The 128,421-nt window shown below is 47.2% G+C and overlaps 1 protein-coding gene across 3 annotated transcripts; it reads left to right on the plus strand.

The window, feature by feature from the left end:
• Positions 1-3,241: 3,241 nt before the first annotated feature.
• Positions 3,242-99,857, plus strand: pkn3 (protein kinase N3). 3 transcript variants are annotated; one of them, XM_080509674.1, is made up of 22 exons: positions 3,242-3,407; positions 28,578-28,854; positions 33,601-33,770; positions 34,067-34,187; positions 35,345-35,496; positions 36,759-36,978; positions 37,051-37,233; positions 41,506-41,615; positions 52,126-52,269; positions 52,456-52,531; positions 55,056-55,215; positions 61,008-61,098; positions 61,271-61,314; positions 64,238-64,307; positions 64,478-64,569; positions 67,389-67,565; positions 67,654-67,716; positions 75,127-75,203; positions 96,914-97,056; positions 98,278-98,385; positions 98,457-98,537; positions 99,223-99,857. In XM_080509674.1, exons 1-22 carry the CDS (start codon positions 3,387-3,389, stop codon positions 99,421-99,423), a joined length of 2,781 nt encoding a protein of 926 aa, XP_080365800.1. In that variant the 5' UTR covers positions 3,242-3,386; the 3' UTR covers positions 99,424-99,857. The 3 variants fall into 3 exon arrangements, with proteins under 3 accessions (XP_080365800.1, XP_080365801.1, XP_080365802.1); XM_080509675.1 differs by having other exon boundaries at positions 98,291-98,385; positions 99,223-99,376; XM_080509676.1 differs by lacking the exons at positions 98,278-98,385; positions 98,457-98,537; positions 99,223-99,857 and adding an exon at positions 98,052-98,197.
• The last annotated feature ends 28,564 nt before the right edge of the window (positions 99,858-128,421 follow it).

Here is a 128,421-nt window from a genome sequence, read left to right on the forward strand (position 1 = left end):
AGCATGTATTGTGTTACATTTAATATTGTCCCCTATACTTAGTTCTGCCCTATGAACATCACATTATTTATTGATGCTAGTGAAAAAGAAAATCAGAATGTTGGCAAAAATAATAAACTATAAAATCCTATGTATATATTAATATATACTGTATATCTGCAATTCTGGATCCCAGGTATTTATTAAGTTTAATAATTTATTTCATTTATTTCCTGGTTCAAATAAACCTCAGAAACAACACACATAATCTAGAATAAGGAGACCAGGGCCACTAAAAACTAATGTGTACTTATTGTTTATTTTCCTCATAAGTGTTTCAGCATTTTACTATGAATACATGATTCTCTCCCTGGTTCATGTCACAGTTCAGCCTCCAGGTCCTGGAGCGGGTGGAAATAGTGAGCATTCACAAATGACTCAAATGACTCAAGATTCACTACTGAACATTTTCAAATTCTCCCGATTCGCCACAATCCTGACAGATAAATGAAATGGACGCAGCGCAGCACACTGCAGAACGGAGTGTGGCTCTTACAGGCCTAGATCCGTATGAAACATTGACAATAGACTGCATCTATAATAACAACAAGATGCTGAGAAGGTGTTTGACTCTGTCCGGTGGGATTATTTATATCTGGTCCTCAATCAATTTGGCTTTAACTCCCAGGTTATTGGATGTCTGAAATCTTTATACTGCTCACCCACAGCCCGAATGAAAAGAAATGGGAACCTATCCAAACCTGTTTCACTTGAAAGAGAAGGAGACAGGGATGCCCTCTCAATCCTGCTCTCTTTCCCTTATTTATTTTATTTATTGAGCCTCTGATTCAAACGATCAGAGAGGACAATGATGTAATGGGCATTTCTATTGGAGAGGCCCAACATAAGATTTGTGCATGTGGAGATGATATTTCCCCACCCCTGCATCTATGCCACTTTATCTGTGCCACTTTATCTACGTCACTTTATCTATGTCACTTAATTGACCACTTGTTAGGACTGAACCTGCACTGCCAACACTGCTATTATTTTTTACTATAGTATGTTTATTGTACTCATCCTACACTTTGCCACCCCCTATCATAGTTTATTCTCCTTGCATCTCATCCTACTGTACATATGTATATATAGTCCTATTTGATAGTCATTGTCATTGTATATTCCTTGTCTTTCCTTTCCTCATGAGTCCTTAAGAGCTGAATGTTACGAGTAAATTTCTCCACTGTGAGATTAATATAGGCTTATCTTATCTTATCTTATCTTATCTTATCTTATCTTATCTTATCTTATCTTATCTTATCTTATCTTATCTTGTCTTATCTTATTTCGATGACGCTAACCTATCCAGAGAGAAGTCTACCCAGAGGATTGTCCACTCTAGAAAAAGTTGGTTCATACTCTGGCTACATACTAAACCTACATAAAACACATACTCTTACCTTTAAATACAAACCCGCTGAGATAATTTAAATCCATAATTTAAATGGAAAAACAACAGGATCAAATATTTAGGCGTCCAGATACCTAAAGACTTAACTACTATTTATGACTACAATTACAACCCCATTACAACAGATATTAAAGTAGTCCTAAATAGGTGGTCACTACTACCAATGAGCATGTACAACAGAATAGAAGCAATAAAGATGAACATATTGCCTAGGCTGCGCTTTCTCTTTCAATCATTACCGGTCGAAATACCTCCTAACAGTTCAATGAATGGAATAGATTGATCTCATCCTTTATTTGGGGAGGAAAAAAAAACCAAGGACCCTAATAGAAATGCCTCTACCTTCCTCTATAGGAGACATAAACCTTCTAAATAACTATTTAAATAAACTCCCTTCCTTTATAATAGAACATATAATAGAATTGAACATCTGGAAAAAAAATTCTCAATGACAGATTTTGAAAAAACGCAGGAATATTATGTTGGATAGTACATGACTCAGAATTCATACCTGCTAAAATAGACATTAGATTCAAATATTGGAGAAACTCAGGAATTACTTCATTCTCAATAATAAAAAATAATAAAGGATTAATGTCCTTCCAACAACTTAGAGACACCTTTAATCTAGAAAAATCTGATTTCTTCAGATACCTCCAACTGAGACATTACTATAACAAAAATACTAAATGGAGAGGATCACATGTGATTAAAATATTTATGGAAGCACATAAAGGTAATGCCACTAGAAAATTGATTGAAAAGGAAAGCTAAAGTAAAGATAACTGAGGAGGACTGGCTCAACATATGTAAAACAGTCATCCACCTCAAGCTCAGGTCTTTAGAGAGAGTTTACATGGAAAATGATTCTAAGATTTTTGAATACTCCAAAGATTAAAGGGTCCCAGACTAAAAGACCTGCGCTTAGTCACTGTTGGAGGATGTGTGGCAGGTTGGTTCTGCTGGACATTTCCACATTTTTTGGGAGTGTCCTGAGCTTTCACAGTTTTGGGAAAATGTGATAAAAGAAATCACATCAATTCTCGGCTATGCAATAGACTGCTCTTTCAGTCTTTTGTATTTAGGGAATTTACCAACAAAAATAAAGAAACAAGATATATACTTAATACAAATTCTATTAATTAGTTGCAGAAAAACAATAACCATAAAATGGCTCAGTAAGGATCCTCTGTCAATTACAGATTGGAAAGAGATCATTACGGAGATTTATATTATAGAGCATCTGACCTCTCTGAGATATGCCAGGGCCAAGTTTGAGAGGTATTGAGAACCATGGATATCTTACCTGAATCTAGAATAGTGAAGGCACTTGTTTTATCAAATACAAATGTATTATTCTATATGTTGTAGAATTATTATTAGTATTTTTTAAATTGTATTTCTTTTTGCGGTTGTCACAGACATTGATGTATATGTGAACAATATTGACTCATCACTCTGTTTTACACTTTTGAAAACGATGAAACTCTTAATGCATGTTGAACCTGTACTGACCCTGTCTGCTATCTTCACTGTTCAATCCTTGTTTGTTGTTTGTGCCCTGTGAAAATATCTAATAAAAATAAAGTGTGTGTGTAATATATATATATATATATAACATATAAAACATGACGCAGGTGTGTGAATCACGAAACGTGATTGGCTCACGCAGCTTTTTCCTTTGCCAGCACGCAGACCAATCGTGTGGCGGCGCGCTGACGTCACTGTGCCCTCGGGCTTGCAGGTGAACTCTATTCAAACGTCGAGCCAAATTTCTTTCCACGATGTGAAGCGGAGCGATTCTCCGGGCGGCGACCACAGGCCGGGGCAGACATTGAAGTTGTCACTCCGCCGTCAGTTTCCCGAGGACGCGCCAGTCGCCCAGCAGCTTTCGGGGGCAGAAAGGAGCAGTTTGTTGCGGTGTGGGAGCGCCACCATGGCGGGTTCGAGCAGCCAGGTAAGACCACCTGTCTGTTTCCTCCACGAGAAGGTAACTCAGCGTGAGACGTGAGAGTTCGCCTCTGTGATGGTGCTTCTTTCCGTTCATACCTGTTTTTCTGCTTTGTGACGTGTTACAGTGGCTATTACTGTTTGTACAGACTGGGTTTTCCTGTTTGTCTTGTTTCAACTCAACGAGTTTCTTTCTGTCTGTGCTCTTCGAAGAAAAAAGCCTCCAGCGGGGAGACTGGTCTCTAAAATCATCTTAGTTATAATCTGTACAGAGGTTTAGGGGCACGTGTGTGTGTGTGTCAAATGTTGAGTGATTGTATTTGTGTATATTTTTATTCTATTCTATTCTGGGACTTAGTTTAGAGTTCCTTAAAAAAAAGTCAGAACTTTGCAGATAATTTCCTTGGAAATAGAATGGACAATTCTGACTTAAATGTCAGATTTCTAAGAAAAAAGTCAATGCAATGGAGCCAATTAATGCATTAATTGCAATAACAGAATTAATGCAATCAACCTGACTTTATTTGATGATTCTTTTATGTTCATGTCAGAATTCTGACTTTAATGTCACAATTATGACAAACCATGAGCTTAACATTCATCTAGGAAATTCAGAAAAAAATCACAATACATTTCTGTAAGGACTTGTCATTTTGGGGGAAGCCTTAATTGTTGCGTTTTCTCTGTAAACGCACCCTAAAATGACTGGGTTGTATTTGGCGCTATATAAATAAAGTTGAGTTGATGTCATTTGAATTGAATTAATCTTCCTTCGTAAAGATCACTCCAACTCCATCTCTGAGACATTGATCATCGTTTCTATTAATGAGTTTATAGTCACAATACATTTCCTTTACGTTGATATATGTAGACTTTGTTTCAAACCATTTTAACTTCACATGCCACATATAACTCAGTCTGATGTTTGATAAGTAAAATGAGAGCAGAATAATATATGAATATCATCAACTCCAAATATTTCAACTTTGTTTTCGTACGAACAACCAATATCCGTTACCAACCCCTCGAAAAAGTTAAAACATGTGAACACAAATTCAGTATTTTTTTTACTGGTAAAAGTTCAGTGAAATGTCAGAAAATGTTCCATCTCTGGTGTGTAACTCTTGTTGATGCTGACACTGCAACAAAAGATTCAAATTCTGTTCCTTTTTTGCTTAAATTCTCACTATAAAAATTTTTGGGTTTTTTTGATAGTTTTTCAAAAGCTCAAAAAAAAGACTTCTGCAGCCTTTTGAATGCATGTCCCTGCACAAGACCCTCAGCTGGGGATGGGGCTGATCCCATCCAGTATTGGTATCAGGTTCCGATATGAACAGAATTCACGGATCTGAAATTTCCGATCTGTGCAGCTTCATCTGTGGTTCTGCTGAAATAAGTCCACGCTGCTGGCTGCTCTGCTTGCTGGCTGCCAAATGTGGATTGGATTTCCTGAACGGAGGCGTGTCTCAATGAGATGTGGAGTAATGAGTCCGGAAATCCATTCCACAGAAAGTAGCAACTTTCCATGACAACATGTCGCTGCTTGGATGGATTTTACGTTCAAAACACCGCAAAGTATTGATGTGAATGTTTGTTGAGCCGCTGTACAGCGAGGCGGAGGCTCTGCAACCAGACGTCACCGTTTTTAGAACGCCAGGTCGCTCAGGAGAACGGCGCTGACCGAGGCATCAAAACCGCATAGTCCTCTGTGGTAGCAGGCAATTCACACCTCCGCTAAACTCCCTGAAAATAGTCCCAATCATCTGTGTTGCGTTAGAGCTGGAAACTCTGCAGTTTGTTGCTAAAGGATTCCTCCAGGAATTAATACAGTGATTGTGAGGTTTTAAAGATGGAACTGGTTTATTATGAGATGATGACGTCACTCAGACCCCCACATTGTCCAAAGTGAACAAATAGTTTGGACTGTTCCTTTTCTCACCTTCTACTAACCTCAAGTTGTCTTTGAGAGAATATATGTATGTATGTATATTTCATACTTTACTGTAGAGAGAAGTTTATCATATCAAATCAACAATAATGATAATAATATTAAAGCAAACAGCTCTGGTATTGAAATAATATTGGTATCGGCAGATTTGGGTATCGGGATCAGGTCCGAAGTGGAAAAGACCTGGATTGGTACATCCTCAGCTCCCCAAGCGCCACTCTGTGTGGCTGCTACCAATGGTTCAGTTCGGAAAGGAATTTCCACTCTGGGGATTAACACAGTACTATAAATGAATTCAATATATAATTGAATAAAGAGATTTCTCTTATAACGATTACTCTCATTAAACAATCCTACCCCCATTAAATAAACCAGAAACTGCATTTACTTCTGTTGGGAATTGAAAATGTTCTTTTTTCAGGCTGTGAGATTTCTTCAAGCTTCTGTGTGCATCATTTCTCAAACCCTTCCTCAGCTTGAAGCCAACGTTAGTGTTCTGGGGACAACATTAAAGATGTGTACACACACTCACACATTGAAGAGCAGGTTCCAGACAGTCCTGGGATTTCCACCTCTGGTGGTATCAAGTCTGCTAATCTGACTGAAATGGTGTGGTTAATTATTTATCTGACCTAATTTTTAGATTTTGATATTCCTCAATTTCATGTTCAGGTTCTGTATTGGGGCTGGGCGATCTAGCCTCAAATCAATATCCCGATATATTGAGCAGTTCACCTCTAGCGAGAAATGGACGATTACTATGCCCAGTCCCGGCTCCAGCTCCGTACAGGGGGGGGGGCAGCTGAGCACCGAGGGGGGGCGATGATGTGAGGCATAGTATGAGAAAACTTCTGCAGCCCAATTGTTTGATCTATGCCACATAGAAGACACAAGTTACAATAACACACTGCCACCAGTAAATATACAGATAATTATACAATTTAATAGTTTGTTTTCCCTTTGTTAGGTTTTTATTTTTGTGCAAGTTTATATTTGTGTGCCTTTGATTTACAAACGAATACAAAGTGTGTGTGATTATCTATTTTTTCAGTATTTACATTTGGAATATTTTTAATTTCTAGGCACATGGCCAGTTACACTCTGTTCACTTTGAATAAATACATGCTAAAACGTAGTGTTGTTGGTTGTGATGGCAGACTTTGCACCCCGTTGAACTGTCCTCAGAGGGTGTGGGTGCAGGTTGTGTGTAGATCTCCTCTGGTTCAGCCTCGCCTCCTCCGACTATCTGGTTCCTGCTGCCAGGCTGCAGGGACGTCGCAGACTTCCCTGGCTTGCTTAGCCATTTTCATATATCCATTGTGATGTCAGTGATACGTGAGAGGTAACTGAACATCCAGCCGCTGGCTGCTCTTTGTGGTGGATTGATATGATTATTATTTCTTCTGAGTTGTGGGTTGTTTTGAACACATCATAGACTGAAAACAATGTATATAGAACAGTACAGTGTGACTGAGGAGGCAGACAGACGTGTGGTGGGGCGACGCCCCCTCCACGCTGCGACTGACTGCCACTGCACAATAACAATGTTTGTCCACTAGATGTAGCCGTTGTATTGATAGTACGACTCCCCTGGACCTATTTGTTGTCACTTTAAAGGACTGTAAAACTACACTGTCTGAAAATAAATGCAGAAAATACAAATCAAGTACTTTTAGTTAAGATGTATTGAAGAGCTGATGAGCATAGATGAGTTGAAATGAGAAGGACTGAGAGCAGGTTAGACCGTGACTTCGTCTGTATTGCACCTGAAAACAGGGGATTTCTCCAGTTCTATGAAAAAGACCTATGTCACCTAATTCTCCTGAAACAACTTGCATATTGTGTGTAAAATTACTTTTCACGTCCAGCCTGATGAACGGCGTGTCTCTACACGGCACTTTGCCAGTGATGAAGGTGTGGATTCCTGCACCTTATGTCACCCTGCCCATTGATTCTAAATACAGACGAGTTGCTTCGATGGCTTCTGAAGCCACTTCAGCCACTGCAGCAGCCGCTAAACTTCATCGCCTCCTCTCTCCATTTTTGTTACAAGGTGGAGTCACGTCTCTGACACAGTACAGTGTATCAAAGGGACATGCTACCTACACAATCAAAACCAACGTTTCTTTTCTCTATTTTTTTTAAACGCTGAATAGACCGACATGGGCAAAATGACGTCGGTCATTTTTGTAAATTCCTGTATCTGTAAATTTTGGGTTTATTGCCCAGGCCTGGTCTGTATACCAGATCAACCCTCACACCTTCCTGAGCTTTATTTGATTGGCAGGAGGCGTGTTTGCTGTACAGGAGATAATCGTCACTGAAATATTAGAAATGGATGACACCAAACCCATCAGCTGTTCTTCTAACTCCTTTCATTACAGAGGTCACATACACCGGAATTTGATAGCAGATGGTTTGGACTCATGGAAAATACTAGAAACTCCAGATTTTCATGTTTTCACGTTCTGAAGTTTATGCATTTAAGGCATTTAATCTAAATAATAAGAAATGTATTATTTGAATAACGGGCAAGGTAAAAGTGCCTCTTAAAGTGTTCATTGATAGAATCAGAGTATTGAAGTTGCTTATATTGAAAATAGGATTCTGATATTGTAAAAGCAAAGCATTTTAATAAATAATAAACACTGAAGACTAGAAAAATCAATGTCAATCACCAAAACTTGACCACTGGTGCCATTGTAGACCGAGCACTTGGTAAACTCTCCCAACACACACTGGTGACATTGCCCCCCCCCCCCCCCCCACCCCCCCCGGTCCAGAGGAGGCGATGGTGCAGTGCGACCATTCACCTTCAGAGGGCTGGCGATGGTCACTAAAATGCAAAAATAAAAAAGACGCCTATGATGATCCCTGATTCTGTGAGAACTTTGCGAGGTGGAAAAGTGAAATTGAGGTGTCAAAAAAGAGAAGAAAAAAGATGAAAACAATAGTATAAGACGGTAAGATAACGAGTATTAATCAATCAACTTTAATGTCTGTAAATCTGAATGAAAGAAAACGACCTTGAACAGGACCTGGCACTCTGGCCTCTCGCGTGTTGGGTTCGGCCCAGCGTGGCCTCTGGCCCATTTAAATATTGATAAGATACATTTTGAAGGTTTTAACAAAAAAGGACTTTTATTTAGAACAAAATGTGTGGGGCTTTATATTTTGAATGCCAGCTCAACCATAGCCTTGCTGGCATTGTAACATCAATTTCTTTTTAATGTTATTTTAATAAACAAGGACTTTCATCTTGGAAAAAGTTGGTGGCTTTTATTTTGAAAACCAGCTCACACATAGCCTAGCTAAACACTTCCATTTTGAAATCAACATTGTAATTTTTAATAAACAAAGACCTTCTTTTTGAAGGCGTTTGGGGCTTTTATTTGGAAAGTCAGGACATGCAGGTTCAGTGTTCCGCCCACTTTCAGTTTTCAGTGTATTTTGGCTTACGCATTTCTTTCTTTTTTTTTATTTTTTAATTTTATAGAAAAAATAGAAAAGCCCAACATATCCACATGAGCAAGCAGGTGTGTTTGCGACTGTGGAAAGAAAAACTCCCCCAACAAGGAGAAACCTTTGTAGAAACCAGAGTCAGAGGTGGAGGAATTCTGCGGACCGGTTGGGGTGAAAGGATGGAGGAGAGGAGAGGAGAGGAGAGGAGAGGAGAGGAGAGGAGAGGAGAGACAGAGAAAGACATGGTGGAAAAAAGAAAAAAAAATACATACAATTCCCTTGTTAGTGCTACATACATTTTTTTTCCTTTTGATAATACATTAACCACAGTGATCTAAATATTTTCAACTGCCATGAGATTAAGACCAGCCTGAGCAACAACAGAGCAAAACACCTAAATAATGACAACAATTATAACAAAAGCAAAAACAAAAGGACATAAAACAAAAATAAACAAATAAATAAAACAAGCAAACAAACAGAACAACAACAACTTGGTTTTGCAAGTTGCACACAACAATCTCGTGTGTGTGTGTGTGTGTGTGTGTGTGTGTGTGTGTGTGTGTGTGTGTGTGTGTGTGTGTGTGTGTGTGTGTGTGTGTGTGTGTGTGTGTGTGTGTGTGTGTGTGTGTGTGTGTGTGTGTGTGTGTGTGTGTGTGTGTGGTTTGTCCTCTGGATGTGAATGGAACTGTTGTGGGGGGGCCGCAGCACCACCCTGGAGCCCAAGGCCACCAGGGCCGGACATCGCCACTCCGGCACCCAGCGACCCACCGGATCCAGGGAGGCCCCGACAAACCCCCCCGGAGAGCCACGCCCCAACCCGGAAGGCACCAGAAGGAGCGCGCAGAGAGGACCCCCCCCCCCCCAGGCCAGAGGAGCCCACAAGAGAAGGATAAAGGGCGCAGAGAGGACCCCCCCCAGGCCAGAGGGGCCCACAGGAGAAGGATAAAGGGCGCAGAGCCCCGGGCCCCGACCCGAGCCGCCAAGCCGGGACCGGCCAGTGCAGCACCCCCAGGCCACGCGGGCAGGGAGCCCCCCGGCCCCGACAGCGGAGCCCGCCGCACCCCCGGGGGCCCCCCGCACTCCAGCCGCACTCGCCCCGGAACACGGCGGGACCACAGCGGGAGGTGCTGGGGGGAGCCCCCACCCCCCCTCCACCCTGTGGGGTGTTGGGTGCATGTGGATGTGTGTATTTGTGTTTTGAAGAGGTGGTGCAATGTGTGTGTCTAGGGTGCGGTTTAAAATTGAGGGGTAGCGGGGGGGGGGGCCAGGTGTTCTACCGCTGCCCAGCGGCAGAACCCCAAAAGCCAGCTTATCCCCTCAAGACCCTGCGTGACTAAGTGTAGTTAAAATTGTGGGCGGCGCAAAGTCGGGGGAGGGGCAGACCACAGTTAAGTGGCCTGGACCCCCCACCCTAGGCCCCGTCCACTGGCCCCTATTGTTGAATGAGGTAAGGTAAGGTAAGGTAGGAGGGGCTGAGAGGGAGAAGGTCCCCCCGTCGCTAGGACTTAGCCCAGCTGGACCCCCCGCGCCACCCCGCCCCACCCCGAAGCGGCCGGTCTGGAACACGGGGACCAACACCCACTCCGACAAGGCACCACAAGAGGACCCGGACAGGAAGCCCCCCCCACCCCACCCCCCCCGACGGCCGAAGAGCAGAGTCTAACACCCGCATGGCCCAGCACGAGCCCGGCTGGAGGCCAGCGGCTAGGGAGCATAGACCCCCCCCCCCACCCCCCCACACCCTCACATACACATACACACACCCATACTTATATATAAATTACACACCCCCACACGCACATACACCTACGCTCACATTCACCGTCCCCCCACACACACAAACACACGTAGACACTTACACACACCTACCCATACAGACCAATCCACACTCGTATGCCCCCCCCCCCCCCGACACACACACACACACACACACATCCCCGGCCCCTGTCCCATAAACCCCCCCCCCGGGGGTCATCTCCAGTCAGCTGTCCATCCAAACCTGGAGCCCCTACTGCCCTCCGTCTCCCCCCGATCCAGGGGTGAGCCAGACCCGGAGCCCGGCAGCAGGGGCCACCCCCGCCCCAGCGAGGGGAGGGAGGCGGAGGGAGGACCCACCCCGGCGCCGCAGCGGGCACCCCCACCAGGACCGGGAGGGCACCCAGCCCCCAAGGCCCCGAGGCCCCACACCCGCCCGCCCCGGCCAGGCAGCCCGGCCGGGGGCCGACGCCCAGCACCCCCACCCCACCCCAGCAGAACCACCCCCTACCCAGAGCCGATCCCCCCCACACCCACCCCCCGGCACCCCCCAGCCCAGGCCGCCACCCCCCAGGATAGATGCCAGCACCCCCCCAGATCACAGGGCCGCCAACCACCCAAGCCACAACGCCCCAGCCACAGATGGCCCCTAGAGCCCCGAGGCGGAACTACCACCCCCCCCACAGGGCTACATGGTGTATTTAATTATTGGGGACCATGTCAACTCAAATTGAGCCGACTGATTTTTCCTACAAGCAGACATTCTCTCTAATGTGATGTGGTCTAGGAGTAAGTTTTTAAATAACTTTATATTAACATTATGTTTTGATTTCCAGTTCATGAGGATTGCCTTCTTTGCGACGCTTAGGGAGACCAGGAGTGTGAAGGATTCATTTTTCTCTCTTTTAATTTCTGTGAGATCACCCAACAGGCAAAGTGCAGGTGAACCTGGAATGGGGGGGTCCAGGCATAATGATAAATCTTCACAGATCTTTTGCCAGAATGTTTGGACTGGTGTACACTGCCAGAGTGCATGTAGGTAGTTATCAAGGAGATCACAGTGTAGACAGGTATCGAGGAGATCACAGTGTAGACAGGTATCAAGGAGATCACAGTGGAGACAGGTATCAAGGAGATCACAGTGGAGACAGGTACCAAGGAGATCAGCTGTGCAGTTAGAACATATGTTAGAGGAAGTGAGAGCATCTTGAACATCCTTTGTCCTGTAATGAACTAGTGAAGGACCTTGTATTGTCTGAGCTGTATATTGGTGTTTCTGCTCATTTTGAATGTGTTTCTACAGATTAGTGACCAAAGCGTTGGTTCTATGTTAATGTTGAGATCTTCTTCCCATTTGGAGCTTGAAGGGATATTGTGGTATTGGAACATGACAGGACTGAAAGGATTTTAGAAAGTGGTTTTGGTGCTGAGATCTTCAGGAGGTTTGTCACTGTCTGAGGTCAGTTTAGGTTCATCTCTTCTAGTTTGAACTTTGTTTGTATTATTGACTGGAGCTGAAGATGTTCCAGATAGTTGTTTTGACTGATACCATACGTTTCTATTGGATCTTTAAATGGAATAAAAGAGTTATTGAAGAGAAGGTGTTCCAAGGTTCTTCTTCCCTTGTTCTGCCATCTTGTGAAGTTTCTTGGTTTCTTCCTTTGCAGGATGTCAGGATTGTTCCAGAAGGTGTGAGTTTGCAGGGAATGAGTGACGATCCATTCGTTTGAAGAAATTCCCACCAAGCTGTCAGAGATTGTTTATATTGATGCTTTTAAAGCAGTTATGTTTTTTGATGACAGGACTGAAGAAAGGAAGGTCTCTGATGTGGAGATCTTCACAGAAGGTTTTTTCAATGTCCAGCCAGCCTTCATCTAAGTTTCTGATTAATCCATTTTATAACGTAAAGTCATTTATTGGCAAGATAATAATTATAGAAGTTTGGAAGTTCTAAGCCTCCTTGGTCCTTGGTGTTCTGCAGTGTTTTTAAACTTACACGCAATGGTTTATTTTTCCATAAGAATTTTGAGATATGGGAATCCAATTTATTAAACCATGTTTTTGGTGGTTTTGTTGGGATCATTGAAAAGATGTAGTTAATTTTAGGCAGGACCATCATTTTAATTGTTGCTACTCTCCCCATAAGTGATACAGGAAGTGTCCTCCACCGAGTGAGGTCCTCTTCTATTGTTTTAATGAGGGGGGTGTAGTTTAAGTGCACCAAGTCTGACAGTTTGGCTGAGATATTAATGCCGAGGTATTTTTATTTATTTATTTATTTTTTAACAACTTTATTTATACATTTTCAAATTTACAAAACATTAATAGACATACATATGTGCAACAGAACAAGCCCCATCCCACCCTTCATCCCGACACCTGAGGAGGAGAAAGAAAGGGGGAGAAAGAAAGAGAAAAAAAAAAAAAAAAGGGGGGGGGGGTGCAATTTCAATTTTTAACACAGGGAGCCACTCACTGATCAACTAACCACCAGCAGAGGCCTATACATTGAGCTGAGAACACATAATGATTACAGGATGTGTACAGGTCCACACATAAGTATTGGGGGATGCTCATAAAAAAGATAAAAGTAAAGTTGCAAAAGGAAAAAAATATTATTCACTCGGTTGGAGAAAAAGAAAGAGTGATGATGAATTCCAAAAACGGTGACCATGTATCAATAAATTTCTGTCTCGCTTTAGATCTATTGTATCTAAGCTTTTCCAGTGGAATTAGAGACAACATTTCTTTTACCCAAGACATGAATGATGGGGGTTTGACCGATTTCCAGTTACGTAGAATAAGCCTCCTCGCCTGAAGTGAGGCAAACGCTATAAAGTTTGCTTGGGGGGTGGTTATATTTGTGTCTCCCTCTGGTACGCCAAACACAGCCGTTAATGGGTTAAATTTGACTCTTGATTGGAGAATGCTGGAAAAAGCTTCGAAAATGCTGCTCCAAAAAGACTGTAATTCTGTGCATTCATAAAACATATGTCCGGTCGTTGCAGGTTTTTGGCGACATCTTATACAAGTAGGATCTGTATTGGGATAAAATTTTGACAGCTTAGCTCTCGTAGAATGCAGCCTGTGCAGTATCTTGAACTGGATTAGGTTATGCCTTAGACATAATGAAGAGGTGCTAATGCGTTGTACGGCCTGTTTCCAGGTCTCAGCTGTAATCTCAAGATTGAGATCCTGTTCCCATGCAGATTTAGTTTTGTCTAAAAAAGAGATATCATTAGTTTGGAGTGTTTTATATAATTTAGCGATGTTACCCTTTGTGGTTGGGTCCCGGTCTAGTATCATGTCAAGGGTGTTTTTGACATCAAAATGTGGAAACGAGTAGTGACTTCTTGCAAAGCTCCGGGCCTGAAGGTATCTAAAGAAATGTGATCTTGGCAAATCATGATCCCGCTGGATGGCTTCAAAAGACATGAAGGTGCCATCTAAGAATAGATCACTGAAAAAAATCAAACCATTGTGGTACCATACTTGGAATCCCGCATCACCCTGTGATGCAGGAAAACGGTGATTATTAGTCAGGGGCATGTGACCACAGGCAGCACTAAAGTTGAAGTGCTTCCTGAACTGAAGCCAGATTTTAAGGGAACCTTTTACGACTGGATTTTTTATGCTATTGATGGTTTTTACAGGTAATGAAGAGCACAATAGAGAAATGGGAGAGGTGTCAGGACAGGAAAAGACTTCCATATAAGCCCACTAGGGGCCCTTCTTGCTCTCAAACATTGAGGTCCAGTAAATTAATTTAGCTATGTTTGCCGACCAGTAATATAATAAAAAATTGGGTAGACCCAGTCCTCCCTTAGATCTAGGCATTTCCAAAAGACATCTCTTAGCCCGTGGAGTGGAGCCGTGCCAAATAAATGAGGAGATGTGAGTATTAAGATCACGGAAAAATGATTTAGGTAGGAAAAGAGGGATTTGTTGGAATAGGTAAAGGAAACGAGGTAACACAGACATTTTAATTGAATTAATCCTGCCCGCAAGGGAAATAGGTAGAGATGACCATTTAACTAAGTCTACTTTAGTGCTATCTAATAATGTCTTAAAGTTGTGGGCATATAAATCATCGAAAGACCGAGTAACTAAGATTCCTAAGTAAGTGAAGGAGTGGCGTTCTATTTTAAATGGGAATCTATCATAATCCAAGTTTAAAGCTATTTTATTCACAGGGAACAGCAGACTTTTCGAAAAAATTTAGTTTGTAACCCGAAATTCTTCCAAAGTGATTAAGCATGTCTATGAGTCGAGGTAAGGAAGCTAATGGATCAGATATGTAGAGGAGAAGATCGTCCGCATATAAAGAAGTCTTATGAATAGACCCCCCTCTTTGGATTCTGGCTATGTTTTCATCCATTCTGAGGGCAATAGCCAAAGGCTCGATAGCTAAGTTAAATAAGTAAGGTGATAGAGAGCAGCCTTGTCTTACACCACGATGAAGGAGGAAATAATTTGAGACCAATGAGTTGGTACGTACTGACGCTTCGGGAGCACTATAGAGCAGCTGAATCCAAGAGGAAAATGCTGGGCCGAATCCGAATCTATCCAGAACAGCAAGGAGGTATTTCCACTCTATCCGATCAAACGCTTTTTCGGCATCGAGCGAAAGCACGACTTCTGCATCCTGCAGTGAATGAGAGGAATAGATTACATTCAAAAGTCTACGCATATTATAAAACGACTGCCTACCTGGTACAAAACCTGTTTGATCAGGGGAAACGATGTCAGGAATCACTGCTTCAAGTCGGTGTGAGATAATTTTGGTCAGAATTTTATAGTCCGAACAAAGAATGCTAATCGGCCGATAGGAAGCGCAGTCCAAGGGGTCTTTCCCTTTCTTAGGCAGAACCGAAATAACGGCTTGAGTCATTGTCTCTGGTAGTTGTTTCTTTGTAAATATTTCCTGGAAAACTAGAGTGAGAATAGGAGTTAATTTAGAAGAAAAGGATTTAAAAAAACTCAATAGGGAATCCATCTGGACCCGCTGCCTTACCACTTTGCATACAGCCGATAGCTCTAGAAATTTCTTGACCTGTTATTGCGGAGTCCAGATGAGATTTGACTTCAGGGCTGACTGTTGGAAAGTCAACTTTGTCAAAAAATGCATCAATGTCAGACAAATCTACATTGCTGTCGCTCGTGTAGAGATTACTGTAGAATGTTTTAAACGTATCATTTATTGTTTGGGGGTGGATGGATGTAACACCAGGTGCAGTCCGTATCTCTGAGATAACTCTGCCAGCCGCTGCTCGTTTAAGTTGGTGGGAGAGTAGTTTGTTGGCCTTTTCCCCATGCTCATAGAATGTTTGCTTCGATTTAAACAAGAGCTGCTCAGTGTTTCTAACTGATAGATTGTCGTATTCAGTCTGCGCGAGTAGTCGTTCTTTGTAAAGTTCAGGATTGTAGTCTGCAGAGAGCCTTGTATCAATGTCTTTTATTTGTTCGGATAATTCTAAAAGACGCTGTAAGCGTTTCTTTTTCTCAAACGAGGAGTATGAAATAATCTGACCCCTCAAGTAGGCCTTGAGGGATTCCCAAATTGTAACATAAGACATACCTGGGGTTTGGTTTATGTCTAAAAACATATCGATTTTGTTATTGATAAACTGGATGAATTTAATACTAGTCAGCAACAGGGGATCTAACTGCCATGTACGTCTGGGTGCCACACTATTCGGAAGGGATAGTTCGAGTTGTACAGGGCCATGGTCCGAAATAATAATGCTATTGTATTTACAGTTGGTGACATATTGAAAGCATTCATTGCTGAGTAAGAAAAAGTCGATTCTTGAATAGGAACGATGAACCGGTGAGAAAAATGAAAACTGTTTAGCTGTGGGATTTAAAGTTCTCCATGGGTCCACCAGATTATATGATTCCATAAATGAGTGAAGAATCTTGGCAGCCTTAGATGGTGTACTATTGGGTCTGGTTTTGGATCTATCTAGATCTGGGTGCAACACACAGTTAAGGTCCCCGCCCAAAATCAAATGATGTGAATGTAGATCAGGCAGTTTTGCAAAAAATTCTGTAAAAAATTGTGGGTTATCCCAATTGGGTCCGTAGATATTAGCTAAAACAATTTGAGTGCCAAACAGCCTACCGGATACAATAATAAACCTGCCATTCACATCTGCAATTGTGGATGTTGGAACAAAAGGGAGATCTTTATGGACTAGAATAGCTGTACCCCTAGATCTATCTCCATATTTTGAACAAAAAATCTGACTGATCCAATTCTTCTTAAGTTTGTTCTGCTCGTTAGTACGCAGGTGGGTTTCTTGTAGAAAAACTATCTGTGGACTCAAGGACTTCAAATGGGAAAACACTCGGCTACGTTTAATTGGATGTTGAATTCCCTTTATATTCCAACTGATAAGCCGTATGGAACCCAAAGAGCTAGGACCGGACATAGCCATAGGGATCAAAAAGTGGAAAGATGATCAGGTGATGTTTGAACAGTACGCAGCCCCATTGACATAGAATGTTACGAAAAAAAAGAGGGTAGGTTAAGATAAAGAAAAAACAAAAAGAGAAAATAAAATAAAACAGGTGTCGGATGAGCCTATGCAGATCTCTCCCCAACTGAGAGATCGCACTAATTCCCCTTAAACTAAGGACGAAAAAGCACATGAACCGTAGCTGTAACCAGGAAAAACAAAAGAAAACCCCTAGGTGGGCCTGGCCAGCAGAACTGATACACTTTAGGTTATAAGGCACAATAGTCAGTAACGTTTAATGTGCAGTGATCGCTGGTAGCATTAACTAGAACTTTGAAACCGAGCAGTCAAAACTTGGAAGGAAACAGTTTCACATTGCAAGGGAGAGAGAAACAATAAAGTAAAGTATATCGATAAATAGATGAATTAAGTAAAAAAAAAAAAAAAAAAAATGTGGATGTAAAATATAGATATATTGAAGAAAAGCAAAGAAAAGTGATAAGTGTATGATCAGAGTGATATAAAAAATATATATATATTTTTTATAATAATAAAATAAAATAAACAAATAAAATAAAATAAAAATAAGTAAATAAATAAAATTAAAAAAGTATACAAAATATAAAATAATAATGAGGATCAAATGAGAAAACCGCTTAAAATTCAAATAAATAAAGGTAAATAAAAAAGGGAAATATAAGAACCACAATAAGACAATAGTAATAATTATAATTATATATATATATATATATATAATAACGATAATAATAAAAGAAAATTAAAAAAAATTAATAAAAGAAAATAAAAGAAAAATAAAAACCCTTAAAATAAATAAATAAATAAAATAAAATAATATATAATAACAGTAATGCTATTACTCCTTGACATTACAATTATTGTAGTCCAAATAAATGAGTCTGATATTGAACTTCTAATAATGATCCCCCAACTCAGAACCTTACTAAGACCGTATACTCAGCCTGACTGAGTTGTGAAGGGGATGATTGAGCTCGTGATGTAGGCTTCGGCTTCTCTGGAGTCAGTGAAGGTCTTCTCATTGCCGTTGAATGTGATGCGTAGTTTTGCAGGGTGAAGTATGCCGAAACGAACTCCGTTGAGGCCTCTGAGCTGTTGTCTGGCAGAGTTGAAGGCTGATCTGGCCTTGGCCACCCGGGCTGTGAAGTCGGGAAAGACTGAAATGGACACGTCATCCACCTTCATCTTCTGTTTTTCTCTAGCGAGACGTAATATTGCAGCACAGTCTCTGTAGTAATGAAGACGTGCCACGATGGTCCTGGGGGACTTTCCCTGTCTGGGCACTGGTTGCAAGGATCTGTGAGATCTGTCCACCAGGGGCGCATCTTCCAAGCTGAAGGCTTTCTGCAGCAGGCTGGATACAGTGGCTGGAGAGCAGCTATCGGGACCCTCTGGTACTCCTATAATCCTGACGTTATTCCTTCTTGATCTCAGCTCAAGATCCTCACACTTATCCTGTAGTGAGTCAGTGAGGAGCCCCAGACGTTTAACTTCTCGTTTTAGTGTCTCAACATCATCAGAACAAGCTGTCAAACTGCGCTCAGTTTCATTCAGAGTGACGCGTATGGTAGCCACTTCCGTGTTCACCGTCGTCTTAAAGTCTTCAAACCCCGTTCTGATAGCATGCATATCTGTTCTGATAGACGCCATCTCATTTTCGAGCACCGCTCTAACCTCCGTTTTCATCATGGCGACAAAATCCTCCCGGAGAGAGGCAAGCAACTCACGTTTGAAGGTGTCTGTGTCAGCCGCGTGGGCCATGGGGCTGGGCGCTGCCTTCTCCCTCGAGGCCGAGGATGTAGCGGCGGTAACAGGCCCCGGTGTGGACGGAGCGGTTTGACCGGTTTGGCGCGTTCTAGCTCCACGGGATGGCATGAAATGACGTTGGCGTTCACGGAAGCACTTAATAAATCTTTGCCACGAATATTGCGAAGATGAAATGCCTTATAATAGTAAATAATACAATAGTTCTGCAGCGCCAGGTCCCCAGCTGCCTCCTACTCCATGGCTTGCTCCGCCCCTCCTTTGCCGAGGTATTTGATGTTCCCTGGTTTTAGTGGGGTATTTGATGTGTGCTGAAAAATAGAGTTAATAGGCAAGACAACTGATTTATTCCAATTTATAGAATATTCTGAATTTGCAGAGAATCTGCCTATCAACTCTATTGTTTCTGGAAGAGAGGTCTGTGCGTTTTCTAAGAAAAGTAATACATCATCTGCATAAAGACATATTTTATGGGTTACATTTGCTGTTTGTATTCCTTTTATGTTATTGTTCTGTCTAATGGCGGCTGCTAATGGTTCAATAAAAAGAGAGATGGTGAGAGTGGACACCCCTGCCTGGTACCTCTCTTGAGATTGAACCTTGAGGAAATTTGATCATTTGTTTTAACACAGGCACTGGGTGAGGTGTACAATGTTTTTATTCAGGACAGGTCATTTTGTTCAAATCCAAATTTCCGTAGTGTAGCGAGTAGAAATTTCCAATTTACCCTATCAAAAGCTTTTTCTGCATCTAAGGAGGTGATAATGGCCTTTTGTTTATTCTGGTGGCAGTGGTCTATAAGATTAATTAATCTGCGTGTTTTGTTAGTGGAGTGTCGTCCTTTAATGAACCCTGTTTGATCAGGGTGTATTATGTGGGGTGTAATTTTTTCTATTCTGCTTGCTAAGGTTTTACTGATTATTTTAAGATGTACATTGATTAGTGATATCGGGCGATAGCTAGATGTAGTGTAGGATCTTTATCCGCTTTAAGAAGAAGATTGATATTTGCACAGTTCACATGTGGGGGGAGAGATAAAGATTCTTTAATTTCCTCAACTGTTCTAAAAAAAATTGGTGAGAGTAAAGGCCAAAATTCTTTGTAAAATTCAGTGGTGTATCCATCAGGTCCTGGAGCTTTACCGTCAGGTCCTGGAGCTTTACCGTCAGGTCCTGGAGGTATACCGTCAGGTCCTGGAGCTTTACCGTCAGGTCCTGGAGCTTTACCGTCAGGTCCTGGAGCTTTACCGTCAGGTCCTGGAGCTTTACCATCAGGTCCTGGAGCTTTACCATCAGGTCCTGGAGCTTTACCATTAGGTCCTGGAGCTTTACCATCAGGTCCTGGAGCTTTACCATCAGGTCCTGGAGCTTTACCATCAGGCATGTGCTGGAGAGCTTCATGCAGTTCTTCCTCTGAGATGGAAGCTTCTAGGCCTTGGATCTGTTCGTCTTTTAATTTTGGAGGTCAACTGTTCAGAAAGTCTCTATTTCAGATTGTGAAGGGTCAATTTATGAAGAGTAAAGTTATTTATAAAATTCTCTGAAAGTAGTATTTATTTCCTGAGGGTCAGAAGTGATTTCACCATTTTGAGTTTTAACTGAGGGGATTGTACACTTTTCTTTATTTGGTTTTAACTGATTGGCTAATAGTTTGCTGGATTTATTGCCATGTTCAAAGTTCTCCCAGCGTAATCTCTGTAGTTGAAATTGTGTTTTGTGGTCAATTATTTCATTCAACTCCATTTTTAATCTCTTTAACTCCGTTAATAAGCGGTCGTCATTGGAAGCAGCCTGAGCTGTCTCTATGGTCTTGATTTTATCTTCTAATTCTTTTTCCTTTATTTTTTCCTTTGTGGTTTTGTATGAGGAGTAAGAAATAATGTTGGCTCTCATGACAGCTTTAGCGTCTCCCAGAGGACACCGGGAGAAACACCAGGCAGATCATTTGTGTCTAAAAAGAGTGTCCATTGTTTTTTAAAGAATGTGAGGAAGTCTGGATCCTTGAGCAGTGAAGTGTTAAATCTCCATTGTCTACTAGGAGGGTGATTGTTCTATTAGTGACGTCATAGTGACAGGTCATGGTCACTGGTAGTGACGTCATAGTGACAGGTCACGGTCACTGGTAGTGACGTCATAGTGACAGGTCACGTTCACTGGTAGTGACGTCATAGTGACGGGTCATGGTCACTGGTAGTGACGTCATAGTGACGGGTCACGGTCACTGGTAGTGACGTCATAGTGACGGGTCACGGTCACTGGTAGTGACGTCATAGTGACGGGTCACGGTCACTGGTAGTGACGTCATAGTGACGGGTCACGGTCACTGGTAGTGACGTCATAGTGACGGGTCACGGTCACTGGTAGTGACGTCATAGTGACGGGTCACGGTCACTGGTAGTGACGTCATAGTGATGTCATAGTGACAGGTCACGGTCACTGGTAGTGACGTCATAGTGACGGGTCACGGTCACTGGTAGTGACGTCATAGTGACGGGTCACGGTCACTGGTAGTGACGTCATAGTGACGGGTCACGGTCACTGGTAGTGACGTCATAGTGACGGGTCACGGTCACTGGTAGTGACGTCATAGTGATGTCATAGTGACAGGTCACGGTCACTGGTAGTGACGTCATAGTGACGGGTCACGGTCACTGGTAGTGACGTCATAGTGACGGGTCACGGTCACTGGTAGTGACGTCATAGTGACGGGTCACGGTCACTGGTAGTGACGTCATAGTGACGGGTCACGGTCACTGGTAGTGACGTCATAGTGACGGGTCACGGTCACTGGTAGTGACGTCATAGTGACGGGTCACGGTCACTGGTAGTGACGTCATAGTGATGTCATAGTGACAGGTCACGGTCACTGGTAGTGACGTCATAGTGACGGGTCACGGTCACTGGTAGTGACGTCATAGTGACGGGTCACGGTCACTGGTAGTGACGTCATAGTGACGGGTCACGGTCACTGGTAGTGACGTCATAGTGACGGGTCACGGTCACTGGTAGTGACGTCATAGTGACGGGTCACGGTCACTGGTAGTGACGTCATAGTGACGGGTCACGGTCACTGGTAGTGACGTCATAGTGACGGGTCACGGTCACTGGTAGTGACGTCATAGTGACGGGTCACGGTCACTGGTAGTGACGTCATAGTGACGGGTCACGGTCACTGGTAGTGACGTCATAGTGACGTCACAGTGACGGGTCACGGTCACTGGTAGTGACGTCACAGTGACGGGTCACGGTCACTGGTAGTGACGTCACAGTGACGGGTCACGGTCACTGGTAGTGACGTCACAGTGACGGGTCACGGTCACTGGTAGTGACGTCACAGTGACGGGTCACGGTCACTGGTAGTGACGTCAGAGTGACGGGTCACGGTCACTGGTAGTGACGTCAGAGTGACGGGTCACGGTCACTGGTAGTGACGTCATAGTGACGGGTCACGGTCACTGGTAGTGACGTCGTAGTGACGGGTCACGGTCACTGGTAGTGACGTCGTAGTGACGTCATAGTGACGGGTCACGGTCACTGGTAGTGACGTCATAGTGACGGGTCACGGTCACTGGTAGTGACGTCATAGTGACGGGTCACGGTCACTGGTAGTGACGTCTTAGTGACGGGTCACGGTCACTGGACGGGGGGCTGGTTGTCCTGTCGTCTCCCTCCCAGGCGGTGGACGGGGGGCTGGTTGTCCTGTCGTCTCCCTCCCAGGCGGTGGACGGGGGGCGCTGGTTGTCCTGTCGTCTCCCTCCCAGGCGGTGGACGGGGGGCGCTGGTTGTCCTGTCGTCTCCCTCCCAGGCGGTGGACGGGGGGCTGGTTGTCCTGTCGTCTCCCTCCCAGGAGGTGGACGGGGGGCTGGTTGTCCTGTCGTCTCCCTCCCAGGCGGTGGACGGGGGGCTGGTTGTCCTGTCGTCTCCCTCCCAGGCGGTGGACGGGGGGCTGGTTGTCCTGTCGTCTCCCTCCCAGGCGGTGGACGGGGGGCTGGTTGTCCTGTCGTCTCCCTCCCAGGCGGTGGACGGGGCGCTGGTTGTCCTGTCGTCTCCCTCCCAGGCGGTGGACGGGGCGCTGGTTGTCCTGTCGTCTCCCTCCCAGGCGGTGGACGGGGCGCTGGTTGTCCTGTCGTCTCCCTCCCAGGCGGTGGACGGGGGGCTGGTGGTCCTGTCGTCTCCCTCCCAGGCGGTGGACGGGGGGCTGGTTGTCCTGTCGTCTCCCTCCCAGGCGGTGGACGGGGGGCGCTGGTTGTCCTGTCGTCTCCCTCCCAGGCGGTGGACGGGGGGCGCTGGTTGTCCTGTCGTCTCCCTCCCAGGCGGTGGACGGGGGGCGCTGGTCGTCCTGTCGTCTCCCTCCCAGGCGGTGGACGGGGGGCTGGTTGTCCTGTCGTCTCCCTCCCAGGCGGTGGACGGGGGGCGCTGGTCGTCCTGTCGTCTCCCTCCCAGGCGGTGGACGGGGCGCTGGTTGTCCTGTCGTCTCCCTCCCAGGCGGTGGACGGGGGGCTGGTCGTCCTGTCGTCTCCCTCCCAGGTGGTGGACGGGGCGCTGGTTGTCCTGTCGTCTCCCTCCCAGGCGGTGGACGGGGGGCTGGTTGTCCTGTCGTCTCCCTCCCAGGTGGTGGACGGGGACGCTGGTTGTCCTGTCGTCTCCCTCCCAGGCGGTGGACGGGGCGCTGGTTGTCCTGTCGTCTCCCTCCCAGGCGGTGGACGGGGGGCGCTGGTTGTCCTGTCGTCTCCCTCCCAGGCGGTGGACGGGGGCGCTGGTTGTCCTGTCGTCTCCCTCCCAGGCGGTGGACGGGGCGCTGGTTGTCCTGTCGTTTCACTCCCAGGCGGTGGACGGGGCGCTGGTTGTCCTGTCGTCTCCCTCCCAGGCGGTGGACGGGGGGCGCTGGTTGTCCTGTCGTCTCCCTCCCAGGCGGTGGACGGGGGGCGCTGGTTGTCCTGTCGTCTCCCTCCCAGGCGGTGGACGGGGGGCGCTGGTCGTCCTGTCGTCTCCCTCCCAGGCGGTGGACGGGGCGCTGGTCGTCCTGTCGTCTCCCTCCCAGGCGGTGGACGGGGCGCTGGTTGTCCTGTCGTCTCCCTCCCAGGCGGTGGACGGGGGGCTGGTCGTCCTGTCGTCTCCCTCCCAGGTGGTGGACGGGGCGCTGGTTGTCCTGTCGTCTCCCTCCCAGGCGGTGGACGGGGGGCTGGTTGTCCTGTCGTCTCCCTCCCAGGTGGTGGACGGGGACGCTGGTTGTCCTGTCGTCTCCCTCCCAGGCGGTGGACGGGGCGCTGGTTGTCCTGTCGTCTCCCTCCCAGGCGGTGGACGGGGGGCGCTGGTTGTCCTGTCGTCTCCCTCCCAGGCGGTGGACGGGGGCGCTGGTTGTCCTGTCGTCTCCCTCCCAGGCGGTGGACGGGGCGCTGGTTGTCCTGTCGTTTCACTCCCAGGCGGTGGACGGGGCGCTGGTTGTCCTGTCGTCTCCCTCCCAGGCGGTGGACGGGGGGCGCTGGTTGTCCTGTCGTCTCCCTCCCAGGCGGTGGACGGGGGGCTGGTTGTCCTGTCGTCTCCCTCCCAGGCGGTGGACGGGGGGCTGGTTGTCCTGTCGTCTCCCTCCCAGGCGGTGGACGGGGGGCTGGTTGTCCTGTCGTCTCCCTCCCAGGAGGTGGACGGGGGGCTGGTTGTCCTGTCGTCTCCCTCCCAGGAGGTGGACGGGGGGCTGGTTGTCCTGTCGTCTCCCTCCCAGACGGTGGACGGGGGGCTGGTTGTCCTGTCGTCTCCCTCCCAGACGGTGGACGGGGCGCTGGTTGTCCTGTCGTCTCCCTCCCAGGAGGTGGACGGGGGGCTGGTTGTCCTGTCGTCTCCCTCCCAGACGGTGGACGGGGGGCTGGTTGTCCTGTCGTCTCCCTCCCAGGCGGTGGACGGGGCGCTGGTTGTCCTGTCGTCTCCCTCCCAGGCGGTGGACGGGGCGCTGGTTGTCCTGTCGTCTCCCTCCCAGGCGGTGGACGGGGGGCTGGTTGTCCTGTCGTCTCCCTCCCAGGCGGTGGACGGGGGGCTGGTTGTCCTGTCGTCTCCCTCCCAGGAGGTGGACGGGGGGCGCTGGTTGTCCTGTCGTGTCCCTCCCAGGCGGTGGACGGGGACGCTGGTTGTCCTGTCGTGTCCCTCCCAGGCGGTGGACGGGGACGCTGGTTGTCCTGTCGTCTCCCTCCCAGGCGGTGGACGGGGGGCTGGTTGTCCTGTCGTCTCCCTCCCAGGCGGTGGACGGGGGGCTGGTTGTCCTGTCGTCTCCCTCCCAGGAGGTGGACGGGGGGCGCTGGTTGTCCTGTCGTGTCCCTCCCAGGCGGTGGACGGGGACGCTGGTTGTCCTGTCGTCTCCCTCCCAGGCGGTGGACGGGGCGAAGGTGATGTTATTCACGGTGTCCTCGGGAAGCTTCAGGAGCTCCTGGATGAATCCTCCCAGCGATGTTTCCGTGTTTTCCTCCTCGCGTTCTGGAAGTCCCGCGAAGACGAGGTTGTCCCGCATACTCCTGCTTTGGAGGTCCATGATGGACTCCTTCATGTTCTTATTCTCCCGAGTCAGGCCGCTCAGTCCCTGGTTCAGCAGGTTCATCTCACTTCTGAGTCCGATGTTCTCTGCTGTGAGAGCCGCCACCTGCTGTTGGCTGAATTCCAGCGACTCACGAAGAGCTTGGAATTCACGGTGGAGTACCTCCACCAGGGCGAGACGGGCGTCGAAGCTGGACAGCTTGGTGTTGATGCTGTCCAGGATGTCCTCAGACTGTTTGGATGGAGAAGGAGCCGCTGTTGGGGAGCTTTCAGCACGGCTCCTCTTGGATGAGGTCTGTGGCGTCTTCGACATCACGACGAGCCGGTCGTAGCACTCGTCCAAGTATTCTTGAAGTTCTTCTATCGTTTCCTCTTCCAGCGTTATGTTTTAGCTTAATTTTACCCTTTATTTAGTTTAGTTTAGTTGTTGTTTTTTTCGTTTTTCCCCCCTCTGTTGTCGAAAAAGTTTGCTTTACAAGCTGGGTGGCGCCATGTTGGATTACACTGGATTACGTCACACTGGGATCACTCACTGCGCATGCTCCTCTCTGGCTTACGCATTTCTGATTACTGTGAATCATTGTGGTGGATGGCAGCACATTGGTTTTATCTCGTCTATAAAACTACCATAAATCGTAACAAACTACGCTGTTACCAGGATATTAAAGTGGGAACATACGAAAACTTAGCTGGAATGATGGAATGAGGCATCATGTTGGTGTACCAATATCTACACAGTGGAAAGGTGGGCCATGTGCTGTCATCCAAAGAAAGTGATTTTTAGGTTTTGTAGGAAGATGCAAGTTTGCTGTTCCCGCAGCTTCAGTTTTAAGGAAGGTTCAAATCTCATATGTAATAAACCAAGATGAAATCCTTTCAAATTTGTTATTCTTTATTACAACCATGAGCCTTTTATACAGTGAGACATGGACAACTCTGCTCTCACTCATCTTCTACATCAGAGTTTATATTGCTTTAAAAGTTACACAGTGCTGCACTGGTCCACAGGTCGTATGCCTGTCTCTCCTCTTTATGTTTACAATGTTGTTGTTTCAACTGCTTTCACCTCGCTATCCAGTTGTTATGACAGCCCCGCACGGCGTATGCGATGCTTAAACATGGCGAATAAGGTCAATTGCATAATTATTGGTGTGAATGATGCGACATTGATGGGCAGTTTGTGATGCCATCAGAGTGGGTGAGAGGACTAATCTATTGTACATATTCTGGAAACAATGCCTCAGAGTCCAGTTTTGGGGAAAATATTTTCATAAAATGATCATTTCTTGAGAGGGAAATGTGGCTTTCAAAGCAGTCGGATGCAAACTTTAGACACTCGGAGGCTCAGTTTAACGCAGATGCACGATTTTGCTCCATCTGACTCAATGATGAATGTCGCTTGAAATTGCGGGAGCAAAAGAAATGACCACATTGTTCTCTCGTCAAAAAGGTCGTGCTTTATGGTGGGCCTGGGCAATAAATTTTAATTTTACAAATACCAAAATGTACGAAATTGGCCACGTTGGTATATTCGCCGCTGCGGTAGCTGAAGTGAACGGCTTTAGAGGCGATCGACCCGATGCCTCTTCTATCATCCCAATTGACATTTACAGTCCTTTAAAGTGGCAATAAATAGGTCCAGGGGAGTCGTACTATCAATATGCACAGAAATCCAAAATGATGCTTGTACATAAGCTCCCAATGCTCTGTAAATAAACTAAAAGAGCTAAATTTGAATGATGGGTTTTCAGACTCACTTTTCTTAGAAATAAAAAACAAAAATGCAGTACCATAATTGGTGTAATATACCGCCCACTGGATTCTGATTATATGTTTAGAGACCAGCTTGAAAATGTTCTGTGCCCCATCAATTAAAGGAATAAAAACTGCATAATAATGGGTGATTTTAATATTGATGCATCTAAAGAAGGGAAGAATTAAATTGATTTCATAAATACAATAGTTTCTTCATTTATTCCCAGAATCAACAAACATGCTAGAGTCACAGAAGCAAGTCCATTTTGGACAACATAACAAATATACAAAACATCGAAAGCAAAGCAGGAGTCGTATGCTCAGATATCACAGATCAATTACCCAGTCACATATTATATGAAACTATGAATGACCTAATGAAAATAAATGCCCTGCACCAAATCCATGTCCCAGGAAAAAAGTTAAGGTGTTAAACAACAAAACCCTCCCATACTTGATCCAACACCTTCAAGCTAAAAACTGGAGAAGTGTTGAGCTCCCCCACCAGGTAGAACAGAGAAAGATCACTGTGAACTCAAGCTGGAGGGAATCGATGAAAAAACACTTTGGGGATGTAGATGAACCCCAAATAGCACTTTTATCATGTTTATAGCACAGAAACCTCAATTTAGTATATGGGTCCTTTAACATATTCAGCTTTGTATAATTAGTTTTTGCAGCCACAACTTTCACATTGGTCTCCAAAGAGTGGATGCAACGCAGGTACAGAGACCGGGACTTGGGCACAGGCACGATGGCCGAAACTGAACCGGAGTGTCCGTTGGCCAGCTAAGAGCAGCTCCGGTGCACTACCAAATGTGCACATCACCCTGCTCCGAGCACCAAGCCCCAGTGTCCGCCGTCACATTGCGTATGCATTCTGGGCCCCAATGTGGAAGTAGCGGCCGGCACTTGTCATGACGCCGGTGTTGCGTCTTGCACCGAGGGGCCACTGGGACGGGTGGGCCCTTGTTCGCTTTCTTGGAACCAACACGGAAGTTGTGGTTGTAAAATCACTGGTGACGCGACGCTGTCAAGTCACTGAACAGCTTTGTGCTATTTTGAAAATCTTTTTTGTTTTAATATCATTTTCTTAACTAAATCCAATGGTCAAAACATGCACTGACCGCAAGATTGATACTTATAGAAATGAATGAAATGTGATTGTGGTTTTGGTGGTAGAACCACTTCAAGGTAGAGGGAGATGATTTTCACATTTGATGGATGGTTTTCATAGCTGATTGAGCTATTTCAGGCAGTTGGACTATCTCTAAAACGGAGGTATCCAAACTTGTAGACTTGGCAGCCAGATCCCAGAGTAATCTGTATGGCAGGGGTATTCAATTCCCGCCTCGAGGGCCGGTGTCCTGCATGTTTTTGGTTTCTCCCAGTTGCAACACTCCTGAATGTAGTAAGGGTAGACAATATAAAAGATCTCATTCACGTGTCCAGTGATGGTGTTCTGTGTCCCTCAGAGTGGAAACCTGCAGGATCTGGATGAGTGGGACATTCTGGATCCTGAGTTCCAACAGCGTCTGGATGATGCTCGCATGGTGCTCAGGCAGGAGATCCAGCGAGAGCTGAAGATCAAGGAGGCCGCTGAGAGGATGCGTCGGGCCGTCACCAGCCGCAAGAGTGCCTCAGAGGTGGAGGGTCAACTCCGAGCATCTAACCGTAAGCTGGAGAAGCTACACTGGGAGCTGCAGGAGTTCAACGCCAGGTGTATGGCCACAGAGAAAGACAATGCCACAGGTGAGGAAGACATGGAGATAGAAGCACATTATCGTCTTCATATAGAAAGTGAAATGGCTCCGCTATACTGACACTCACCGAGAAGGAGACTGTAAAGGAATCTAACGCTGAGGCAGTATTGTACATTACTGTCACTTTCAGTCTGTTAAGCCGTGTTTCCACCGCACAAATAGTGCAGGACGGAACGGAGCCTTACGGAGCGGTACGGCAAAGCGTAACCGGAACCAAATCTGGTTCCCGGTTCCACTGCAGAAAGGAGGTTTAAAAGTAGGCGGGGTTTGAGCCCCACAGATGTGAAGTTGCAACAGTCGTCTCAGCCAGGAGGCAGATCTGGACCTTATGAATCCTCTGTTGTTGTTTACATCCTCCACTTTGCACTAGTTGTTTAGTTAACTGATATTTTTTGCAGCCACAGAGCTGCAGCTGTAACTTCCGTGTTGGTCCTGAGAGAGTGAACAGTCTGGTGACTTGCCCCGCACCCGGAGGTGACCCGGCTGGCACTGGTGCGCTGCACCGGGATACGGGTTGCCTTGAGCTTTCTGCTCAAACGCTGGAGCAGCCATTCTGGCAGCTCCGCGCCGGAGCACGGAGGCTGCTCTGGCCGTCTCTTTGCATCGCGCCCGTGGTCTATCCCCACACCACGCCTTCTGCCTGACCACCGTCAGCGTGGACGTGATGCATCGCGAATGGCAGTGCGGACGCCGAGCTTCCTGTTCAAACGCGATGCTGCGCTGACCGCGGCTGAACAGAACGCTGACCGCTGCTCCATCGCATTTGAACAGAAACCTCAGACGCAATGCGATGCATGGCGCGCGGATGCGATGCTGCAAACAGAAAGCTCCGACGCGATGCAAAGTCCCGAGCCCCGGTCTCACCCTGCCTCACATCTGCTCTTTCATGACCAACATGAAAGTTGAGCAGCAAAGAAAAGGAAAAAAAAAACAACTATTAAAAGGTTTTTCTTTCTTGTCACACATTTATAGTACAACAACAGTCTGAAATTTATGAAAAATAGATCAATAGAAATAAGAAAATCAAACCACAAAAACAAGCGGATGCAAACACAAACATTTTATTGTCCCAGATATGCTGTTCCTTAAATATTATTGCAATGCTGGGTGCGCTTTGCCGTAGCGTAGCCTCCCGCTCTGCCCTGCCACGTCCTGTGTAGTGGAATAGCGGCTAAAGTGCTTGGACTACAATGGCACCAGTGGTCTAGATCTCCACCAAGATGAAAATACAGACAACCCGTGTTTTCTAACAATGCCCAATGAGTCATGGGGGGCATTCTGCATGTCCGTGGGTGTCAAGCGCGCCTCACCATTGTGAAGTTTTATCCTGCACTTTTCCCCACTTGACAGGGGAGCTTGCTTCAGAAGAAACTGGCTGGAATTCACTTAATGACAATTTTGGTTTTCTTTATTTTGAAAAAAGGCTAAATAGGTGAAAACCTTTAAATACAAACACAAATAGACTGTCCTTCCTATGAACATTAAAATCCAACATTTTAATAGCCTTTTAAACATGTGACAGAAATCTGACCACATGATTTAATCACAGCTCCTGGCAACCCAAATGCCAGATGAACCACACATGACCTTCACAGGCTCCTTCTTGTTTTTGAATCCTTTTTCTTTTGATCCTGCATTCCAGAGTCACTGCCTTCTGAGTGAATGCTTACAAACATTTCTGCTTAGTAGATCACCTCCACCTGATGTGATCGAGCTGCTGGCTGGAAGCCACACTCACACCGTGATCAACTCAGGCAGATAGAGGGCACTGCTGCTCAGCTCAACACCTCCCACTGGATCTTTCTACGGAGCTCGCTAGAAAGTTTGCACACAGTTAGCTGGTTCGTGGTCAGAGATTTCTTCCTGGGCTTCTTGCATGCTCCTCCATTGGCAGCAGGATCTTCAAACGTTTGACATCCTGATGGAGGATTGTGGACTGAAGCTCCCTCCGGATGCTTGGCTGCAGGCTGCTTTGAGCCAGGATACTCGGGTGCCGATGTTACAGGTTTCCCAAGGTCCTCTTTTGGCTTGCAAAGCATTTCGTTGCCCTCCAAACCTGGGTGACCAGGTGAGACGGGTTGCTTAAATTGACCTCTTGTAACTGCAGCAGCAAAGGATTTCGTCTGCATCTTTGCAACACTTCAGCAGAAAACTGTGATCCACAGTGTCAAGCAGAGCTGAGGTTCAGAAGTACCAATACTATAATACATATATGATATAATGTAATGCATATAATACAACAATTTCCCCTCTGCTGCCATCAAAAAGGTCATTAGTGACCTTAGTTATTAGATTCTGTGGAGTGAAGTTTACGGAAGCCAGATTAGAATGTCCCCCTTCTCAACCTGGTCTCCAAGCAGAGAACACGTCTGGTGTAAAACACAGAGCAATGGAACCCTAAGAGAGCTTTTGCATCAACACAAGCTCGGGACTCTGGTTTTCCTCTGTGCGGAGAACCGTACCTTCTCTCGCTCCTTCATTAACACCTTGTGTGTGCACTCGCCCGCACTGATGGAGATAAGCTCTCCACACAGCCACAGTTAGCATCTGAACCACTAACTTGTGCCGCCGTGATTCCTCCGTATCGAGTTTGACTGTATGTCTCAACATCCAGTTAAACTCTAGCGTTACAGTAATAATTCTGTCCCAGTGAGACCGCAAGCTCCTAGCGTCCCCCGCGCATGCACGTCACGGCTGTCTAGTTTATCTGGTCACCAAGCAACCGCCGCGTCCCCAGAAAGAGCAAGTCAAACGCCTCTAGTGGCTGCGGAGGTCAGCGCAACCTCTCTTTACGCCCACCTGGTGGTCGCAACGAGTCATTGCTTGAATCTCACACCTTCCTTGTTATTTAAGATTGTTATATTTTGCACAGGAATATTAACTAACTTAAATAATCTTTTTACAAACAAGACGGATATTTTGGTATTAGCTATTTCCAGTTTAGCTGGTGCTGCCCCAATTTCATTATTATTTGATAAATAACCTTTTTAACAAACAAGACTGATATTTTGGTATTGGCTATTTCCAGTTTAGCTGGTGCTGCCCCAATTTCATTATTATTAGATAATCAATTTATTCAAATTAATAAAGAAAAGTTTTGTTGGTAATGGATCATGCATTTCGCAGAGCCATTTCTACAGAACACCCAGCAGCTGGTGCAGCAGCAGACACCGGGTATGCAGGTGACAGGTGTTTGCTCCCTGGCCATACCTGCTCCTTTGCTATTGCTGTGTAGTGATGGTACAATTGATAATCACAGGGATGTAGTGATGTGTAGGGCCAGTCTGGCCTTCACAATGAGGAGGGCTGGAGGGTGACATGTTGTCCTGGGGTGTGGAAGTAGGGGCAGAAGGGTTTATTGGAGAGGAAGAGTATTTATAGTACCGCCATGCTTGTGATCCATACTGGACCACATACTGAACATTGTAGGAAAGCGTTTCACTGGCATGCTTATCTTGGTGAATTCCATCATTCTTAAACTCCCAAAACAGATTAAAGTTCTCAATAAAAAGCATGTCCCAGGCTCGACATGCTGACTGGAGCCTTGTGTGCAGGTAGAGAACACGACCCAAAGGGTCTGATCCGCCGTCAATCCAGGGAATTGGACCAGAAACAAAAATAGAATTTCTACACTTTTTCAGGACATTGAAAAGAAGATTAAAATGATTTAGGTGTGCTCAGATTTACGACAAGATATGTCGTTAACTCCAACATGGACGACAATTCTCTCAATTGAAGCTGGGAGGGTGCAGTCAGCTCCTGGATGCCGGTAGACTCCATAGCGCACTGGTAGTAGTAGTGATTGATAAATTCCTCAAGATATTCCACTGTGGTGACTGCACAGTGCAAGACTGTACCAGATCGGCTGAATATGTTGCTATTTAATAACTATCTGGAAGTCTCACGAGATCCCACAGGATCTCACAGCATCTCACTATCTCTCCGCTTGTCTAACCTTGAATTCAAAGTGGATCTCATTGTACCATATCTTTAGTACTTCTGCTCATCCATTAATAATTTTTTTTTAAATCAAATGACACCTTCAGGAAATACAAATAGGCATATTGCAGCATCCCTGATTAATCCAGAAAGAAAGTGTTCTGGCTGTGATGTCACTTCAATCTCCGACCTGCTGGAGAGGGTTTGTTTTTCAATGTCAACTTTTGAGCAAATATGCCTTTAACTGTTGTCTTATTTTGACTTATAAAAAACAATTTACGTGAATTATGGTGTTATGAGCGCTTTAAAGCTCAATTGTTCATAGCCGGCTATTTAGAAAAGACATTGCTCATGTGTCATCTTCAATGACGCATGAACACAAAGCATTACGGAAACTCAAAGAAAACAATACACAGAGCAGAGGTGAGGTATCACATTAAATTGCATCCAGTGCAGACTGCTGAGTTATGAAATGATGTCTTTGTGCTGCATTGCCAACTGCATTAACCACCATGGGATAACATGGAATGGGCTCCTATCGTATTACAGCGTGGAAGAGAAAAGCTCAAGCTCCATCATTATTATTAAATGCACTCATAAAGATGGCAGAGCGGGCCTCGGTTTCACACTTGATCATGCAAAAGCAGATCAGAGCACAACCTCCAAAACAAAGATCTTCACAGTTTAGTATATTTAGTATCTCTTTAGTGTCATAGTGTGAGTACAAAGTTGTTATGAGGACTGTGCGAAAAGTTTAGGAGGATAAATCTGAGGTTTCTTGTGTGTCTTCATGAAGGTCCCCTGGACGAAGTGGACAGCCAAGTTGCAGAATCATGTCAGTGGGTAGAGGACATGTCACCTCTCGCAGGCCGGGTCAGAACTCTGCAGAAACAACTCACAATGGAGTCCAAGGTCAAACAAGGCGCTGAGAACATGATCCAGACTTACACCAACGGATCAATTAAGGTACAGAACTGAAGAGCTAAATAAAATACCCAAACTGCCATCTGATCAGCAGCTCCTGGAAGATCTTGTTCAACTTCAAATCTTCTCATAAATTCAGGTTGCATTTACTTATTCTAGCAGCACTGTCTATGTTTTAATAATAAACAGAATTATTTGTATAGATTTTAGGTAGAAAACAAAGTTTTTTATTTACATTAGGATCAATTAAATCACATTTTACGACCAATTCATGTCATGTTTTTTGTTGTTGTTACTTTTAAAGTTGCTTCATGGCAATATTCTTTATCCTTCCCCAGGACAGGAAGATGCTCTCCACAGCTCAGCAGATGCTGCAGGACAGTCGCACCAAGATTGAGCTGCTGCGCATGCAGATCATCAAAGTCAGCCAGGTCAGACACAGACAAGACGGCTCACATGGTATGTCTACACATTTACAGCTTGTTTCTACAGATCATGTTGACCATTGTTGGCTTCATCCAGAAATAGGATTTATACTTTGTACAGAAGAAGATTTTAATAAACGTTATCAGCCAGTGATTTGTGGAGGCAGGAAAAGTCTGTAGGACTGGAGAATTTCTCAGAATATTTTATTCTTATTCAAAAAGATGAAAAAATGTTTTAAAATGTTATTTGTGCTTAGTTGTCTTAAACTAATGTGTATAGTAAAAAAAAAAAAAATCTTATTTAATATGATAAAAATATAAGTGTAACATGTCTTGCCAGGTCCTGGGCAAACAGGTCCTAGGTGACGGGTCAGACTAAAAGCAGTTCAAAACACCTCTATGGACAAACACCAAAAGAGAGGACGCAGCTGTGGCCCCACCCTGGAGCCAGGCCCGGGGTTGGGGCTCCTTTGCGAGCGCCTGGTGGCCGGGCTCTTGCCCGCAAGACCCGGCCAATCTTAGCCTGAAGGGACGACGCGGGCCCTTCCTCCTCATCCTCCTATGGACCCACCACCTACAGAGGCTGCCGTAGGGGTCGGGTGCAGTGTGGATTGGGTGGCAGTCGACGGCAGGGGCCTCGACGACCCGATCCCCGGACACGGACTCTGGCTTTTGGGACATGGAATGTGACCTCGCTGGGGGGGAAGGAGCCCGAGCTTGTGAGGGAGGTTGAGAGATACCGTCTAGATATAGTTGGGCTCACCTCCACTCACAGCTTGGACTCTGGAACCCAGCTCCTCCACAGGGGCTGGTTACTCCACTTCTCTGGAGTTGCCCGTGGTGTAAGGCGGCGGGCTGGAGTGGGCTTGCTTATTGCCCCACAGCTCAGCCGCCATGTGTTGGAGTTCACCCCGGTGAACGAGAGGGTTGCGTCCCTACGCCTTCAAGTAGGGGACAGGTCTCTGACTGTTGTCTCGGCCTATGCACCGAACAGTAGTTCAGAGTACCCAACCTTCTTGGGGTCCCTGGGAGGGGTGCTAGATAGTGCCCCAACTGGGGACTCCATTGGACTTCTGGGGATAAGTTCTGCACCTTTTACCTTGAGCTGTTGTAAGTTTGTGTTTCCCCCTGGGGAGGAATAAAGCTCTCTACTCTACTCTCCTCAGGCTAATGTGCTCCCTCTGCTCTCAGGTCAGGCTGTGGATGTCTTCAGCCCATTGGAGTTACGCTTGGCAGAACTCAGACACCACATGAAGATTGAATCGGCCGTAGCAGAAGGAGCCAAAAATGTGGTGCAAAAGCTAAGTGGGCGTAAAATTCCCGACCGCCGAATACTTGCAGAGGTTGGTACAAGAAAAAAGCTGCTACCTTTAATTAAGGATCTCAAACAACTATTACTCTACGTCTTGATGCCACAGCAGAACCTGGAAGGTCTAGTGGAGTCCTTTCCTTTGTGGCTCATGGCCGTCACGGCCGGAGTAGGTCGTGGTGTAAAGAAAGAGTAATAGAAAAAGAAGTTAGTTCTCCACCTGGTATTGTTTAAACTGTGACTCCGACGGTCTGAAAGTGTTGTGATGATGCTAATGACCTCCGTAAAACATGATGACCTACGTCGAAGGTCGGAAAATAGAAAATGGACCTGTGTCTACTAATTACCTGGTCCAAGAAATCAATTCAGCTTGAACTTTCTGATCTCAATCTGTTCACAAAGACAGAACTGGAACATGAAGACAGATTTACAGAAATGTAACAAAAGATTTCTGTTTGGAGTGAGTACCTTTCTGAAAGACCTTTCATAAATTCTTTGGAAAGAAATTTTGAGGATGTGTTTGAACGATAGTGATGTTCGATGTCTGGGTCAGACCATCTTAATTTAGCTTTTATTTTGTTGACTATTTTACCTACTTTGTTCTTTTTTTCTAATGTAGTCTAGCTTCATCAATTTTATTTCATTTATAAATTTGTTTTCTAAGCTCCTATTGATTTTTACTGTTTATTTTCTTATCTTCCACTGTGGTCCACTGACCACGGTGTGGACTCCTGACTGGCTGGGTCCCCAATAGCTGTAGGCTGTGGCTTCTCTCCATATGGTTGCCCCCCAAGGAGGGTGTTTTCTCTCCTGGCTCATCAGTGCCTGCCTATTCTTGCATCTGTTTTAATATGTGTGGGGGTGGATGTTTTTATTTTTATTGTACAGTATGTGAGGCACTTTGTGCTGCAATCTTTTTTTTAATGAAAATTGCTATATCAGTAAAGTTTGATTTGATTTGATCTCCAAAATTAATTTGCAGTGGTAAATGTACAAAAGGAAGAGCAATGAGCAGGCGATAGGATGATGGATGCTCAGAGCTTATTGATGCAGGTTGTCCTATGAAGGTCCCACCTCATCACTTCCAGGACTTAAAGACCCTGCTTAAAGACCCCACATGCCAGACACCTTCAGAGGTCAAATAGCAATTTCATTTAATTCACAGAGAAAGGGAGAGACACGAGACTACAGGCTTCAGACCAGTATCAGTCATAATGTTGGGGCTGTTCTGTGTATCTATCCTTATAGCCAGTGTTTTTTTTGTTTTTCCAAGAATGTTTTGTGTTGGTTCCTCAGGCACAGGCGCAGATGCAGGAGTCATGTCAGAAGGTGGATCTGTTGCGTCTGTCCCTGGAGAGACGTCGAGGAGAGCTTCCTGTGGACCACCCTGCACACGCTGCTATCAAAGAGGAGCTCGTGGGGGGGTCATTGTCTTCTACTGAAAATCAAAAGAAACAGTCCTGTTCTCCGTTGCTTTCAACATCTTCCTCCTTCTTCAAACCAGCCAGTCTGACAGGTCTGTGGTTTCATCTGATCTGTTGTTTTTGAACCATTGAGCCTCGAGAGTGATTAAAGTCTATCCCTCCAGGTCGACTGGAAGTGTGTCTGATGGGCTGTCAGGACCTGCTGGAGTTGGTTCCGGGACGGTGCCATGTGCCCACTGTCCCAATGACACCCGGGAGCATGTTGGATTCAAAGTCTCTGAAGGTTAGAGCTGGCCAATTAGGACGCAGCGTTAATGGGAAGACCACCAAGGCTCAGGAGTTGTCCTGTAAGTCAGTGCTGCTGCACACCCACAATACACTGCTTCACCTGAAGTTGCTCATGTCCAGTTCACATTTTTAGTCATTTAAATCTGACTTCCATATCAAAAGTGAAGCATATTGGATATGTATTGAAGACCAGATATGAAAGTGGCCTTAGTCAGATTTGAAACTCGTTTCAGTCCTGTCATGTTCCAATACCACAATATCCCTTCAAGCTCCAAATGGGAAGAAGATGTCAACATCAACACAGACCCAACGGTTTGGTCACAAATCTGTAGAAACACATTCAAAATGAGCAAAAACACCAATATACAGCTTATACAATACAAGGTCCTTCACTAGTTCATTACAGGACAAAGATGTTCAAGATGCTCTCACTTCCTCTAACATATGTTCAAACTGCACAGCTGATCTCCCTGATATCTAGCTACATGCACGTGCATGCTATGTACGCCAATTCAAACATTCCGGCACAAGATCTGTGAAAACTTATCATTATGCCTGGACCCCCCCATTCCAGTTTCACCTGCACTTTGCCTGTTAGGTGATCTCACAGAAATTAAAAGAGAGAAAAACGAGTCTTTCATGCTCCTGGTCTCTCTAAGTGTTGATCTTGATGAACTAGAAATCCAAAAGTAGTCTGAATATAAAGTTATTTAAAAACGTACTCCTCGACCACATCACATTGGAGAGAATGTCTGTGTCGGGTTTAGGCTATAGACATTTCTGAAATCTGCCAGAAAGAACAAGACAACAAGGGTAAGTTTGTTTTGACTCGCGAGGAGAATGGATAGGGAGTGCTTCAGCCACAACCTCCAACCCATTCTGAAGACTCTCTCCCACTTCCTCTCTTTTATTAGGGGTTCGAAGGTGGGGAGTGGAAGAAAGGTGAAAGGAAAGCACCGTAGTGGAAAATCACTAGACAAGCACAAGTCGGAACATTCAGTATGTGTGTGGCAGTTTTATCAGTCTCGGACAGCGTGTTCCTACAAGTATTCAAAATACAAGATTAAACGGCAAAGACGCCGTGCTTATTGCAACGTTTCAAATGATTTGGCATGAAGGTGAATTAAGCATAAATATGGTAACTTTATGTAATAATATTCTAACATATCCCTCCTGTTTACCATACTTGTGCTTACATTCTCATAGTCACTTGTAATCAGCCACTTCGGTCCGTCGATTTTCAGCTGCAAGATCATTTTTGTAAGAACACAAACATTTCCACTCAGAGTTCTTGTACTGTTACTCGTAATCTTCAGGGTCTGGGAATAGGTCGGGCAAGGACAGAAAATCCTCATCCTCGCCAGTTTCAGAGTTATGATCAGCATTCCCCAACAACGGATGAGCCTGCGCCATGTCCTGAGAAAGAAATAAAAAGTCAAAAGTACCTCCTATCTAAGGCATCTGTTCCTGTCTCGACAATTATTTTCCCTAAAAATGTAAATGCAAACTAAGTATTTTTTTCCTAAGCAGTTATTGAAACTGAATTTATTAATATTAAACAATTGAAGTTGATCTTGTTGGCGGTGCAGCAACATCAGTTCTGGATCCACCTGCAACATCTCACATCAGATTAGACGGTCCGATAATTTTATTAATGATCAACCACCAAAGAAATACTGACTTTAAACCTCATTACTGTCATTAGAATTTATTCTATGTGCTCCTTATTACCAAATATGTCCTTTGGAGATTATCTTTTAACTCTCATGCTTTTTTTTGCTTTTATATATATTTATTGCCATTCCCCCTTTTATAAAAGAAATAGAAAACATTGAATAATCTTTTACTTTTACTTTAACATTACTTTTAATTTAAAGTATTTCCCATTTATCCTTTATTCCACATCAACACATAAGAGCATTTCTAGTTGGGTCAAAGTGCATCTCCTGTTTTCATCTGTCAGTGTCTCCCATGAGAACTGTCCTGGACAAAACATCGTCTCATGAGAAGGTCATGTTTCCACCTCATGCTCCTCGTCTGTGGTGTTTATATGGTATGTGTAAGATGGTAACTTTATGTAAAAATACTGTCTGCTTCAACTTCAGGCATCAGTTTCTCTCCCGAGAGGAGAAACTGCAGGAACCATGGAAAGATAATAAAACAGTATGGGGGGAGGAGGGCGACCCTGAGGGCCACAAACCCCAGGTTGGGAACCAATAGGAGTGGTGAAGCGAATGCTGGGCTTCTTGCTTCCAACCACTCATCGAACCCGACCCGGACACCACAGCTGTCCGAAGTTCAAACTTGGTGGAACTGCCTCCCTACCAACTGCTCCTGGCTTCTCACCCCGACTTCCGAGCGAGACAGACGTCTCTGCCTCACTGCAAAGACCAAGACAACACGAAGTGGACCACAGAACCAAATCAAGGTTCAGTCCAATGGCAAGCAGAACACAATGTTTGGACCATCCTTTTTCTTCTTTTGGATCCTGGGAACAAGATGCAAAGCCACATCTTCCCCCCCCCCAGCTGCGATGCTCTCCACGGATCTGCAGACAAGACGCAAGGGAGCACTGCGGCGCCACACAGCTGCCAGACAATTTCTTCCCTTCCACACAGCTGAGCAAGGCCCTAAGGACGGTGCTGTACCACACAGCGCAACAGAACTGTAAGAGAGCTTTTGTCTGGGCAGCGCTGCGAGATTAGGCCGAAGTTAGCCTGCAATTGTGTTTCATGTGCCGCTGTTAAGCATCTTTCGTGTAAAGTGCGTGAACGTTGGAACATTGGGACTCTGGTTTTCCACCTCAGAACAAGAGTTCCAGTTGAGCTTCTGGCCCACTGGATCTGTGTGGAGAACAGAGTCTCGGAACCGAGCCTCACCAGGATTTTCCTCCTCTCCAACTCTCTCTTCTTCATTAACTCCATATGCACGTGTCCCCCACCACTTGTGTTAACTGATCGAGGCAAGTTCTCCACACAGCCGCAGTTAGCAACCAAACTGCTAACTTGTGCCGCTGTGATGCATCCGTATCGTCACCGGAGTTTGACTGTATGTATCAACATCCAGTTAAACTCCGGCGCTACAGTAATGATTCTGTCCCGGTGAGACCGCTAGGTCTGAGCGTCCCCTGCGCATGTGTGTGACAGACATCTCGTTTATCTGGTTGCCAAGCAACCACCGTGCTCCCAGAAAGAGCAAGTCAAACGCCTCGGGTGGCTGCGGGGGTCATCGCAACCTCTCTTTACGCCCACCTGGTGGTCGCAACGAGTCATTACACGCTCCCTCCATGTGCCCCTAGTGGTCGTCATGGTGACCACCCTGAACCAGACGCCTGCCTCCCTCTGGTGTCCGTTCGAGCTCATTACACCCACTCACACTGACCCTCCATGGTCTGCCGCCACCTGGTGGACACTCGTGGTCATTACAACCCCACTCAGACTCCCAACACACACACACACACACACACACACACACACACACACACACACACACACACACACACACACACACACACACACACACACACACACACACACACACACACACACACACACACACACACACACACACACACTTTTTGTGCATCGTGTTTGCCGTTTAGTAGATTAGATCTCCATGATGGATGACATTTGCTACTTGAATGTGTTGATTTTTGATATGATTTCTGAATTGTTTCTGAATTGTTTCACTTTTGTAATAAACGCCTTTTAGGTGAATTGATCGATTCCTGGTAATGTGTATTTATCGCTGACAATTCACTGGTTTGTAACAGTCTGTGCTCGAATCGCTCACCTTCCCTTTTATTTAAAATTGTTATATTTACAAAGAACTATTAACTAAATTAAATAACCCTTTTTACAGCCGAGATGAGATATTTTGGTATTGGCTATTTCCAGTTTAGCTGGTTGTCCCTCAATTTTATTATGAATTCGTAAATAACCAATTTATTCAAATTAATAATTTTTCATACATTTATTATAATTTATTCACTTTTAAGTGATTACTCAATTACTTTAGGAGTTTATGAGTAAATGACCATTTACTTCCATTAATAATTTCAATTTTTCATAAATGACTTTCAGTGATTCATTACTTTAAGTGATCTATTAATTACAGTAATTTTAATGTTAATAACCAACCATAAATCCCAACAGACACTAGGAAATAGGCTTCTGAATTTCAATCTATACTTGCATGCTTTTACTCCAGCTCTTTTTGCTTTTTAAAAGTTCGTGTAATTTTAAAACTGCTGGAGTGGATGTTTAGTTTTTCCCAGAGTTTGAAGTAATACTTATAACAATGTGTGTGTTCTTGGTGGTTGTGTGTTTCAGCGGAGATAAGCGCCGTGTTGAAGGTGGACAGCAGGATAGTCGGGCGCACACACTGGAGACAGCTGGCTAAAGAGGCCTGGGGACAGAACTTCAGCATCGAGCTGGAGAGGGTGAGTCTTTTGTTATTCACCAGTTTAGAGGTTGTTTTATCCCAAAGACTTCAGAACTCATGTCGGATGTGAATGTGTGGCATGGCTGCCATTGAACCAGTCCTTTTATACAGAGCAACATGGTGGGGTGAATGACATCTTTATCTCCTTTACAGATGAATATAGTGTGTAGTAACTGTAAAAATCAGGTAACTTTACCTTTTTGTTCTTTTAAGAAGAATAGAAATGTCTCCTTTACTTTTTCCACACATGTTCAGTGTTTGCGTGCCACTGTTTCAGACCATCAAGGGTTATGATTGAAATCCTGTATTAAAGTGATCACAGCAGTTCAGAAGCTCAGTTCATGATTTCAGGTTATTATTGCTTAGACAAATAGTAAAATGGCACATTCAACTGGTGTTGGTTAGTGATGGAATATATTCTCCCTGAGTCACCGATGTGTGACATTTTAGTCTATTTATATTGGAAACAGTTTACTGACACTGTGGCAGGACGAAGGATGAGTCAGAGCTCAAGGTAGGAACACGTCTTTATTCAGCAAGCGCCAAAACTCGACTGAACAATATGGCAACAGCCCAGGCGCGGGAGCGCTAAAACCACGCCCCTTTCCCCATCATCCTGCTGGGTGAGAGGCCTGGGTCCTAACGGCCGCCACCCAGCCCCCCCCCCCCCCCCTGAACACCCAGAATGCAAATCTTGGAAACCAGTCAGTACCTCACTGGAGGTTTTAACGGTCAGCCATAACAGCTGTGTTATCCCTCATGCGAAACTGCAGACGAAACTCGGCGAGCAGGGCGTCCATGAGGAGGAGAAAACACTGGGGGTCTTGAAGGAGGATGACTACGATGGGGAACCTGGGCAGAACACATGACCTCATCAGCCATCATATGAGCGGGCCGCGGCGCAGAACTCACAGGCAAACATTCCCCAGGAACACGGGACACACAAGCACTTGAGACGGACAAACAGCGACGCAATCCGCCTCACCAGCCACATGTCGAATATCGGTCGTAAACGCGGAGATGGATGCCAAATGGCGCTGCTGGCAAGCAGACCACGGCTCCGTCACCTTAGACATCGCAAAGGTCAATGGTTTGTGATCCACATAAGCTGTGAATGAACGACCCTCCAAAAGGAAACAACAACTCGTGGTTGAAAACACTATACTTGCGTTCGCTATCTCGTAACTTGCGGCTCAAAAATGCAAGAGGCTGCCAAAGTCCAGCCACCTGCTGTTCCACCACAGCCGCCACCGCTATATCAGACGCGTCAGTCGTTAAAGAGATGGGTGCTGAAGGTGCTGGATGGGCTAAAAGAGCTGCATCAGCAAGAGCAGTCTTGGTATTCTCAAAGGAGATCTGGTGTCCAGTCAACCGGGTCGGAGCCTTTCTTCAAACGCAAAACCCCATAAAGTGGCTGCAGAAGGTGGGCGGCACGCAGAAGAAAACGGTTGTAGAAATGAATCATGCCCAAAATCTCCTGCAGGGCCTTAACCGAGGCCGGACGAGGGAAATCTGTCACCGCTTGCACCTTAGAAGGCAACGGAATGGCACCCTGAGCTGAAATCCGATGACCCAAAAAGTCAATCACAGGCAGACCAAACTGGCACTTAGCGGGATTGACAATAAGGCCATGTTCCTCAAGGCACTGAAAAACTTGCTTCAGATGCAACAAATGCTCCTCAGCTGAAGAACTAGCCACCAAGATGTCGTCCAGGTAAACAAACAGGAAAGCGAGGTCGCGCAGCACCGAGTCCATTAACCTCTGAAAAGTCTGTGCTGCCCCTTTAAGGCCAAAAGGCATGCGCAGGAACTCAAAAAGCCTGAACTGGGTGATCACTGCAGTCTTAGGCACATCATCTGCACACAGGAACCTGGTGAGAACCGCCACCAGGTCCACCTTAGAAAACACAGACGTGCCAAACGCACAGAAAAGTCTTGAATATGCGGAATGAGATAGCGATCGTGCACAGTGATATTGTTTAGGCGGCGAAAATCTCCACATGGCCGCCATGAACCGTCTGCCTGCGGCACCATGTGAAGCAGCGAGACCCACGGGCTGTTAGAACGCCTCACGATGCCCAAACGCTGCATACTGGCAAACTCCTCTTTAGCTATAGCTAGCTTCTCCGCGTCTAAGCGACGTGCGCGCGCAAAAACCGGCGGGCCCGTGGTAGCAATGAAATGCTCGACACCGTGCTTCGTCACCGTGGTGGAAAATACAGGCTTGGTCAAAGACGGATACTCCCCCAACAAACACTGACACACATTCTCTGATGCTAAAAAATTAGTGTGGGTTAACGGCCCAGGTCCCCCGGTCTCACACGGAAAGGTAGCAAATGACACTGCATCAATCAACCGGCGGTTCGCGACATCAACCAGTAAACTATGAGCAAAGAGAAAATCAGCAGCGATAATGGGAACAGTAATGGAGGCGATCACAAAGTCCCACTTAAATTGGCGTGCGTGGAAACATGCGGAGAGGAGATGGGGGAACCGTTAGCCGCGCTCAATGGAGGTCCTGTGTCCCGGGCCGGCAAGTCCGTGCCGGCTGGAGGGAGGAGGCTCAGCTGGAGGGAGGAGGCTCAGCTGGAGGGAGGAGGCTCAGCTGCGAGCCGGAGTCCACCAGAAAACGCTTCTCTGACACTGAGTCTTTGACGAAAAGCAGCTCACATCGTCCACCAGCACCCACAGCTGCTACTGAGTGCTGACCCTGGCGTTTCCTGGCGCCTCCAACGAGCAAGGAGGGATGCAGCGGCGCGCCTTGGCGCCAAACCGCTGATGGAAAAAACACAGGCTGGTCCCGCATCGTCTCCATGCGGTGACTCCAGCCACCACTGCAGAGTCTGCGTCCTCCGTCACCAGCTGGGGGGGCTCCGCTTTCACACCTTGTACCGCAAATCTCCTTGTCGCCAGCAGAACTCGATCCACCTCCTCAGCAAAACCACGTAATTGCCTTCGGCCAAGCAGCGGGAGTTAGCCAAAGCTGCGTGCGCTGGAGGCGGGAGCTGGCGCAGGAACAAGTGGGGGAAAAAGAATCCCCCCTCGTCCTCGCCCAACAGCGACAGCATGTCGTCCATCAAGTCCACGGCCGAGCCGTCTCCTAACCCAGATAGGGAGAGGAGCTTATCCGCCCTCTCGGGGGCAGAAAGGCAGAACCTCCGCAGCAGGAGTTGCTTGAGCGCGGTATATTTCCCAAGCCGCGGGGGAGCGCGCAGCAGTCACATTACCCGCCTGGTGGACTGCTGGTCCAAGGCTGCAACGGTCAAGTAGTACCTCTGCTCATCCTCCGTGATTCCTCGCCGTCGGAAGAGCGCCTCGACATGCACAAACCGCGAAGCCGGGTCATTTTGCCAGAAGTCGGGAAGCCTCGGAGCCGCGGTGAAAACTGCTGGCTGCCGAGGCTGTGGAGCTGCAGACGAATCAACGTCAGTCTTCTGCTCCCTCGAACATGTCCATAACGGGGTCACCAATGTGGCAGGATGAAGGATGAGGCAGAGCTGAAGGTAGGAACACGTCTTTTTTCAGCAACCACCAAAACTCGACTGAACAATACGGCAACAGCCCCTTTTCCCATCATCCTGCTGGAGGAGAAGCCTGAGTCCTAACGGCCGGCACAAGACCTTACATGTTGATGCACAAATCACTAAATTGTGAATTTACTCACAGATCATTTGACTGGTGATAAAAGTTTCTGTACTAATTTTGCTAAAGATCTCTGAATGTTAATGTTTTTGTTTTTTTAAATTGTGATCTGATCTGGCCCTATTTAACCAGAGCCACATTAATGGATTTAATCCCCTCAATAAGTTGAAGTTTTTGATCAGCTCAGATCACATTAACATTCTGCAATATCAGCATCCACAATATACACTTCACAAAATCCTTTCTGAAACCAGCGCTTTTCAGAATCAGAATGGTCTTTATTGTCATTGTAACAGGTACAACGAAATTGCATAGAAAGTTTGGGGGAAAGAAGGAAACATGAGGTGAGGAGAGGAGGGGAAAAGGCAGATTAAAAAAATCTTAAAATCTTAAAAAAGGCAGATTACAGACTGTGCTCTGAGGAGCACAGTCTGTAATTGGGAGGGAAAAAAACCCCACCTCAGGCACATTTAGCATCAACACAGACAGGTTACAACATATTTCTCCAGACAGCGCTTTGGATATGTGAAGGGTAGTTTTGCAGCCCGCCACTAGGAGAAGGTGTTTTCAGGCGCACAGCCCACACTCACATCCAGGAGAGTTGAAGACAAAACACAGCCTTGGCGACTGGGTGTCTGGGAGCCGAATGTTGATTATCTTTGTTTTCGTTCAGGCGATTCAGCTTTATCTTTCGACCTTGAGTGTCTCCGGTCTCCATGCTGCTCCAATTGTGGCAAGATTTTAGCTTCCCAACCGAGTTCGAATATCCTCCAAAATGGTTCCAATTTTGCGTAAACGTTCAAGAGTCGTGACTTGCGTACTCTTGAGTTGGTTTATCATCTGAGTCTGAGCATTCAAAGCTCGGCACAGTCCCTCAGTGACGATAGGCAGCCTTCCCAATGCAGCTGCTAGCGTCTTCTACACTTTGATAGATCAGAAAGCCCCCAGCTCCAATCAGCAGCATACCTGCTATCATGAATCCCAATATGTAGACGTCCTCCACATCCTCCATGGAAAGAATGGCCAAACACAGGGACCTCCAGGAACCCCAGGAACCTCCAGGGACCTCCAGGAACCTCCAGGGACCTCCAGGAACCCCAGGAATCCAGCATGTATCCGGCTGCAAACGTCCCATCAGGACATGGGGGCTCTCCTTTGCCCGATCTTCGTGTCGTATACATTTAGTCGATCGCATTGAGAGACCAGCTGATCAATTCCATGGTTCTGGTTAAATTCTGATGTGGAGTGAAGAGAAGCTCTTGTTAGATCTGACATGAGACGGTACAGGACGGGAGCAGCAGGCAGGGAAGACGAGGGAGGAAAGGAGAGAAGAGGGGAGGAGAGAAGAGAGAAGACGGGAGGAGAGGAGGAGAGAGGAGGAGAGGGGGAGAGGAGAGAAGAGGGGAGGAGAGGGGGAGAGGAGAGAAGAGGGGAGGAGAGGAGGAGAGAGTAAAGCCTTCGCCGAGAGTAAAGCAAAGATTAGCATGCAGACCCTGTGTCTGTGGCAGAGCTAACGTTGGTTTACAGATTGATAACGGCTCCTAGTATTATTATCTATAGAACTCAATCACTGTAACAGAACCAACACATCTTCATAAAGTTAAACAGTTCTATCATAGCATCAGGTTTAACTAATCTCAGGTAAAGCCCAGTTGTTGTTCCCACTTCCTTGAAGGAGTTCAGTTGTTGTCCTGCTGGAGGGAAGCTGGTGTCTTCTCCTGTAGTTAGCACCTCCTGCTAACTGTGGTTGCTGGTTCTGCAGGCTGAGGAGAAGAAGATGAAGTTGATGTTTCAGGAGTCCTTCTTTGCAGCTCCTGGTTGTTCCTTTGTCCAGACTGAGGAGCTGGTCGCTCAGGTCTGTGATGGTTTTCCTGCTGGTTGAGGAAAACACAAAGAAGTTCTGTGAAGCGTCGTTTCCCTGGTCCGTCCTGGAGGAACTGGTTGGTTTTCCTTGGTTGATGGGAGATCAGACTCTGGGTGCTGGTCTCTGGACCAGGGGAAGGTCTGACCCTCGTGGTCGGGTCAGCAGAGGAGTTGAGCAGTGAAGGCCCCTGGTTGCACGCCTCTGGTGTTAGCTGTATACTAACGCTGGGTGAGTTGAGCTGCTGGAATGCAGCTCCTATCTCCCCGGTGTTGACAGGGGACGACTTGCTGTAAGACTCTCTGCAAGACTGCTTTTGCAGGCTTTTTGTTGAAAGTTTGTGGATTTGAAAGTGTCGAATCCTGAGAGCTTCAACCAATCGGTGACTGGCTGAGTGCATGGGGGATGTGTCTTTTGAGCAGAAAGTGGGGGAGGATTGCATGGGTCTGCGTTGGAAAAAGTCTCCCCCCAATGGGTGTGATGGTCAATCACATTCCTGGGTCCAAATTCATGTCATGACTGTGTATCATGGCAATTGAAAATTGTCTTTCCCTAGAAATGAGCAAACTTTCTGTGGTTTTGTGAGATCCCAACACTGTCGTGGTTGACACATCTCGGCAACATCGCGTGGTGGTCAGGGACAGTACCTCTGGGCTGGCAGACTGGGGTGGAGGCCCCTCTTTTTAAAAAGGGGGATCGGCGCGTGTGTTCCAACTACAGGGGGATCACACTCCTCAGCCTCTCCAGGAAAGTCTATTCCAGGGTACTGGAGAGGAGGGTCCGGCTGTTAGTTGAACCTCGGATCCAAGAGGAAAAATGTGGTTTTCATCCTGGTCGCGGAACATTGGACCAGCTCTATACCCTCCACCAGGTGCTCCAGGGTTCATGGGAGTTCGCCCAACCAGTCCACATGTGTTTTGTGGATCTGTAGAAGGTGTTTGACCACATCCCTTGGGACGTCCTGTGGAGGGTGCTCCGGGAGTATAGAGTCTGGCGTCCTTTGTTAAGTGCTGTCTGGTCCCTGTAAGCCCGGAGCACGAGTTTGGTTCGCATTGCCAGCAGGATGTCAGGCCTGTTCCCAGTGCACGTTGGCCTCTAGCATGGCTTCTCTTTGTCACCGGTTCTGTTCATTACTTACATGGACAGAATTTTTAGGCACAGCCAGGGACCGTAGGATGTCCACTTTGAGGACCACAGGATCTCGTCTCTACTTTTTGCAGATGATGTGGTTCTGTTGGCTTCATTGAACCAGGGTACGGAGTACGAGCGTCGGGGTACGAGTGTGGATTGGTCTGTATGGGTAGGTGTGTGTAAGTGTCTACGTGTGTTTGTGTGTGTGGGGGGACGGTGAATGTGAGCGTAGGTGTATGTGCGTGTGGGGGGGTGTAATTTATATATAAGTATGGGTGTGTGTATGTGTATGAGAGTATGTGAGTGTGGGGGGGGGGGGGGGGTTTACGCTCCCTAGCCGCTGGTCTCCAGCCGGGCTCGTGCTGGGCCATGCGGGTCTTAGACTCTGCTCTCCGGCCGTCGGGTGGGGTGGGGGGGCTTCCTGTCCGGGTCCTCTTGTGGTGCCTTGTCGGAGTGGGTGTTGGTCCCCGTGTTCCGGACCGGCCGCTTCGGGGTGGGGCGGGATGGCGCAGGGGGTCCAGCTGGGCTAAGTCCTAGCGACGGGGGGACCTTCTCCCTCTCAGCCCCTCCTACCTTACCTCACCTTACCTCATTCAACAATAGGGGCCAGTGGACGGGGCCTAGGGTGGGGGGTCCAGGCCACTTAACTATGGTCTGCCCCTCCCCCGACTTTGCGCCGCCCACAATTTTAACTACACTTAGTCACGCAGGGTCTTGAGGGGATCAGCTGGCTTTCGGGGTTCTGCCGCTGGGCAGCGGTAGAACACCCGGGCCCCCGCTACCCCTCAATTTTAAACCGCACCCTAGACACACACATTGCACCACCTCTTCAAAACACAAATACACACATCCACATGCACCCAACACCCCACAGGGTGGAGGGGGGGGTGGGGGCTCCCCCCAGCACCTCCCGCTGTGGTCCCGCCGTGTTCCGGGGTGAGTGCGGCTGGAGTACGGGGGGCACGCTAGCTCGGGCGTGGCACCTCCGGGGGGGCTGGGTAGTGGTCCTCCCTCCCTATTCACAGTTGGACTGGTGGAGGATGAGATCCCGTAGTGGCCTGGTGGGGGCCTGGCTGGCGGCCTGGGGAGTGGGGGGCACCCCCCTCCCAACCAAATAAATGTATGTACGCATGTCTGTATATATGTAGATATGTATGTCTGTGTGTGTATGTGTATGCTTGGTGTGTGTATCTGTGTGGGTGTGTATGTATGTCTGTGTGTGTGTATGCGTATGCTTGGGTGTGAGTGTGTGGGTGGGCTGGGATTAGGTGATGGGGTGGGGGGGGGGGGGGGTGGCTGTCCTCCGGCCGGGCCTGGCTGGGCCTTCGCTCTTCCTGGTCTGGGGGGGGGGGCTGGTCTGGGGCTCGGCGGCTGGGGCCTTCTCTGTCCCGCCGGGGGTTGGGGGGGTGGTGGGGGGATGGCCCCCGGGGGTGCGGCGGGCTCCGCTGTCGGGGCCGGGGGGGCTCCCTGCCCGCGTGGCCTGGGGGCGCTGCACTGGCCGGTCCCGGCTTGGCGGCTCGGTCGGGGCCCGGGGCTCTGCGCCCTTTATCCTTCTCCTGTGGGCCCCTCTGGCCTGGGGGGGGTCCTCTCTGCGCGCTCCGTCTGGTGCCTTCCGGGTTGGGGCGTGGCTCTCCGGGGGGGTTTGTCGGGGCCTCCCTGGATCCGGTGGGTCGCTGGGTGCCGGAGTGGCGGCGTCCGGCCCTGGTGGCCTTGGGCTCCGGGGTGGTGCTGCGGCCCCCCCACAACAGTTTCATTCACATCCAGAGGACAAACCACACACACACACACACACACACACACACACACACACACACACACACACACACACACACACACACACACACACACACACACACACACTCCCACTCCCACTCCTCATTGACGAGATTGTTCTGTTAATTATCAAAACCAAGTTGTTGTTTGCTTTTGTTGTTGTTGTGTTTGTTTGTTTGTTTTATTTATTTATTTATTTATTTTTGTTCTATGTCCTTTTGCTTTTTGCTTTTGTTATAATTGTTGTCATTATTTAGGTCTTTTGCTCTGTTGTTGCTCAGGCTGGTCTTAATCTCATGGCAGTTGGAAAATATTTAGATCACTGTGGTTAATGTATTATCAAAAAAAACAAAAAAACAATTGTATGTAGCACTAACAAGGGTATTGTAGGTATTTTGTATTTTGTGTATTTATTTTGTTTCACCAAGCCTTTCTCTGTCTCTCCTCTCCTCTCCTCCATCCTTTCACCCCAACCGGTCCGCAGAATTCCTCCACCTCTGACTCTGGTTTCTACAAAGGTTTCTCCTTGTTGAGGGAGTTTTTCCTTTCCACAGTCGCAAACACACCTGCTTGCTCATGTGGATATGTTGGGCTTTTCTATTTTCTCTATAACAGCAAATTGGAATGACTGTAATGTATTTAAAAATAATAAAAAAAAAAAAAAAAAAAAAAAAAAAAGAATTATGTTCTGCTGCAGCAGAATTTGAAGAAAGAAACCTACAGTATATGTTGCTGCAGATGTGAGAAGTTGAATAAAGACATGAAGATTAAAAAAGAGTGTGAAGCAGCTGGGATGAAGATCAGCACCTCTAAATCCGAGGCCATGGCTCTCAACCGTAAAAATGTGGCCTGCCCGCTTCAGGTCGGTGGAGTACCCTTGTCACAAGTGGAGGAGTTCAAGTATCTTGGGATCTTGTTCAAGAGTGGGGGGAAGATGGCGCGTGAGATCGACAGGCGGATCGGTGCGGCATCTGAAATTTTGTATCGGTCCGTCACGGTGAAGAAGGAGCTGAGCCAAAAGATGAATCTCGATTTACTGGTCAATCTTCGTACCTACCCTCACCTATGGTCATTAGCTTTGGTTCACGACCGAAAGAACAAGATCCCGGATACAAGCGGCTGAAATGAGTTTCCTCCGTTGGGTGGCTGTCTACACCCTTAGAGATAGGGTGAGGAGCTCAGTCACCCTTAGAGATAGGGTGAGGAGCTCAGTCACCCTTAGAGATAGGGGGAGGAGCTCAGTCACCCTTAGAGATAGGGTGAGGAGCTCAGTCACCCTTAGAGATAGGGTGAGGAGCTCAGTCACCCTTAGAGATAGGGTGAGGAGCTCAGTCACCCTTAGAGATAGGGTGAGGAGCTCAGTCACCCTTAGAGATAGGGTGAGGAGCTCAGTCACCCTTAGAGATAGGGTGAGGAGCTCAGTCACCCTTAGAGATAGGGTGAGGAGCTCAGTCACATCGAGAGGAGCCAGCTGAGGGGGCTCGGGCCTCTGTTTCAGATGTCCCCCAGATGCCTCCCCAGGGAGGTGTTCTGGGCATGTCCCTCCGGTCGGAGGCCTCGGGGCAGACCCAGGACATGCTGAAGGGACTATGTCTCTCGGCTGGCCTGGGAACGCCTTGGGGTCCCACCGGAAGTGCTGGAGGAAGTTTCTGGGACGAGGAATTCTTTTTGGAGAAACTTTGGGAGAAGAAAAATTGTTTTGGCTCGTGTGGATGTGGCTTTAAACTGTTGTGTTTGCAGATCTTCTAGGGTGTGTTTCACTTAAGGAGGGTCTTCCAAACCAGATCAATATATTTTTGTCAAACAGCTCCACAACTAGATCACAGCTGCTTTCACTGGTTGGACTTCAAGTCTTGAAATAAAGTAGATCTTTTTGTTGGTCAGTTCATGTAAATGTTCACTCATGGTTTAAGGAAGAAATTAAATATCAACATTGATTATGTGCGTTTGTGTTAAACAGACTGTTTACACTCATGTTGGACCTTAATTGTGCCTGAGGAGTGTTTGTTCTATTTTAATGTGATAATCTCATTAGATATTTCCTCAAATACATTGGTGAAAAGAAGCAGTTTCCTATTTGTGTTTGTGTATGTTGGTGTAGTCAAGGGAGCTGGAGATCGGTGTATATTGGAGAGACTGGCGTGCATTGAGTGGCATCAAGTTTCTGCGGCTGGAGGACTTCCTGGATAACCAACGACATGGCATGTGTCTGCCACTGGAGCCTCAAGGCATCCTGTTCATTGAGGTGTGTATTCCCACATCCCAAAAATGTGTTCCTGCATATCATTCCCAGCATACAGCTTCATTACTGTACCGTGTGTGCATTCAGTTTCTACACACAAGAAACTAAATAAAGGTGTGGTTGTGAGTGAAATATGTCCAGCATGTTTTGCTTGTGTTACAGTTCCTTACATGAGTCACTCTTTTCCAGGTGACCTTCATTAATCCTGTGATTGAGCGCCGCTCCAAACTCCAAAGGCAGAGGAGGATTTTCCCCAAAGAAAAAGGTGCCAGCATTTATTTATAATGCAATGGGAAGTCTGTATAAACTACCGTCCTCCCCCATGGGATCAAGCTGTAATAACACTCACAGTATCAGCTTCAACCAAACTCACTTTTACCAGACGTTCTTGGTTGGTTTACAGGTTGATAACTGCTCCTAATATCATTATCTATAGAACTCAATCACTGTAACAGAATCAACGCATCTTCATAAAGTTAAACAGTTCTATCATAGCATCAGGTTTAACTAATCTCAGGTAAAGCCCAGTTGTTGTTCCCACTTCCTTGAAGGAGTTCAGTTGTTGTCCTGCTGGAGGGAAGCTGGTGTCTTCTCCTGTAGTTAGCACCTCCTGCTAACTGTGGTTGCTGGTTCTGCAGGCTGAGGAGAAGAAGATGAAGTTGATGTTTCAGGAGTCCTTCTTTGCAGCTCCTGGTTGTTCCTTTTGTCCAGACTGAGGAGCTGGTCGCTCAGGTCTGTGATGGTTTTCCTGCTGGTTGAGGAAAACACAAAGAAGTTCTGTGAAGCGTCGTTTCCCTGGTCCGTCCTGGAGGAACTGGTTGGTTTTCCTTGGTTGATGGGAGATCAGACTCTGGGTGCTGGTCTCTGGGTCCTGGGAAGGTCTGACCCTCGTGGTCGGGTCAGCAGAGGAGTTGAGGAGTGAAGGCCCCTGGTTGAAGGTCAATGGCGTTAGCTGGATGCTAACGCTGGGTGAGCGGAGCTGCAGCTCCTATCTCCCCGGTGTTCACAGGGGAAGACTTGCTACAAGACTCTCTGCAAGACTGCTTTTTCAGGTTTGTGGATTCGAAGGTGTCAAATCCTGAGAGCTTCAACCAATCGGTGACTGGCTGAGTGCATGAGGGAAGTGTCTTGTGAGTAGAAAGTGGGAGAGGATCTGCATGGGTCTGCTGTGGCAAAAGGGCCCCCCCCCACTGGGTGTGATGGACAATCACATTTCTGGGTCCAAATTCATATGTCATGACTTTGTATCATGGCAAATGAAAATTGTCTTTCCCTAGAAATGAACAAACTTTCTGTGGTTTTGTGAGATCCCAACATCTGTATCAGATTATCCCGGAGCACCACCTAACCCACCACCCATTCACACACCACTGGAGGCTGCAGCCATGCAAGGCGCTGTCACTCCAACTGGAGCAGTTTGAAAATCAGTGTATTGTCCAAGGATGCTTCAGTATGTAAACAGGCAGAGATGGGACAAACCTGCAACCTTCCGATTGGGAGGCGACAGCTCTACCAACCGAGCTATGGGTGCAGGTCTCTCGATCGGAGGGAAGGTCTGACCCTTGTTGAGAGGAGTAGAGGCTTTGTGTGGCAAGCCTCTGGTTACAGGCCTCCGCTGTTTACTGTACGCTAACGCTGGCTGAGCTGCCTCAAGTAACCCACCTCCTCCGTAGAAGAACAGGAGCAAAAGCCTTTTTGAGAGAATCTCTCCAACCCTTTTGATGAAAGTTGGGGGATTCGAAGGTGTGAAATCCTGAGAGCCTCACCCAAATGTGACTGGCTGAGTGTATGGGGGAAGTGTCTTTTGAGCAGAAAGCAGGGGAGGATTTGCATGGGTCTGCTGTGGCAAAAGGTCCCACTGGCTGGGTGTGATGCTCAGTCACTTTCCTGGGTCAGAATTCACGTCATGATCATGTATCATGACAAATGAAAATTGTCTTTCCTTGGAAACGAAAAAACTTTCTATGGTCTTGTAAGATCCCAACACCTGTTTACATGAAAACAGAATGAAGTGCATTTTTATACGCACACAACACAGCCAGTGGATCATTCCCACAATGCTATGCACTATCATGTGATTCCACATCCAGCTTTATAGTAAGGAACGTCAGAATCAACAAAACTAATAAAGCCTTTTGCATTTCCGTATATATGTACATATATGCACATATCTGTACATATGTGTGCATATATGTACATACGCATACATATATGTACATAAAATATAGGAAAACGGCCAATTTTATATATGTCACATATATTCAAAACCTATATTAAAACATATGTGTTTATATAGGTTCTTTCCATGTGGGGAGGAACACATGCATGCATGTTAGAGTTGTATCAGTTGTCTCCTGTATCAACCTTTTTTTTTATTTTAAATGGCGTGCATGAGTCAGAATTATTCACAAAGCTCCAACAGTGGGAACTACTCCCTCATGTGTTTTACATGGACTCTGATCACATCCTAAATAGGGTTGCCCCATTGACACTGATCGGTTCAATCTTATCTAATTGAAGTGTTTACATAGAGAAATCTTGATTGCATCAGCAATGGATCGGATTGCTTACAGTCCGTGTCACTGTCTACTGTATTTAAAGTCCTGCACCTGCAAATGTTTACAATAACCCTGACCAAGACTGAACCTGATTGGAACAACTGTTATTGAGCAACTTTAGTTTTTCATGATACATAACCAGCAGGAATGAACATTAGTTAAACTGTAAAAAAGAACCAAAACTATAAGAAATCAGAAGTTGAGCCAGTCTCATCTCCTTCTCTCCTCCAGGAAAGAACTTCCTGCGTGCAGCTCAGATGAACATGAACTTTGCCACATGGGGCCGTTTGGTGATGAGCATCCTGCCTCCATGCAGCTCTCTGGAGCCTCTCAGCCCCCCATTAACGGGCCCCAGCACTGACCCCTCGTCATCTGGCTCCTCTCCAGGAGGGTATGACTCTGGCATCTCCACACACTGTGACTCACAGACTTTCATCTAATTGAATTGGAAAAAATGTTTTAATCTAGGGGTGTTCAACCTCAGTCCTCAAGGGCCCCTGTCATGTATGTTTTAGCTCTCTCCCAGTTGCAACACACCTGATTGCAATGAAGGGCTTGTTATTGGGCTTTTTCACAGCCTTTGTGATGACATCATCATTAGATTCAGGTATGCTGAAGCAGGGAGAGAATTAAAACATGCAGGACAGGGGCCCTCGAGGACTGGAGCTGGACACCCCATTCTAGCATGAAACACACATTCCTTACTTCTCTTTTGAAAAACATGAGCCTGAGGCCATATTTACATATACCCGGGTATTTGAAAAAAACTGATATTTCTCTGCGTTTGGGCCGCGCATTTATACAAACAAAGCTACGACTCACCACAAAAGAGGAATCTTGAAAAGTCCAGCCACAGTAGAGATCTGGATAAACTCTCTCCTAGATGTATACTCATGTTTTTTTCCCAGGATTCAGATTGACTATCATTGCCCCCTTCAGGTTTAGTATGCTCATTGCAGAGCTGAACCAGGTGTCCGTGGAAATGAAAGAATTTTTTTAAACGGAGAAGAAGAAATATCCATCCATCCATTATCTACCGCTTATCCGGGGCCGTGTGTCGCGGAGGTAGCAGTCTGAGTCTATGGATGGAAATATCCGTTTTTTTAAAGACACGTTTACATGGAAATATGGCCTGAGGCTTGAACCTTACAAGCAAAAGTATTTAACCACTTAATGATAACATTTAATTCTTCTGCAGCCAAACTTTTTTAATTTCAGTAAAAAAAGAACACCGCTTCACATATTTTATTGTAATTACCAAAATGATAGCATATTACATTACATCCATCCATCCACTTTCTATGTCTTTCTCTCTGGTCAAAATTAAGATGAAGCAACATGATGCCGTCCATCATCCAGCTCAATTTTTACGTTCCCACTTCAATATCCTGGTAGCAGCAGCATTGTTGGTCATGTTTTATAGAAAAGATAAAAAGACTGCGCTGCCATCCACCACTATGTTTAAGACAAGACACGGAAGTACGGAGACTTGAAAGCGGGCAGGGCCTTGGACAGAGTGACGTCAAGGACGCTAACCACTGTTGTTGACCTCACTGTTAACTTTGACAATAACGTTAACTAACGGCCTGACTAACCATAACGCATAATTAATGGTCGGTTAGCTAATAGTGGGTTAAGGATTTAACGGTTGGTTAGGGCTTAACCAGTGGTTAAAATAACCCAGTTTGAACATCTGGGTCCAGTTGTTTTCCCAGGAGATATACAGTACTTCCAGAAAGCTCCACTCTTTCCACATTTTGTTATGTTACAGCCTTATTCCAAAATGGATTAAATCATTTTTCACCTCAGAAATCTACATACAACACCCCATAATTAAAATATGTGTTGTTTTTTTTTGCAAATGTATTAAAAATACATCCTTTGACATGAAGCTCAAAATTGAGCTCAGTTGCATCCTGTTTCTACTGATCATACATGAGATATTTCTGCAGCTTGATTGTAGACCACCTGTGGTCAATTCAATTGATTGTGGGACCTGATATAGATGTGAGTGCCATCCCAAATCATGTCCAGTGGACAGCAGTGGTGAGACCAAGTCCTTGTTTTGCAAGTCAAAGTCCAGTCCCGTGTCTTTGTGGTCGAGTCCCAAGTCTTTGTGCTCAAGTCCCGAGTCGAGTCCCAAGTCTTTGTGCTCAAGTCCCGAGTCGAGTCCCAAGTCTTTGTGCTCAAGTCCCGAGTCGAGTCCCAAGTCTTTGTGCTCAAGTCCCGAGTCGAGTCCCAAGTCTTTGTGCTCAAGTCCCGAGTCGAGTCCCAAGTCTTTGTGCTCAAGTCCCGAGTCGAGTCCCAAGTCTTTGTGCTCAATCCCGAGTCGAGTCCCAAGTCTTTGTGCTCAATCCCGAGTCGAGTCCCAAGTCTTTGTGCTCAAGTCCTGAGTCGAGTCCCAAGTCTTTGTGCTCAAGTCCTGAGTCGAGTCCCAAGTCTTTGTGCTCAAGTCCTGAGTCGAGTCCCAAGTCTTTGTGCTCAAGTCCTGAGTCGAGTCCCAAGTCTTTGTGCTCAAGTCCTGAGTCGAGTCCCAAGTCTTTGTGCTCAAGTCCGGAGTCGAGTCCCAAGTCTTTGTGCTCAAGTCCGGAGTCGAGTCCCAAGTCTTTGTGCTCAAGTCCCGAGTCGAGTCCCAAGTCTTTGTGCTCAAGTCCCGAGTCGAGTCCCAAGTCTTTGTGCTCAAGTCCCGAGTCGAGTCCCAAGTCTTTGTGCTCAAGTCCCGAGTCGAGTCCCAAGTCTTTGTGCTCAAGTCCCGAGTCGAGTCCCAAGTCTTTGTGCTCAAGTCCCGAGTCGAGTCCCAAGTCTTTGTGCTCAAGTCCCGAGTCGAGTCCCAAGTCTTTGTGCTCAAGTCCCGAGTCGAGTCCCAAGTCTTTGTGCTCAAGTCCCGAGTCGAGTCCCAAGTCTTTGTGCTCAAGTCCCGAGTCGAGTCCCAAGTCTTTGTGCTCAAGTCCCGAGTCCAGTCCCAAGTCTTTGTGCTCAAGTCCCGAGTCGAGTCCCACGTCTTTGTGCTCAAGTCCCGAGTCGAGTCCCACGTCTTTGTGCTCAAGTCCCGAGTCGAGTCCCACGTCTTTGTGCTCAAGTCCCGAGTCGAGTCCCACATCTTTGTGCTCAAGTCCTGAGTCGAGTCCAAGTCCCAAACATGTTTCCTCAAGTCCTAAACAAGTCATTAAAATAATTAACTGCAGAGGCACCGGTACGACTTTATTGGTTGAGATATCCATAGTCTTGTTGTGAGAGGGAAGCTTTAGAGGTTGTTTTCACAATATTTGTCTGTCAAACACAACCAAGTGCAACAAATGCAATACCCCACTCCTACAATCCCAGACATTTGAAGACACTTTCAAACCTTCAATTGAATAAGATAAAATTAAGAATTTATACATTAAGCATCTTGAAACCCTATGACAGTCTGGCGACCTATTTTATACAAGATTGCCTAAAAATTACTCTGATGTAATGTTTTGTTTTTAAATGAAACATTTCTATTTTGAAGGACCACATAGCCTTCTTAAAATGACTTGTTCTATCAGTGACATGCCCCACAATGAGTTGAATACAAGCACAATTTAGATTTTTGTCACATTCCTTAAAGAATCCCAGAATAAATGGCTTTTATGGAAAGGAATGAGATCCGCTCCCCTTGGTAGGCAAAGTCAAACCCTGTCATTTCCCTTAATTCTGGATTTCCTGAATCACTTTCAAGTAATGTGACAAAAGCCTAAGGCAGTGTATATTTGTCCGGTCACTGAACTGAAGTGGCTTTTTGCTATTTGTCCAGCAAACGCTCTGATTGGTTGAGCGCAGAGACGTCAGTAACTGTTATTTTTCCGGCTGTCAATACACATGTATTAAGGACTATTAAGGCTGACTTAGCGTGTATATACGATTGTATTGTCTTGTTGCCATCAACTCCGCCTTGCCTAAGTCGAGGTGACTCATAATATAGCTTGTAGTTTCTTGTCCTCGGCTTTGTAATATACTTAAATTCAGTGGGTGGTCTTGTCTGAGCTGAGGTTGTAGGTGGAACTGAGTGGGTCGCCCGGCCGGGCCCCTCTTCCCTGAGTTAGGGGGGGAATTAGGCGCCGGCCGGGACGGGCCGGTTGTCCACGCATCCACCCCGCTCCGAGGCGCACGTGTATAGCACGGGCTGCCCTCTGGGGGCTCATTGAGGCTTTAATTCTGCAAAGGAAAAAAAAAGTATCTCCAATGCGAAACGCCATCTATGCAAATGACCCGGTGAAGTGGGCAATGTGGTGACATCACCGCGCTCGACCAATCAGAGCATTGTCCGGACAAATTGCAAAAGTCGCTGCGGTTCCGTGACCGGACAAATATACACTTCGAAAACTTAAATGATCTTTGTATTCAATTTTTGAGTGTACAACGCTGAAGGGGGTGTGTCATACCACATGTGTTTTCCAGACAATTCATAGGGTGTGGCTGCAGCGGCTGCATCTCACTGTGACTGACAGCGGCTGTCACTGGGTGTCAGGTCTAAACCCCTGAAATAGGTAGATAAAGAGAAGATACGAGAATTAAGAAACAATCAAGGCACTTACTGCAGCAAGGGAAGACACCAAGTTCACCTCACAGGCCTCGCTCAGAAGTCTCCACAGAATGCTCTCTACCAGCCTTCTTTATTGATAGCTCAGTGGGCGGGTACACAAGTTGTAAAAACACTGGTTCAAACTGATTCCTGTGGTCTGTCTAACAGGATCGTAAAAACACTATCTTAAAAGGGGCCAGAAACAGCAACAGTTAACAGATAAAGATCTCACATGAGGTGCGGGGGCTGCAGGCCGCTGCACTAAAAAGTCTGCACACAATTTGCACAAGCATGAGAAAATGATAATAGAGTATTTTTGTAACACTGGGATATGATGAAACCAAGCGGTAAGAATGAATATGGTTTATATATCACACTTGTCATTATGGCATGACTTGATATGACTCGTCGAGTCAAGTCCAAAGGGGTCAAGTCACAGTCGCGGCTCACAGAGCCTAGAGTCCATGCAAGTACCAGTCTTTTTTCGAGTTCCAATCAAAAGCCATAAAATCGGGACTTGAGTCCAAGTCTCGAGTCCAAGTCCACCATCTCTGGTGGACAGTGCATGTCAGAGCTCAAACCAAGCTTGAAATGAGAGGAAATGTCTGGAGATCTCCCAAACAGGATTGTCTTGAGGCACAAATGAGGAGAAGATTACAGAATATTTTCTGCTGCTTTGAAGGTCTGATTGAACATCTCTGGAGAGATCTGAAAAAGGCTGTGCCCTGACACTTTCCGTCTGACCTGATGGAGCTTGAAAGGTGCTGCAAAGAGGAATGGGCCAAGCTGCCCAAAGAAAGCTGTGCCAAGCTTGTGACATCATATTCAAAAAGACTTAAGACTGTAATTGCTGCCAAAGGTGCATTAACAAAGTACTGAGCAAAAGCTGTGAATACCTTTTGTACCATTTGTGTCTTATTTTTTATTAAAATCTTTTAAAAAAGTGCAGAAATATCCCGAAACTCTTTTCACATCATTATGGGGTGTTGTGTGTAAAGTTCTGAGGAAAGAAATGAATTGAATCAATTTTGGAATAAGGCTGTAACATTACATGTAGTGACTTCTTACAAAAAAATCCAAAAAAGTCACTGAGAGGTTGAAGTTGGAATTATGCACCACTGAGTCCTTCCATAGACGCCCGCCACTTGCGTTCTTTCCATTTTCCAGGTTTATTTGGATTGTCAGGCAGAAAGGCAAGAAAAAACATCTCTTTCTCACTGGAGTCTAAATTGTGACGATATGATCGTATGGATCATATCGTCAGTATGGTTATACTGTCAACAAAAATACATGATCCCAACTCACCCCCTCTCCTTCTCTCCTGCCTCTGCCGCATAGGTGAATATAAACCCTTTCAATCAACCCACACTGGCAACACCCACATGACAACCCACAAGTGACATCAGCAAAAAAAAAAAACATTGCAGGAGTCGGCTCCTACATAAGAACATGAAAAATGTAAAACACTGAATACTTTCCGGATGCACTGTAATCAAGCCATATATACCATCAAATGAAAGTTTACGTTCAATATAACTGTTGGTATATTTCCATGATCAAATTAATTGTCAGCAGTGTTCCTACGAGCCAAGCTCAACGAGCGTTTCTGTGGGATTAAACGCTTCTTAATTTTCCAGAGAAGGTGTTGTGAGTCTGAACTTTACTGAAGATCCACCCAGCAGACCTCCACCTGGCAGCAGCAGGAGAACCAATAAAGATTCTCCATGGGTGAGAAACTCGGTGTCTCCCTGAGCAGCAGATAATACAACAGAAACGAATGTTAGATGATGTGATGCGTTTAATTGTGCTGTTTGTTTGTCTTTTAACTTCTTGCATTTATATGGAGTGACTGGTTATCTTTCTGTTGTTTGTGTGGTTGAATAATCCTGGTGGAAACAAGAGCCCAAAGCCACAGACACAGCCTTCCATCCAGCCCAGTGCACAGTAAGCCCCACTCCACATGCACTTCTCTTTCTATTTCAGGGCACCCTGAGGGCTGTGCTGCCACAATGTGAGTGTGGGTTCGTGAGCAAAACCTAAAGTCAGGCTGTCTTTTACCCAATGTCTATTATAGGGATGAGCGAGTCCACCACTATCTGTATCTGGATCTGTTCAACCATCAAACTTATCTGTATCTGTACTGTGAGTGGGCGGGGTCTAAACCGGAAGTGGGTGTGGTTCAAGTGAAATGGGTGGGGCTTAAATCTGTACATTATTTTGAGTGTGAAACTGATCTGGATTGATCAGAAGTTGCTTTATTGTTTATTTGAAAACTATTTACAGAACAGCCTCGGAATTAAGATTCAATGTTTTTTATATAAAAAAACTATATAGTATATACAGTATATAAAGCTTAATTTATAATATTTCCAATATTTATTTTCATGAACAGCCATATACAATAAACATATTAATTTAGGCTACTTTGTGTTCAGCACGAGCAAAGTTTTCCAACTGACTTTACACCACCAGCCAAACTCAGAGCAAGCAGACGGTAAAAACAAAACCAACAAAAAAAACGCACCAGAGTGGAGGCAGTGACCAATGCAACACAAGGCGTTTTCAGCTCAGTCTTGTCAAATGCACCGTGTACGTTATGAAACAAGTTCACAGAGTAACTTTAAATCTCATACAAACCAAAATAGAGATGAGCTGAAGAAAACCTAAGGAGTACTGAAGAAAGCTGTCTGTGTGTGTGTGTGTCTATGTCTGTGTGTGTGTCTGTGTGTGTGTCTATGTCTATGTCTGTGTGTGTGTCTGTGTCTGTGTTTATGTGTGTGTGTGTGTGCGTGTCTATGTCTATATCTGTGTGTGTGTCTGTGTGTGTGTCTATGTCTGTGTCTGTGTGTGTGTCTGTGTTTATGTGTGTGTGTGTGTGTGTGTCTGTGTCTGTGTTTATGTGTGTGTGTGTGTCTGTGTGTGTGTGTCTATGTCTATGTCTGTGTGTGTGTCTGTGTGTGTGTCTATGTCTGTGTGTGTGTCTGTGTCTGTGTTTATGTGTGTGTGTGTGTGTCTGTGTGTGTGTTTATGTGTGTGTGTGTGTCTGTGTGTGTGTGTCTGTCTGTGTTTATGTGTGTCTGTGTGTGTGTATGTGTCTATGTCTATGTCTGTGTGTGTGTCTGTGTCTGTGTTTATGTGTGTGTGTGTGTCTATGTCTGTGTGTGTGTCTGTCTGTGTTTATGTGTGTGTGTCTGTCTGTGTTTATGTGTGTGTGTGTGTGTCTGTGTGTGTGTCTGTGTGTGTCTGTGTCTGTGTTTATGTGTGTGTGTGTGTGTGTCTGTCTATGTCTGTGTGTGTGTCTGTGTGTGTGTCTGTCTGTGTCTGTGTGTGTGTCTGTCTGTGTCTGTGTGTGTGTCTGTGTCTATGTCTGTGTGTGTGTCTGTGTCTGTGTTTATGTGTGTGTGTGTGTCTATGTCTGTGTGTGTCTGTCTGTGTTTATGTGTGTGTGTGTGTCTATGTGTGTGTCTATGTTTATGTGTGTGTGTGTCTGTGTGTGTCTATGTCTATGTCTGTGTGTGTGTCTGTGTCTGTGTCTGTGTTTATGTGTGTCTGTGTTTATGTGTGTGTGTGTGTCTGTGTTTATGTGTGTGTGTGTGTGTGTGTGTGTGTGTGTGTGTGTGTGTGTGTGTGTGTGTGTGTGTGTGTGTGTGTGTGTGTGTGTGTGTGTGTGTGACTATGTCTATGTCTATGTCTATGTCTATGTCTGTGTGTGTGTCTGTGTTTATGTGTGTGTGTGTGTCTATGTCTGTGTGTGTGTGTGTCTATGTCTGTGTTTATGTGTGTGTGTGTGTGTGTCTATGTCTGTGTGTGTGTGTGTGGCAGAGTTTTGGCTGCAGAGATGTCTGTACAAAGGGGCGGGCGCTGTGTGTTACTGGCCAATCACAGAGCGTGAAGACAGTCAGGTACCAAATGACTTGTCAAAAAATGCGGCTCAACCCTATAACACATGTTAGGTGACCAGGTTAACTCACAAACAAGGACTTTCATGGTCTGATGCAACAGTGTTCTGATCACCTGCAGTTGGTGATGTCATCGGAGTGGGAGAGAGGATGGATTTTATCTATATGTTTTGGAACCAACTGCTCAGAATCCAGTTTTCAGGCAAATATTTAGAAATTCAAATTTTTTGAGGGGAACTTTTGTTGTCTTTTGGTCTGTGTGGGTTTCGAAGCAGTCAGACGTAAACTTTAGACACAAGGAGGCTCAGTTTGACGCAGACACATGATTTTGTTCCTTCTGACTCAATGATAAATGTGGTTTGAAATTGCAGGATGAAAAAAGATGACAGCATTGTTCTCTCTCATCAAAAAAGACATGTTTCACATGTTACATCGTCTTGTTGGGCAGCTTCTTGCCACCTTCTGATTTGTTTGTTTTGACGATGGGAGTCACGGTTTCGCCACAGTCGCCACTTGTTCAGGGTGTTCTATCATGGCTGTTTTTGAGGAGAAATTGTAGTTTTCCCATGTACTTGAATGAGAGGAGGGAGGTGGCGTTTGGAGCTTTGATGGCTAATAAAATCAAAACTGCTTGAGTTGCACAAAAAAAAGTTGTACAGAAGTTTTGAACAGAAGCGACTCCGTCATTTAATCATGTTTTGATGCTGATTTGATATTCAATATTCAGTCTTGATGAGCGTGCCAAATTTGATGAACTTTTGAACTTGATTAGGGGATCAAATTTGGGTAAAATGCTGCGGCGGAATAGGAAACAATAAGAAGAAACATTACAAAAACAATGGCGTCCTTGCCTCCATGCCAGGCCTCTTGGGCTTATTCTGTAATAAAATGGAAACATTACAATCACAATAGGGTCTTGGCCTTTTGGGCTCCATCCATTAATATTGCTATTCTTTGTTCTGGTGCAGGAAAGATGAAGGACTTCAGATGGACGACTTCAGGTGCATCTCCGTCCTGGGACGAGGTCACTTTGGGAAGGTATGTATGCAAGTTTGTACAGTGAGTAAAATCTGCTCTTTTTTAGATAACAATTACAGTTTAATTACACCTTCATCCAATAAATCAGTGCTCATCAGTTCCTCTGTCATGTGTGTTTAAATGTATTGAAATAAAACTCTCATTGCTCCTGTATCTCTACACTGGACCAGGTGTTGCTAGCAGAGTACAAGAAGTCCAACAAACTGTATGCTATCAAAGCTCTGAAGAAAGGTGACATTGTAACGCGGGATGAAGTGGACAGGTGAGCAATTACCCAACGAGAAACCTTTCACTTGCACAGCTGCAACTACTGTGTGGAGAAAGACAACTATGTTGAAAAACAAAGTTACAAATAATTCTTACTGAATTTATACTTTATATACTTTCAAATCTTATGTCAAGTAATGCAACAACTGGTTTGGCTGATTTGATACTGATAATTTATAGAAAAGCTAAATGGATGAATGAGGAAACTAAGTTTATATGAAAAAAGTTTGTTTAAAACTGAGAATTTCAAGTAAAATAACTAACACTATCCTTGTGAACTCAGCATTTTCTTAACTGTTGTTCATGCAAAACTGAATAATATGTAAATGAAGTTCAAATTCAAATCTCAATACAAAATGTCATGAAAATGCGGAATTTTAATGTGAACGAGTTTAAACAAATATTTCAGTAAACAAAGAAGACGATCAGTCAGACACACTGAAGGCTCATCCATCATTTCTCACACTTTGTTTTTGGGATCTCACAAGACCACAGAAAGTTAGTTTATTTCTCAGGAAAGAAAGCTTCATTTGTCATGACATGGGAAGTCTGACTCAGCAATCTGCTTGGGGCATCACACCCAGCAGGGAGTCCGGCACAAACTACAGTCCCATGGATATCCTCCCCTCTTTCTGCTCAAAGGACTGACTTCCCCCTCATGCACTGAGCCAGTCACTGATTGTTTGAGGCTCCCAGGATTTCACACCTTCAAACCCCTCAACCTTCATCAAAAGCATTTGGAGAGATTCTCTCAAAAAGCTTTTGCTCCTGCTCTTCGACAGAGGAGGAGGGTTGCTGGAGGCAGCTCAAGCAGCATTAGCATCCAGCTAACACCAGAGGCCTGCAACCCGGGGCCTTCACTCCTCTGCTGACCCGACCACGAGGGTCAGACCTTCCCCTGATCCAGAGACCAGCACCCAGAGTCTGATCTCCCATCAACCAGGAAAACCAACCAGTTCCTCCAGGACGGACCAGGGAAACGACGCCTCACAGAACTTCTTTGTGTTTTCCTCAACCAGCAGGAAAACCATCACAGACTTGAGCGACCAGCTCCTCAGTCTGGACAAAAGGAACAACCAGGAGCTGTAAAGAAGGACTCCTGACACATCAACTTCATCTTCTTCTCCTCAGCCTGCAGAACCAGCAACCACAGTTAGCAGGAGGTGCTAACTACAGGAGAAGACACCAGCTTCCCTCCAGCAGGACAACAACTGAACTCCTTCAAGGAAGTGGGAACAACAACTGGGCTTTACCTGAGATTAGTTAAACCTGATGCTATGATAGAACTGTTTAACTTTATGAAGATGTGTTGATTCTGTTACAGTGATTGAGTTCTATAGATAATGATATTAGGAGACGTTATCAACCTGTAAACCAACGTTAGCTCTGCCACAGACACAGGGTCTGCATGCTAATCTTTGCTTTACTAACTAGTTAACTCACAATCCTACACATATCACATCAAAGATGTCAGGTTTAGGCTATAGACATTTCTTAAATCTGCAAGAAAGAACAAGACAACAAGGGTAAGTTTGTTTTGACTCGCGAGGAGAATGGATAGGGAGTGCTTCAGCCACAACCTCCAACCCATTCTGAAGACTCTCTCCCACTTCCTCTCTTTTATTAGGGGTTCGAAGGTGGGGAGTGGAAGAAAGGTGAAAGGAAAGCACCGTAGTGGAAAATCACTAGACAAGCACAAGTCGGAACATTCAGCATGTGTGTGGCAGTTTTATCAGTCTCGGACAGCGTGTTCCTGCAAGTATTCAAAATACAAGATTAAACGGCAAAGACGCCGTGCTTATTGCAACGTTTCAAATGATTTGGCATGAAGGTGAATTAAGCATAAATATGGTAACTTTATGTAACAATATTCTAACAAAAGACAACATCACACAGTCACTGAACACCATCTGACGACTCCTGACGTTTTACAAAACAAGTCTCATTCACATCAAGTCATTCTAGAAATGGTCCTTTAGCAGAGACACACAGGAAGCAACGCTAAAGACTAGCTTCCATGTTCCATTGCTATCAGCACATGGTGGAGACCCAGGACAGACTTCCTGTTCTCTGATAACCTCCATTTGAATGTAGTTTCTTGTGATCCGCCATCTTGTTTTGTAGTTCCATCACACGTCACACACACTCTCCACCTCTCCCTCTCTCCACACACACACACACACACACACACACACACACACACACACACACACACACACACACACACACACACACACCCAGCTGTATATAGGTAGTTAGAATCTGTGTTGTATTTGTTTTCATTGTTAATAAATATAATGTTTGGAATCATACTTGCTGTTTTATTAATGAGCACAAAGATGAATGAAATGTCGACTCTTCTGTGTCAAGAACTCCAAAATCCTTCAACCTTTACTGTTAATTCTGGTAATTGTAATTAATTTAACTATTAATTCAAATTCCTGATTAACTGTTTAGTATATCTTATGAGACTGATAGAACTGAATTGACTATCATTTCCTGTTAAGACAGGTGGAGCTCCGAGGTTCTGATACACATCAGAGTAAAATTTTCAATTACACAATTAATAGCTGTCCTTGAGAATTATTAATCATTATTTATAGCCAGACACAACATATATGGTAGCCCATGGGTGGACTGCACAACATAAATGGTATCTCGTGTGTGTGTGTGTGTGTGTGTGTGTGTGTGTGTGTGTGTGTGTGTGTGTGTGTGTGTGTGTGTGTGTGTGTGTGTGTGTGTGTGTGTGTGTGTGTGTGTGTGTGTGTGTGTGTGTGTGTGTGTGTGTGTGTGTGTGTGTGTGTGTGTGTGTAGTCTCATGTGTGAGAGGAGGATCTTCAGCGTTATCAATGCCTCGCAACATCCTTTCCTGGTCAACCTGCACGGCTGCTTCCAGACCGCGGACCATGTGTGCTTTGTGATGGCCTACTCCCCTGGAGGAGACCTCATGACTCACATCCACACCAGCATCTTCACTGAGAAGCAGACGTGGTGAGCCCACAGCCCCCGTCCACAATGCCCAGCTTTCTACCCTCTGCTGCTTCACTCATGTTCATCACGTCTTTGTCTCTCACCGCAGGTTTTATTCCTCGTGTGTGCTGCTGGGTCTGGAGTTCCTGCATCAGAACAAGATTGTTTACCGGTGGGTGTTTCTGTACAGCAGGTTGGGAGTCAAACACCATCAGTCTTTAGAGGGTGTACCATAAAACTGAATCACTAAAGCTACGGAGCCAAGTCACTTCAAGTCATTAGTTGATTGTACAACATCTGCAGAGAAATCTTTTCAATGAACTACATCAGAGAACTGCAACTGCTGACCAGGTGGATTCATAACTGTTTTTTATTCACGTCAGTTTTATTTATACAGCACCAATCTCATGACGCATCCAGACAAAAACCCCACAACACCCAATAAGCAAAAATGGAGCAAAAACTTGTTTACCTGGAAGAAACCAAAACCAGAGCGGGTGAGACCTTTCTGCTGTTCTGGTTGGAGGTTAGGTCACAGTGACCCTGGTCCTGGAGGGGCTCCATTCTGCATGTCTCAAGTCACATTTACAATTACCTGCGTATTTGAACAAAAACTGATATTTCTCTGTTTGTATCACGCATTTACAAATAAACGCAGTTACGACTTGCCATAAACAATGATGCCGGTAAATACAGAAACACATGAAAGGAGCCCAGCCCGTTATGGTGACGCACAGTGCGTACAGGATTTCAGCTGACGGCACCACTGACCGGAACATATGTCCACACCAAATAAATGAAAGAAAACATCAAAAGCCACTTCATCAACCCACATTTCTGACTCCAGAGCTCTTGGAAATCATTTAATGACATTCATGCAAACTTTGCAACAATTGTAAACAGATCATGAGATCATTTTTATTTAAGAGTTTAACAAAGTTTGGACACAGCTCATTCAATGTTCTTTCTATATTTTCTCGACTATTTACATGACAACTGTCTCCAGTGTGCGTGTGTGTGTGTGTACCAGCAAATTAATGATTAAATGTGCTTTGGGGCTGCTCAAGCAGTTGAACAGGAACCGGATAGTATTATGTTTTGAAACAAAAAAGTGTAAAATAACTCAAAGCAAGTTTTTCGTTTTAAATTCCTTCAAGTGAGCCCCCCTTTGCTCTGTTGGTAGTGCTGTAAACTCTATCAGTGAGTTATCATCTGAAATGGTTTTCACTTCACAGCTGAGCCATGGTTGTGATGGTTCATTTGTGGAATTTCTTGCTTTCTCTATGGGTTTGGGAACATCAGTTGTGTTGTGCAGAAATCAGGTTGTACACAGCTGACAGCCGATTTAACAGCTGTTAGAATTCATATTATATCAAAAACCAATCAGCTAATTAAGAGAAGCAACAGTCCATATACTTTAAGAACTGAAAGTCAGTCATTCTGGAAAATTACAAAAACTTTGTTTATGGCCTCAAGTGCAGTCGCAAAAAACCATCAATGAAACTGGCTCTCAGGAGGACATATGAGGAAAGGAAGACCAAGTGTTGCTTGCTGCTTGGGAGAAATTCATCCGAGTCACCAGCACAAGTTAACAGCACCTCAGATTAGATTCCAGATAAATGGCACACAGACTTCTAGTAGCAGACAGTCTGCATCGACTGTTCAGAGGAGAATGTGTGAATCAGGCGTTTATGGTCAAATAGCTGCTAGGAAACCAGTGCTAAAGAACAAACAGAAGAGATTTGTTTGGACTGAGAATCACAAGGAATTGACATTAAGACCAGTGGAAATCTGTACTTTGGTCTGATGAGTCCAGATTTCAGATGTTTGATGGTTTCAACATGCATGTTTCCACCGTGAAGAATGGAGGAGGATGTGTGATGGTGTGGGGTGGCTTTGCTGGTGGGGATTTATTCTAAATTAAAGGCACAGTGAACCAGCATCCTGCAGCGACTTCATATCCCATCCAGTTTGGGTTTAGTTTATAGTTCAACAGGACAATGAAGCGAGACAGCAAACACACCTCCAGGCTGTGTGAGGGCCAGGTAGACCCAAGAAGGAGAGTGATGGAGGGCTGCCAGATGACCCGACTCCAAAGCAATCTGACCTCAATCCAATCCAGATGGTTTGGGATGAGATGGATCCCAGAGTGAAGGCACAGGGGCCAACAAATGGTCAGCGTCTTTAGAACTCCTTCAAGACTGTTGAAAAACCATTTCAGGTGACAATGAAGAGAAGGACAAGAGTGAGCAAAGGGTGGCTGTTTTCAAGAATCTAAAAGAAAAAACATGTTCTACTTCATCCCTCCAGGCCGCCACAGCCGGTGCTTTAAGCACTGGATGGTCGTCCTTTTCACATACGCAGGTCGAGAATATTATAACAACAAATTCACTTGTGACCTCCCAGTGGCTCACGTGAGTCTATGCAGTGACATGACACCAAAAGCTCAGTCCCTTTTCACCTTCTCGCTCGCAGGTTTGTGTATGTGGCTTTAATTGAAGCCGCAATTCAGCTTGTTTGGTTGATTTCACACCGTTTTAGTGGTAGTTATCACATGTTTTATGTTTTACTGCTTCTACAGTTAAATTAGTTTAATTTACGACTGCACGCTTGTTTTCATAAAAGCGACAGCAGTCTACTTATATTGAATTGCTACAGAGCCGGTTGCGAACCACTTGTGCCGTCTCTGCTTGACCCAGTTTGTGACATAGCATTCAATTTCGTAAAAGAAAGAAAAACTCTGCTTGCATGATTGGGAGTCACTAGTGGTGTCTCTGCTCGACCTGACTCCATAACGCGGTGATGTGACAGGAGACAAACAGCACTGCTTTTCTGAGGGGTGGTGTTGGATCTCTGGGGAAACAAAGAAGGGAAAAAAACCCATCGGCTCAACCCACATGAATTGGAGTCACAAGTGGCGTTCCCAGCTCGACCTGAATTCCAAAAGCAGTAATGGGATAATACTGGGATATACTGGAGTATAATACTACAAACAATACATTTTTATATGTATTTTTTGTTATTTATTTACTTATTTTTCCCTTAAAATAAGTAAATAAATAAAAAAAATTACATAAAAAATGTCAGCGTGAGTACTGAAGCTGCAGCATCCTTTGGACAGAGGTATTCAGCCCCATCCAATTATTTTCTTGAGCCTCGTCGGCAGGACTTCAGTCTAGCTCAGGACCAGAGGTCACAAGATCCTCTTTGCCCCCACCCCCACACACTTCTAGACCGAACGGGCTAACCAGCGGCCCCCCAGGGCGCACGCAAATGAGACCTGTCGGCCGGCGGATGGATTTTTTTACCCCGGGTCAACTCGGGGTCTGGGCTGCCTACACCCCAGACTCTTGGGTATTGACGACACTGTATCAAGGGTACCACAGTCAGTTCCACCACCGGCCTCCCATACATGGTCGGGTCAGGATGACTGTGAACCAGAACCCAGTCAGGGCACAGGCACTGTCATAGGAAATTCACACTTTGCTGGTCAAAGGTGCTATCGTGCTTGTGGACCCCCTGCTTGACCAGGGGTGGGGGGGTTTATCCAAGGTACTTCCTCGTACCAAAGAAAACGGGCGATCTGTGCCCCGTTCTGGACCAGAGAGGTCTCAACAGGTTCTTAAAAGTAATTCCATTCGGGATGTTACGCATCAACCAGGTCTTCCAGGCAATATCTCCAGGCGACTGGTTCATGTCAATCGATTTGACAAACAAGTATTTTCATGTCCCAGTTGTGCCTCAACATTGGCTTTTCCTTCGGTTTGCATTCCAAGGAGAACACTACCAGTTCAGGGTGCTCCCCTTTGGGCTTTCCCTGTCCTCCAGGGTATTCTCCAGATGCATGGCTGCAGCTCTGTCTCCACTGCAGGCTTGGGGGTTACACATCCTGCCATATCTGGACGATTGGCTGATTTGTGCACTGACTGCGAAGATGCCATTCGGGACATGCAGACTGTACTACATCACGCGGCCTCTTTAGGCTTGCACATCCACTGAGAGAAGAGCAATCTGGTCCCTGTGCAGGTGACCACCTTTCTTGGGATGGTGAATTTGCAGACAATGACTGCGTGCCCCTCAGCTCAGCGGCTCTAAGATGTTTTGGAGATGCTCCCACAGTTCCATGCGTGGACGGGCACGTCCACATATGCTATACCTTCGCCTTCTTGGCAAATTGGTGGCAGAGTTGACAGTGGTCCCGCTGGGGCTACTGCCTCTTCGCCCATTTCAGATGTGGCATCTTGCATCTGGACCCCGGCATCACGATCACAGATGCAGGAGGCTGTGTGTCTCTCCTCTGTGCCTGCGGTGCCTGTCTCAGTGGAGGTAGAGAGCATGCCTCACGCAAGGGGTTCCCCTGGGTGCCTGTCCTTCTCATTGGGAGGTTGTCCATGCCGATGCATCTCTCCAACGCTGGGGAGCAACGTGGCAAGGGCAGATGGTGCAGGGAACATGGTCAGCCTGTCAACAGGGACAACGCATCAATGTGTTGGAATTGATGGCTTTGCAGTTGGCACTAAAACATTTCCTCACACACCTTTGGGGAAAACATTTTCGAGATCCGACAACACCGGTGTGGTTTTTCACGTCAACGACCAGGGGTGAACCAGGTCTGTGAGCCTATTCAGGTTGGCCACTCAAATCCTGATGTGGGCAGCAGCACGTCTGGCCAGTCTGAGAGCCATGCACATTCCAGGAGGGCAGAATGTGGCTGCGGACTTTCTGTCCCACCAATCACCGTTGCCAAGGGAGTGGAGACTTCAATCCACAGTGGGAGACCAGGTTTGGCAGACCTTCGGCAGAGCAGAATTCGACCTGTTTGCTTCCATGAAGTCCACGCATTGCCTTCTGTGGTTTTCCCTCAAAGACGAGGTCGGTTCTCTTGGCCTGGATGCACTGGCACACAGTTGGCCCAGTTGGTGTGGCTACTGCAGGGCCAGGGGCTACTTTCTCAGTTTACAGTGAGGACGTAGCATTTACTATCTCAAATGCTCATGCACTATCAACACGGAGATTGTACGTAAACAGGTGGAAACTGTTCAACCACCGGTGCCGGGACCATGGGTATGTCGCCCTGTCGCCTCCATACTGCACTACCTACAGGAGCTTCTTAACCAAGGGCAATCTCCATCCACACTAAAGGTGTAGGTTGCTGCCATTTCATGCTCTCGTGCTGGCATTAATGGTGCTTCGGTTGGTCATGAAAAAAAGTGACACTTTTTCTGAAGGGTGCCTGTAAGGCTCCGCCCTCCTAGCCAACCAGTGGCTCCAACATGGGACCTATCCCTGGTTCTGAAAGCCCTTCGGGTTTCTCCATTTGAGCCCTTGGACCAGGTAGACCTGAAATGGCTCTCCCTTAACACAGCCTTTCTTTTGGCCATGGACTCGTGTAGACTCATCTGTCCTGTTTTAGGTGGCTGCAGATGACTCTGGAGTGACTTTGTGGATGGATGCCTCTTTTGTCCCCAAGGTGCTTTCCGCTACACGCAGTACTCAACAGCTTCAGTTGGCTCGATTTGGTACACTGGCCTCTGCTGATCCCCTGTGATCATATCGACCACAGCGGGTATGTGGAAGTCCAATCACCCGTGTGTGTGCTATGCCGGGCATTGGGGTCCCACTGGACGTATTCTATGAGGTAGCCTTGTGGACATCGCAGACAAGATTTGCGAGGTTCTACCGAGTGAATATAGGGGGCCCCACCCACTGGAGGCAGTTCTGAGATAACACCCTTCTGGGTCATGAGGTGGGTTTTTCCTGAATTGGTGATTCCTCAGGACCTTGTAGTTATACATCATTCAGTGCTTAAAGCACTGCCCCTGGCGGTCTGGAGGGAAGAAGTAGAACAAAAGTTACATATGTACTGCAGTTCTATGAATCCCAGATGGCTGCCAGAGTGTCCCTCGGAATCCTTGTGTGCTTGTGAGAAGTTAAGGGACTGAGCTTCCAGTGTCACGTGACCAGTGATGGGCAAATTACTTTGAAAAAGTAACTAATTACAATTACAAATTACTTCTTTAAAAAGTAATTGAGTTAGTAACTCAATTACTCTATTATAAAAGTAACTAATTACTAGGAAAAGTAATTTTTGCGTTACTAAAACAAAGTAATATGTCAAAGAATTTGGCTTTTTAGAAGCATGTTTCACACGCCAGTTTCATAGAGTAGAACAGCATAGAGAGATAATTAACCTTAAACAAATATCCTTTGCTGCTTAGCCGCCGTGGCCCCGTCATGCCCTTCTTTGCTGGAGCTAGCTACTGATGTATTATTGCTGTCGTCTGTGTTTTTTGCCACTAGTTTTGTTGCTGCATGTGTTGTGGTCAGATGCTTCATTAGATTTGAGTTGCTCGCGGCCGATGTGGACAAACGCTTTCCTCCCGGGCATAACGTGCACTTCAAATACAAGTTCTTCCCCTTTCTCTCAACGATGGTGAAGTAGTGTTTATATTTCCACTTGCTAAACGCCGACTTTCCCACTTTATCCTCCTCTTCTGTACTCGCCATTTCTTCTCTGTCTATCACTTTGGTTTTACCGGTCGAAAGTTGTGTGTGTGCGCCGCACAGAAGCTACGTCGGTTTGTGTGTAAAATAAACTCCTACAAGGATTCGTCAATGATGTCACGCAGCTATACATCGTCAAGTCAGTTACTTCCTTGTTCCATCTCCGCAAAACATGACCTGTCTTATCCTTGGTATTTATCGAAACCGTGTTGTACTAGTGTGCTCTCTACTCTGCAGCCCGCTTATGAAGTGAGGAGGAGGAAAGGAAGAAAAGAAAAAACAATAGCCTAGAACTCATGCTGGCTGCAGGCTTTTTTTTTTTTTTACCATGATCGCGCTGGGGCCCCGATTTTAGTAACGGCAACACAAGTCATGTTAGTAACGGAAACGGCGTTAGTAACGCTGGATAAAGTAATTAATTAGATTACAAATTACAGAGGAATGTAACGGCGTTACGTAATCGCGTTTATTCTAACGGCGTTAGTCTCAACACTGCACGTGACCATATAGACTCACGTGAGCCACTGGGAGGTCACAAATGACTTTGTTGCTAAAATATTCTCGACCTGTATAAGCGCAAGGATGATCATCCAGTACTTAAAACACCGTCCCTGGTGGTCATCCGAGATTCACAGACCCGTTGTTACATACGTAACTTTCGTTTTAAGTTATTTCACATGTTTTATTCACAACATAAATCATGTGTCCTCATTCATGGTTGTGATGCTTTCAGTGAGAATTGACAATGTAAATACGTAGTCAGAAAAATAAGGAACCATTGAATGTGAAGGTGTGTCCAAACATTTGGCTGGTAGTACATCAACCAGTCTTTATTTTTAATTTGTTCAAAAAATTATTTGAGTTTTGTTGTCTTAACATGTTTAGTCATGTGTGAAGATTAACTGGATCACCCTGCATAAAAAGTGCTGGAAGAATAAAGTTGAGTCACTTCAGGTAGTTGATTTCTTGTGAATTGTCTCTCGCATCCTATGAAATGACCGAGTGCAAACATCCAGTATTTCAACATCGACAGTTTGTTTTCCATTCTCAGTGGTTTAACTTTCTGTTTGTGTCTCAGGGATCTGAAGTTGGATAATCTGATCATGGACGCTGATGGTTTCATCAGGATAGCTGACTTTGGATTGTGCAAAGATGGTAGGAAGCCAGGAAGGATTTTTAAAAAATCTGCAACCCTGTCTCTCTGTGTCTGTCTCTCTCTCTATTGAAATAACACATTAATGTAATGTCATATCTACTTTAAAGTATTAATCATCCAGAAGTCACATTTTTCCTTGTTCAAACATGTATAATGGTGTGGTATGGAGGCATCTCTGTGCCATTAGTTTCAATTTGAATTTTCCACTTTTTTTTTTAACCATTGAAATCAGACTTTCAATCTGAAGGTTGTTGTTTTTTTTTTTTAAATCTGCATCTCACTCTTGTGCTCTCTCGTTCTCTCTCTCTGGGCCAAAACTTTTAACGAAAAGATTAAACTGAGTGAAGCAGTAATAAAAACTTGGTAAAGTGAGTGCACAACTTTTTCACCACAACATTATAACAACCATAGAAGTGCTGATTCTGTGAAAACTTGTGCACTGGAAATAGCCAATCACAATAATCTTCCATTGGAAAAAAAAAAGATTAGGGAATCAAACCCGGGTGTACTGTTTCAGAGACGAAAATTCTAAGTATCTCACGATTAAGTAACTTTGCCGGAGGTCAAGCGGTAGAAAGTTTTTATTCCGTGTCACTCAGTTTACCACCAGTTACCTCAGTTTCTCCACTAAAATAAGTTTCAAACTCATACTCAAATAAAAAACCATCCATCCATCCATCCATTATCTGCCACTTACCCGGGGCCGGGTCACGGAGGCAGCAGTCAAAGCAGAGTTGCCCAGACTTCCCTCACCCCAGACTCTTCCTCCAGCTCCTCCGGTGGCACCCCAAGGCATTCCCAGGCCATAGAGAGACATAGTCCCTCCAGAGTGTCCTGGGTCTGCCCCGAGGCCTCCTGTCAGAGGGACATGCCCGGAACACCTCCCTAGGGAGGCGTCCGGGGGGCATCTGAAACAGAGGCCCGAGCCACCTCAGCTGGCTCCTCTGGATGTGGAGGAGCAGCGGCTCTACTCCGAGCTCCTCCCTGGTGGCTGAGCTCCTCCCCCTATCTCTAAGGGTGACTGAGCTCCTCACCCTATCTCTAAGGGTGACTGAGCTCCTCACCCTATCTCTAAGGGTGACTGAGCTCCTCACCCTATCTCTAAGGGTGACTGAGCGCCTCACCCTATCTCTAAGGGTGACTGAGCTCCTCACCCTATCTCTAAGGGTGACTGAGCTCCTCACCCTATCTCTAAGGGTGACTGAGCTCCTCACCCTATCTCTAAGGGTAACTGAGCTCCTCACCCTATCTCTAAGGGTGACTGAGCTCCTCACCCTATCTCTAAGGGTGACTGAGCTCCTCACCCTATCTCTAAGGGTGACTGAGCTCCTCCCCCTATCTCTAAGGGTGACTGAGCTCCTCACCCTATCTCTAAGAGTGACTGAGCTCCTCACCCTATCTCTAAGGGTGACTGAGCTCCTCACCCTATCTCTAAGGGTGACTGAGCTCCTCACCCTATCTCTATGGGTGACGCCCAGCCACCCTACGGAGGAAGCTCATTTCAGCCGCTTGTATCCGGGATCTGGTTCTTTCGGTCATGACCCATAGTTCATGACCATAGGTGAGGGTAGGAACGAAGATCGACCGGTAAATCGAGAGCTTCGTCTTTTGGCTCAGCTCCTTCTTCACCACGACGGACCGATACAACAAGTGCATAACTGCAGATGCTGCACCGATCCGCCTGTGAATCTCACGCTCCGTAATGTTGATCATACTAAGTATCACAACATAATAATTTCAGATCACAGCCCATTCTGCAGTCGTCAGTAGTCAGTTATCGGTATCAATCTCCGTTTATCTCTCTCGAACTGAGCTTATAGTTGGCGTTTTAACCCCTCCTTGCTTATAGACCAGTCATTCAAGGAACATATTGCTCTCCTGGAGATCAATGACAGTGGTGAAGTGAGTATCTCAGTACTGTGTGAGACCCTCAAAGCGTACATCAGAGGACAAATTATTTCTTATGAAGCAACACAGAAAAGGAGAAGTAGGTTGGAAATGATGGAGAAAGGACTACCAGCTACAGAACTGGCCTACAGAAACTCTCTTCTCCAGTCAGACTACAATAATATTCTTAAATTAAAATATGAATACAACAGCATTTTAGGTGACTGCCGACTTGCTAATACTGAGACTAAAACTCCGGCAGAGACATTTTGAGTTTAGCTACAAGCCACATACTTTACTGGCAAGACAGTTGAAAGGAGAACAGGATAAACGATCCATTGACATAATCAATTCAAAATTTGATCAAACGTTAACAGACAAAGGAAATCAATAACCGATTGAGAGAATTTTACTCTATCCCTCGAAATCAACAGCTCCACATGAAAACATTAATCGGTTTCTTTACTCTCTTGATTTGCCACAAGGAAGACACTCCTTTTTGTAATGCTCCCAAAATTCTCAGCGTTCTTTATGCTGTATCCAGGATTACTATTGCAACAACTCATCATCAGTAGGGTAAAACTAACCTAAAGGAGCAAAAACCTGCTATATTATCTCTTGATGCCCATAAGGTATTTGACATGATTGAATGGCCTTATCTATTTGCAGCACTTCAAAATTTTGGATTCGGTAGAAGATCCATAGAATGGATTAAAATATTATATACTGACCCACAGACCATTTCCTCTGCAGTGTGGTGCTCGCCAGGTGTTAAACATTGTATTAGAACCTTTGGCAATTGGTATCAGGAAGCACCCAGATATTAAAGGTATCAGGCTCTGTGGTGTGGAGACAAGTTTGGCTCTATATGCTGATGACCTTCTGGTCTGTTTCACAGATCTAACAATCTCTGTCCCAATTCTATAAAATTATATATATTATTATATAAATTCCTTTGGTAAAATTTATGGCTGTGTTGTAAATTGTGGAAATATCATCCGTGGATCGATTCCCAGCAATTTTTCTGAAACATTTACCTTTCAAAGTGGTGACAGACTGTTTTTCCTATCTTAGATTAAAATGAACAAGGAATCCGAAGCATCTGTTTAAATCTAACTTAATAGAGGCCGTTAAAAAACTGACGGCCAACATTGAATCCTGGAGGTTGCTACCCTTATCTATGATTGGACGGGTTAATGCTATCAAAATGGTGACTCTACCCAGATTTTTATATCTTTTCCAAATCCTGCCCCTATTTTTAAGTTTATCTTTGATTTAGGGAGCTGGATTCTATAATTTTACCATTTGTGTGGAGCTATAAATCTCATAGAATAGCTAAAGCTCACATACACAAACCCCTAAAAAAAAAAAAAGAGGTCTTGGACTGCTTATCTTAAAATATTATTAAAATATTATCCAGGGCTCTCGTCTACTGGAACTGCAGAGAGACACAAATGACTGACAGCCCTCCATGGCTACAATTACAGTGGCTTGCAAAAGTATTCATACCCATTGAACTTTTCCACATTTTGTCACATTACACGCCACAAACATAAATATATTTTATTGGAATTTTATGTGAAAGACCAACACAAACTGTCACACAATTGTGAAGTACAAAGACAATTATACACGACTTTAAAATTGTTTCACAAATAAAACACTGAAAAGTGCAGCGTGCAAAAGTATTCAGCCCCTTTTTCTCTGAGTGCAACCAATTGCCTTCAGAAGTTGCCTGATGACTGCTGAATGATTGAATGTTGACCTGATGGCTAAATAGAGTCCACCTGTGTGTAATCTAATCTCAGTACAAATACAGCTGTTCTGTTAAGAGAATATTGGGGAGCAAACAGGACCATTAAGTCCAAGGAACACGCCAGACTGGTCAGAGATAAAGTTGTGGAGAAGTTTAAAGCAGGTTAGGCTATAAAAAGATTTCCCAAGCTTTGAACATCTCACGGAGCACTGTTCAATCCATCATCCAGAAATGGAAAGAGTATGGCACAATTGCAAACCTACCAAGACTAAAGTTCCAGGCCGAACAAGGAGAGCAGTGACCAGAGATGCAGCCAAGAGGCCCATGGTGACTCTGGACCAACTGCAGACATCCACAGCTCAGGTGGGGGAATCTGTCCACAGGACAACTATTGGGCGTGCACTCCACAAATCTGGCCTTGATGGAAGAGTGGCAAGAAGAAAGCCATTGTTGAAAGAAACCATAAGAAGTCCCGTTTGCAGTTTGTCACAAACCATGTGGGGACACAGCAAACATGTGGAAGAAGGTGCTCTGGTCACATGACACCAAAATGGAACTTTTTGGCCTCAATGCAAAACGTTTTGTGTGGCGGAAACCTAACACTGCACATCACCCTGAACACACCATCCCCACTGTCCAACATGGTGGTGGAACCATCATGCTCTGGGTGCTGCTCTTCAGCAGGACCACCAAACTAAACATAAAGACTTGAGACTGGAGGTTCACCTTCCAGCAGGACCACCAAACTAAACATAAAGACTTGAGACTGGAGGTTCACCTTCCAGCAGGACCACCAAACTAAACATAACACCAGGGCTACAATAGAATGGTTTAAAACAAAACGTATTCATGTGTTAGAATGTCCCAGTCAATGTCCCGACCTAAATCCCACCCAGAATCTGTGGCCAGATGTGAAAACCGCCGTTCTCCATCTATTGAGCTGTTTTGCAAAGAAGAATGGGCAGAAATCTCAGTCTCCAGATGTGCAGAGCTGGTAGAGACAGACCTCAAAAGACTTGCATCTGGAATTGCAGCAGAAGGTTCTATAAAGTATTGACTCAGGGGGATGAATACTTTTGCACGCTGCACTTTTCAGTGTTTTATTTGTGAAAAAAATGTAAAGTCATGTATAATTTTCTTTGTACTTCACAATTGTGTGACACTTTGTGTTGGTCTTTCACATAAAATTCCAATCAAATATATTTGTTTGTGGCGTTTTTTTTTGTTTTTTTTTTCAATTCATATGGCAGCCATTAGGGCTGCCATATGAATTGAATTCTAATCGCCATTACGATTACGTCTCCAGACTATCTCAAAATTCAACATGAGCACAGCGCAGTGTCACACCAAAATACTTCCGACCAGAAACCCCGCCTCTCTACAAAATAAAGTTCCCCACTGTGGTGATCAGTTAAGGTCATAATTCACCCAGTTAGTCTGGGGCAGTGGGGAACTTTATTTTGTAGAGAGGCAGGGTTTTCGAGCGGAAGTAGTTTTGTTGTTCCACCGTGTGAGCGATCTGTTGGAGATGAGAGAAAAAAGAGAAGGGAAAAGCGTTTCTGAGTGTTTGAATTGAGGATAAAGTTTGGAGTTCCTTGCTGAACACGCTGCCACTGACTCAATTTTAGTTTGTACCCATTTATTGAAGTATTTATATTGGACTTATTTATTGAAGTATATCTATCTGTTATTGCATTTTATTTATTTCTTGTTTTCAAAAGATTGAGTGAAGTACAACAGTTTGTTTTTTACTACTACATTACAAGATATTTTTAGATATTTAACAGGAAAGTCTTTAGTTTTTTAAACATGTTTAATAAATGCTTTTCCAAATTCAAAGACATAATCGTGTAAATAACCGTGATTTCAATCTTGAAATCTTATTTCAGTTTATTTCTCAAGGATATCTACTGATTGTAAGCAGCTGTTATATACTGAATGCAGATTAATTCTTGATATTTATATGCTGTTTTGCCGTGAATACAATGCACTTTAGTATTTTAGCACTAATGCTGCTCAGACAGGATTTTATTTTTGTTAACCTCGGGGTGAGGTAAACCAAGATATCATTTTGTGGACATTGGCTGCCCAATAGTAGCTGATACAATTAGGCAGCCCAAGTCCAACCTCTGACCTGCTCCTCTGAAGTAGAGTTTTACCTATTGTTGCACACTTACCAGCCCAAATGAAAGAAGAGATAATGTCATTAATAGATTTGAAATAGGACTTAGGGAGAAATATGGGGAGACATTGGAAGAATTACAAATATCTTGACAGTATGTTCACTGTTTTTGTAGTCTGTACCCTTCCTGCCAGAGATAGTGGTAAACAATTCCTCCTCTGTAAATCTGATTTGACTGTTAGAGCTGTGAAATTTCTTTCACGGAGTGTGCGAACAGTCTGCGTGATTACAACACCCAAGTATTGTATTCCTGTGTGAGATATTTTAAATGGTATGGAGAAAGCCGTTTAAAAAACTCCACAGGGTAGCCATCAGGGCCCGGTGAGTTCACGGCCTCCACTGGCCTTCTTGGTTTCACAAATGGTTAATGGAGCATCCAGTGTCTGGCTGTCTCTATGCCAAACTTCTAGCAAAATCAATTTGTTGAAAATAAATTATGTAATTGACTTTCATTGTAAGGGGATTCAGAATTATACAGTTTAGAATAAAATGACCTAACTATATAATTGATCTTTTCTGGGTCAGAGGTCGGAGAGCCTGACTCATCTCGTGTCTGGGCGATCTGGCTGGAGGCCACTCTGGCTTTTAACTGGTCACCATGTTCATACATACATATGAAGATGTTCCACAAGAGCGGAGGAGAAGACGTTCAGCATCTGTCGTGAGGAGAAGGTCAAGTTCTGTTTGGAATCCCAGTCTTTCTTTGTACAGGCCAGGGGCCTCATTTATAAACGTTGCGTACGCACAAAAGAATGCGTACGCCACTCTCTACGCAAACCGTGGGATTTATAAAAAGAGAACTTGACGGGAAAATGTGCGGTCCTCCACGCCAACTCTGACCCAGGCGTACGCACATAACTGGGGGAAGGAGAAACTGCGCCACCGATGGCAGAAGAAAGAAACGGGAGAAACTGTGTGAAACTGATCGTGTAAAATAAATAGTTACATGACCTCTCATATATGGACAGTTTATTTGCAAGAAGTGGATAGTAAAAAATAAAATTTCTACAATGAATAAACAAACATACTCCCTGGAGTGCACACGGGAAACATATGATTAAGACAATAGTAAGACAACAAATTATGTTTCCACTGATATGAATGCAGTGTAATATCCTATATCATATAGCCCATATAGCAGTGTTGGGCGCAGACTGGAGGCTGTACGTGATGGGTGGCTTCTAGGTACGGAGAATTCATGTGGAAATCCTGAGACTTGCAATTTTGTAGGAGTGTTTAACCCGTTCACCGACCTTGCAGGCGACAGTGGAGAACCCTAACCCTCAAGCGGTGGCTGCTCACCCCTTTTCCTCACCCACAAGGCGCAGAGGAGAGGACCTAGAATCTATAGTATTGTGGAGCGCACCATCGGGCTCCTGAAGGGCAGGCGGCGGTGTCCCCAGGGCCGCCCCTGGCCAAGTGGGGGCCCTAAGCAGGATTTTATTTTGGGGCCCCCCTTCCAATAACATAATAATACTAATAATACTAATAATAATACTACTACTACTAATAATAATAATAATAATAACAATACATTTAATTACTAACGAATCAAATGAACAGCCTCTATCAACAGTGGAACAAGAACTTTATAGATCAAAAGTGGAACAATCTTTTTTATTTCAACAACATCCCACCTTCAAGTGAAGCACGAGCCTCTTGTTTGGACTTTTTCTTTCTTTTGCTAGCTCCTGAATCGTATTGACGTTTGGAAGCTGTCTCTCTCTCTCTCTCTCTCTCTTCTCTCTCTCTCTCTCTCTCTCTCTCTCTCTCTCTCTCTCCGGCCTCGGGCTGACTTGGTGGCGGTGTTCTACGCGCCTCTCGGCAAAATGCAGCGCATCCTTTGCGCATTTGCAGAGAATGATGATACTTTATTGATCCCGAGGGAAATTCAATTCACTTGCGCAAAATGGGCCCCCATGGATCGCGGGGCCCGACGCACAGCGCGTGTTCTGCGTGTAGGGAGGGGCGGGCCTGGGTGTCCCCCTCCACCTCCGTCACCACTCCACTCAGGAGGGATTCCCCGATGACCCCCGCCAGTGTTTCCTCCAGCGGGGTGAGCTCCGGAGGGCCCGTCCCCCCGCCCGGGGCACAGACGCTCTGCCAGTGTGACGCCAGGCGCTATTTTGTGTCTACTTTGATGTCGGACCACTTTTTTTCACCTCAGCCACACTCCGACCTTCTGAGGCCACAGCATTGACACCATCCGCCACATGCTGCCACTCTAGAGCCTTTTTGGCGTTGGTGACCCCAACACTGACCCTAACCCTAACCCAACACTGACCCTAACCCTAACCCAACACTGACCCTAACCCTAACCCAACACTGACCCTAACCCTAACCCAACACTGACCCTAACCCTAACCCAACACTGTGTCCACCAAATAATATCGCCTTCCTCTTCTCCACCTCCCCGACGAGAACTTCCACCTCACACTGGGGGAAATTGCGTTTCTTGGCTTTTCTTTCTGCTTTCGGCATGCTGTCAGTCGCGAATCAATATTCATGAGAGGCGTTTCTCTGAATATTTATAGGCAAATATGGGCGTGGTATGACCCGCACACAGGTGCGCCACATTTAGAGTGGATTGTGATTTATAAAGGGAAATCGGCGTAGGACGTGCGTGCGCACTGTTTTATAAATCAGGATATTTTTGTGCGTACGCACTTTCTGTGTTTCGTGCGTACGCCAATTTTGACGTCAATCCTACGCACAGTTTTATAAATGAGGCCCCAGGTGACTGAGAGGTCGCCAGTAAAGCATCAAGATTAGCTCTGGGTTTTTCTACTTCTCTCTTGCGAGTCCTACGCCACTTGTTAGCATGTGATGTGTACAAAATAATTCTACCTCTAAGGAAAGCCTCCAGAGTCTCCCACAGTAGTGAGGGGGAGGTTTCATCATTCTTATTGGTTTCGCAGAAAAAACTCATTCAGCAACATATTTACAAAAATTCCCGTCAGCCAGCAGCAATGGATCCAAATGCCAATTTTTAATTCTTTTGGTCTGAGATCAACGCGTAGGTCTAGACCAGGGGTCGGCAAGCTTTAATGCTCGAGGAGCCATTTGGTCCCGTTTCCCACTGAACAACACCCAGAGAGCCACACACATTTTATTTTGACAGTCCCCCAGGCAGACCATGCCAGGAGGACACTACACATCAGTCTTTTATTTTGACAGTCCCACAGGAAGACCATGCCAGGAGGACACTACACATCAGTCTTTTATTTTGACAGTCCCCCAGGCAGACCATGCCAGGAGGACACTACACATCAGTCTTTTATTTTGACAGTCCCACAGGAAGACCATGCCAGGAGGACACTACACATCAGTCTTTTATTTTGACAGTCCCCCAGGCAGACCATGCCAGGAGGACACTACACATCAGTCTTTTATTTTGACAGTCCCACAGGAAGACCATGTCAGGAGGACACTACACATTAGTCTTTTATTTTGACAGTCCCCCAGGCAGACCATGCCAGGAGGACACTACACATCAGTCTTTTATTTTGACAGTCCCACAGGAAGACCATGTCAGGAGGACACTACACATCAGTCTTTTATTTTGACAGTCCCACAGGAAGACCATGTCAGGAGGACACTACACATCAGTCTTTTATTTTGACAGTCCCCCAGGCAGACCATGCCAGGAGGACACTACACATCAGTCTTTTATTTTGACAGTCCCACAGGAAGACCATGTCAGGAGGACACTACACATTAGTCTTTTATTTTGACAGTCCCCCAGGCAGACCATGCCAGGAGGACACTACACATCAGTCTTTTATTTTGACAGTCCCCCAGGCAGACCATGCCAGGAGGACACTACACATCAGTCTTTTATTTTGACAGTCCCACAGGAAGACCATGTCAGGAGGACACTACACATCAGTCTTTTATTTTGACAGTCCCACAGGAAGACCATGCCAGGAGGACACTACACATCAGTCTTTTATTTTGACAGTCCCACAGGAAGACCATGTCAGGAGGACACTACACATCAGTCTTTTATTTTGACAGTCCCCCAGGCAGACCATGCCAGGAGGACACTACACATCAGTCTTTTATTTTGACAGTCCCCCAGGCAGACCATGTCAGGAGGACACTACACATCAGTCTTTTATTTTGACAGTCCCACAGGAAGACCATGTCAGGAGGACACTACACATTAGTCTTTTATTTTGACAGTCCCCCAGGCAGACCATGCCAGGAGGACACTACACATCAGTCTTTTATTTTGACAGTCCCCCAGGCAGACCATGCCAGGAGGACACTACACATCAGTCTTTTATTTTGACAGTCCCCCAGGCAGACCATGCCAGGAGGACACTACACATCAGTCTTTTATTTTGGCAGACCATGCCAGGAGGACACGACACATCAGTCTTTTATTTTGACAGTCCCACAGGAAGACCATGCCAGGAGGACACTACACATCAGTCTTTTATTTTGACAGTCCCACAGGCAGACCATGCCAGGAGGACACGACACGTCAGTCTTTTATTTTGACAGTCCCCCAGGCAGACCATGCCAGGAGGACACTACACATCAGTCTTTTATTTTGACAGTCCCACAGGAAGACCATGCCAGGAGGACACGACACACAAAACCTTCTTCACTGCTGGTTGACAACTTACAACTAATAAACTAAACTACATGAACTAAGCAACAAAAACACAACACAACACAATTATTAGCAACACTACAAACCTAACATAACCCCCAATAATTACATTTAAAACAGGACAAACAGAAACTCCCATAATGCATTGCAGCTATCGGCTCCTTTATTGCTACACATTATTAAAATGGAAGATAAATGTGGGAGATGTGGATTGTTAGAACCATGAGTGTGATGGTGTGTCTTTACTGTCCTGTAGTTGTTGTGTAATTCACTAGAATGTTCCGTCACTCTCAACAAGTCTGCAATGAACCTCCTGGAACTGTCGGCATCCCTCTCTGGGTGGCTTTGCCTCCTTACGTCCCTCTCTGGGTGGCTTTGCCTCCTTACGTCCCTCTCTGGGTGGCTTTGCCTCCTTACGTCCCTCTCTGGGTGGCTTTGCCTCCTTACGTCCCTCTCTGGGTGGCTTTGCCTCCTTACGTCCCTCTCTGGGTGGCTTTGCCTCCTTACGTCCCTCTCTGGGTGGCTTTGCCTCCTTACGTCCCTCTCTGGGTGGCTTTGCCTCCTTACGTCCCTCTCTGGGTGGCTTTGCCTCCTTACGTCCCTCTCTGGGTGGCTTTGCCTCCTTACGTCCCTCTCTGGGTGGCTTTGCCTCCTTACGTCCCTCTCTGGGTGGCTTTGCCTCCTTACGTCCCTCTCTGGGTGGCTTTGCCTCCTTACGTCCCTCTCTGGGTGGCTTTGCCTCCTTACGTCCCTCTCTGGGTGGCCTTGCCTCCTTACGTCCCTCTCTGGGTGGCCTTGCCTCCTTACGTCCCTCTCTGGGTGGCTTTGCCTCCTTACGTCCCTCTCTAGGTGGCCTTGCCTCCTTACGTCCCTCTCTGGGTGGCCTTGCCTCCTTACGTCCCTCTCTGGGTGGATTTGCCTCCTTACGTCCCTCTCTGGGTGGCCTTACCTCCTTACGTCCCTCCAGGATGAACTGCAGTGGGACGGAGGCTCCAGGAGCCACAGTGGAGGGACAAAAGAGCCACAGTGGAGGACCAAAGAGCCTCAGTGGAGGACCAAAGAGCCTCAGTGGAGGACCAAAGAGCCACAGTGGAGGGACCAAAGAGCCACAGTGGAGGACCAAAGAGCCTCAGTGGAGGACCAAAGAGCCTCAGTGGAGGGACCAAAGAGCCTCAGTGGAGGGACCAAAGAGCCTCAGTGGAGGGACCAAAGAGCCACAGTGGAGGACCAAAGAGCCACAGTGGAGGACCAAAGAGCCACAGTGGAGGACCAAAGAGCCTCAGTGGAGGGACCAAAGAGCCGCAGTGGAGGACCAAAGAGCCGCAGTGGAGGACCAAAGAGCCGCAGTGGAGGACCAAAGAGCCTCAGTGGAGGACCAAAGAGCCACAGTGGAGGACCAAAGAGCCTCAGTGGAGGACCAAAGAGCCTCAGTGGAGGGACCAAAGAGCCACAGTGGAGGGACCAAAGAGCCACAGTGGAGGACCAAAGAGCCACAGTGGAGGACCAAAGAGCCACAGTGGAGGACCAAAGAGCCTCAGTGGAGGGACCAAAGAGCCACAGTGGAGGGACCAAAGAGCCACAGTGGAGGGACCAAAGAGCCTCAGTGGAGGGACCAAAGAGCCTCAGTGGAGGGACCAAAGAGCCTCAGTGGAGGGACCAAAGAGCCTCAGTGGAGGGACCAAAGAGCCTCAGTGGAGGGACCAAAGATTCCAGAGGTGAGGACCGGCAGTGGAAAAGGCTCTTTCCCCTCTGAGCTTCCGTTTGGACCTCGGTACCTCCAGGAGCAGCCGGTCAGCTGACCTGAGGCACCGAGCAGGAGGTATGGATGAAGAAGCTCAGAGAGGTAAGGCGGGGCCAGACCATTTAAAGATTTAAAAACTAATAAAATAATCTTAAAACGGACTCTAAAATGCACAGGCAACCAGTGGAGGGAAGCCAGAATGGGGGTGATGTGCTCACAGCAGCATTCTGCACCAACTGGAGGGTGAGGGAAGACTGGTGACTCCAAAGTAAAGTGAGTTGATGAGAGAAGACTGGTGACTCCAAAGTAAAGTGAGTTGATGAGAGAAGACTGGTGACTCCAAAGTAAAGTGAGTTGATGAGAGAAGACTGGTGACTCCAAAGTAAAGAGAGTTGGTGAGGGAAGACTGGTGACTCCAAAGTAAAGTGAGTTGATGAGAGAAGACTGGTGACTCCAAAGTAAAGTGAGTTGATGAGAGAAGACTGGTGACTCCAAAGTAAAGTGAGTTGATGAGAGAAGACTGGTGACTCCAAAGTAAAGAGAGTTGGTGAGGGAAGACTGGTGACTCCAAAGTAAAGTGAGTTGATGAGAGAAGACTGGTGACTCCAAAGTAAAGTGAGTTGATGAGAGAAGACTGGTGACTCCAAAGTAAAGTGAGTTGATGAGAGAAGACTGGTGACTCCAAAGTAAAGAGAGTTGGTGAGGGAAGACTGGTGACTCCAAAGTAAAGTGAGTTGATGAGGGAAGACTGGTGACTCCAAAGTAAAGTGAGTTGATGAGAGAAGACTGGTGACTCCAAAGTAAAGTGAGTTGATGAGAGAAGACTGGTGACTCCAAAGTAAAGAGAGTTGGTGAGGGAAGACTGGTGACTCCAAAGTAAAGTGAGTTGATGAGAGAAGACTGGTGACTCCAAAGTAAAGTGAGTTGATGAGAGAAGACTGGTGACTCCAAAGTAAAGTGAGTTGGTGAGGGAAGACTGGCTGACTCCAAAGTAAAGTGAGTTGGTGAGGGAAGACTGGTGACTCCAAAGTAAAGTGAGTTGGTGAGGGAAGACTGGTGACTCCAAAGTAAAGTGAGTTGGTGAGGGAAGACTGGCTGACTCCAAAGTAAAGTGAGTTGGTGAGGGAAGACTGGTGACTCCAAAGTAAAGTGAGTTGGTGAGGGAAGACTGGTGACTCCAAAGTAAAGTGAGTTGGTGAGGGAAGACTGGTGACTCCAAAGTAAAGTGAGTTGGTGAGGGAAGACTGGCTGACTCCAAAGTAAAGTGAGTTGGTGAGGGAAGACTGGCTGACTCCAAAGTAAAGTGAGTTGGTGAGGGAAGACTGGTGACTCCAAAGTAAAGTGAGTTGGTGAGGGAAGACTGGTGACTCCAAAGTAAAGTGAGTTGGTGAGGGAAGACTGGCTGACTCCAAAGTAAAGTGAGTTGGTGAGGGAAGACTGGCTGACTCCAAAGTAAAGTGAGTTGGTGAGGGAAGACTGGTGACTCCAAAGTAAAGTGAGTTGGTGAGGGAAGACTGGCTGACTCCAAAGTAAAGTGAGTTGGTGAGGGAAGACTGGTGACTCCAAAGTAAAGTGAGTTGGTGAGGGAAGACTGGTGACTCCAAAGTAAAGTGAGTTGGTGAGGGAAGACTGGCTGACTCCAAAGTAAAGTGAGTTGGTGAGGGAAGACTGGTGACTCCAAAGTAAAGTGAGTTGGTGAGGGAAGACTGGTGACTCCAAAGTAAAGTGAGTTGATGAGGGAAGACTGGTGACTCCAAAGTAAAGTGAGTTGGTGAGGGAAGACTGGTGACTCCAAAGTAAAGTGAGTTGATGAGAGAAGACTGGTGACTCCAAAGTAAAGTGAGTTGGTGAGGGAAGACTGGTGACTCCAAAGTAAAGTGAGTTGATGAGAGAAGACTGGTGACTCCAAAGTAAAGTGAGTTGGTGAGGGAAGACTGGTGACTCCAAAGTAAAGTGAGTTGGTGAGGGAAGACTGGCTGACTCCAAAGTAAAGTGAGTTGGTGAGGGAAGACTGGTGACTCCAAAGTAAAGAGAGTTGGTGAGGGAAGACTGGTGACTCCAAAGTAAAGAGAGTTGGTGAGGGAAGACTGGTGACTCCAAAGTAAAGTGAGTTGATGAGAGAAGACTGGTGACTCCAAAGTAAAGTGAGTTGGTGAGGGAAGACTGGTGACTCCAAAGTAAAGAGAGTTGGTGAGGGAAGACTGGTGACTCCAAAGTAAAGTGAGTTGATGAGAGAAGACTGGTGACTCCAAAGTAAAGTGAGTTGGTGAGGGAAGACTGGCTGACTCCAAAGTAAAGAGAGTTGGTGAGGGAAGACTGGTGACTCCAAAGTAAAGAGAGTTGGTGAGGGAAGACTGGTGACTCCAAAGTAAAGTGAGTTGATGAGAGAAGACTGGTGACTCCAAAGTAAAGTGAGTTGATGAGAGAAGACTGGCTGACTCCAAAGTAAAGAGAGTTGGTGAGGGAAGACTGGTGACTCCAAAGTAAAGTGAGTTGATGAGAGAAGACTGGTGACTCCAAAGTAAAGTGAGTTGGTGAGGGAAGACTGGTGACTCCAAAGTAAAGTGAGTTGGTGAGAGAACACTGGCTGACTCCAAAGTAAAGAGAGTTGGTGAGGGAAGACTGGCTGACTCCAAAGTAAAGAGAGTTGGTGAGGGAAGACTGGTGACTCCAAAGTAAAGAGAGTTGGTGAGGGAAGACTGGTGACTCCAAAGTAAAGTGAGTTGGTGAGGGAAGACTGGCTGACTCCAAAGTAAAGTGAGTTGGTGAGAGAAGACTGGCTGACTCCAAAGTAAAGTGAGTTGATGAGAGAAGACTGGTGACTCCAAAGTAAAGTGAGTTGGTGAGGGAAGACTGGTGACTCCAAAGTAAAGTGAGTTGGTGAGGGAAGACTGGCTGACTCCAAAGTAAAGAGAGTTGGTGAGGGAAGACTGGTGACTCCAAAGTAAAGAGAGTTGGTGAGGGATGACTGGTGACTCCAAAGTAAAGTGAGTTGGTGAGGGAAGACTGGTGACTCCAAAGTAAAGTGAGTTGGTGAGGGAAGACTGGTGACTCCAAAGTAAAGTGAGTTGGTGAGGGAAGACTGGTGACTCCAAAGTAAAGTGAGTTGGTGAGAGAAGACTGGCTGACTCCAAAGTAAAGTGAGTTGGTGAGGGAAGACTGGTGACTCCAAAGTAAAGTGAGTTGGTGAGGGAAGACTGGTGACTCCAAAGTAAAGTGAGTTGGTGAGAGAAGACTGGCTGACTCCAAAGTAAAGTGAGTTGGTGAGGGAAGACTGGTGACTCCAAAGTAAAGTGAGTTGGTGAGGGAAGACTGGTGACTCCAAAGTAAAGTGAGTTGATGAGGGAAGACTGGTGACTCCAAAGTAAAGTGAGTTGGTGAGAGAAGACTGGTGACTCCAAAGTAAAGTGAGTTGATGAGGGAAGACTGGTGACTCCAAAGTAAAGTGAGTTGGTGAGGGAAGACTGGTGACTCCAAAGTAAAGTGAGTTGATGAGAGAAGACTGGTGACTCCAAAGTAAAGTGAGTTGGTGAGGGAAGACTGGTGACTCCAAAGTAAAGTGAGTTGGTGAGGGAAGACTGGTGACTCCAAAGTAAAGTGAGTTGGTGAGGGAAGACTGGTGACTCCAAAGTAAAGTGAGTTGATGAGGGAAGACTGGTGACTCCAAAGTAAAGTGAGTTGGTGAGAGAAGACTGGTGACTCCAAAGTAAAGTGAGTTGATGAGGGAAGACTGGTGACTCCAAAGTAAAGTGAGTTGGTGAGAGAAGACTGGCTGACTCCAAAGTAAAGTGAGTTGGTGAGGGAAGACTGGTGACTCCAAAGTAAAGTGAGTTGGTGAGGGAAGACTGGTGACTCCAAAGTAAAGTGAGTTGGTGAGAGAAGACTGGTGACTCCAAAGTAAAGTGAGTTGGTGAGGGAAGACTGGTGACTCCAAAGTAAAGTGAGTTGGTGAGGGAAGACTGGTGACTCCAAAGTAAAGTGAGTTGGTGAGGGAAGACTGGCTGACTCCAAAGTAAAGAGAGTTGGTGAGGGAAGACTGGTGACTCCAAAGTAAAGTGAGTTGATGAGGGAAGACTGGTGACTCCAAAGTAAAGAGAGTTGGTGAGGGAAGACTGGTGACTCCAAAGTAAAGTGAGTTGATGAGGGAAGACTGGTGACTCCAAAGTAAAGTGAGTTGATGAGAGAAGACTGGTGACTCCAAAGTAAAGTGAGTTGGTGAGGGAAGACTGGTGACTCCAAAGTAAAGTGAGTTGGTGAGGGAAGACTGGTGACTCCAAAGTAAAGTGAGTTGGTGAGGGAAGACTGGTGACTCCAAAGTAAAGTGAGTTGATGAGGGAAGACTGGTGACTCCAAAGTAAAGTGAGTTGGTGAGAGAAGACTGGTGACTCCAAAGTAAAGTGAGTTGATGAGGGAAGACTGGTGACTCCAAAGTAAAGTGAGTTGGTGAGGGAAGACTGGTGACTCCAAAGTAAAGAGAGTTGGTGAGGGAAGACTGGCTGACTCCAAAGTAAAGAGAGTTGGTGAGGGAAGACTGGTGACTCCAAAGTAAAGTGAGTTGATGAGAGAAGACTGGTGACTCCAAAGTAAAGTGAGTTGGTGAGGGAAGACTGGTGACTCCAAAGTAAAGTGAGTTGGTGAGGGAAGACTGGTGACTCCAAAGTAAAGTGAGTTGATGAGGGAAGACTGGTGACTCCAAAGTAAAGTGAGTTGGTGAGAGAAGACTGGTGACTCCAAAGTAAAGTGAGTTGATGAGGGAAGACTGGTGACTCCAAAGTAAAGTGAGTTGGTGAGAGAAGACTGGCTGACTCCAAAGTAAAGTGAGTTGGTGAGGGAAGACTGGTGACTCCAAAGTAAAGTGAGTTGGTGAGGGAAGACTGGTGACTCCAAAGTAAAGTGAGTTGGTGAGAGAAGACTGGTGACTCCAAAGTAAAGTGAGTTGGTGAGGGAAGACTGGTGACTCCAAAGTAAAGTGAGTTGGTGAGGGAAGACTGGTGACTCCAAAGTAAAGTGAGTTGATGAGGGAAGACTGGTGACTCCAAAGTAAAGTGAGTTGGTGAGAGAAGACTGGTGACTCCAAAGTAAAGTGAGTTGATGAGGGAAGACTGGTGACTCCAAAGTAAAGTGAGTTGGTGAGAGAAGACTGGCTGACTCCAAAGTAAAGTGAGTTGGTGAGGGAAGACTGGTGACTCCACAGTAAAGTGAGTTGGTGAGGGAAGACTGGTGACTCCAAAGTAAAGTGAGTTGGTGAGGGAAGACTGGCTGACTCCAAAGTAAAGAGAGTTGGTGAGGGAAGACTGGTGACTCCAAAGTAAAGTGAGTTGGTGAGGGAAGACTGGCTGACTCCAAAGTAAAGAGAGTTGGTGAGGGAAGACTGGTGACTCCAAAGTAAAGTGAGTTGGTGAGGGAAGACTGGTGACTCCAAAGTAAAGTGAGTTGGTGAGGGAAGACTGGTGACTCCAAAGTAAAGTGAGTTGGTGAGGGAAGACTGGTGACTCCAAAGTAAAGAGAGTTGGTGAGGGAAGACTGGTGACTCCAAAGTAAAGTGAGTTGGTGAGGGAAGACTGGCTGACTCCAAAGTAAAGTGAGTTGGTGAGAGAAGACTGGCTGACTCCAAAGTAAAGTGAGTTGGTGAGAGAAGACTGGCTGACTCCAAAGTAAAGTGAGTTGATGAGAGAAGACTGGCTGACTCCAAAGTAAAGTGAGTTGGTGAGGGAAGACTGGTGACTCCAAAGTAAAGTGAGTTGGTGAGGGAAGACTGGCTGACTCCAAAGTAAAGAGAGTTGGTGAGAGAAGACTGGTGACTCCAAAGTAAAGTGAGTTGGTGAGGGAAGACTGGCTGACTCCAAAGTAAAGAGAGTTGGTGAGGGAAGACTGGTGACTCCAAAGTAAAGTGAGTTGGTGAGGGAAGACTGGCTGACTCCAAAGTAAAGAGAGTTGGTGAGGGAAGACTGGTGACTCCAAAGTAAAGTGAGTTGGTGAGGGAAGACTGGTGACTCCAAAGTAAAGTGAGTTGGTGAGGGAAGACTGGCTGACTCCAAAGTAAAGTGAGTTGGTGAGAGAAGACTGGCTGACTCCAAAGTAAAGTGAGTTGGTGAGAGAAGACTGGCTGACTCCAAAGTAAAGTGAGTTGGTGAGGGAAGACTGGTGACTCCAAAGTAAAGAGAGTTGGTGAGGGAAGACTGGCTGACTCCAAAGTAAAGAGAGTTGGTGAGGGAAGACTGGCTGACTCCAAAGTAAAGAGAGTTGGTGAGGGAAGACTGGTGACTCCAAAGTAAAGTGAGTTGGTGAGGGAAGACTGGCTGACTCCAAAGTAAAGTGAGTTGGTGAGAGAAGACTGGCTGACTCCAAAGTAAAGTGAGTTGGTGAGAGAAGACTGGCTGACTCCAAAGTAAAGTGAGTTGATGAGAGAAGACTGGTGACTCCAAAGTAAAGTGAGTTGGTGAGGGAAGACTGGCTGACTCCAAAGTAAAGAGAGTTGGTGAGGGAAGACTGGTGACTCCAAAGTAAAGAGAGTTGGTGAGGGAAGACTGGTGACTCCAAAGTAAAGTGAGTTGGTGAGGGAAGACTGGCTGACTCCAAAGTAAAGAGAGTTGGTGAGAGAAGACTGGTGACTCCAAAGTAAAGTGAGTTGGTGAGGGAAGACTGGCTGACTCCAAAGTAAAGAGAGTTGGTGAGGGAAGACTGGCTGACTCCAAAGTAAAGAGAGTTGGTGAGGGAAGACTGGTGACTCCAAAGTAAAGTGAGTTGGTGAGGGAAGACTGGCTGACTCCAAAGTGAAGTGAGTTGGTGAGGGAAGACTGGCTGACTCCAAAGTAAAGTGAGTTGGTGAGGGAAGACTGGCTGACTCCAAAGTAAAGAGAGTTGGTGAGGGAAGACTGGTGACTCCAAAGTAAAGTGAGTTGGTGAGGGAAGACTGGCTGACTCCAAAGTGAAGTGAGTTGGTGAGGGAAGACTGGCTGACTCCAAAGTAAAGTGAGTTGGTGAGGGAAGACTGGCTGACTCCAAAGTGAAGTGAGTTGGTGAGGGAAGACTGGCTGACTCCAAAGTGAAGTGAGTTGGTGAGGGAAGACTGGCTGACTCCAAAGTAAAGTGAGTTGGTGAGGGAAGACTGGCTGACTCCAAAGTAAAGAGAGTTGGTGAGGGAAGACTGGCTGACTCCAAAGTAAAGTGAGTTGGTGAGGGAAGACTGGCTGACTCCAAAGTGAAGTGAGTTGGTGAGGGAAGACTGGCTGACTCCAAAGTGAAGTGAGTTGGTGAGGGAAGACTGGCTGACTCCAAAGTAAAGTGAGTTGCAGTAATCCAGCCGAGATGTAATAAAAGCGTGGATTACTGCTTCTAGGTGCTTCTGTGCCAGAAAGGGCTTTACTTTCACCAGCGGCCTTAGGTGAAAGAAGCTGGACTTCACTATAGCCCCTCTCTGCCGGTCCAGTTTAAAATCACTGTCCATTTTAAAACCCAAGTTGGAGACTAACAGCTTAATGTATTGTCTCAGAGGGCCGAAATCGACCGAGGGCGGTTCACTAGTGGCACTCGGGCCGAACACCATCACTTCTGTCTTTTTTTCGTTGAATTTTAAAAAGTTCAGCGACATCCATGTTTTGATGTCTTCAAGACAAGACAGAAGTAATTTCAATGAGGCATTGTCCTTTTTCAGTGGCACATAAATCTGGCTGTCGTCTGCATAAAGGTGAAAAGAGATGCCATGCTTCCTCAGAATGGCGCCCAGGGGAAGCAGGTACAGGGAGAAGTGCAGTGGCCCTAAAATAGAACCCTGTGGAACCCAATAACAGTGGCGCAGTGTGGGACTCAGAGCCACCAAGGAGTACACTCATGGATCTTCCCCCAAGATAAGATCTGACCTAGCTTAGGGCAGTACCACCTATGCCCACTATGTGCTGCAGACGAGATACTAAAATATTGTGGTCCACAGTGTCGAACGCTGCAGTCAGGTCCAGCAGGACAAGGACCACATGGTCACCGCCGAAAAGCTGCTTCTGCATATAAAACTAGTGCAGGTTTCTAAATATATGACCAGTGATTGTAATTATACATGATATATAGTAGATACACCCACCGTGATGTAGTGACATCCTAAAATCCAAGGCAAGTGACCCTTCCCCTCTTCGGAGGGACGGGTCACGAGGACAAATTGTAGGACCAGTTGATATTTAATAAATCAAACACCAAATGTGTTGTGGTTATTTAAAAGCATATAACTGAATCAATACAAGATGTATACAATATAAATACAGATATACATATGTATATAAGATGTATACAACATAGTTATTAAGATTTGATTTACTTCAGGGACCACATAGAGTCCAGTTTCATCTTGAGTGGACCAGACTGGTCAAATATTGCCATAATAGCATTTAAATTGCGACTTCAAAATGTTTCTTTGTTGTGGTCACAGTGTATGTAATGAAATTGTCTATATTGTTGTACGAGCAAACAGTTAGTACTGAAAATGATTACAATCTTAAAATAGTCAATTTTAATGAAACATTCTTGTGCAAAATACAATGAAGTAGAAAGAAAACTTGATGATTTCTCTATCACCACCTGCTTGGTGAGTTTGTGGAACCAGATCGGAGCCTCTTGCAGGTGGGTTTTGGCCCACGAGCCTTATGTTCTCTGCTGTAATGCGTAACGTAAAACTTGTAATCTCCCTTTGTGCACTAGGGTCCTCTCACACCCCGCTGCAGTCGAGCACAACTTGTGTGACTGCACATGCGCCAGAGCCTTCTGGACACTTTTGTTAGGAGATCCTCCGTCTCCCCACATGAACAGTCACAATTTAAAAGCAAATAAAGAGCCAGAGGCTCAGAACTCCTGCAGTGAAACGTAAACTACTTTAGGAACGGTGGACAACGCCGGGCAGCAAAAGTGGAGATATTTTGGGGGTCGTTACGTTACGGACATGGACCAGGAGTGTAGTATGGAAGCAATCACATAGCACCCATGGCTCATGCACAGTCTGGGACGAGCCTTGCAGAAAGCATGGAGAAATGGCGGAGCGGAGCTTGACAGCAGCGAATACTCAGATCTCAAAACTAATATCCACCACAACGTCTGAATATTTCAAATAATCGGGTCCAGCCCAAATATTTTGGCCTTTGTTGTGTCGCTCAGCTTGACAGTTGCCCGCTTTTACCGGATCCCCTCCTCAGAGGTTCTACTGTACTTTGACAGTGATACACAATAACCATTGAAATATCAAATAGAAAGCTGTCAAATCTATTGATATTTGAAAATGCGGTAATGGTGAAATATGAGATTTTGCTCATTGAGATGCTTGGGGTTAGTTAGATGCATATTGTGTCGTCATGGTTTTAAACCGAATTGGAAGTATTGAGATTCATACATGTGAAGAGATCATAGTGATTAACACTATCTTCCTCCACTAACTGATGTAAATTCAGCTAACATTCAAATTATAGAGCAGCTTCTTCCACGAGCATCCAGATTCTATTGTGTGTCAGCCTCCTGAGCCTTCAACCTGTTTTGTTGTGTTTGTAGGGATGGACTACAATGATCGCACCTCCACCTTCTGCGGGACTCCAGAATTTCTGGCTCCTGAAGTGCTGACAGACAACAACTACACCCGCAGCGTGGACTGGTGGGGGCTGGGGGTCCTGGTCTATGAGATGCTGGTGGGGGAGGTCAGTCGATCAGTTTTAGACACACACACACACACACACACACACACACACACACACACACACACACACACACACACACACACACACACACACACACACACACACACACACACAGAGCTCCACTGTAAGAGAGGCCCACTGATCTGAAACTGCAGATCAATAGTGGCAATATTCCCAGAACCTCCCATGACTGGGAACTTGGAACTTTAAACTCTTTTTTTCCCTTCTGTCTTCACCAAGTTTTATGATGCATGCTAACATGGTGACATCATCTTACAGCCAATTTAAACCTAAAATCAAGCAAATAAAACTGACAGCAGGTTGGATTTGTATAGCTTTATTCTGTCTGTGAAATGTGGCTCACATCATGAATAATCGCTTCGATAACCTTCGATAGCTGCAGAGAATCAGAGGAAACTCAGACACTTTCATTAGTTCAATATTGTTCCAGATATCTTAAAATTAATTGATAAGAAAGGATTATATTGGGCTGTGACAGATAGTCACATTTTGCAGGATCTCTGAAATATGTCACGCAAACAATTGAGATTTAAAAACATTCATTTCGCAATGTACCTTTTCAAAAGATCATATAACACGTTATTCCTTACAAAAAAAAACCTATTAATTGCAAAAACCTGGATTCACACTGTTAATCATTTGAGCTGGAGTACTGAAACATTTCCCGGTGAGAAAGAAGATAAACTGTAAAATCTCAGCAAATACTTTTATATAGAATATATTATAGCGTGCTGGACATGTTAGTTGCTGAAACAGTTTCATGTGCTCCACTTCTTTGCACCAATATGGGTCACAGGCATGATTCAGCGGGGACGCTCCAGCAGCCAGTTCACTTTGTTTCCACCATGTCAACAAGTTGGGATGCTGTGTTCAATGTAAACACTCAGTTTCACATCAAATCAATATGAGCTTTGAGTTTTAAGATCGTGTCTGTTTTTATTGGAATAAAAATATGAATTACATTTTGTTTCTAGGAATTTCTTCAAGCATATTTTACTGCTTAACTTTTCTATCAAGTAAGTTAACTTGTTCCTTCAGTCAGAATCATTTCAGGCTGCACATGATGAATAAATCTCAGTGACGATATACTTCACATTTAACCAGTACTTTTAGGACAGTGCTGCAGTGTTGACTGATAATAAACCTTGAAACCCAACATTGAGCCGATCATGAAGGTAAAGCTGACTCTGCTGCTGTCAGTCTCCGTTCCCAGGCGATGATGAAGAGGAAGTGTTTGACAGTATTGTCAACGATGACGTGCAGTACCCTCGCTTCCTCTCGCCAGAGTCCCTGTCCCTCATTCAGAAAGTGAGTCTCTGCCTCCAGATTCAGAAGACTTCTGCATCACGTGTTACTTCATGTTTCTGTATGTGTCTCAGCTACTGCAGAAGAATCCCGGACTGCGGCTGGGAGCCGGGAAAGAAGACGCCGCGGAGATCAAGAGACACAGATTCTTTCAGGTCAGCAACAATACTACAGCCACATCAGTTCCTGTGTCAAGAAGATGAGACAAAGCTCCTAAAACCTTTGTCCCAGAAAAAGTCTCAAATTGTTGTCCATTTGGACAGAGCTGTTCTACCATCTCAACAGTCTTATTGCACTGTTAAATAGTGAAGTCAGCTAAAACCTAAAATTACAAAAAATGGCTAAATGTACTACTACTACTACAAATAAAATATGTAATCCAAGCTACAGTTTCTAAAAAAATGGAGCTCAACTATGCTATAAAGTGGTACATTTATAAGCATTCTCATCTTAAAAGTTTAACATGTTTAATTGGCTCCAGAATTTGACTTAGAACATTGCAAAAACAGTTGGGTTTTTTCTTTTTCAATTAATTGATTTATATCATGTTTTCATTGAAAAATGGTTCGATTGTAGGGCCTCCTGGTATTTCTGTCGCAACAACACACCATCAGTAGGTAAAACTAGCCTGTCTCACGACGGTCTAACCAACTCACGTTCCCTATTAGTGGTGAACAATCCAACGCTTGGTGAATTCTGCTTCACCATGAGAGGAAGAGCTCTTGCATGTGTGAAAGAGAAGTATGGTTCCTAGCACTATGTGGAACTCCTGGACTGTCAATACCTTGTAGCTGCTCCTCAGGAGGTTTTCTGTCTTACTCCAGTCTGTGCTGTTTGCAGGGAATGGATTGGGAAGCCCTCCTGGCAAAAAAAGTGAAGCCCCCCTTCCTGCCGGTCATCAGGTCGCCTCAGGACGTCAGCAACTTTGACGAGGAGTTCACGAGTCAGAAGCCGGTCCTCACGCTGCCTCGCACGCCCTGCATCCTCACCGCCGCGCAGCAGGAAATCTTTGCAGAGTTTGACTTCTCCTACATGACATGACTGCAGGGTTCAGTCTGAACCTCGACCTGCTCTAACGTTCTACATTTACGTTGTTCTGCTTTACTTTTTCATTGACAGTCCCAAACAGTTAGGATTATTTCTTTGACCAACACCGTCCTCTCAGTCCGAAGCTCCAGCCTGTAAACATTGCTTATCTGAACAGAGAAAATGTATCCTTATCAACGAGTTCACTTCATATGTTGTTTGTATGTAAAATGTCTGTTGGCTGTTAGTACCTATTTTTTAAAATGAAGATTGTTCTGTTTGAAGAATGGAAACGACAAGAAAGTCAATAATAGTGAATAAAGGTATAATGGCAGGATGTGTACCAAGAAACGTCTATTCATGGATTGACCTACACGTTATTCTCAAATGTAAAAAACATAGCATCAAATTCCAAAGTACACAGGAAGTAAATAGGTGATAGAAGCACAAGTCTAAGGGGAAGCGGTCTGCACGGTTAAATAAACACCACATGTATTGCTGTCTTATAGGTTATTATTGGACCGAAACCTCCCAGCAGCCCGAAAATCAACATTTTGCCAGAAGTAACTTTGAAGCAGGATTTGTGATTAAAAAAGTGTCTTCAGGGTCAACCTGGGCTCATCAGGGCTTACTATTTTATTGAGGTCTGTTGCTGTGGTAACTGGCTCTGGGACAAGTATTATAGGTGTGTTAAACAGTTCTATTTATCCTCTTATTTTTCTTTCAAAGATTTCTGTTCTCAGACGTGTGGAAAAGGTGTTAGTTTGACAACTTAAAGGTCCCACATCATGCAAAATGGACTTTCTCATGGTTTTCCTACAGTAATATGCGTCCCCATCTGGAAATGACCCTCCACAAGTCAAGAAAAGTCTGCTGTCTTGTTCTCTGGCTTGTTTAATTGTTTCCAAAGTGTGTGCTCCAATGAGCTAGGAGGAAAGCAAACCATTAGTGTCATCACCAAAGTTTGTAGCCAAGCCCAATCCAGATAGCCCCTCCCTTTGACCCGACCACAATGTGCTGTTTTTTTCACCTGGTGACCGCTGCAGGTGTTTACCTTCAGCGTAGAAAGATACCAGCGAAGATACCAACTAAACACGCCAGATGCACAATTATTCATTTGATCAACGAGCAGAGGAGTGGATTTTTACTGCCTTCTTCTGAGCCTGTGAGGACCCAGTGGATTCATTAAATTTTTAATGGGACTCTACAACGAGACTTCCCAAAGTTTATACGTCGCTCCCCAGTGGCGCTGTTGTTCACGGGGGACTTTTTTTTCACATGTCCAGAACGATGCAGGATTCGCTGCAAAACTTTGAATAAAGCGAATCTGTAAGTAATATACTCGGATTTATATGCCTTTATGTTACTTTTTGAAGCACCCAGGCCGGTCAGTTTTAAACAGCTGATCCCATGTTTAATTTAGTTTTTTTGGTTTATTGTGAGGTATTGGAAGTGACATGCAGTCAGTGCAGGGAGTGCCCACCCTCGGCTAAATTGAAATGAATGAAACATTCAATCTGGTTATTTGTTTTAATTATAAAACAAATGACAAATAAAACAAATAGCGCTGTGACCACACCCCCTAAAGGCTGACTGCTGCTCTGCCTTTGCGACTCAGGTCCAGTGAATGAGGGTGTTTGCACATGCGCCGTCAGTTTCCCCACATCAAATCATTTACTGTCTAATGTCAGATCTATCAAGAGTTTCTCTTCGCTCCACATCAGAATTTAACCAGAACCATGGAATTGATCAGCTGGGGCCTCATTTACAAAACTGCGTAGGATTGACGTCAAAATTGGCGTACGCACGAAACACAGAAAGTGCGTACGCACAAAAATATCCTGATTTATAAAACAGTGCGCACGCACGTCCTACGCCGCTTTCCCTTTATAAATCACAATCCACTCTAAATGTGGCGCACCTCTGTGCGGGTCAGACCACGCCCATATTGGCCATGAATATTCAGAGAAACGCCTCTCATGAATATTGATTCATGACTGACAGCATGCCGAAAGCAGAAAGAAAAGCCAAGAAACGCAACTTCACCCAGTGTGAGGTGGAAGTTCTGGTCGGGGAGGTGGAGAAGAGGAAGGCGGTATTATTTGGTGGACACAGTGTTGGGTTAGGGTTAGGGTCAGTGTTGGGTTAGGGTTAGGGTCAGTGTTGGGGTCACCAATGCCAAAAAAGCTGTAGAGTGGCAGGATGGTGTCAATGCTGTGGCCTCAGAAGGTCGGGAGGTGAAAAAAAAGTGGTCAGACATCAAAGTAGACGCAAAAAAGCGCCTGGCGTCACACAGGCAGAGCGTCTGTGCCCCGGGCGGGGGGACGGGCCACCCGGAGCTCACCCCGCTGGAGGGAAAACTGGCGGGGGTCATCGGGGAATCCCTCCTGAGTGGAGTGGTGACGGAGGTGGAGGGGGACACCGCCACCTGCCCTTCAGGAGCCCGATGGTGCGCTCCACAATACTATAGATTCTAGGTCCTCTCCTCTGCGCCTTGTGGGTGAGGAAAAGGGGTGAGCAGCCACCGCTTGAGGGGGGGTCTCCACTGTCGCCTGCAAGGTCGTGAACGGGTTAAACACTCCTACAACATTGCAAGTCTCAGGATTTCCACAGTAATTCTCCGTACCTAGAAGCCACCCATCACGTACAGCCTCCAGTCTGCGCCCAACACTGCTATATGGGCTATATGATATAGGATATTACACTGCATTCATATCAGTGGAAACATAATACTGTTGTCTTACTATTGTCTTAATCATATTTTACTATCCATTTCTTGCAAATAAACTGTCCATATATGAGGTCATATAACTATTTATTTTACACGATCGGTTTCACACAGTTTCTCCCGTTTCTTTCTTCTGCCATCGGTGGCACAGTTTCTCCTTCCCCCAGTTCTGTGCGTACGTCTGGGTCAGAGTTGGCGTGGAGGACCGCACATTTTCCCGTCAAGTTCTCTTTTTATAAATCCCACGGTTTGCGTAGAGAGTGGCGTACGCATTCTTTTGTGCGTACGCAACGTTTATAAATGAGGGCCCAGTTCTTTCTGTTTGAAATGTTCAAACTTGGCGACGATGGGCCGCGGGCGCTGGTTGTCCTGTCGTCTCCCTCCCAGGCGGTGGACGGGGCGCTGGTTGTCCTGTCGTCTCCCTCCCAGACGGTGGACGGGGCGCTGGTTGTCCTGTCGTCTCCCTCCCAGGAGGTGGACGGGGGGCTGGTTGTCCTGTCGTCTCCCTCCCAGGTGGTGGACGGGGGGCTGGTTGTCCTGTCGTCTCCCTCCCAGGTGGTGGACGGGGGGCTGGTTGTCCTGTCGTCTCCCTCCCAGGAGGTGGACGGGGGGCTGGTTGTCCTGTCGTCTCCCTCCCAGGTGGTGGACGGGGGGCTGGTTGTCCTGTCGTCTCCCTCCCAGGTGGTGGACGGGGCGCTGGTTGTCCTGTCATCTCCCTCCCAGGTGGTGGACGGGGGGCTGGTTGTCCTGTCGTCTCCCTCCCAGGAGGTGGACGGGGCGCTGGTTGTCCTGTCGTCTCCCTCCCAGGCGGTGGACGGGGGGCTGGTTGTCCTGTCGTCTCCCTCCCAGGTGGTGGACGGGGCGCTGGTTGTCCTGTCGTCTCCCTCCCAGGTGGTGGACGGGGCGCTGGTTGTCCTGTCGTCTCCCTCCCAGGTAGTGGACGGGGGGCTGGTTGTCCTGTCGTCTCCCTCCCAGGCGGTGGACGGGGGGCTGGTTGTCCTGTCGTCTCCCTCCCAGGAGGTGGACGGGGGGCTGGTTGTCCTGTCGTCTCCCTCCCAGGAGGTGGACGGGGGGCTGGTTGTCCTGTCGTCTCCCTCCCAGGAGGTGGACGGGGGGCTGGTTGTCCTGTCGTCTCCCTCCCAGGCGGTGGACGGGGGGCTGGTTGTCCTGTCGTCTCCCTCCCAGACGGTGGACGGGGGGCTGGTTGTCCTGTCGTCTCCCTCCCAGGTGGTGGACGGGGGGCTGGTTGTCCTGTCGTCTCCCTCCCAGGAGGTGGACGGGGGGCTGGTTGTCCTGTCGTCTCCCTCCCAGGAGGTGGACGGGGGGCTGGTTGTCCTGTCGTCTCCCTCCCAGACGGTGGACGGGGGGCTGGTTGTCCTGTCGTCTCCCTCCCAGGAGGTGGACGGGGTGCTGGTTGTCCTGTCGTCTCCCTCCCAGGTGGTGGACGGGGCGCTGGTTGTCCTGTCGTCTCCCTCCCAGGCGGTGGACGGGGGGCTGGTTGTCCTGTCGTCTCCCTCCCAGGAGGTGGACGGGGGGCTGGTTGTCCTGTCGTCTCCCTCCCAGGCGGTGGACGGGGGGCTGGTTGTCCTGTCGTCTCCCTCCCAGGAGGTGGACGGGGGGCTGGTTGTCCTGTCGTCTCCCTCCCAGGCGGTGGACGGGGGGCTGGTTGTCCTGTCGTCTCCCTCCCAGGCGGTGGACGGGGTGCTGGTTGTCCTGTCGTCTCCCTCCCAGGTGGTGGACGGGGCGCTGGTTGTCCTGTCGTCTCCCTCCCAGGTAGTGGACGGGGGGCTGGTTGTCCTGTCGTCTCCCTCCCAGGTGGTGGACGGGGCGCTGGTTGTCCTGTCGTCTCCCTCCCAGGAGGTGGACGGGGCGCTGGTTGTCCTGTCGTCTCCCTCCCAGGCGGTGGACGGGGGGCTGGTTGTCCTGTCGTCTCCCTCCCAGGCGGTGGACGGGGGGCTGGTTGTCCTGTCGTCTCCCTCCCAGGCGGTGGACGGGGCGCTGGTTGTCCTGTCGTCTCCCTCCCAGACGGTGGACGGGGCGCTGGTTGTCCTGTCGTCTCCCTCCCAGGAGGTGGACGGGGGGCTGGTTGTCCTGTCGTCTCCCTCCCAGGTGGTGGACGGGGGGCTGGTTGTCCTGTCGTCTCCCTCCCAGGAGGTGGACGGGGGGCTGGTTGTCCTGTCGTCTCCCTCCCAGGTAGTGGACGGGGGACGCTGGTTGTCCTGTCGTCTCCCTCCCAGGTGGTGGACGGGGGGCTGGTTGTCCTGTCGTCTCCCTCCCAGGCGGTGGACGGGGACGCTGGTTGTCCTGTCGTCTCCCTCCCAGGCGGTGGACGGGGACGCTGGTTGTCCTGTCGTCTCCCTCCCAGGTGGTGGACGGGGGGCTGGTTGTCCTGTCGTCTCCCTCCCAGGCGGTGGACGGGGGGCTGGTTGTCCTGTCGTCTCCCTCCCAGGTGGTGGACGGGGGGCTGGTTGTCCTGTCGTCTCCCTCCCAGGCGGTGGACGGGGGGCTGGTTGTCCTGTCGTCTCCCTCCCAGGAGGTGGACGGGGGGCTGGTTGTCCTGTCGTCTCCCTCCCAGGAGGTGGACGGGGGGCTGGTTGTCCTGTCGTCTCCCTCCCAGGAGGTGGACGGGGGGCTGGTTGTCCTGTCGTCTCCCTCCCAGGCGGTGGACGGGGTGCTGGTTGTCCTGTCGTCTCCCTCCCAGGTGGTGGACGGGGCGCTGGTTGTCCTGTCGTCTCCCTCCCAGGTAGTGGACGGGGGGCTGGTTGTCCTGTCGTCTCCCTCCCAGGTGGTGGACGGGGCGCTGGTTGTCCTGTCGTCTCCCTCCCAGGAGGTGGACGGGGCGCTGGTTGTCCTGTCGTCTCCCTCCCAGGCGGTGGACGGGGGGCTGGTTGTCCTGTCGTCTCCCTCCCAGGCGGTGGACGGGGGGCTGGTTGTCCTGTCGTCTCCCTCCCAGGAGGTGGACGGGGGGCTGGTTGTCCTGTCGTCTCCCTCCCAGGTAGTGGACGGGGGACGCTGGTTGTCCTGTCGTCTCCCTCCCAGGTGGTGGACGGGGGGCTGGTTGTCCTGTCGTCTCCCTCCCAGGCGGTGGACGGGGACGCTGGTTGTCCTGTCGTCTCCCTCCCAGGCGGTGGACGGGGACGCTGGTTGTCCTGTCGTCTCCCTCCCAGGTGGTGGACGGGGGGCTGGTTGTCCTGTCGTCTCCCTCCCAGGCGGTGGACGGGGGGCTGGTTGTCCTGTCGTCTCCCTCCCAGGTGGTGGACGGGGGGCTGGTTGTCCTGTCGTCTCCCTCCCAGGCGGTGGACGGGGGGCTGGTTGTCCTGTCGTCTCCCTCCCAGGAGGTGGACGGGGGGCTGGTTGTCCTGTCGTCTTCCTCCCAGGCGGTGGACGGGGGGCTGGTTGTCCTGTCGTCTCCCTCCCAGGAGGTGGACGGGGTGCTGGTTGTCCTGTCGTCTCCCTCCCAGGCGGTGGACGGGGGGCTGGTTGTCCTGTCGTCTCCCTCCCAGGAGGTGGACGGGGGGCTGGTTGTCCTGTCGTCTCCCTCCCAGGTGGTGGACGGGGGGCTGGTTGTCCTGTCGTCTCCCTCCCAGGCGGTGGACGGGGGGCTGGTTGTCCTGTCGTCTCCCTCCCAGGAGGTGGACGGCAGAGAAACACTTGTGGAGTCATTTCAGCATCAGTAAAACACAGATGAGGCTTCATGGATCAGAAATCTCCGCAGGTTGGATTGGAAATTTCCGATACGTGAATTATGTTCATATCGAAACCCGATACTGGATCAGATCCATCCCGAATTATAATCCTAGCTGCTGGTAAGGAACGAAAAGTACGTGTACGTTTTCAGATTGTTCATTAGTTTACAAAATGCACATGCTGGTGAATGTTATATGGACATTGTGTGTTCTGTGTCAATATATTTGAATGTGCATCCAAAATAAGTACATTTACCTGTTCTACATGGAAATTAGCAGTCTGAATAGATCTTACAAACACCAGTAGCTCTCTGGCACATTCACTGTTAGTAAGAATGTCAGAGACAATTAAAGGTTGGAGAGCTGCTGTGGAGACTCCCCAGGTCCTAATGCCATCCTTTGTTACGCTACCTCACACTCTGCTCCACCATTAATACTTCATCTTCGTAAGATGACTTAAAAGAATTTTATGAAAAGGTCAGTGATGATCCAGGTGGGAACATCTTACCTTTTTGTGTGAACTTTGCTGGCCGGGTTTCAAGAACCAACTCTGTACATCAACAAGCTCAACAGCAAACCTGAGCCGGCACATTGAACTGAAGCCCCGGTGAACCTTTCAAGGTGTGTGCCAGTAACAAAAACATCAAAAGACATGGCGACGGCGACGGCGAGCCTCCCAAATGGCCTTAACGGCTGACAGTAGCAGCTCTGTCGTCTTCGTCTCCCGGCCACAGCTGGATCACCTGCTTTTGCAGGATGTCGTCAGAGACCTGCAGCCTTCATTTGTTTGTGGAACCTGGCCTGGTATATTTTCCTTTGCACCATAAGGACTACTGTCTGGTTGTTGTTTTTGCTTGTTTTATAATAATTCCTCATTAAAAAGACCCTTCAAGTTGGAGAATATACTGTCGGAGTGGGAAACTGCAGCTGGCTACTAGTGTGACTGAACGGGTGGCAACGATGGGGAAATGCCAGTATTCTGAGGGGAGTAGCTCGCAGCAACACACTGGGAAAAAAGAACTATGAACTCATTCATTTTAGGAACTGTGAATTGAGTTCCAACTTTGGAATTTTGAATTATGAACTATGAACTGAACTACAGTTCAACCAGACTTAATACATTCAAATAAGTAATGCAATATTATTGCAGGAAGGTTGTACTGTTCTCTCGCCTCTGCTCAAATGAAGATATTATTCTACTCAATTCGACTGTTCTTTATATATGTCGTTCTTTTCACACATAAAAATCACAACGTGTTTGAAAATAGGACACAACAAATCAGACAGTTTCACAATACTGTTTTTTTTAATTCAAGCATGAAATAAGAAAAATGATGATCATATTACAACCAGCATTGAAATCACATGAGATCACACATTTTAATAGGAAGCCATCATTGTCCATTGGCAGCCATGGAAATGAAGGATTTCATTTGGATTGAATGAACCTTCTCGTCTTTTCTTCCTCTCAGGTCATGGTGATACTGACAGTCCTCCCGAGCTGACTGGTGAACAAGTGGACTTGAAGGTTTCAAACTGAAGGGGAAGGAACCTCACAGCGGCTCTCGGACGCCCACTGGTGGCCAAGACACTGAAGTGCAGGTGCAGCACATGAATATGGATGACAGGTTGGGATCATTTGGTTTGTCAGTGTTTGTCTTGTGACAGAGCTGCTGAGGAAACTTCAAACCCTGACAAAGAGCCGAGGAGAAAAACAAGTAAAGGAAGGAAAAAGATGAGCAAACATCTAACACACACACATCACAGGTTTTCTCAGGCCCAGGTAAATATCTAACAGCAACATTCATAAGCACCATGATTGATTAAATAAGGAAAGTAATTAGTATTACATTGTTAAAATACACGATGGTTGCAATGTTATTATAGTGTTAATCATCTTGAACTCGCACTATAAAACTTAAACTCGTCTACAATTAGATCTTAACCTAGTCTGAAATGAAGAATCAAAATCGTTTATATTAAATCTCAAACCTTAAATCATTTTCATTGTAGACAAGTTTAAGATTTAATTTTAGACTAGACTCAAATGAAGTCTCAAACGAGTTGAAAATTAAACCTAAAGCAAGTTTAAAAATCTCAAACGAGTCTAAAAAAAAACTTAAACTAGTCTAAAATAGAAGGTTCAGTGAGTAAACATCTCAAACTCGTATAAAATGAAGTGTCAAACTCGTTGAAAATGAAATCTCAAGTTTGTTAAATCCATTTTCGACACGTTTAACACTTCAGAGACTCTCAATAGTCTAAGAGTAAAACTTAGACGAGTCTAAAAGTCTCAAAGCAATCTGAAATGAAGTCTCAAACTATTCTAAAATTTATTTCACAAACTTGAGATTTCATTTTCGATCAGTTTGACACGTCAGAGACTCAGTAGTCGAAGAGTAAAACTTAGACGAGGCCCCTCTACTGCTCCTACTAGCTACAACCCCCCACCTCCCCCCACCACCCCCATCACCTCTAACACCTCCCTGCCCCCTGCTGACATCCACCACAGACCTTTTCACACCTCCCACCAACTGGACATCCTCCCAGCCACCACAGCTCCCCACCACCTCCTGCGGTGGACACCCCCCTGCCCCACCCTCATCACCTCCAACTCATCCACCTTCCACCTCAGACACTGCCATATCCCCCCCCCCCCCCCCCCGTCTGGACTCCACATCACATCCAGCCAGGTGAGGAGAGAGCTGGAGGAGAGAGCCCTCGTGTGTTGAAGGCGTGTTCCATCAGCCCTCGCGTGTTGAAGGCGTGTTCCATCAGCCCTCGTGTGTTGAAGGCGTGTTCCATCAGCCCTCGCGTGTTGAAGGCGTGTTCCATCAGCCCTCGCGTGTTGAAGGCGTGTTCCATCAGCCCTCGCGTGTTGAAGGCGTGTTCCATCAGCCCTCGTGTGTTGAAGGCGTGTTCCATCAGCCCTCGCGTGTTGAAGGCGTGTTCCATCAGCCCTCGCGTGTTGAAGGCGTGTTCCATCAGCCCTCGCGTGTTGAAGGCGTGTTCCATCAGCCCTCGTGTGTTGAAGGCGTGTTCCATCAGCCCTCGCGTGTTGAAGGCGTGTTCCATCAGCCCTCGTGTGTTGAAGGCGTGTTCCATCAGCCCTCGCGTGTTGAAGGCGTGTTCCATCAGCCCTCGTGTGTTGAAGGCGTGTTCCATCAGCCCTCGCGTGTTGAAGGCGTGTTCCATCAGCCCTCGTGTGTTGAAGGCGTGTTCCATCAGCCCTCGCGTGTTGAAGGCGTGTTCCATCAGCCCTCGCGTGTTGAAGGCGTGTTCCATCAGCCCTCGCGTGTTGAAGGCGTGTTCCATCAGCCCTCGTGTGTTGAAGGCGTGTTCCATCAGCCCTCGCGTGTTGAAGGCGTGTTCCATCAGCCCTCGTGTGTTGAAGGCGTGTTCCATCAGCCCTCGCGTGTTGAAGGCGTGTTCCATCAGCCCTCGCGTGTTGAAGGCGTGTTCCATCAGCCCTCGTGTGTTGAAGGCGTGTTCCATCAGCCCTCGCGTGTTGAAGGCGTGTTCCATCAGCCCTCGTGTGTTGAAGGCGTGTTCCATCAGCCCTCGCGTGTTGAAGGCGTGTTCCATCAGCCCTCGTGTGTTGAAGGCGTGTTCCATCAGCCCTCGCGTGTTGAAGGCGTGTTCCATCAGCCCTCGCGTGTTGAAGGCGTGTTCCATCAGCCCTCGCGTGTTGAAGGCGTGTTCCATCAGCCCTCGTGTGTTGAAGGCGTGTTCCATCAGCCCTCGCGTGTTGAAGGCGTGTTCCATCAGCCCTCGTGTGTTGAAGGCGTGTTCCATCAGCCCTCGTGTGTTGAAGGTGTGTTCCATCAGCCCTCGTGTGTTGAAGGCGTGTTCCATCAGCCCTCGCGTGTTGAAGGCGTGTTCCATCAGCCCTCGCGTGTTGAAGGCGTGTTCCATCAGCCCTCGTGTGTTGAAGGCGTGTTCCATCAGCCCTCGTGTGTTGAAGGCGTGTTCCATCAGCCCTCGCGTGTTGAAGGCGTGTTCCATCAGCCCTCGTGTGTTGAAGGCGTGTTCCATCAGCCCTCGCGTGTTGAAGGCGTGTTCCATCAGCCCTCGCGTGTTGAAGGCGTGTTCCATCAGCCCTCGCGTGTTGAAGGCGTGTTCCATCAGCCCTCGCGTGTTGAAGGCGTGTTCCATCAGCCCTCGTGTGTTGAAGGCGTGTTCCATCAGCCCTCGCGTGTTGAAGGCGTGTTCCATCAGCCCTCGTGTGTTGAAGGCGTGTTCCATCAGCCCTCGTGTGTTGAAGGCGTGTTCCATCAGCCCTCGTGTGTTGAAGGCGTGTTCCATCAGCCCTCGCGTGTTGAAGGCGTGTTCCATCAGCCCTCGTGTGTTGAAGGCGTGTTCCATCAGCCCTCGTGTGTTGAAGGCGTGTTCCAGCCAGCTCTGTGGAGTTCTGCAGCACCTCTTCAACCTGAGCCTACGCCTTCAGAGAGTGCCAGTGCTCTGGAAAACACCCTGCCTGGTCCCCGTGCCCAAAAAAGGACACCCTGCTGCACTGAAGGATTACAGGCCGGTGGGTCTGACCTCTCACATTATGAAGGTCATGGAGAGACTGGTCCTGGCACACCTCAGACCACTGGTGTGCCCATCGCAAGACCCCCTGCAGTTTGCATATCAGCCCCATGTTGGGGTTGATGATGCAATCATCTACCTGCTGCAGAAGGCGTATTCCTCCCTGGACAGACCCAACTCCTCAGTCAGGATCATGTTCTTCCACTTCTCCAGCGCCTTCAACACCATCCAGCCCAGACTGCTGAGGGCCAAACTGGAGAACATGAGGTTGGTGCTCCCCTCATCACTTGGGTCGACGACTATCTGACGGGCAGACCGCAGTTTGTGAGATTACGGAACTGTGTGTCTGGTCGTCTGATCAGTGACGTCGGGGCCCCCCAGGGAACTGTGTGTCTGGTGGTCTGATCAGTAACATCGGGGCCCCCCAGGGAACTGTGTGTCTGGTGGTCTGATCAGTAACATCGGGGCCCCCCAGGGAACTGTGTGTCTGGTGGTCTGATCAGTAACATCGGGGCCCCCCAGGGAACTGTGTGTCTGGTGGTCTGATCAGTAACATCGGGGCCCCTCAGGGAACTGTGTGTCTGGTGGTCTGATCAGTAACATGGGGGCCCCCCAGGGAACTGTGTGTCTGGTGGTCTGATCAGTAACATCGGGGCCCCTCAGGGAACTGTGTCTGGTGGTCTGATCAGTAACATCGGGGCCCCTCAGGGAACTGTGTGTCTGGTGGTCTGATCAGTAACATCGGGGCCCCCCAGGGAACTGTGTGTCTGGTGGTCTGATCAGTAACATCGGGGCCCCCCAGGGAACTGTGTGTCTGGTGGTCTGATCAGTAACATCGGGGCCCCCCAGGGAACTGTGTGTCTGGTGGTCTGATCAGTAACATCGGGGCCCCTCAGGAAACTGTGTCTGGTGGTCTGATCAGTAACATCGGGGCCCCTCAGGGAACTGTGTGTCTGGTGGTCTGATCAGTAACATCGGGGCCCCCCAGGGAACTGTGTGTCTGGTGGTCTGATCAGTAACACCGGGGCCCCTCAGGGAACTGTGTGTCTGGTGGTCTGATCAGTAACATCGGGGCCCCCCAGGGAACTGTGTGTCTGGTGGTCTGATCAGTAACATCGGGGCCCCTCAGGGAACTGTGTGTCTGGTGGTCTGATCAGTAACATCGGGGCCCCCCAGGGAACTGTGTGTCTGGTGGTCTGATCAGTAACATCGGGGCCCCTCAGGGAACTGTGTGTCTGGTGGTCTGATCAGTAACATCGGGGCCCCCCAAGGAACTGTACTGTCCCCCTTCCTCTTCACCACATACACATCTGACTTCAAGTACTGCACTGAGTTGTGTCATCTGCAGAAGTTCTCTGATGACACGGCCATTGTGGGGTGTGTTGGGGGCGGGGGGGAGGCGGAGTACAGGGTCCTGGTGGAGCGATTTGTGAAGTGGTGTGGGGAGAAGCACCTGCTGCTGAACGTGGAGAAGACCAGGGAGATGGTGGTGGACTTCAGGAGGAACAAGCCCCTGCCCTCTCCAGTCAGCATCAGTGGGAAGGACGTGGACTTAGTGGACTCTTAGAAGTACCTGGGTGTCACACTGGACCATAAACTGGACTGGGAAGGACGTGGACTTAGTGGACACCTATAAGTACCTGGGTGTCACACTGGACCATAAACTGGACTGGTCCACCAACACACAGGTTCTACAAGAAGGGCCTGAGCCGGCTCTACTTCCTGAGGAGGCTCAGGTCCTTTAATGTCTGCAACAAGATGCTGCACATGTTCTATCAGTCTGTTGTCGCAAGCACCATCTTTTTTGCTGCGGTGTCCTGGGGTGTCCTGGGGTGTCCTGGGATGTCCTGGGGTGTCCTGGGGTGTCCTGTGGTGTCCTGTGGTGTCCTGGGGTGTCCTGGGGTGTCCTGGTGTCCTGTGGTGTCCTGGGGTGTCCTGCGGTGTCCTGGGATGTCCTGGGGTGTCCTTGGGTGTCCTTGGGTGTCCTGCGGTGTCCTGGGGTGTCCTGGGGTGTCCTGGGGTGTCCTGGGGTGTTCTGGGGTGTCCTGGGGTGTCCTGGGGTGCGGGCATCAAGGCAAAGGACGCCAACAGACTGAACAATCTGATCAGGAAGGCAGAGTCTGTTGTCGGCTCCAAGCTGGTTCCCCTGGAGGAGGTGGTGGAGGACAATCATGGACAATCCCCCCCCCCCCCCTCCACAAGACACTGGACAAGCTTGTCACCCTGGAGGAGGTGGTGGAGGACAATCATGGACAATCCCCCCCCCCCCCCCCTCCACAAGACACTGGACAAGCTGGTCACCCTGGAGGAGGTGGTGGAGGACAGGATGCTGGCAAAACTGCTAGCAATCATGGACAACCCCCCCCCCCCCTCCACAAGACACTGGACAAGCTGGTCACCTGGAGGAGGTGGTGGAGGACAATCATGGACAATCCCCCCCCCCCCCTCCACAAGACACTGGACAAGCTGGTCACCTGGAGGAGGTGGTGGAGGACAATCATGGACAATCCCCCCCCCCCCCCCCCCCCCCCCCACAAGACACTGGACAAGCTAAAGAGCAGCTTCAGCAACAGACTGATTCAACCTGCTGCTCTGAGGAACGCTACAGGAAGTCGTTCCTCCCCACGGCAATAAGACTTTTTAACTCGTCTACCTCCGTCAGAGCCTCAATATCATCACCACCTGGACTAAATTACATTGATACTTATATTATATCATATATTTCATATGGCATATTGCATGTACATATTTATACATGTGCAAGTACACTATTACCATTGGTAATTATTATTATTATTATTATTATTACTCCTATAGTGTAGCACAAAATATTCAGAGCAGAGATAATATTTTTTAACAACACTCCCGTTGTTTCTTTTCCCGTTTCTCATTTTCGCCAAGGTCTTTTTAATGGATTACAGGCGGAAACAAATGTACTTTATTTCTATTAAAAGTTTTTATGAATACATGGTAGACAAATAGAATAAACATGGACAATACAGTTGGATGGTACTATTTACTTTTTGCATGCAGGGGAGTTGAGAGTAGAGTGTGTTTCTTTCCTTTATCATACGTTCCATCTTCATGGTTGTAACCTGTAACAGAGTATATTGTATTACTGAACTAGTCAGTAGGGCCAGTATTCAGGTCACTTATATTTATAGAGGTTGATTGAGAACAATAGCTTTTCCATGCTCTTGTATTTCTGCCACGGTTCCAATCCACTACTTCATCGGTGAGCCATCTCCTTGACATATTTTTTTACGTGGCTCACAACATTAATCAAGTGCCTATTTCTCCATAACAAATTGAATCTAACAATTAGTCCAAACTTTTCCACCCACTGAGGCCCACTGGGATCTCTGTGTGGAGAACAGTCTCAAAGCTGAACCTCGCCAAAAGTGTCCTCCTCTTTTCCTCCTCTCTCCTTCATTAAATAACCTGTTGTGGACACCCTGCGCATATCCACCACTGCTCATGGTAACTGATGGAGAAAAGTTCTCCACATAGCCACATTTAGCAACCAAACTGCTAACTTGTGCAGCTGTGATACGGTATTGCCACCGGAGTTTGACTGTATGTCTCAACATCCAGTTAAACTCTGGTGTTAACAGTAATGATTGTGCCCCGCTCGCTCCAAGCATCCCCCACGCATGCGCACGCAACTGACATCTTGTTTATCTGGTCGCCGAGCAACCGCCGCATCCCCAGAAAGAGCGAATCAAACACCTCCAGTGGCTGTGTGGGTCATTGTCATTGCAACCTCCGTCCGCGCACCGCCGCACACCCCTCGTGGTCGTCACAGTCACCACACTGTTGGGATTTATGGTTGGCTATTAGCGTTAAAAATTACTGTAAGTAATAGATTAGAGAACATTCGTTCTCCGAATCCAGTCACGCCCACTTTGCAAGATGGCGGTGCTCTGTGAAAGCGCAATCCCCGCGTTCGGATTAAAGTCACTTTTTCGGACAATCGGACAAGTGACCAGACCAAGTCAATACATGACAAGGAAGAGATGCCACCAAAGAAAGCTCCGCAGATGGAGAACCACATGGAGGAAATTGGGAAGTCGCTGAGCAGCATGTCTGGGGAGCTGGCTATGGTAACCCAACAGCTGAAGAAACTCACGCAACTCTTCGAAGAGGTGAAACAACTAAAAGCGACAATAATGGAAAAAGATAAAACCATCAATGAACTTGAAAAGCGGGTTGAGAACTTGGAGCAGTACACACGTATGGAAGATATTATCATCAGTGGACTAAACATCAAACCTCACTTCTACGCTAAAGCCGCAGCGGAAAGGAGAAACATCAGCGAGGACGTGGAGTCCGCCGACCTGCAGGCCCTGGAAGCGCAAGTTGTGCATTTTCTTGCACAAAAGGATATACATCTGGACACGAACAACATCGCAGCGTGTCACACTCTTCCAAGGAAAGACAAGTCGAAGCCGGCCATCATCCTGCGTTTTGCGAACAGAAAGTTCAAAACGGATCTACTACGACAAGGAAAGAAGCTGAAAGGATCTGCTGTGTACCTGAACGAGCGTCTCACCCAGAAAACTGCAATGATGGCACGAGAGGCCCTACACTGAGGAAGGACGGAAGAATCAAGGCGACGTGGACGAGGAACGGCAAGGTTTCCATCCAGCTCAACGGATCCAAGCTAAAGTCCTGCTGGTGAGAGAACTATCACACCTCGAACAGTTGAAATGACACTTTATACTACTCATCTCACTGTGGGACTAAACCACTTTAAACCAAGACAATGCCATAGACAGAACAACAATGGGGGGAATGGCAAATATCTCCAGCGATGACACACATGTATTCAGACACACTGCTCATTAATAACAAATATGGCGCACTTTAAGTCCTTTGATTTTCAAGACCATAAACCCTATATAAAAGAAAACGACATTGATCCAGAGACTCACTAGTACAAGAATATTGTCAACAACTGTGAGTATTATTCTGAAGAGCAATTTAACTCCAGTGTGTCAATTGAGGGATTTTCAGTCATTCACTTTAATAGCAGGAGCCTTTATTGTAACTTCTCCAAAATTCAAGCGTATCTTCAGCAGCTTCAACACAACTTTACAATAATAACAATTTGAGAGACTTGGTTGACTGACAAGGATCTACAGGATGGATTAGAAGGTTAATGTTTTCACAAAATAGAGGAAATAAAAGAGGAGGAGGTGTTGCCCTTTTTGTGATGCAGGCTCAAACATGCAAACTCATTAGTAATATGACCATGGCTATTGATAATTTAATGGAATGCATAACCATTGAAATTGAGGCTGGAAGATCAAAGAACATGGTAATTAGCTGTATTTATAGACCAGGGTCATGTGTTGATCAGTTCAAGAATAAGATCTGTGAAATATATGAAAACAATTGTGATAAGAATATTTTGATTTGTGATGACTTCCACATTGATTTATTGAAAACAAATGATCATAAAAAAAACATCAGAGTTTGTTAATACCATGTTCAGTTTGAGTTTTCATCCGTTAATTCTAAAACCTAGCAGAATAACCAAAGATGCTGCAACACTGATTGACAATATTTTTACAAATGTAATAGAAATGAAAATAGTAAGTGGATTACTCGTCACTGATGTGAGTGATCACTTGCCTGTCTTTGCAGTGTTAGAAATGACAAGGGAGAAAGGAGGAACAAGGACACAAACAAATAATTTGATGAGAATGCAATCACCAGACTATGATGCTTTCAAGAAGGACCTTCTAAATCATGATTGGCAGGAGGTCTATGTAGAGGACACCAATCAATCATATTATGCATTTCTAGATACATTTTTGTCACTCTATGATCGCCATTGCCCATTAAAAGAACTTCGACAAAATCCAAAAAAGAAGGAAAAACCATGGTTCACAGAAGGGTTAAAAAAAGCGTGTAAAAAGAAAAATAGGCGCTATAGGGAATTTATCACACAAAGAACAAAGGATAAGGAGGACAAGTACAAAAACTATAAGGACAAACTGAGTCCCGAGGTTGTGTTGATGTGCACGTACACAACAGATGCTTATCATCAGCACATGAAACACAATTGCAGGTTAGCTTCAAGCTAATCTCGCAGCGCTGCCCAGACAAAATGCGGCTTCAGGTCTGGCTCCCAGGATCCACAAAAAGGAAAAGGAAAAGGAAAAAGAGAAACAGGATAGTCCAAACAGTGTGTTCTGCTCACCAGTGGGCTGAACCGTGGTTTGGTTCTTGTGGTTCGACCAATGATAGGGCTTTTCCAACCTGCTGTCCTCCCCCCTGCTGTTTTATTATCTCCCCATTGTTCTTGCAGCCTGTTGTCTTGGGAGAGAACTGCTTGAAGGAGAGCATGGACTCTGGGCCCAAAAACACTGAACCCGACGCCTGCCTTCCTCTGGTGTCAAAGTCTACCGCCACCTGGTGGAAACTCATGGTTATCACATTCCTACTCAGACTCATCCCACATCACAGCCACACACACACACACACACACACACACACACACACACACACACACACACACACACACACACACACACACACACACACACACACACACACACACACACACACACACACACACACACACACATACGCACCTTTTCTTTGTACATAGTGTTGCTGTTTAGTAGATTAGATCTCCGTGTTAGATGACATTTTCTACTTAAATGTGTTGATTTATGATATGTTTTCTGGATTATTTATGAATTAATACACTTTTAAAATAAACACCTGCTGGGTGAATTGATTGATTCCTGGTAATTATTGTGTATTTATTGTTGACACTTCATTGGTTTGTAACAGTCTGTGCTCGAATCTCACACCTTCCTTGTTATTTAAGATCATTATATTTACACAGAAATATTAAATAACTTAAATAACCTTTTTACAAAAGAGACTGAAATTTTGTTATTAGCTATTTCTCGTTCAGCTGGTGGTGCCCAGATTCAGAGTACCCAACCTTCTTGGAGTCCCTGGGAGGGGTGCTGGATAGTGCCCCAACTGGGGACTCCATTGTTCTCCTGGGGGACTTCAACGCCCACGTGGGCAATGACAGTGAGACTTGGAAGGGGGTGATTGGGAGGAACGGCCTCCCCGATCTGAACCCGAGCGGTGTTCTGTTATTGGACTTCTGTGCCAGTCACAGTTTGTCCATAACGAACACCATGTTGGAGCACATGGGTGTCCATCAGTGCACGTGGCACCAGGACACCCTAGGCCGGAGGTCAATGATAGACTTTGTGGTCGTGTCATCTGATCTCTGGCCGCGTGTCTTGGACACTCGGGTAAAGAGAGGGGCAGAGCTGTCAACTGATCACCACCTGGTGGTGAGTTGGATGCGCTGGACTGGTAGGAGGCCGGATAGACTCGGCAGGCCCAAACGTGTTGTGAGGGTCTGCTGGGAACATCTGGCCGAGCCCTACGTCCGCGCAGTTTTCAACTCCCACCTCCGGGAGAGCTTCTCACAGATCCCGAGGGGGGTTGGAGACATTGAGTCAGAGTGGACCATGTTCTCCACTTCCATTGTTGAAGCTGCTGCTCGGAGCTGTGGCCACAGGGTCTCTGGCGCCTGTCGTGGCGGCAATCCCCGAACCCGGTGGTGGAAACCGGAAGTAAGGGATGCCGTCAAGCTGAAGAAGGAGTCCTATCGGGCACTGTTAGCTCATAGGACTGCCGAGGCAATCGACAGGTACCGGCAGGCCAAGCGAGCCGCAGCCCGGGCTGTGGTGGAGGCAAAAACTCGGGTCTGGGAGGAGTTCGGAGAGGCCATGGAGGAGGACTTTCGGTCGGCCCCGAGGAAATTCTGGCAAACCGTCCGGCGCCTTAGGCGGGGGAAGCAGTTCTCCACCAACACTGTTTACAGTGGATGTGGGGAGCTGTAGACCTCAACTGGGGATATCATTTGGCGGTGGAAGGAATACTTCGAGGACCTCCTCAATCCCACCACCACGTCTTCCATTGAAGAAGCAGAGTCTGGGTTCTCAGAGGTGGACTCGTCCATTTCCCAAGCTGAAGTCACCGAGGTTGTTGTGAAGCTCCTCGGTGGCAAGGCACCGGGAGTGGATGAGATCCGCCCAGAGTTCCTTAAGTCTCTGGATGTGCAGGGACTGTCGTGGCTGACTCGTCTCTGCAACATCGTGTGGCGGGCGGGGACAGTACCTCTGGACTGGCAGACCGGGGTGGTGGTCCCTCTCTTCAAGAAGGGGGATCGGAGGGTGTGTTCCAACTACAGAGGGATCACACTCCTCAGCCTCCCCAGGAAAGTCTATTCCAGGGTACTGGAGAGGAGGGTCTGGCCGTTAGTCGAACCTCGGATCCAAGAGGAACAATGCGGTTTTCGTCCTGGTCGTGGAACACTGGACCAGCTCTATACCCTCCACCAGGTTCTCCTGATGGTGGAACACTGGACCAGCTCTATACCCTCTACCGGGTTCTCCTGATGGTGGAACACTGGACCAGCTCTATACCCTCCACCAGGTTCTCCTGATGGTTGAACACTGGACCAGCTCTATACCCTCCACCAGGTTCTCCTGATGGTGGAACACTGGACCAGCTCTATACCCTCCACCAGGTTCTCCTGATGGTGGAACACTGGACCAGCTCTATACCCTCCACCAGGTGCTCCTGATGGTGGAACACTGGACCAGCTCTATACCCTCCACCAGGTGCTCCTGATGGTGGAACACTGGACCAGCTCTATACCCTCTACCAGGTTCTCCTGATGGTGGAACACTGGACCAGCTCTATACCCTCCACCAGGTGCTCCTGATGGTGGAACACTGGACCCGCTCTATACCCTCCACCAGGTTCTCCTGATGGTGGAACACTGGACCAGCTCTATACCCTCCACCAGGTTCTCCTGATGGTGGAACACTGGACCAGCTCTATACCCTCTACCAGGTTCTCCTGATGGTGGAACACTGGACCAGCTCTATACCCTCCACCAGGTGCTCCTGATGGTGGAACACTGGACCCGCTCTATACCCTCCACCAGGTTCTCCTGGTCGTGGAACACTGGACCAGCTCTATACCCTCCACCAGGTTCTCCTGATGGTGGAACACTGGACCAGCTCTATACCCTCCACCAGGTTCTCCTGATGGTGGAACACTGGACCAGCTCTATACCCTCCACCAGGTTCTCCTGATGGTGGAACACTGGACCAGCTCTATACCCTCTACCAGGTTCTCCTGATGGTGGAACACTGGACCAGCTCTATACCCTCCACCAGGTTCTCCTGATGGTGGAACACTGGACCAGCTCTATACCCTCTACCAGGTTCTCCTGATGGTGGAACACTGGACCAGCTCTATACCCTCCACCAGGTTCTCCTGATGGTGGAACACTGGACCAGCTCTATACCCTCCACCAGGTTCTCCTGATGGTGGAACACTGGACCAGCTCTATACCCTCTACCAGGTTCTCCTGATGGTGGAACACTGGACCAGCTCTATACCCTCCACCAGGTGCTTGAGGGTTCGTGGGAGTTCGCCCAACCAGTCCACATGTGTTTTGTGGATCTGGAGAACGCGTTCAATCGCGTCCCCCGAGATGTCCTGTGGGGGGTGCTCCGGGAGTACGGAGTCCGGGGTCCCTTGTTGAGGGCTGTTCGGTCTTTGTATTCTCGGAGCAGGAGTTTGGTTCACATTGCCGGCAGTAAGTCGGACCTGTTCCCAGTGCACGTTGGCCTCCGGCAGGGCTGTCCTTTATCAATAATCATCCATCCATTAATATATAACCAAGTTATTCAAATAATTTTGCGCCCTTTATCCTGATCTTGTGGGTCCCTCTGGCCTCGGTGGGGGGGGGGATGTCCTCTCTGCACTCTCCATCAGGTGCCTTCCGGATTGGCACGTGGTTCTCCGGGGTCGTTTGTCGGGGCCTGGGCCATCTGGCCCTGGTGGCCTCGGGGTGGTACTCCGGGCCCCCCCACAACACTTCCATTCACATCAGTGGACAAACCACACACACACACACACACACACACACACACACACACACACACACACACACACACACACACACACACACACACACACTCTTCCACTCCTCATTGATGAAATTTGCTGCTTATTTTTTTTATTTTCTGCTATTGTTCTGTCAATTATCAAAATCATGTTTTTTGTTCTTTGTTTTGTGTCATTTTGTTTATGCTTTTGTCATCATCGTTGTTGTTGTTGTTTTGCTTTTTGTTTTGTTATTGCTCAGGCTGGTTTAATCTCACGACAGTTGGAAATTTCCCTTCTCACCCTCCGCGGGCGGTCACCTGTTTTTCTATTCCAAGCTTGAGTCCTACATCCACCACCACGGCTTTCCTCTGCCCTTTATCAACCACCACAATGTCTGGTTGGTTCACCATTACCATCCTGTCTGTCTGTATCTGGAAGTCCCACAGGATCTTGGCCCGGTCATTCTCCACCACCTTTGGGGGGGTCTCCCACTGTGACCTTGGGGTTACCAGACCATACTCCGCACAGATGTTTGGGTACACTATGCCAGCCACTTGGTTATGGCGTTCCATGTATACTTTCCCAGCCAGCATCTTGCACCCTGCAGTTCTGTGCTGGATTGTCTCAGGTGCCTCTTTGCACAGTCTACACCTTGGGTCTTGTCTGGTGTGGTAGATCTGGGCTTCTATGGCTCTGGTGCTCAGAGCCTGCTCCTGTGCAGCCAGGATGAGGGCCTCTGTGCTGTCCTGTAGGCCAGCCCTCTCTAGCCATTGGTGTGTATATATATATATATATATATATATATATATATATACACACACACACACACACACACACACACAAATATAATATACACAGTAGTAGTAGAATTGACGTTCCGACCGAACATGCAGGAGGTGTACCAGACGACATTGAAACTTGAGAAGTGGCGTAGCGGGACCCACTCGCCAGAAATGACGCATAAAAGAAGTCATTCACGGGAAAGACGCACATTTATCGTTTCTTTTTACCGGTCTTTCGTATGTCAACAGAAGGAGGATTGTCTTCTCATAAGGTAAAGATTTGCCTTGTTGTCTATATAGAAATGATCATCCTGCTCTAATAAGAAGCAGTAGTTTATCAGTGTTAATGAGAGGAGGAGGAGTTCTGTGGTTAAGTTAAGAGCAATGAAAGTTGAAGTTGCTCTTTCTATCCTCATTCCTTGTTTTGGTGTATTAAGTGTCATTTCTTGCCTTGTGAAAACTTACTGCAGTAATCTTTGGTGTGTTAAGGATTAAGAATGTGCCAACATTGAACTGGACCAGTAATCATATCATTCTGTATTAATGGATGTATACAACGCGCTTGCCTATTAGCTCTATTTTTCAGCACACACCAAACACTCCACTAAAACCAGGGAACATCAAATACCTCGGCATTAATATCTCAGCCAAACTGTCAGACTTGGTACACTTAAACTACACCCCCCTTATTAAAACAATAGAAGAGGACCTCACTCAGTGGAGGACACTTCTATATCACTTATGGGGAGAGTAGCAACAATTAAAATGATGGTCCTGCCTAAAATTAACTACATCTTTTCAATGATCCCAACAAAACCACCAAAAACATGGTTGGCCTGAGAGAGGAACTGGAGCACTCTGGAGATGTTCTTTAAATGATCAAATGATAAATGTCTACAGCAGTGACATCTTACTTTCCCACAGTCCTTTGTGTTTAACAGTATTTTACAGTAAGGAATGGATAATATTACAGTAAAATACTGTTGAATTGACCAAAATCCTTTACAGTGAATGTATATAACAGCTGAACAGCTGAACAGCTTCTACACTGCTGCGGACCCAGGGCACATCACTGACTACAGAGCCTCCACCAGCATCATCAACCCCACAGACAGCCTACCGATGATCTCAACATGTTCTACACCCGCTTCCAGATCTCCACCCCTGACACAGAAAGGAGGCCCACACACACCCAGACCCTCTCCCCTCCCCCGACAGTCACAAAGAGCTCTGAGGAGGATTGACCCCCGGAAGGCCCCAGGACCAGACCCCATCCCGGGGAGGGCGCTCAGAGCATGTGCAGATGAGCTGGCTGATGTCCTCACCTCCATGTTCAACCCTCTCCCTCAGCCAGAGCGTTGTGCCCACCTGCTTCAAAACCACAACCATCGTTCCCCCCCAAGAAAAGCCCCCCCACCTGTCTGGATGACTACAGGCCAGTAGCAGACTCCTACATCAGGATCCTCTCTGGAGAACACAGACTCCTACATCAGGATCCTCTCTGGAGAACACAGACTCCTACATCAGGATCCTCTCTGGAGAACACAGACTCCTACATCAGGATCCTCTCTGGAGAACACACACTCCTACATCAGGATCCTCTCTGGAGAACACAGACTCCTACATCAGGATCCTCTCTGGAGAACACACACTCCTACATCAGGATGCTCTCTGGAGAACACACACTCCTACATCAGTATCCTCTCTGGAGAACACAGACTTCTACATCAGGATCCTCTCTGGAGAACACACACTCCTACATCAGGATCCTCTCTGGAGAACACACACTCCTACATCAGGATCCTCTCTGGAGAACACACACTCCTACATCAGGATCCTCTCTGGAGAACACAGACTCCTACATCAGGATCCTCTCTGGAGAACACAGACTCCTACATCAGAATCCTCTTTGGAAAACACAGACTCCTACATCAGGATCCTCTCTGGAGAACACAGACTCCTACATCAGGATCCTCTTTGGAAAACACAGACTCCTACATCAGGATCCTCTTTGTTCGGTTAACACGGTCATCCCCCACAAACTACACACAAACTACAGACACTGGGACTGCAACCCTCCCTCTGTGACTGGCTCCTAGACCTCCTGACTGGCTCCTAGACCTCCTGATTGGCTCCTAGACTTCCTGACTGGCTCCTAGACCTCCTGACTGGCTCTTAGACTTCCTGACTGGCTCCTAGACCTCCTGACTGGCTTCTAGACTTCCTGACTGGCTCCTAGACTTCCTGACTGGCTCCTAGACTTCCTGACTGGCTCCTAGACTTCCTGACTGGCTTCTAGACTTCCTGACTGGCTCCTAGACTTCCTGACTGCCTCCTAGACTTCCTGACTGGCTCCTAGACCTCCTGACTGGCTGCTAGACTTCCTGACTGGCTCCTAGACCTCCTGACTGGCTCCTAGACTTCCTGATTGGCTCCTAGACTTCCTGACTGGCTCCTAGACTTCCTGACTGGCAGGCCCCAGTCTGTCAGGATTGGAAACAGGACTTCAGCCAGCCTCATCACCAACACTGTCCCCCCTCAGGGACGTGTCCTCAGCCCCATCCTCTACACCTTGTTCACACGTGACTGTGTCGCCTCCCACAAGGACAACATCATCCTGAAGTTGGCAGATGGCACCGCTGTGATCGGAGCATCACAGGGGATGAGGAAGCGGCTTACAGGAGGGAGGTGCTGGTCTAGTGGCTTGGTGTGAGGACAACAACCTCTCCCTTAACACTGACAAGACAAAGGAGATGATAGTGGACAGGAGGAAGGAGAGGAGACCTCATCATCCACTGTCTATCCGGGAGCTTGAGGTGGAGAGGGTGAGCAGGGTGTCCACATCAGAGGACCTCACCTGGACATTCAACACCACACAGGAGGACCTCACCTGGACATTCAACACCACACAGGAGGACCTCACCTGGACACTCAACACCACACAGGAGGACCTCACCTGGACACTCAACACCACACAGGAGGACCTCACCTGGACACTCAACACCACACAGGAGGACCTCACCTGGACATTCAACACCACACAGGAGGACCTCACCTGGACACTCAACACCACACAGGAGGACCTCACCTGGACACTCAACACCACACAGGAGGACCTCACCGGGACACTCAACACCACACAGGAGGACCTCACCTGGACACTCAACACCACACAGGAGGACCTCACCTGGACACTCAACACCACACAGGACGACCTCACCTGGACACTCAACACCACACAGGAGGACCTCACCTGGACACTCAACACCACACAGGAGGACCTCACCTGGACACTCAACACCACACAGGAGGACCTCACCTGGACACTCAACACCACACAGGAGGACCTCACCTTGACATTCAACACCACATCAGAGGACCTCACCTGGACACTCAACACCACATAGGAGGACCTCACCTGGACATTCAACACCACATCAGAGGACCTCACCTGGACACTCAACACCACACAGGAGGACCTCACCTGGACATTCAACACCACACAGGAGGACCTCACCTGGACACTCAACACCACACAGGAGGACCTCACCTGGACATTCAACACCACACAGGAGGACCTCACCTGGACACTCAACACCACACAGGAGGACCTCACCTGGACACTCAACACCACACAGGAGGACCTCACCTGGACACGCAACACCACACAGGAGGACCTCACCTGGACACTCAACACCACACAGGAGGACCTCACCTGGACATTCAACACCACATCAGAGGACCTCACCTGGACACTCAACACCACACAGGAGGACCTCACCTGGACATTCAACACCACACAGGAGGACCTCACCTGGACACTCAACACCACACAGGAGGACCTCACCTGGACACTCAACACCACACAGGAGGACCTCACCTGGACACTCAACACCACACAGGAGGACCTCACCTGGACACTCAACACCACACAGGAGGACCTCACCTGGACACTCAACACCACACAGGAGGACCTCACCTGGACACTCAACACCACACAGGAGGACCTCACCTGGACATTCAACACCACATCAGAGGACCTCACCTGGACACTCAACACCACACAGAAGGACCTCACCTGGACACTCAACACCACATCAGAGGACCTCACCTGGACACTAAACACCACACAGGAGGACCTCACCTGGACATTCAACACCACACAGGAGGACCTCACCTGGACACTCAACACCACACAGGAGGACCTCACCTGGACATTCAACACCACACAGGAGGACCTCACCTGGACATTCAACACCACACAGGAGGACCTCACCTGGACATTCAACACCACATCAGAGGACCTCACCTGGACACTCAACACCACACAGGAGGACCTCACCTGGACACTCAACACCACACAGGAGGACCTCACCTGGACACTCAACACCACACAGGAGGACCTCACCTGGACACTCAACACCACACAGGAGGACCTCACCTGGACACTCAACACCACACAGGAGGACCTCACCTGGACATTCAACACCACACAGGAGGACCTCACCTGGACACTCAACACCACACAGGAGGACCTCACCTGGACATTCAACACCACATCAGAGGACCTCACCTGGACACTCAACACCACACAGGAGGACCTCACCTGGACATTCAACACCACATCAGAGGACCTCACCTGGACATTCAACACCACACAGGAGGACCTCACCTGGACATTCAACACCACACAGGAGGACCTCACCTGGACACTCAACACCACACAGGAGGACCTCACCTGGACACTCAACACCACACAGGAGGACCTCACCTGGACATTCAACACCACACAGGAGGACCTCACCTGGACATTCAACACCACACAGGAGGCCCTCACCTGGACACTCAACACCACACAGGAGGACCTCACCTGGACATTCAATACCACACAGGAGGACCTCACCTGGACATTCAACACCACATCAGAGGACCTCACCTGGACACTCAACACCACACAGGAGGACCTCACCTGGACACTCAACACCACACAGGAGGACCTCACCTGGACATTCAACACCACACAGGAGGACCTCACCTGGACACTCAACACCACACAGGAGGACCTCACCTTGACACTCAACACCACACAGGAGGACCTCACCTGGACACTCAACACCACACAGGAGGACCTCACCTGGACACTCAACACCACACAGGAGGACCTCACCTGGACACTCAACACCACACAGGAGGACCTCACCTGGACACTCAACACCACACAGGAGGACCTCACCTGGACATTCAACACCACACAGGAGGACCTCACCTGGACATTCAACACCACACAGGAGGACCTCACCTGGACATTCAACACCACATCAGAGGACCTCACCTGGACACTCAACACCACACAGGAGGACCTCACCTGGACACTCAACACCACACAGGAGGACCTCAGCTGGACACTCAACACCACACAGGAGGACCTCACCTGGACACTCAACACCACACAGGAGGACCTCACCTGGACACTCAACACCACACAGGAGGACCTCACCTGGACACTCAACACCACACAGGAGGACCTCACCTGGACATTCAACACCACACAGGAGGACCTCACCTGGACATTCAACACCACACAGGAGGACCTCACCTGGACACTCAACACCACACAGGAGGCCCTCACCTGGACACTCAACACCACACAGGAGGACCTCACCTGGACATTCAATACCACACAGGAGGACCTCACCTGGACATTCAACACCACATCAGAGGACCTCACCTGGACACTCAACACCACACAGGAGGACCTCACCTGGACACTCAACACCACACAGGAGGACCTCACCTGGACATTCAACACCACACAGGAGGACCTCACCTGGACACTCAACACCACACAGGAGGACCTCACCTGGACATTCAACACCACACAGGAGGACCTCACCTGGACATTCAACACCACACAGGAGGACCTCACCTGGACACTCAACACCACACAGGAGGACCTCACCTGGACACTCAACACCACACAGGAGGACCTCACCTGGACACTCAACACCACACAGGAGGACCTCACCGGGACACTCAACACCACACAGGTGGTCAAGAGGGCCCAACAACGGCTGTACTTCCTGAGCAGGCTGAAGACATTGGGCATGTCTCCCAGGATACTCAGGAACTTGTACAGCTGTGTGGTTGAGACACCTTAACCAGCTGCATCACACCTGGTACATCACACCTGGTACATCACACCTGGTACATCACACCTGGTACGGCAACACTACTGTGGCGGAGCGCAGTGGCCTGCAGAGAGGATCAGCAGAACACCACTGCCTCTCTGCAGAGCCTCTACCAGCACAGGGTCCACAGTAGAGCTGCCTCCGTACTAAAAGACCCCACCATCCACAACACCATCCACAACACCATCCACAACACCATCCACAACACAGACTGTTCAGACCTCCACCCATCCACAACACAGACTGTTCAGACCTCCACCCATCCACAACACAGACTGTTCAGACCCTCCACCCATCCACAACACAGACTGTTCAGACCCTCCACCCATCCACAACACAGACTGTTCAGACCTCCACCCATCCACAACACAGACTGTTCAGACCCTCCACCCATCCACAACACAGACTGTTCAGACCTCCACCCATCCACAACACAGACTGTTCAGACCCTCCACCTATCCACAACACAGACTGTTCAGACCCTCCACCCATCCACAACACAGACTGTTCAGACCCTCCACTCATCCACAACACAGACTGTTCAGACCTCCACCCATCCACAACGCAGACTGTTCAGACCCTCCACCCATCCACAACACAGACTGTTCAGACCTCCACCCATCCACAACACAGACTGTTCAGACCTCCACTCATCCACAACACAGACTGTTCAGACCCTCCACCCATCCACAACACAGACTGTTCAGACCTCCACCCATCCACAACACAGACTGTTCAGACCTCCACCCATCCACAAGACAGACTGTTCAGACCCTCCACCCATCCACAACACAGACTGTTCAGACCTCCACCCATCCACAAGACAGACTGTTCAGACCCTCCACCCATCCACAACACAGACTGTTCAGACCTCCACCCATCCACAACACTGACTGTTCAGACCTCCACCCATCCACTACACAGACTGTTCAGACCTCCACCCATCCACAACACAGACTGTTCAGACCCTCCACCCATCCACAACACTGACTGTTCAGACTTCCACCCATCCACAACACAGACTGTTCAGACCTCCACCCATCCACAACACAGACTGTTCAGACCTCCACCCATCCACAACACAGACTGTTCAGACCCTCCACCCATCCACAACACAGACTGTTCAGACCTCCACCCATCCACAACAC

This window comes from Blennius ocellaris, assembly GCF_963422515.1.
Source record: "Blennius ocellaris genome assembly, chromosome: 15".
In the NCBI taxonomy this organism is placed as follows: Eukaryota; Metazoa; Chordata; class Actinopteri; order Blenniiformes; family Blenniidae; genus Blennius; species Blennius ocellaris.

Coding starts and splice junctions, on each gene's coding strand:
- pkn3 (XM_080509674.1), top strand. CDS start 3,387: ATGGCGGGTTCGAGCAGCCAG. Junction 3,408..28,577: donor TGGCGGGTTCGAGCAGCCAG/GTAAGACCACCT, acceptor TGTGTCCCTCAG/AGTGGAAACCTGCAGGATCT. Junction 34,188..35,344: donor CAGACAAGACGGCTCACATG/GTATGTCTACAC, acceptor CTCTGCTCTCAG/GTCAGGCTGTGGATGTCTTC.